Genomic DNA, 120,404 nt, shown 5'->3' on the forward strand with positions numbered 1-120,404 from the left:
CATGAGAAAAGTATAGACTCTTTTATTAATTAATAATTACTTTGATTTGTTCGGCGGATTCTTCGGGATCCTTAGACCGACACTTTGGGTAGTTATGTAATTAATAGTTAGAGGGTTATATTTTTAATATTTGCATCATTGCTACTTGTATTTATTTTGTATTGATTATGGTTGATCACAAAGTAAATTCGAAGGCCTTCGTGTGTTTTTAGACAAAATGATTTATTATATATTTATTTATTTAAATTATTATTTTTGTCAAACAAATGTTTTATTGTGATTGAGCCAGAAATAATCAAAGGTACAAAAATAAATATATTAATTAAGTAGTCGGATTGATGGCTATATTTATCCGATAACTAATTATGCATAGAGGGGTCAAAGTGCAATATTGACTTAGAGGTTATTTATTATTTAATTGGAGTTCAATTAATTTCTTTTAGTGGAGTAGAAATTAATTTATGAATTAATTGAATTGGGTCCATGGACCGGGCCAATTATTAATTCATTGTAGCCAATAAAATAATAGGCCCAATGGATTCTCACTCATAGCCCAACTTGATATTGGAATCATATTAGATTTGAGATATATGAATTAGAGATGGAGAATGATTTGTTGTTTCCTTTTCTTTATTTTTATGTTGCCTATAAATATACATGGTCTATGTATATTTTTGGGGGTGTGATTTTTATGAGAAGGAAAAAGGAATAAATTTTTTCTCTCTAGAAAATTAGGGTTTATGGTCTCATGTAATAGAAGCTCCCACAAGCCTAGTTTTCCAAGGTAATTCATGGAGGCTTATGAGTGATTCCTAAAGGCAAAATAATTACCAAGAAGATGGAGATCCAAGGAGAAGGCATCTTGCTAAGGGATCTACAATAAGTGAGAACATTCACTTTAGAGGAAAGTTTTAAAGGTTTACTCAGACCTTTGATGTAAGTATTCAATCCATTAATTGAATGATACATCATATTTTTATTTTTGCATAAAACTTGTCTCTATGTGATGAATCAAGATCTATGAATCAAAATCCCTCGAAAAGTTTTTAAAACTTGCACGTTTCCCAACACATCTGACATTTGAAATCGATTCCAGCAACAACTTTGATTTCATAATTAAATAATCTTAACCATTCCAGGGCAACACAGAAACCTTGTGCTCTAAAAATGATTTTTATTCTTTGAAATTGTTTAGAATTCAATTTTCTATCATGCACATGTTTTTTGGATTATTTTTTGCATTGCTAATAACTTTGGTTAATATTGTAAATCAACTTAACTGAATCAAGATTTTAATTTTTTTTTAATTTAATATAAACCCAATTTTTTTTTTTTTTTGGGGGGGAGGGGGGGGGGGGGGGGTGGTGTTAAATTTAATTTATATTTTCTACAGTTTGTCAATATCCCCAGAAAACCCATTTACGTTTTATACCTCTCCTTCCCTGACTTTGATTTATGTAATATATTCTTTACTGTCGCTAGGCACTTAACGGATTCTGCTGATGTCCGCATGAGAAATTTGATAGAAGGTTAGTTTGCCCTTCTAATACATGAAATCGTAGCTTTAATCAATATACAATTCATTTGGAAAAAGGTAAAATAACACATTACTATTATCAAATTAGACGGTTGTCACTGATAGGGATATAAATGAGATTATAAAACGTTAGAGGATTTTACGTGAAATATTGATAAACTTGAGAGGGAAGTGAAATTTATCCAAATTTTTATTTTTTATTATTTATTTATTATTATTATTTTTTAACATGCATGCTATGACAATAAGACAAATTGAACAAATTTTTTTCTCAAATTCCACTCATTTAATAATCAAACTTGTAGAGATTTTTCCAACTCAATCCATTCACTTCATGAATAAAATATAGGAGGGGCATGTAACTAGTTGAGCTCAAATCATGATTTGTGAGTTATTTTTCACCTCACACATAGGTCTTAAGGCCTCAAATTCACAGATACGCAAATTTCTATTACAGAGTTTAAAAAATATGAGTTTCTAATGATTTTTAATGATTTTTTTATTTATTTTTATTTATTGAACTTTTAAAGATAATTTAATACAACTAATTTTTACTGTATTTATTATTATTTTTTGGACAGAATACAACTAATAACTTATGATTTTAAGTTGTCGACAGTAAAGGCTTAATAATTTAGACTTGTTGCTAAATTAGCGATCAATAATAGGCTTTGATGTGAAATAAATACAAGTTAACACGTGAGACAGGTTAAATAAAAAGATTGAATGCATACCATTAAATAACTTATGAGCATAAAAGTTTATCTAATACATGTTACAGGCTTTGTCTAACGTGTTTCACGTATTAATTAATTAATTATTTTTTTTTTCTGGGTACGTATTAATCTATCTAATACATGTTATTAATACATTGTACAAGAATACGTGACACACTTTAACACACTGTGTAGTGAGATAGGATCCAAAACAATATTAGATGGATGAAACACGTTATACTTATATAGTGCTTTTGCTTGCGCGCGTAGCGCGCGCAATGTGTCGACTATCAAGTATGGGTTCGAATCCCTGAATTGTGCAAGTGTACGACTTAAATTTGACACGCGTTATGAGACTGATACGAGTGGAAGGTCCTCTAATTAGAATACCTTTTTAATAAATAAAAGATCGGTTATACAACAAGTTATACAAATACAAGATTGAATTACCTAGCTATTTCATGAAAATTCATATCAACTTGAAAATCTGGTAGATCCAAATAAAACTTGTAGTTCTTGTGTAATTCTAGACGGTATGAAAATCTTTTTTTTTTTTTTTTTTTTTTGGGAAACAGAATAAAAACTAACAGATAAAAGGACAGTAGTCCAACTCCACCAACTGAAGCACCTCCGCCGGAAGTTGAAAGATGACAGAAAGGATATTGGTAGGGTGAAAAAAAAAAAAAAAAAACCCTAGGCTTTCTACAAATTTTCACACTCGACTCGGCTAAATCGGTTCGGGTCAAACCCAATTTCTCCGCTTTTGTGTTGAGTAGGGGTGACAAATTATGACATGACACGATAATACGATACGAACACGACACAAGTTAAAAGGGTTTAGATCTGGCATAAATGAGTTTGCGTTATAAAAGGGTCGACACGATTAATTCGTTTACTTAACCGTGTCGCATTAGGGTTGAGGGGTTCAGTTCGTGTAACCCGTTTATGACCCATTTAACTCAACATGTTATAAATCGTGAATAAACCTACGTAATATATTACCTGTTTAAATTCAATTACCATAGATAGTCAAATCATTTTAACATAAACCTTGTCTATGCCTTATGAATTTTATTTTTATTTTGAATATTTAAGTTAATTATGACAAATTTTTTCTATTATTTAATATTTAATTAAATATTAAATGTCTCGTTTTAATAAATAGGTCATTAAACGAGTTAACACGTTTACTTGTTTAATAAACGGGTTGGATTAGCGTTGAGGGTTTTTGACACGATTATTAAATGAGTTGAATTTGAATTTATATCTATTTAATATAACATCCTTATATCGATACGAAACGATTATGATCCATGAACATAAATTGCCACCCCTAATATCGAGTCACCTCTTAATCACAAGTGATTTTTGAGTGACAATGAGTTGCTAGAGCCTGATTCCGTTGCAACTCAACTTAATTGACCGATTCAGTGAACCAAGACCTTTAAATTATTTATGTAATTTAAGCATTGATCTTACCAGAGAAAAGCCACGGAAGACTACAATGGTCTAGCTCAATGAACACTGTAGTTTGGCCCAATCTCCAAACCATAAGTTTGTTTAGGCCCGATTAAAATGGTAACCACATCTTGGCTATCACTAGCCTAGTCCACCAAAATGGTTAACATGTGGAGAATGGTTAACGACCAATAATTGGCTTAAGTTTGGGAGTACATAATTGGTGTTTTGAATTTAAAATGGGTGAAAATTATGATTTTACAATCGATACGTTTGTCGGTTCGTAATTCTTTTTCAAGGGTCCGATAACGTTACATATCTCTATGAACAGGTCGGTTCAGCCGGTTTACACTGATATTTGTTCGAATCCGTTATACCGAGACCACGATTGCGAACTATGAAAAATATTTAATTTAAAATTTAAACTAAATTTTCTTCAATTTCAATTTTAAAAAGTCGATTCATTGCTTCCAAAGCATACCTTATATTATTATTATTATTATTGTTACGAGGGATAAACAATCACATGAATGTTCACCCACTATTAGATGAAGTAGATTTCATGGTTCATTATAGTAGGTGAGTTTCAGAGATGAGGTGTATTTCATGATCTATTAGATGAGGTAAATTTCATGAGCAAATTAGACATGCAATCAATTAGGAGAAAGTATTCAGTACTTTAAGAGTCGAAAATGTAGTATTCTGGTCAATGATTGGTTGTTATTTTCTATTATAAAAAACAAAATAGTGTATATTTATTGACCTAGAATACTACATTATAGGTAATATTCACATGTTTTCGTAAGCCTAATAAAAAAAAGAAGAAGTATCCCTTCTGTTGCTGATTGGGATTCGATGTCCCAATATATATATATATATCTTTTTGAGAAAAATTAATTTAAATTTGAATAAATTTAAGACAAATTTTATAATATATATATATTTTTGTAGTATGGTAAAATATTTAACACTCTTAATAACAAAAATATTGTTAAAATTTAAAATTATTGTAATAAATAAAGCAAAATAAAAAATTGTAGCTAATAAAATAATATATATTTATATATTAATTATTAATCCGGGCGGATTCGGACTTTGCGGGTTTTAAACTCTCTTTTTCAAATCGGCTCCTAATTTGATTAGGGCAATCCCAAACCAGGCGGGACGGTCGGTCAAATTAACATCCCTAATCTGTTTGGAGGGGATAAACTAAGCAACAATTTTTTAGAACCACCATGGATACATATCATGTATGTGTTGGATTGTCTGTGTTGAAATTCATTTTTTAGAACCACCATGGATAATATCTTCCGTACATCTTCTAAATTCACTCTCTTTTCTATGTTCAATTGACGAATAGGTCAGCATTAGTTGCTATACTATATGTCAGAATTTGGAATTCGCATAAAATAACTATGCTGATCTCAAACTCCAGTTTTGTTAGTGTAGTAGTTTGAAATAAAGAAAACAACCTCTCAACACGTGGAGGTAAATCTAAACATTCCGGACAAGTGGGAATATTTTGCACTGAGTTTGCCCAAGTTGAATTATTATATGAACCAGTTGAACAACTAGGTAACTTAAAAAAAGAAAGTGTTAAATATGAGAGAACAAAAAAAAAATTTATTGGGGATGAAAGGAAAACCAGAGTTACTTGACATCGATGAATTTGTGTCTGAACACCTTGTTAGCTTCATATTTAACGAAGTATATATGTATATGTACGTAGATATACTGTAAATATAATATTTGTTGCTTCAATGGAAATGTTCATTCCAATAGTTCCAACTCCTAATGCTACAAATACTGTATACGATACAATCAATCATATACACTATATATATATATATATATCAAACATGGAGAAGCATGCAACTCACTGCAGGTGGGGTTTTAAAGAAAGAATAGAAGGTCAAAACAGCTCAAATTGAGGTACTGATATGCAGCAAGACTACTAGGGAATTCTTCCCTGACGGTGCTTCCTCGGGGTTAGAAGTCAGTCTGTCGACAGGAGTGCGGCAGAGAGGGCAGCTGGAATGAGAATAGAGCCACGTATCGATGCAAGGAGTGTGGTAGAAATGCTTGCAACGGGGCAGTTGCCTCGCGTCCTCACTATCTTCGAAACCTGACAAGCACACGACAGTCACACTGACAAGTTCTTCATTCATGACAGCCATCTCTTTCTTGTACTTGAACGTTGAGTATAAATATGGTTGCGCGCATAACTCTTCAAGTGGCCAGTCGACCTCTGCTCAGGCGACTGGTGATGATTCATGCACCAACCTGACGTAGTTGTATGGAAAATTGCTAGTGCAATGGCAACGAGTCCAATCAGCACAATGGCATAGCATACAATGGACATTGTTAGTTCTTGATATTATTTGAAATGCTTGAAAGGGTTTTGAGAATTCTCATTTCTCAAGCCAGAAATGAATGGAGCTTATAAAGGAGTGTAATGGGTTACCTTTAGGTGCTTATCAGAGGTAGACATAAATTCTTAAGATTCCAAGGATTCAGTATTTTGGGTTCCCCTGTTTTTTTCTAAGAATTGTCTCATTTACAGGCATATATGGGGCGACATGTTCAATGGCATCAAAACAAAATAGCCAACCAAATCTATATAAATATTATAGTTACAGAAAAAGGACAATGGAAATTGTGTTCCTCATAAGGAGGTCGAATATATATTATAGTTACAGAAAGGACTGTCTCACTTACAAGCATGGGGCGACACGTTCCTCCTAAGGAGGCCGAAAAATGCTTAGTAGATGAAACAAGATCACACCTACGAATAGGCAATGTGCAAAGCGTTGCAAGAAATCGAAGAGCTAGTTTTCAAGAAAATATTAGCAACATATGGACACTGCGTTTCTTTCATTTGATGGAACAAAGACATTGTCTTGACATCACAAACAAGAAGCTACAGCTACCCGGAACCAAGTTGATTCACATCAACGTCCTTCATAGCATCAAAATTCTCCTTCGTGGTCACATATTCCCCTTGTAGACGTGTAGCCACCTCCTTAACCTCAGCTATATCCCTCTGAATCCTCTGCATTCTAATAGCAAGTTGTTCCTTTGCCATCTTCATCTCGGCCAAATGCAACTGTCCTTCAAGCCATCTGATCTCAATATTTGCCTTCTTCAAGTCATCCATGGTAGATTTTATGAACTGAATTTCAGATGCCGAAATCGCTCTATGACGGAATTGACGTAGAATGAGAAGTATTTTACCAACAGACTCAAAAACAAAATTGCTTGAAGAAAAGAAACTTCTTATCCAAACACTGAAAGGTCTCCGGATGCAAAAGGGTGACTTCCTCAAGACTGGTTGCAATTTCGTTAGTCATGGGTATTCATTGCCATATCACTGATTGGTTTTGAGTTGAAGTATATGAACTGAGTACTGAGGTGGCCGGACTCTCCTTGCCTTGAGCCTGTGTACTTGATCCCTCCTCTTGACCTCCAGATGTTTCTTCATCAACTACCTCTAGTGACCCAAGAGGACAACTGTTGGTGTTTTCTTCTATAATTTGAAATTGACCACTTCTAACATCCCATCATAGACCACTTGCTTATCTACAAGTTCGTCTCGAGTCAGTTCCTCAGCAGCAGCCTCCTGTTGGGGATAGACAGGATCCTCGACGGCCTCAACATAAGTTCTAGGTTTTGACACAGATGTTTCGTCCATCAGTTCTAAGGAAACAAACCAAAATAAAATAAAATAAAAAATAAACCATGAAAAGATTAATCTTCTTCTCAGTTTAAATCAATTGCAATATCACTATAGCTAACGGGTTCAATAGAATCAATACTAACTAAACTTCACTGAGTATTCATATAAATATAGGATCAAAGCCACGGGGTTCAATGCTAATTGCCATCCATTAGACAAACTGACAGAAAATACATTCTGAGATCCTAACTGCGAGTTACCAATACAATAGATTTTGAACTAAAATATAAGGGCAATAGTGAATATGAACAATAGCACCTAATTTACAAACAATGTAACTAAATCAAACACTTCATAAACAATTTAATCAAATGAAACACAAACCAGATAAACAAAGAGAGGACTAAAAATATTATTACCTGAGTGCATTCTGCTGGAGTTGAGGAACTGGAGTAGGCCACCTTGGGAGCACAAAGGGAAAGAACAATGAAAAACAATGATAATTATAGCGAACATAACATACTCTTTTCAAAGTTCTGTTACTAATGTTGCAGAGTACAAGATGATTATCATTGTGTAGATATATAATATTTCCATTAATGGGATGAAGAGACGGTATTGATAATGTGTTGATTATCCTACACGGCATCCTGCGATCATCTGATTCCATAATCTTCAGATCAACCTTGTGCACCAAGGACCATTCAAGCCCATTGTAGTTCTTAAGTTCCCAAATGCTGAGAAAGGGAGGATAATATTTAATAAACCTGAGGTGTCCTTGGCACTTTCCCAAGTGATATATAACGGTGCGTCTGTTGACCTTGGTGTTCCTGTCCTTGGGCTTTTCGATGGTACTATATCGATCAGTGTTATTGAATGGATCATAGGCAAAAATCTTGCCATGATAAAGGGACATCCAATGGAGTATTCCATTGCAAACCACAGCATTAGAACGGGGATGGCAGCAATGGGACACAGTAAAGTTACGCGCTTGGGTCGATATGAATGTTTCAGTCCATTTCCATGTGTCTGAAGAAAATATCTCCAATTTGAGATTGGCAGAACGTTGTGGTGGTTCCAATTGGTGGATTCGAACCACTCTGAAGCTAGTTGTGCTGGTACTACTATCAAAGAATAAGATGGATTGCAAACAAATCCAATGATAACCCATTCTTGGCAAGTAGGTGGTGGAGGAAGCTCAACCCAATGCATTGTGAGCGGGTTGCAGACATAGTAAACCCTCTGAAACTTCAGGGTCGCAGAGCATTATACTAAGCCATTGTTTGATGCTAAGAAACGAATTGGCTCTGGTTTATGTTGATGTGATGAAGATGGTGTTGGGTTCGAAGAGGGAAGAAAGTTCAGAGAAAACCCACGAGATTTAAAAATGGGTGATTTGGATGTGAGTTGGACAGGACATTCTCGAGTATTGACTTGGCAGAAGAGGGCAAAATGAGTGACCAAAGAAGAACGATTGTTAATATAGCATTGTGCAAAGTGAGGAGTGGAGATGAGACTATTCCAACGTTTTGAAACCCACTTACAGCGATGGGTGAGTCTGAGAGTGAGTCTTTGGAGAATTTCTACGAACAGTTCGTGGGGTAGCTTCTCAAAGTGAGATTTTACCGTGCTGGAGGAGGAGGGTGATAAAGATTTGAACGATTTGCGTCTTCTGAAAGGTGGAGAGCCAAGAACCACCTTGATCTCCGCCGTAAGTGGCATAGTATGCGACGATTTGTCGTCATCACACCCCATTGTCTCCTTTTCTCAGCTATTACGGTGAGGTTTTGTTCGGCCCATTGTATATGTGACCGCGTGCGGCTTTGCGACCATGTATATGATTTAATGTAATGCTAGTTACTCGTTAAGTCATATTTACATGTATATGATTTACACAGTAGTATTAAACTGAAAGTAAGAAATTATAGAGTCACTTCTAATTGTAACCGTAGGATCTAATTCTACGATAATTACTTAATTGACTTTTATTTCCTTCATTTTAAGAAACTTATATTTTCTTTTCATATTCTTTCTATACCATTAAATATCGTTAAAGAAAAATGACAGAATTAGACAATTTATTAAAGGAAATAGAAATAAAATAATCCAATAAAAAAATACTTCCCCATCACTAGCAATTGTTTATTAAACAAATTTGCAAACAGCAACAAAAATAAAAAAAAGTTAATCAAAAAAGATAAATAAAATGGCCATTAAATAAAGATTGTTTGAGAAGTATTGATTATAATCAAAACTTAAATTTCAAGATTAATCCATGTTTTATACTCTACTTGATAAAATATTTTGAATTTGTTCAGCAACTAATTTAGAATTAGGAGACTACTATTGGCTTCTTAATTTTTTTTTTGAAAAATTATGCAAAACAATTCTTAATATATTATTATATATCTATCTAAATGTTCTCAATGTTTTTTTATTTTTTATATTTTTTGGTAAATTAAATGTTCAAAGTGTTGATCGGTAAAAGTATGCCAAAATATGTATAATATCATTGCAAATCTTAAGTTTTTTCTTCATAATTTATCAATAGAATTGATAAAGTATGGAAAAAAAATTAAAAATGATGACTTTTAATTTTAGATTAATTTTACTTCGTCTTAGTGGTTGCTTGCGAATTTGGCAAAAAATAGTCAAATTATTTTATTCTTGTTTTCTTTAATAAATTGTCTAATTCTATCATTTTTCTATTACCATATTTAATGGTATGAAAAGAAAATATAAGTTTTTTAAAATAAAAATAATAAAAGTAAATTAACTAATTACCGTAGGATTAGATCCTAAGTTACAATTAGAAGTGAGTATATAATTTCTTACTCCTAGGAGCAATTGAACGCTATCCTACAAATATATACGTACAATTACTTGTAAATATGTAAATCATGAATAATGATCTCTTGCTCCCTGTAGAGTAAGAAAATTCATCCACACTTTCTATAATGACCATTAGATATAATATAATGGTCATTATAAAAACCTAATTACATCATTTCTTTTTAATACAAAACCATTGCTACTATTTCTAGTTTCTAGATTTAATATTTACCAATATCACTAATTACAATAATAAAAGGTAATTACCCCCCAAAAAATTAAAACCTCTTCACCTCTGGAAATCATGTCTCTCTCAAACAAAGAATTACAAGACACACAAAAAAAAAAATAATAATAAAATAAAATAAAATTTAATCCATTAAATTTTATGCAGGTGAAGTGTGGTGCAAAAAAAAAAAAAAAAAAATTATTTTTATTTATATATATTTTTGAGTCGATGTTTCATATGTTATTAGTTTAATTTTCCTAATGTGAATAGGTATATTATGTATGGTTATGACTCTGATTTATCATGAAATTGCTAAACAAACTTAGTGAATGGTTTGTGGCACTTTTATAAGAATCAGAACTTGGATTAAAGGGAGACAAAGGAGATAAGAGAACTTGCAAATTCAATTTGTATGGAAAAAGAGAGAATACTCTTGTAAGTCTTTGTTTGAGAGAGACTGTGATTTTCAAAGGTGAAAAGATTTATATATATTTATTTTGAGTAATTACCTTTTATTTAGGGATGGCAACGGGGCGGGTTTGGAGCGGGTTTACCTAAATCCATCCCCGCCCCGTTTGATTAATGGCAACTCCATACCCGCCCCGTGCCCCGCGACGGGTTAAATTTTTATATCCATCCCCGCCCCAACGGTATACAAATTGTTCTCATATCCATTGTTGAAGGGGTGGGACGGGGCGGAGCCCCGGCGGGGCGATAAAAATTGCCACCACTATGTTTTAATACAAAAAGCTTGGAAATGACATAACATATATGAATCCCAATAAAAATAAATAAATAAATAGCATGCTCGTAGCATAATTCAAAGAACATAATCAACAAAAATAAGGGTTTAATACAACTAAATCATAACAAGTTCTAAGCTCCAACTTTCCACCATAACTAAAACAAAAGCAAGTTTACATCCCAAATTATTCAAAATTGAAGTCTAAAATTAACAAAAGATAACAAAAACACAAAAACTGATTTAAATCCCTTAAATGATCTATTGGCATTTGCAATCTCCCATGTCTTCCACAGTGTTCATGAATTAATCAAAACCTGAAAATTATGAACAAATGAATCGTTTAATATATAAAAAAATATCAACAAATTGAAGAAAATAAAATTTATATGAAAACTATAATTCCAATGATCATCAAGCAGTCTTGAAAAACAACAATCTTATGTTCAACACCGGTGTGCTAAATTCCTAGCTTGTACCAGTTGTACCTTTTCAATAAAAAATACAAATGTTCGTTACAATTCGTGACCCCTTGCCTCTCTGTTCATCAATTAACACATATGCACAGACAGCTTCACTAAAATGCTTCATTAAAGCCGCTACTGATGTTGAGAGAGAAAAAGAAAGCCAATGAAAGAGACTCACCGCTGCTCCTATAGAGACAGATTGGTGTCTACTACTAATTGATAAGGTCTGGTGTTCCACACAAATTTCTGCATCTTTTTCACGCTCAATATCTTCTGTAACTATCAACTATAACACTGCACTCTCCTAAGTCTGGATAATACAAGATAAATCAAAGTATAGTAGTACTAATTAGCACACTAAATTTTAATTTAATACTTGCATAACTCATGTACTCTAACAATATCAGATAAGATCAAAACAGATCTTCTTTTAGTAATTGATGGTGACTAATTGTACAAAAAACTATACATTGATTTAACAATAGTTAATATTACTAAACTGCAAAAAGGAGGGGGAAGGAAAAAAAAAAAAAAAAAAAAAACTATACCTTGGAGCCTTTTAATCTTTTTCTTCATCACAGATTGTTAACCGAGAGATTCCAGCAGAAAGAGTTGACGCCGATGCATTTGCTGCAAAACAGTGTAAAATTAAAAAAAAAAAAAATGAAAAAGAATAAAACTAAATGGGACATTCAATATAAAAGCATATTTAAAATTTCATTACCTTCTAGATCATTCCACAACCAAGATTGAGAACACATCAAAGCCTCTATAAGGCCAGGACTAAGTCGACTGCGATGTGGACTCACCAACCTACCACTTGTACTAAATGCTGATTCAGATGCGACAGTTGATACTGGAATAGCCAAGATGTCTCGAGCCATTAGCTGCAATGTAGGATACTTACTCTTATTTGCATCCCACCAATTTAAAATGTTAAAATCCATGGTGCGTGGCAAGACAGGTTCATCTAAGTAATGGTCTAACTCTGATTTCACATTCCCAATCCTTGACAAATCACTAACAATTATATCATACTCGGCATAAATGTCCCATTCTTTACTTGTAGAGCTTGAAGATGCAGCCAATCCACTTAGATCTTCACTTAGACTAGTTCCCTCCTTACTTCTATCTTGATTCTCTTGAAGTAAATCATAACATGCTTGGCGTACACGATCTTTTTGAGAGAAATATTCGTCCCCATGTATCCTCTGAAGAACATGCTCCAAAAAGGTCATTTTATGCCTTGGGTCTAACACTATTGCTATTCCTGCAACAAGATGGCACTCACTCCAATACTTATCAAATTTCTCCATCATACTTGCTGCCATTTTTTTTACCACCTCGTTCTCACAATTGCACCAACTACGCAATGCCAATTTTACCTCACAAATTTTTGGAAAGAGACAATTTGTGGTGACAAATCGAGTCCCAGAGAAAATTTCAGTAATAGAATAAAATAGTTCCAATCTCCGACAAATTTCTTGTGCTAAGCTCCATTCCTCCTCCGATGGCAAAGATGTATAAAGTCTCTCACATTGTTTCAATCGTGGAAACACATCCTTATAACATATAGCTGTTTCAAGCATCAAATATGTAGAATTCCATCTAGTTTTGCAATCAAGAGACAGTTTTTTATGGCATGGATTTTTTAATTGACTGGCTGCCTCCACAAATTTTTCTTCTCTAGCTTGGCTAGCCGTCCAAAAGTGAACACTATCACGAATTTTCCCAATTGCGCCTCCAATTATATCTAGACCATCCTTCACAATCAAGTTTAATATATGTGCAGCACAACGCATATGAAAAATTTTACCATCCAAGAGAAGTGACTTACTACGAATAGACAACTTGTTCGAAAGACCCTGAATCAATGCATCATTGGTTGTACAATTATCTACCGTAATAGTAGATATCTTTCTGTCCAAGTTCCAATCCAGGAAGCAATTCATAAGTGCATCACAGAGAATCTCACTTGTATGTGGAGAAGGCACATAAACAAACCTGAAAGTATTCATGAATTAAATATAAAAGTTAGTCACTGATGGATAACCAACTTTTGAGATATCATGTTATTGAAACAAAACAAATAAAAAAAGATTAAATACTTACCCAATAATCATATTTTGCAAGCGCCAAAATTCATCAACATAGTGAGCAGTGATTGACATGTAACCTCTTTTCTGTCTAGAAGACCACATATCAGTCGTGATAGCAACTCGACTCTCAAGTTTGTCAAACAACCTATAAGCTTTCACTTTCTTCGACTGATAAAGCTTCATAATATCACTCCTGTTTGTATTCCGAGTCATCATTGTGAAGCCGGGCTGGAGGCTGCTAACAAACCTTTTAAATCCAATATGCTCAACAATACTAAGAGGATACTCATGCAAAACAATTGCATTAGCAAGTTCATTCCTTGAAACTTCTTGGGTAAATGTAAAATTGCCAAATTGCATTGACCCATCAACATTTGGAGAACGTGCAATCATTTTTTGACGTATATCACTATTAGTTCGCTTCACACACCTCTTTAAATGTTGTTTTAAATGACTAGTACCAGATGAAGGTTCAGCAACAAGCTTTTTCTTACAATGATGACAAATAGCAAAAGACCCCCCATTTGGCCCATCCAATATCACATTTTCAAAATCCTTCCAAACTTTTGAAGTCAATTTTCTCTTCCTCGCCTGTGATGTTGCGAGTCCTGTGACCCCTGAACTTGGAGTGGGTGCTGATTCAGAATTGATTTCAATTGGTGCATCAAAACTTGTAGGTTGTGTAGCTGATGCAGATGGCACACTTTCCATATTTTGAGTTGGCTGGGACATTATATCAACCACTTGCTAGATAAAAAAAATATAGAAGTAATTAATTTAAAGGTTCACTTTCAATTGATAATCAAACTGACAAATGAACATGATAAAGGAGAATGAGAAGTGCCAATATAATTGAATAAAACAAAAAAGCTTGGTTTTTTAAAATATAAAAATAAAAAAAAAAAATTTTAATTCCCAAGTGGGTCATCCACAACCCATTGTCACGTAGACGAAAAAAAGAGTAGTTTTTTTATAGATTAATCAATCAACAAATGTAAAATCCAAAACAGCTAAAACATTATTGCATAGGAGAGACGAAAAAAGAGAAAAAAAATTACCTTCTCAACTAGTATTCAAATTTGTAATAGTCCAGTCTGAGGAGTTCAAGCTTTCATCGTCGTTCTACCTAGAACTCAAGCTATCTGTTCTAAAGGAACGTTATCAGACTCCAATGCACAAGTGGGTATGATAAAATATATATATATCCACTGAAATAATATATATATATATAACTTAAATCATAGACTACATCAAAAAAACAAAAAGATTTACAGAAATCAAAAACCTTAAAAATCAAGACCAAGTACGATATCAGAACCACAAACATAGAGACATAATCATACTATTCATACATGATATCAACGAAATAGTATTAGAGTATGAAGAAACAAAAAAAGTCATGAGAGAGAGAAGGATGGAATACCTGATAAAGAGAAACAAAAAAATTAGAGTTGTGTAACTTGTAGAGTTGTTATATTATATAAATTGATTATAAGTTATTAATATTATATAATATATATATATATAGTTATATTTAGCGGGGCGGGGCGGGACGGGGCGGATATGAATTAGAACCCGTACCCGCCCCATGACCCTCGACGGGTACAAAAATATATCCATACCCGCCCCAACGGTATAAAAATTGTTCTCATGTTATTGAAGGGGCGGGACGGGGCGGAGCCCCGGCGGGGCGGTAAAAATTGCCACCCCTACTTTTATTGTTGTGATTAGTGATTTGGTATACAGTAAATATAATACTGTATTTGATGCTTCCATTGAAGTTCTCATTCCAATACTGTATATAATATACATGTACCTTATATCAAACAAGGAGAAACATGTAAAGATTTATTCATACATCTCTGACTACACAAGAAAATCAAAATAAAAAGAATAGAATATCAAGAAAGCTCAAATTCAGATATTATGCATGCATCTTTGACTATACAAGCACACCACACCACACCACACGGTCATGCTGACAAGTTTCTCCATACATGACATCCATCTCTTTCTTATACTTGAACGTGGAGTATAAATACGGTTGTGCGATGAATTCTTCAAGTGACCTGTCCGACCTCTGCTCAGACGAATGGTGATGATTTGTGCACCAACCTGACATAGTTCTTCTCATATTGTGTGAAATGGCAGCAAATCCAATCACCACAATGCCATACAATGGACATTGTTAGTTTTTCATATTGTGTGAAATGCTTGAAAGGGTTCTGAGAAGTCTCATTTTCTCAAACTGGAAAAGAATAGATCCCAAGGATTCAGTATTTTGGGTTCCCTGCTTTTTTCTAAGGATTGTCTCATTTACAAGCATATTAGGGGAAGACATGTTCAATGGCATCAAAACAAAATAACCAATTAAGAATGTCACCGACCAATCTCTATAAATATTATACTTACAGAAAGGATTGTCTCACTTACAACTTGCAAGCATGGGGCAACATGTTCCTCCCAAGGAGGCCGAATAAAGATACGTAGCAAATAGGAAAAGTGTAAAGCATTGCAAGAAATCAGAGAGCCTGTTTTCAAGAAAATATTACACAGAAATTGTGTTCTTTCTCATCTGATGGAAGAAGACATTATCTTGACATCACAAACAAGAAGCAAAAGTTAGTTACTGAAAAAAAAAAAAAAAAAAAAGAACCAAGTTGATTCACATCAACGTCCTTTATAGCATCAAAATTCTCCTTCGTGGTCGCATATTCCCCCTCTAGACGTGTAGCAACCTCCTTGACCTCTTCTATATCCTTCTGAATCCTCTGCATTCTAACAGCAAGTTGTTGCTTTGCCATCTTCATCTCAGCCAAATGCAACTGTTCTTCAAGCCATCTGATCTCAATATTTGCCTCCTTCAAGTCATCCAGGGTAGATTTTATGAACTGAATTTCAAACGCAGAAACATCTCTATGACGGAACTGACGTAGAATGAGAAGTTTTTTACCCACAGACTCAAAAACAAATTGCTTTAAGAAAAGAAACTTCTTATCCAAACACTGAAAGGTCTTGGGATGCAAAAGGGAACCTTCCTAAAAAATGGCTGTAATTTCGCGAGTCATGGGTATTCCTCGCCATATCACTTATTGGTTTTCAGTCGAAGTAGATGAATTGGGTACCGAGGTGACCTGACTCGCCTCACCTTGAGCATGTGCTCTTGTTCCCTCCTCTTGACCTCGAGATGTTTCTTCATCAACTAACTCTACTGGCCCTCCTCCCACAATTTGAAAGTGACCACTTCTAACATCTCCGGCATGGGCCACTTGCTCATCTACAAGTTGGTCTCCAGTTGGTTCCTCAGCAGCAGACTCATGTTGAGGATAAACAGGATCCTCAAGGGCTTCACCATAAGTTCTAGGTTCTGACACTGGGATGTTTCGTCCATCAGTTCTAAAGAAAAAAGGAAAGATTAATCTTCTTCTCAGTTTAAATCAGTTGCATTATTAGCTAATGTGTTCAATAGAATCAATACTAACTAAACTTCATTGAGTATTCATATAAATTCTAAGATCCTACGACTGGGTTCAATGCTAATTGCCATCCAATAGGCATAACTGACAGAAAATATATTCTGAGTTCCTCTCTGGCATAGAACTGGCACTTAGTTGATCGCATAAACAATTGCAAGTTACCAAACCAATAAAAATTAAAGTAAAATATATGGGGAATTATAATAAATATGAACAATAGCACCTTGTTTACAAAAAACATGTAACTAAATCAAACACTTTATAAACAATTTAACCGAATGAAACACAAACCAGATACATGTAACTAAATCAAACACTTTATAAACAATTTAACCGAATGAAACACAAACCAGATATACAAAGAGGGAACTAAAAAAATTATTACTTGAGTGCATTCTGCTGGAGTTGAGGAACTGGAGTAGGCTACTGTCACGCCCCAAAAATTCTAACACAAGAACTATTGTCTTACACTAAAATCTAGTGCGTGACTCACATCATACATCCACCAAAAACCATGATTAAATTAGTAAGAATACATTTTATTTAAAAATCCATCAATCTAAATGAAATTTATTACATCCCCAACTAATTAAAATTCCACCAACTAAATGAATCTTATTACAAAGTGTTTGCTAAGAAACAATAATAAAAACAATATGTGGAAAACCAGAAAATCTCCATCTCCCATTGAGCCTCCTTTGCAAGCTAAATCAATGTGCACCTGAAAGTAATAAAGGGGTGAGCTCACAAGCTCAGCAAGAAATTGCTAAACACTATTATCGTTCAGCAAGTTAAACCATACCTTGTATTCCCATACTTAAATGCAACTCATAAAAGATACATTAATCACCTTCATCAAATCACCTACTAGGTACTAATATTGCCGAAGTACATAAATATTAATATCTAATAGTCACAATAACTACTATCACACTTGGTACAACTATATTACTATAATCTCATTCCCATCCAATAATTATTTTCTCATAAATATTATATCTCAATACCATTATGTCACAAGATAATCAGAATCTCGAATTCACACTATAAATCTATTAATCATCTCAATAATTAATTTACTAAATTTCACTTACCTTACATGAGCCCCTACCTTCCCTCAACTAGTTGGTTGTTTTATTGCCATTATCTCACATGAGCCCCTGGCTCCTCTCCAATAAGTGATGTGAACCGTATAGTCCCTAACTACTGAAAACACACGTGTGGTTGGATTGTACGTCTACTCCCCAGATGATCCCTGATCATGTCCACACAATAAAGGCTCATTAGACCCATGGCCATAACACAAAATAGTGCACTCGCATAAGGCTGGTCCCTGACCATGCCTAACTGATCCGATAATATTAATCATTAAATACTCTTTATTAAATGACTTTAACATTTAATAGTATTAATCAAGAGCACTCATCCTTATTAATGAGAGTACGGTAATATATAACTTCTTTTTACTCTCTAAGTCCACAACTAGTCCATGACAAAATCTAAATTCTGATATCTATATCATAACATATAATAGTAAATATAGGGTCGCATGCGCTTTACACCCCTGTGATATCGAGATAGTGCGTATAACCCCCCATTGTTTGTTTAACTTCCCTATACTTTAAAAATGGTGTGAATTAGTGCATTTTGGGTGTTGACCGCTATTGACCGGTACCGGAGTTACAAAAATACTAAAATAACCCTCTATTTATGATTTAAAAAAACTAATAATATAACATAAAATGTGAAAAGACTAAAATAGCCCTTTCAATCTGCAACAACAGTAAAGCTACAGAGCTATGTGGTTCAATTCTCCTTTCATTCTCTCTCACAATTTTCTCACCATGCCATCTCGTCAGATGTTGCAGTCATCACCACCGTTGATCATCCCCACCATTGCATCACCACCATCGATCATCCCTCACCACCACCACCACCACAACAGCCACCTCATTCCTCCACTCGTCGGCGGCATTGCCGCCGCCTTCTCCTGCCTCATTCTCCTCACCGTTTGCTTCCGCAAAATCTCCCGCAAACGCACCGTCCCCGCTAATTCCAAGCCGCCACACCGCTTCTCCTACTCTTCCCTCCGCCGCGCCACCGACAATTTCTCCGAATCTCACCGTCTCGGCCAGGGCGGCTTTGGCTCCGTCTACAGCGGAACCCTCACTGACTTGAACCTAGAAGTCGCTGTGAAGGCTATGGACGCCGGTTCTCTCCAGGGCGAGCGCGAGTTCCAGAACGAGCTCTTATTTGCCGGATTGATTGAATCGAATTACATTGTCTCGCTCATCGGATTCTCCTCTGACCGAAAACAGCGGCGTATGTTACTGGTGTATGAGCTCATGAGAAGCAGAAGCTTGCAAGATTGCTTGTTTCATCGCAAAAGTTCGTGTTCGCCGTTCGGGATCAGAATAGGGATAAGAAAAGTGGGTCTTTGAATTCGATTATTTTCATTCAATTTTCCAAAACTAATTTTGAGAAATCTGCATATTTTTTAATTTTGAATTGAAATTGTAGAATTGCTGAAAGTAAAAATGAAAAAGAGAGAGAGAGAGATCCAAAGAGATCAGAAAGTTTGAACTTGAGAATTGATGGTAGGATTCAAAAAATTCAAGCTGTTTTCAACAACAAATTGGATGTCCAGAAACAAAATTGCTGCTTTTACATTTAAGTTATTTCAACTTGAAACACGATTAATATCTCCCAACCAAAAACGCATTAAATAATAAAATTTAAAAAAAAAAAAAAAATTGGCTAGTTTTGTAGCCTAATTCAATTACCCACATGAAAAATGGGGGAAAACCCTCAAAAAAATAAATAATTATGGGGAAGATAATAAATTTTCATACCAATAGATACAATCCTATACAACAGAGAGCCATAATCGAGCTCTGAACGCCATTTTTGGCCGCTTCAGATCAGATATCCGGCGAAAACCAGGCAGGGATGACAAATGATTCGGTGGACCATAAGATTCCGGTGAGGGGGTAGTAATATATATATGTGGTGAGGGGGTAGTAAAGGAATATTAAAAGGGTAATTCTGGAATAAAGGGTTTTAAATGGTCATGTGCAGGGCACATGACCAATTGGCATCCAATTTTCACCGGAATAGACACCAGTGTGGTTTAATTGCACATTTTTGTATCTGGTAGGGATTTATATAAATAAATCTAACTAAAAGGGTGTAAGTCGCATAAATTTAAAACCACAGGGGTGTTTTTCAGACTTTCCCCTAAAATATATACCTAAAAGGATTAATCAAATATGATTAATTCCTGGCCCAAATACTACAGTACACGTACGCACTCGAGTAAGTAACACTGATCTCTTTGATCTAAGAATTAAAATTCATCCAAACTACAACTCCTTAGCCTTAGCCTTGGTCCCACACTTAATCATGAGAAATGAAAACACTCAACCATGAAAATCCAAAATTATACTAAACACCTAACTATCTATCTCAATTGATCCAAAGCAAAAGACCATCAATCTCACGTTACAACTCCAGACTAAAAACAAATATCTAACTACATACACTTAATAGCTTTACAGTGAATATTCCCTTGGCAGCGAAAAGATATACACATAATATCTACCGCAAAACATGTATATGCACTTCTTATTCAATCGTCATATATATTTATATATTCACATATAAATACATACACGTACATGAATTAAATCTAAAGTTTAGGTAATTGACTGAATTCCGAAATATAAAAGTATACAGAATTCTATAATCATACCACCATAATTAGACATTTCATTAAAATACCCATCAAATTATTATAATATTGTTAAAAAACAAATCAAGTTACAGATAATATATGGGTATAGAAAGCAATGTTAACTTGCCTGATAATGGAATCTGCTTAATCTTCTTTGTTACTTTGAATGATCGTGTAGACTTCACAGAATAATATCGTAGGTAATAAAATGCTGATACACCAAGTCTAGATATATAACTAGTATCAAACTAAACTGACAGCCTTATCTCTCTCTTAAAATTATACGATAAACCTCCTATACCTCACATAATTCCACATAGATAAATAATATATAGATAAAAACATGAATTCATAAATAAATAAATATATATACAAAATATATCTGGGGTGTTACAGCCACCTTGGGAGCACAAAGGGAAAGAGCCTTGTAATACAAGGATCTCCACAGCCGACGGAACAAACTTTATTCAAAGTTCTTCTCCTCATGTTGCAGAGTACAATATGATTATAACTCTGTAGATATATTATATTTCCATCAATGGGATGAAGAGATATTATTGATAATCTGTAGCTAACCAATCTGTAGCATAATCTGATTCCATCATCTTCAGATCAACCTTGTGCACCAAGGACCATTCAAGCCCATTGTAGTCCTTAAGTTCCCAAATGCTGAGAAAGTGAGGATAAAATTCAATAAACCTGAGGTGTCCTTGGTACTCTCCTAAGTGATCTATAATGGTGTGTCTGTCTGTGTCTGCCCTTGGGCTTTTCTATGGCACGGAATTGATCGGTGTTATTGAATGGATCATAGGCAAAAGTCTTGGCATGATAAACGGACATCCAATGGAATATTCCATTGCAAACCACAGCCCTAGAACGGCAATGGGACACAGTAAAGTTACGCGCTCGGGTTGATAGGAATGTTTCGTTCCATTTCCATGCGTCTGTAGAGAATATCTCCAATTTGAGATTGGCCGAACACTTTGGTGGTCTGTGGATTAGAAACACTCTGAAGCTACTTGTGCAGGTAGTACTATTGAAAGAATAAGATGGCTTGCAAACAAATCCAACGACAACGTATACTTGGCAAGTGGGTGGTAGAGGAAGCTCAACCCAATGCATTGTGAGTGGGTTGCAGACATGGTAAACACTGTAAACCCTGTGATTTATAAAGGTTGCAGAGCATAATACTAAGCCATTGCTTGATGCTAGGTAACGAATTGCAATTGGTTGATTTTGATTTGATGAAGATGGTGATGGGGTCGAAGAGGGAAGAAAGTTTAGAGAAAACCGACGGGATTTAAAAATGGGATTTTTGGGTATGATTGGACAGCAAAATCTCGATTATTCTGCTGGTAGAAGAGGGCAAAAGGAGTGACGAAGGAAGATCGATTTTTGACATAGCATCGTGCAAAGTAAGAAGTGGTGATGAAACTATTCCACTGTTTTGAAACGCACTTACAGCGATGGGTGAGTTTGAGAGGTAGTCTTTGGAGAATTTCTACGAACAGTTCGTGGGTTAGCTTATCGAAGTGAGATTTTGTTGCGTTGGAGGAGGAGGGTGATGAAGATTTGAACGATTTGCTTCTTCTGCAAGGTGGAGAGCCAAGAACGACCGTCATTTCCGCCGTAGTATTCAATTTGTAGTCCATAGTCTCAGTCTCTTTCTCTCGTTCCCTCTTTTGTGCTCCCTCAGGTCCTCAACATAATTTGTGACCGCATATTTTAGAGGTGACCCCGTCCATTCGTATAATCGAAAAGGCATCAGACGGTTTGGACATGATCACTACTTTCCTATTGTGCACGCGCGGAGGTGGCAAATTTCGATTTGAGTTTCTATTGTCATTCGTGGGACAGTTTGTTGATGATGAGGGTAGTTTAGTCATTTAGTCATCAGATGGGTTTGTTTTTGTTACCAAAACTCCCATGAGTTGACACGTGTCCCCCATATTTCGAGATTCCAATCTTGGCAGATGCGTTGTAGAGTGATCACATTTACAATGCATCCTTTGTCATTGCCACGTCAACAGTAACGAGGATATTTCAACTATGAAGTAGCAGCCCAACCGTTTATTAAATGGGGCAGCGGGCATGAACAGTATTGAAAGAGTTTTTTTTTTTTTTTTTTTTTTTTTTTAATAAGAAAATTATATTGAGAATTTAACGAATGTAAATAATGAAATAATTTGTCAACCATAATTTCTTTTATCAAATTTTCTATTGCAAGTTTGCAACTTGAGATTTAATATTATTGTAGAAATATCAAAATAATACATGAATGTTCTCAAATAAGAATAATAGAGAAATATATCAAGTAATTAATATAAAGTAACATAAGGTTTACTTAATATATAAGGGCAAAATTGTAATATATCATTATAAACGAAGCGAGGAAGAAATTTAAGAAAATTGATGTTTTGTTTTAATTTTTAATTTTTTAAAAGAAGAAATTAACTTTTTTTTTTTAAAGTACACACAAATAAAGTGATGTTTTAATAATAAAAATGCTCCTTAATATAAATTCTAAAAAATATTAGGTTGTCCTTAAAATGATTTTCATTTTAGGTTTTCTTTTTCTTTTTAAATTTTTTATATATAAAATTCACAAAATTGTTCCAAGGTGTTTTTATTTTTTTATATGCACTGTTAACTTTTTCTTTTCTTTTTTTCAGAAATAATTATTATAAGACTATACCAAGGGAGTTATTTATGTTAATTTTAATCTTATATTAAGGGACACTATTTTCTTAAATTTATATTAAGGAGTATTTTTGTCATTATAACATTATCAACAATTGAATATATAGTTTGAGGGATGCAAGAGTATAAAATTTGTCATTTTTTAACATTTGGTTTTTTAATTGGCACTATGGTCTGCTGGGTAAAGTAAACTGCCTTTTTCTGAAGCAAAACATAAGCTCAGATGTCATAGGTTTGGTTCTCACAGGATTCAAAAATACCCAAACTTGCATATATATGAAGTTTATAAATTATTTAAGAGCGAATGGGTTTATAAAGTTTATTCTCCTCTTTGCTACTTTCTATTTTATGTAATTCTTGTTGGAAAAAACAACTTAAAACTTTGCACCTTTTAGTGCTAATCTTTAGAATTAGTAGAATAATACACACAGAGACCAATAAAGTATAAATTTCAACCACATAAATCATTAAGATACACAGTGATGGTAGAGCAATAAAAAATTTAAATCTGACAATTAAAGACAAGCTTCCCAATGTCCCAAACCATCTTGTAAAAGTTCAACTTGATCTGATTGTTGAATGAAGTGGGTTGATTGTCTTTTAAAATTTCTCTCGCTACTCATGGCCAAAAACTAATCAACAACATAATATTTCTTACTCCACTGTAAATGGATTAATAACAGAAAGGATTGTCTCATTTACAAGCATGGGGCGACATGTTCCTCCTAAGGAGGCCGAATAATGGTAAGTAGTCAAAACAGTATCACACCATGACTCACGAAATTACACACAGATTCTTTTCAACAAAATATTAGCAACATACAGACATTATCTCTCTCGAAAAGAAGCTACAGCTTACCCGGAACCAAGACATCATCACAAACAAGAAGCTACAGCAACCCGGAACCAAGTTGATTCACATCAACATCCTTCATAGCATCAAAATTCTCCTTCGTAGTCGCATATTCCCCCTCTAGATGTGTAGCCACATCCATTACCTCAGCTATATCCTTCTGAATCTTCTGCATTCTAACAGCAAGTTGTTCCTTTGCCATCTTCATCTCGGCCAAATGCAACTGTTCTTCAAGCCATCTGATCTCAATATTTGCCTCCTTCAAGTCACCAAGGGTAGATCTAACAAACTGAATTTCAGACGCTGTAACAGCCTTATGACGAAATTGACGTAGAATGAGAAGTATCTGACCCACAGACTCGAAAACAAATTGCTTGAAGAACAAAAACTTTTTATTCAAACACCGAAAGGTCTCAGGATGTAATAGGGTGACTTCCTCGAGAATGATTGCAAGTTCACTAGTCAAGGGTATTCCATTCCATGTAACGGATTGGTTTTGAGTCGAAGTAGGTGAAGTGGCCCGACTCACCTCACCTTGAGCCTGTGTACTTGCTCCCTCCTCTTGACCCCGAGATGTTTCTTCATCAACTACCTCTAGTGACCCAAGAGGACGACTGTTGCTGTTTTCTTCTACAATTTGATATTGATCACTTCTAATATCTCCGTCAAGGGCCACTTGCTCATCTACAAGTTGGTATTCAGTTGGTTCCTCGGCAGCAGCCTCCTGTTGAGGGTAAACAGGATCCTCAAGGGACTCACATAGAGTTCTAGGTTCTGACACTTGGATGTTTAGTTCATCAGTTCTAAAGAAAAAGAAAAAAAAAGAAAAAAAAAAACCATGAAAAGATTAATTTGTTCGGAGTTTAAATCAATTGCATTATCACTATAGCTAATCGGTTCAATATAATTAATACTAATTAAACTTCATCGAGTATTGATATAATTCTAGGATCCTAGGCATTGGATTCAATGCGAATTGACATACATTACACACAAACTGATAGAATTACATTCTGAGATCCCCTCTGGTGTACAACTGGCACACAGTTGATCACGTAAACAATGCATTACACAAACTGATACAAATTCATTCTGAGATCTCTCTAGTGTAGAACTGGCACATAGTTGACCATATAAACAATTGCAAGTTACCAATCCAATCAAAAAATTGAAGTAAAATATAAGGAGAATTATAGTGAATATGAACAATGGCACCTAGTTTGCAAACAATCCAACTAAATCAAACACTAGATAAACAATTTAACCAAATGAAACACAAAGCAGATAAACAAAGAGAGGACTAAAAATATTATTGCCTGAGTGCATTCTGCTGTAGTTCATGAACTGGAGTAGGCCAGCACGGAAGCACAAAGGGAAAGACCAATGAATCCCACAGATAATCACCGCCAACAGAACATACCTTTTTCAAAGTTCTGTTCCTCATGTTGCAGAGTACAATATGATCACGAAACTGTAGATATATTATATTTCCATCAATGGGATGAAGAGATAGTATTGTTGAACTGTAGCCTAACCAACGAGCCATCCAGCGATCGACCAATTCCATGCTCTTCAGAGAAACCTTGTGCACCAAGGACCATTCAAGCCCATTGTAGTCCTTAAGTTCCCAAATACTGAGATTGTGAGCAATACATTCAATAAACCTGAGGTGACCTTGGTACTCTCCACACCTATGTTCAGAGGCAAAGGGGTCTATGTCCTTGGGCTGTCTTATGGTACGAAATTGATCAGTGTTATTGATCATAGGCAAAAATCTTGTCACGATGATAAAGGAACATCCAATGGAGTATTCCATTGCAAACCACAGCTTTAGGACCGCAGTAGGACACAGTAAAGTAATGCGCTTGGGTTGATAAGATTGTTTCGGTCCATTTCCATGTATCTGAAGAGAATATCTCCAATTTAAGATTGGTTGATCTTCGACATTTGGAATTTGCTGGTTCAAATTCGATGATTCGGACCACTCTGAAGCTACTGGCTAAGCTAAGTAACATCAAAAGAAAAAGATGATTTACAAACAAATCCAATGCTAACCTTTTTTTGGCAAGTGGCTGGAGGAGGAAGCTCAACCCAATGCATTGTGAGGGGGTTGCAAACATAGTAAACCTTATGAAAAGTCGAGGTTGCAGAGCATAATACTAAGCCATTGCTCGATGCTAAGCAACAAATTGGCTGTGGTTGATGTTGATCCGATGATGATGATGATGGATTTGAAGAAGGAAGGAAGTTTAGAGAGAACCCGCGAGATTCAAAAATGGGTGATTCGGATGTTAATTGGATTGCACGATCCTTGTACTGGTAGAAAAGGGCAAAAGGAGGCGCCAAAGTTGAACAATTGTGGGCATAGTGCGGAAGGAGGACCGGAGATGAGATTATACCAACGCTTTGAAACGCACTTGCAGAGGTGGGTGAGTTTGAGAGGGAGTCTTCGGAGAATTTCTACAAACAGTTCGCGGGATAACTTATCAATGTGGGATTTTGTGGAAATGGAGGAGGAGGGTGATGAAGATTCGAACAATTTGCGCCTTCTGAAAGGTGGAGAGCCTAGAAGCACCCACACCTCCCCCGTAACTGGCATAGTATTTGACGGTGAGGTACCGTCGTCATCACACTCCATACTCTCTCTCTATTATACTGTGACCGTGTGTGTGCACGAGTGCACGTTTTTTACTGTACGCATATATATATATACTTGTATATGATTTATATGCAATCTTAAAAGGTTGTCTCTAAATAGGAACACAACCATCCTCTAGAAATATTAAGGGTGGGTAGCCTCCCGCCAAAATTTTTAAAATTTTCAGCAAATGAGTCAAGATAGTTTAGGTATTTATTACTCCCTCTGTCCCTTATTAATTATCCATCTTTGATTTTATAACTTTTTAAGAAAACGTGCAATTAATGCATTGTCTCCTTTTCAAAAAACCAAATTGTCCTTTTTAATTTAAATATATATAGTTACAAAGTTTGAAATTTTTTAAAAAAATAAAGGACAATGATAAAAATATAAAGAAAAGATACTTATTTGGGACATGTAAAAAAGAAAAAATGGACTACTATTAAGGGACACAGAGGAAGTACTAAAAGTTTTTGTGTTTGATATATTTGGTTCCGCAAACTTACATGAGAGTCTCATGATGAGACATTATTAGTAATAGACCCTTCCAAAACCCACATGCTTTGGCCCATTAAAAAACCCATTAGATATTCGTAAAGGCCCAATATATGGTAGTAACTAGTAATGCACAGAAACACGGTGGCTTTTTATTTATTTTTCCAACTTGCAAGTCATACTTAAATTGGATATATAAGATTTATGATATTGGGTTAAATCATTTGTCCAATTTGTACATGCTATGTAAAATAAAAATTGATTAATTGAATCAAAGAATTGAATTTGAAGTTTGAGGAAATTTAGTTTAAATTATAAATTTAATTTAATTTCAATTCCAATTTCAAATCGTCAATTTAGTACTTCCAAACATAACATAAATGTATTTTTGAATGCATAAAATGATTTTGCTTTATAATTAATTTTGTCTTAGATCTTCTAACACAATAAAAAATATATGGTAGAATTTCTATTGTGAAGATAAAAAATATTATATATTTAAATTTTATATTCATAATTTTATGATATTTCTATTAGTTTGGGCCCCTCCCAAATTTAACTGAGTGGTTTTTAGTTCCATATGTTTGTTGATCCGAATAGTTTTATTTTGTCCTCTTTTGGGCATCCAAATTTAAGTGAGTGGATAACAATGAGTAAAAAGTGAATACCCATACAATTCAACAGTCAATGATTGATTAAGAGTGGATACATGTCTTAAACTGCCCAAACAAAACACTATTTCCATAATTTTTAGGAAGCACAACTCATGAGTGCTCTCACATTGATTTCAACTATGCTCTCATTTTTTTTTTTTTTTTTACTAAATACTTGCTACGAAGCTTTCCTGGTGACTTTTCGGAGTGGTTTTAATATAAGTGAAGGACGATTCATGTAAATATTCTTAAACAAAGTGAAAGACAGCCAACCAGGCACACCCTAATATTGGTTACATAATCTTCCTCCATAAATGAAAAAGAAACTTCCAAAACTAAGGTACAAATTAGACAGCAACACAGAGTACAACTCCCCAAATTCACAACTCCATAATTCCTCCCTTCAAACACCGCTAAAGCATCCACAGTCGCCTTTCCTGGGCACCCATAGTTAATAGACAAGACGATTAATCAAACTAATATACCTAAATAGGGAGGAAGAACAATTCAAAACTTCCATTAGAGCACTGCAAAATTTTAATGTCTACAGCAATTAAAAAGATACAAGAGCTATTCTATAGAATTCTTATCTAATAAAACACAAAGATAAATCAGTCCGCCCAGAAAAATCGCAAAAGGTTAGTAGCCAAGAGCAGTATCTAGAACAATTTTGAGGAAACAAATGCAAGAAATAAATTTCAAGTCTCAAACTCTATTGAAAACACACACATATAGGTAATGTAATTTTAGAGGTCAGTAATTATGGAAAGAGAACAGGATGAAAACAACAGCCACAGGAACAGCAAGGACAGAAAAAATCAGTCTGCAGTGATGCTGAAGAAAATACCTTTAGACGAACCGCTATACGTCTTCAACTGATTGGAATTGTTGAATCTATAGGAACTGTTACCCGGGTTGCCCATTCGTTAAAAAGACTTCAATACCTGATTGTCACAAATTTTATCAGCTCCTGTATGTGTATGTATTACAGCAATTTCATTTATCAGACAATAAGGCAGAGCCGCAAATGCAAAGGAACATATGAATAGTGAACTGTGACATAGCCAATGCTCCCATAAGAATTTCCAACTACAACAGACTCCAAGCTGCAAAAATATATAGTTGATTAACAAGAAGCGCAATTCATTTCTTGTGATTCATACTTTTTCTCGTCCAAAAGTTCATTTGACTACAAACACACTCAATGCAGAGGCGGACACAGGAATGTTGATTTCGGGGTGGGGGTGAAGATAATAGTATGATTTTTTATATTTTAGACAGCAGTATATATTTCTTAAAGTAAAGTGCTAGTACTAAGATTATTTAAAGAAAAAAAAAAAGTATAAAATCAACATGTGGGAAGATATAAATTAAGATTATTTATAGAAAAAAAGTATTTCATTACGTGACCTTACAGAACAACAAAAAAACTTCCCTGTTCCCTAAACATTATATGATTCAACACTGACCAATCAAGGAGATGTTTAATTGTTTGGTTAATCAAGTGATCATTAGACCACTACAGATTTTTAATCTATGTAGCAACATTGAACTGTTGTCCACATTTAGGGAACAAAAAAAAATAAAAAACACATTGAACTGTCCGGGTGAAATACATGATTTATTTTCTCTAATTCCTTTTGGCTACAGAATCAATAAAATTAAGCATTTTGTAAAAATAAAATTAAATTTAATTGATGCACAAGAAATGAGGAGGAAATTTGATGCATGTGGTGATGAGCATATTGGATGTATGAAATATAAGAGGCATCAGACTTTAGAAAATGAAAAAAACAAATTAGGACTTGATCTGCTTACCTCACTAAAAGAAAAACATATGTAGGGGATTTGCCCTAAAAATGTCGGGTGTCCAGGGCATCTAAATTGACGTAGGGGATGTTGGGCCAGTAGTCACCTTGGCATCGTTCTCTAAGATGTGGACAACGAACCAACTCAAGACTTAGAAGTGTGGAAGGCAGGCCTTCCTTTGGCAAGGATCGAAGCTTAGGGCAGTGAGAGATGGCTAGATGTTGAAGAGTGGTGAGATTTTGGAGGGCCTTCAATGGTATGGATTCCAGATTCGGCAGCTTCTCGATCCATAATGAGGTTAGAGTTGAAGGAAGCAGATCAGGAGGAGGAAAGGAGACCAGCTCTGGATATCCACCACCAATTTCGAATTGTCGAAGAGAGGTGAGTCTTTGCAGATCCCACTCCGACAAGGGCTTCTCTAATTTCCCATTATCACCAATAGTAAGTTTGATTAGGTTGGGGGGCAAATTCCAATTCCCTTGATGAAAGGACGTCATAATACATGGACAATCATATATTGTGAGCTCACTTAGGGTTTGACTATTCTGATCAAAAAATGGCAACCGCCTCAGATTTGAACAATATATGATTGTAAGCCATCTGAGGTTGTTGGGGGTAGAGCCTCCTCTTTCCGGGAAGTACATGGACTCCAGACTTTCACAAATGCAGATTTGAAGGGATTCGAGGCTTTGAAGAATCTGGTTGGTCATAGCCAAGGATTGGAGATTCACGCAACTCCGGATACGAAGTAATCTGAGGTTGGGTAAGCCTCTTTCTGGGAAGGACAACGACTCCAAGACATCGCAATCGTGTATGCTCAATTGACGGAGACTAGCGAAATTATTATTATTTACGCACCCCTCAACCCCAGGTAGTAGTAACATTCCAACCTTTGGCCACTTCGAGATGATTAAGCATATAAGTGATGACATATTAATAACATTGATGTTGTTAAAGTCATCTTCCTTCTCCTTCTGCTGTAGCATCATCGTCGGCTCTGAAACCTTCCGAAAATACTCCAAATTCATGCAATCTCTAATTGTAAGAACCTTAAGGGCTGTGGGTAACCCAACGGTGGGCCAGGACGTCAATGATGAACATCTATTAATTTCCAAGTGTTCAAGTCCGCACATGCCATCGGGCAGAGACGTCAATGATGAACATTCTTCAATTTCCAAGCTTTCAAGTCCGCACATGCCATCTGGCAGAGAGGTCAATGCCTCGCATTTCCGTATTGTAAGAGATTTGAGCGTGGGCGAGAAACCTGTCTTTGCAAAGAACACAAGTTGGTTGCATCCTATGATGACAAGACTTTGAAGCCCTACCAACGACTGCACATCAACAATACTTTTTAGCACCGCCTCATGACACTCTTCCAAATATAATGTTTCAAGAGAGGGAAGCCTCAAAAGTGGAACCCTAATCAATTTAGGACAATCAATTATTCTGAACACGCGGAGGCAAGGGAATTGACTTGTAGCTTCTTCAACACCAATAGAACATGACCATTCGTCCCACGCCGGCATGTCTTCAAATATCAAACTTTCCAATGACGGAAAGGGATGTCCCAGACAAAAATCATCCTTGTAAAACTCAACTCCCAATTTTTGTACTCCATGCATGCCTCGGATGTGTAGCTTTTTGAGCTTGGGTAGTTGCCCCAGTGCCGGTAAGGATCTGCATTTTCTGCAGCCTCCAAGAGTCAGCTTCACTATTTCAGAGAATGATGGATCACCTATCCAACTTGGAAATTTTGTGCCCCCGTAGAACTCAATAGTGAGCCTTTTCAAGTGTTTGTGTGGTTTTAGCTTCGCAAGCACATCCAATTCAAGCTTTTCTTTTCGAAGATCGTTGAACTCGCTACTCCATGCCAACTCTAATTCTTCAATGTCTTGCCCAGCCCATGAATTCGCCTCATTTTCATCTCGAGCATCTGTTACATTTTGCAACTCTTGAATAGAAATACTTCCCCGTAAAAGCCTCACATTCATCAACTCTTTTAGTCCTGGCATATTCTGTTTGCCCACAATGAACTTTGACAGTGTTTGCAAATTCGTCAGTCTACCAATCTCTGGGGACATCTCTCGCAATTGCACAGTATCTGCGATATCAAGATGGCGCAGATTAATTAAATTTCCAATGTTTGTGGGCAACATTGAAAGTTCTTTGCAACCACGCAGCAACAGTGTTTCTAAATTGTAGAGATTACTCACCGATTCAGGCAACTGTTTGATTGAAGTGTGAGATAAATTAAGATACCTCAGATGTTTCTGTTAGGATATGTGTGCCCTAGCATAGCAAATTCTAATTTTGGATTGTAGAAGTCATGGTTTCTTGTCTGGATATTATTATTAAAGCATTATACAATTGGTGAATGGAATGTATTATTTTTCGATTCTTTATGGAATTGATGGTGTCCGCTTGATTACAAAATATATTTATATATGTATGTAATGGCAATTAATACTATGATATAAATTAGTAATCATAAATGGTTTAAAGTCGGTAATTATGGATGGACATTTAATTAGTTAAGACTTAAACCGAGTCCACGATAGATTGAGATATATTGCGAGAGCTGTCGTATGCAATTGCTCTCTATCACAGTCATGGCTTTTGACTCTCAAGCATGAGAGAAGTATAGACTCTTTTATTAATTAATAATTACTTTGATTTGCTCGGCGGATACCTCGGGATCCTTAGATCGACATTTTGGGTAGTTATGTAATTAATAATTAGAGGTCTATATTCTCAATATTTGCATCAGTGCTATTTGTATTTATTTTGTTTTGATTATGGTTGATCACAAATTAAATTCGAAGGCCTTCGTATGTTTTAGACAAATGTTTTATATATATATTTATTTAATAAATTATTATTATTTTTTGTCAAATAAATATTTTATTGTGATCGAGCCGGAAATAATCAAAGGTAACAAAATAATTATATTAATTATGTTGTCGGATTGATGGCTTTAATTATCCGATAAATAATTAAGCATAGAGGGGTCAAAGTGCAACATTGACTTAGAGGTTATTTACTATTTAATTGGAGTGCAATTAATTTCTTTTAGTGGAGTAGAAATTAATTTATGAATTAATTGAATTGGGTCCATGGTTTAATGGACCGGACCAATTATTAATTTATAAGAGCCAAGAAAATAGTAAGCCCAAAAGGATTCTCACCAATAGCCCAAGTTGATATTGGAGTCATGTTAGGATTGAGAAAGTTGAATTAGAGATGGAGAATGATTTATTGTTTCCTTATTCTTATTTTATTTTGCCTATATATACATGAGTTCATGTATATTTTAGGTGTGACTTGGAGAACAAGAAAAAGGAATACACTTTCTCTCTCTCTAGATTTTAGGGTTTTGTTTCTCTTCTAAAGGAGGCTACCACCAGCCTAGATTCCAAGGTCATTCATCAAGGCATATTGGTGATTCCTAAAGGGAAGATAATAATCAAAAAGAAGGAGAAAGGATCTTGCTAAAGGGATCTACAATAAGTGAGAACATTCACTTTAGAGGAAAGTTCAAAAGGTTTACTCAGACCTTTGATGTGAGTATTCAATCTGTTTATTGAATTATGCATCATCTTTTATTTATCTTTGCATAAAACTTGTCTCCATGTAATGAATCAAGATCTATGATTGCAAATCCCTCAAAAAGTTTTAAAAATTTGCACGTTTCCCAACAGTGGTATCAGAGCACATGGTTTGATTCATTACTAGAGAGCATGTGTTTATAAAAATCATATTCATGGATCCAAATTATATATACATATATAAAATTATTGATATATGTTGATGTATGATTTATTATGTTGATATATATTAATACATGTTGATGTATGTATAATTGTGAATGGATGATGATGTGTGTTTGGGCCATGGATGAAGCTTATAGGTATATGGAATGTAATTTTATTTTTGGATGAATGTAATTAAGGCTTTGTTTTAGCCGTTTGAAAATTCAATGATGTAATTTAATTTTTTCCATTGTATTTCAAATTGTAAGTATTAATTAAAGCCATGTAATATTCATCAAAGGATGCTATGAAGCTTCAAGAGGGTCCGAAAGGGTTAAATTATGCTTCAGTAATTTTCTGGAATTTTTTCCGAATTTTTCGGGAATTTTTTGAGGCTTAATTTAATTTTCTGGGATTTTTTCGGATTTTTTGGAATTTTTTCGGCGTTTTTCCGGTGGCCGGAGCTTCGCCGGCGGCAAGAAGAGGCGTCGGAGGTGGCCCAGATCACGTGTGGCAGTGGCTTGGTGAGCCTGGCGCGTGTTCCACACGCGCCAGGAGTGGGCTGGTCAATGACAAGCTGGCGCGTGGATCTCACGCGCCAGCCAAGGAATTGGTACACTCCACGCGCGGGAAGGCGCGTGGAGGCGCGTCCCACGCGCCCCAGGCGCGTGGGAGCGCGTGAGGGTGCATTCCACGCGTGCCAGCGCGTGGGGGCGCGTGGGAGCGCGTGCAGCTTGCCCTAGGCGCGTGCCAGCGCGTGTGGGGTCCTCCGGGCTCGTTCCAAGCGGCGTTTTGCTTCTCCTGACGCGTACAAGCTTCCTATGGGTGTTTACAGACAGTTGAAGGATGCCCGTACAACAAGAATAATTTTTAAATGTTAAAAGCTGAATCCATTGGCCATTTATATTGCTTCTGTCTATTGTTTGATGCATGGAATAATTTAATAATTGTTATAATTGTTCATGCATTGGATCCATGATTTTTAATTAAATGGCTTGATTTATATTAATTAAATTATGAAGATAAATTGGATTAGATTGCTAATTAATTTGAGGGCATTTATTGGGAAACAGAAAAATTATTTTTAAAAATTATTTTTTGCCTCAAATTAAAGATTAGTGAATCATTTAAAATCCATATATATTTTCTAAATTTAATTGGATTAAAATCAAGGCGTTTTGCATGCATTAAATTATGAATTAAAAACCCTAGTTTTATATTATTAAAAATTGAGTGGGAGCGGGGATTTTTATACATTACCCCATGGCCTTCGTAATTATAACCATTATGATTAGATCTTTAAAAATAAGGCTCCACGCATGATTTAAAGAGTCTAAATTACAAGAATGGTTGTCTCACGAAAATATATTTATTAAATAACCATTATAGTTAGATCTTTAAAAATAAGGCCCTACGCATGATTTAAAGAGTCTAAGCTATTAATGGCAATATATTTAATATTTGTGTTTCCGTTGGAGCATTAATTATGTTATACACTCAATCTAAAATCAATATTATTAGCTCCCCAACGGAGTGGTCTATACTAGGTGATTTTAGAAAGGCTAAATCTAATCGGGAATTATTTCATATTTAGATAAGGCATTATCTAAAGAGATATGGAAATAATGAGTTATTCTCGTCAATAAGCAATAATGAATTCCGCCAACCGGATAAGTTATTGGCATATTGATTGTCCGATTTTTCATGCAATGTGGTTGAGGGACCCACAATTAATTAATTGTTTTATACTTGCATGATTATTATTATTCACTTTATTTATTGTATGAATGCTTTTATTTTCAGATTTATCATGACTAGTCAATTCAGTCCACTTGCGAACATACTAAAAGAAAATCGATTAACTGGACCTAATTATATCGATTGGAAAAGGCAACTAGATATTGTACTCACATATGAGGGGTTGAATTATGTGCTTACTACTCCTAGACCTTCTCCACCTTTGCCTGAGGATCCTCCTGAGGAGCATGAAGTATTTAAGAAATGGAATAAAGCAGATGAGATGACTAGGTGCTACATTCTTGCTTCACTCTCGAATGTACTCCAAAGTCAACATCTTCAATATCTCACTTCTGCAGACATTATGCTTAACCTTAAGGAAATGTTTGGGCAAATTGGTAAGAGCGCACGCCAAAATGCTATGACAAATTTGATGACCATTAAGATGGTCCAAGGTACTTCAGTTCGGGAACATGCTTTAAAAATGATTGGTTTTTTAAATGAACTGGAGATCCTTGGATGCAACTTGGATGGTGAACTTCAGGTTGACATGATTATCGCTTCATTGCCAGACTCATTTAACTCTTTTAGGGTTAATTATTACATGAATAAGCTTGAGTACACACTCGCTGAACTATTGAATGAGTTGGTAACCTTTGAAGGGATAAACAAAAGCAAGGGTGCATCTATCAACTACACTCAGTCTGCTGGACCATCTACTTCTAGGCCCAAGAGGAGGGGCAAGAAAAAGAAGAAGGATGGTGCCAAAACTGTGGTTGTGCCAAACAAAGTAATCCAAAAGGATAAGGGAAAGAAGAAAGTGCGGGTTGAAGGCGAAGGAAACTGCTTCCATTGCGGTCAACCGGGTCACTGGAAACCTAACTGCCCAATACTTCGCACACAAGGCAAAGGAAAAGGTATATTCATTGTTGAGGCATGTAATGTGGTTGAATCTATAGATTCCTGGTGCATAGATTCTAGAGCCACTAATCATGTTTGCAATTCATTGCAGGGATTCCAGGAGTCCAGAAGCCTCAATGAAGGAGAGATATACTTGCATATGGGATCTAATGCCAAGGTGGAAGCTAAAGCAGTGGGAGTGGTTCATATGCAGTTTGATAGTGGGAGGAGTCTTATTTTAGAAGATTGTCTTTATGCGCCAAATGTTAGGCACAATTTAATTTCAGTTTCTTCGTTGGTTTGCAAAAATTATATTTTTACTTTTGGAAAAAATGTTTTAATTAAATTAAATGGTTGTGTTATAACTTCTGGTGCATTGAAAGATAATCTATATGTTTTAACTCCTAGCTCATATCAAATGCAAAATTATGAATTAAATGCAACTTCATCTAGATTGAATGTTAAAAGAAAAGCAGTTTCTCCAAACTCATTGTATCATTGGCATCTACGATTGGGTCACATCAATCAAAATAGGATTCAAAGGTTGGTTAAAGAAGGTTTATTACCTGGTGAGGCAGAGGAGCCTATGCCAACTTGTGAATCCTGTATTGAAGGAAAGATGACTCGAAGGGCTTACTCAGCCAAAGGAGATAGAGCCAAAGAACAATTAGAGTTGGTGCACACAGACGTGTGTGGTCCCATGAACACCCAAGCGAGAGGAGGGTTTGAGTACTTCATCACTTTCATTGATGATTATTCACGTTTTGGATATATTTACCTAATGCGACACAAGTCAGAAGCTTATGGAAAATTCCGTGAGTTTCAGGCGGAAGTGGAGCGTAAATTAGGTAAACTTATCAAAACACTTCGATCTGATCGAGGAGGTGAATACCTCTTGGGGGAGTTCAAGGATCATATGGTCAATGAGGGTATTGTGCGCCAGTTATCCGCACCTGACTGCCCTCAACAGAATGGAGTGGCAGAAAGGAGAAACAGAACTTTACTTAACATGGTTAGATCTATGATGAGTTTTGCTACATTACCTCTATCATTTTGGGGATTAGCCTTAGAATCAGCGATGTATATTTTGAACTGTGTTCCATCCAAGGCTGTTTCAGGAACGCCATATGAGCTGTGGTTTGGACGTAAACCTAGTTTAAATCACATGCATATATGGGGGTGTCCAGCACACGTGCGAAAGAAACAGGCAGACAAGTTGGAAGCAAGATCAGATGCATGCTTATTTGTTGGCTATCCTAAGGGCACTAGAGGTGGATTATTTTATGATCCCAGGGACAATAAGGTTATTGTCAGCCTCATGCTGTTTACCTGGAGGAGGATTATATTATGAATCACAAACCTAGTAGCCAGATAGTGTTAGAGGAGATGGTTGGCACGTCAGAGATACCCCCAGTGGACACACCTAATATAAATACTGAGAATGATGAGACACAAGAAGTCCCTGTTGAATTACCATCATCTAGTACATCGATTCCTGCACCGGTCCTTCGGCGTAGTGGGAGGACTATCATCCAACCCGAAAAACTCACACTTTTGGGTGAGGTCTATGAGGCCGTCCCCGATAAGCATGAGTCGGACCCAGTAAGCTATGCGGAAGACGTTGACCGATATAGATGCGAATCGTTGGAAAGATGCCATGAAATCAGAGTTGGAATCAATGTATTCTAACAAAGTCTGGGATGTTGTAGAACTTCCTAGTGGGGTTCAGCCCATTGGTTGTAAGTGGATCTACAAACGAAAGAGAGGAATGGATGGGAATGTTGAGACATTCAAAGCTAGACTGGTTGCCAAAGGCTTCACTCAACGTGAAGGTATTGATTATGAGGATACATTCTCACCAGTTGCAATGCTTAAATCTATTCGCATTCTTTTGGCCATTAGTGCTTATTATGACTATGAAATATGGCAGATGGATGTTAAGACGGCATTTTTAAATGGCCATCTTGAACAAGACATCTACATGAGGCAACCAGATGGTTTCGTGGTTAAAGGTCGTGAGGACTGTGTATGTAAGTTGAATAGGTCTATTTATGGACTTAAGCAAGCTTCACGCACATGGAACATTTGTTTTGATCAGGCAGTCAAATTATTTGGCTTTGAACAAAACGTGTTTGAACCTTGCGTTTACAAGAAAAAACAGGGTAATGTCATCATGATTCTCGTTTTATATGTTGATGACATTTTGCTCATTGGTAATGATGTAGAAGCATTGTCATCAGTTAAAAGGTGGTTGTTCAATAAATTTGAGATGAAAGATCTTGGAGAAGCAAGCTATATTCTTGGGATCAAGCTTATGCGAGATCGGGTTAAAAAGAAAATAGGCTTGTCTCAAGAGTCTTACATTGACAAAGTTCTGATCAGGTTTGGAATGGAAAACTCTAAGAAAGGGTTTTTGCCATTTAGACATGGGTTGGCTCTTTCTAATGACCAGTCTCCCAAGACTGATAAGGAAATTGAACAAATGAGGCGGATACCATACGCTTCGGCAGTTGGTAGTCTCATGTATGCCATGGTCTGTACCAGACCGGACATCTGCTACTCAGTAGGGATTGTCAGTAGATATCAGTCCAATCCTGGACTTGATCATTGGTCAGCTGTGAAGAATATCTTAAAATACCTTAGAAGAACTAAGAATCTAATGCTCATTTATGGAGGTGATGATCTGGTTCCAGTCGGATATACGGATTCTGATTTTCAATCAGATCCAGATGCCAGGAGATCTACATCTGGATATGTGTTTAAGTTCAATGGAGGGGCAGTTAGTTGGAAGAGTGTCAAGCAGGGTTGTACTGCTGACTCAACCATGGAAGCAGAATACATTGCAGCCTCTGAGGCAGCAAAAGAAGCTGTTTGGTTGAGAAACTTTCTAATTGAACTGGAGGTTGTGGAGCATATAGATCGGCCTATGACGCTTCATTGTGATAATAGTGCAGCTATAGCCCAAACCAAGGACCCAAAATTTCATAAAGGAACAAGACACATTCAGAGGAAACATCATGTGGTCCGTGATATAGTAAAGCGAGGAGATATACTTGTGGCCAAGATTGCATCGGAACATAACCTTGCTGATCCATTCACAAAGGCTTTACCGATCAAGATGTTTGATCGTCATATGGAGAACATGGGAGTTAGATGTGATTTGAATTGGCTATAAGTGCAAGTGGGAGCTGTTAGGATATGTGTGCCCTAGCATAGCAAATTCTAATTTTGGATTGTAGAAGTCATGGTTTCTTGTCTGGATATTATTATTAAAGCATTATACAATTGGTGAATGGAATGTATTATTTTTCGATTCTTTATGGAATTGATGGTGTCCGCTTGATTACAAAATATATTTATATATGTATGTAATGGCAATTAATACTATGATATAAATTAGTAATCATAAATGGTTTAAAGTCGGTAATTATGGATGGACATTTAATTAGTTAAGACTTAAACCGAGTCCACGATAGATTGAGATATATTGCGAGAGCTGTCGTATGCAATTGCTCTCTATCACAGTCATGGCTTTTGACTCTCAAGCATGAGAGAAGTATAGACTCTTTTATTAATTAATAATTACTTTGATTTGCTCGGCGGATACCTCGGGATCCTTAGATCGACACTTTGGGTAGTTATGTAATTAATAATTAGAGGTCTATATTCTCAATATTTGCATCAGTGCTATTTGTATTTATTTTGTTTTGATTATGGTTGATCACAAATTAAATTCGAAGGCCTTCGTATGTTTTAGACAAATGTTTTATATATATATTTATTTAATAAATTATTATTATTTTTTGTCAAATAAATATTTTATTGTGATCGAGCCGGAAATAATCAAAGGTAACAAAATAATTATATTAATTATGTTGTCGGATTGATGGCTTTAATTATCCGATAAATAATTAAGCATAGAGGGGTCAAAGTGCAACATTGACTTAGAGGTTATTTACTATTTAATTGGAGTGCAATTAATTTCTTTTAGTGGAGTAGAAATTAATTTATGAATTAATTGAATTGGGTCCATGGTTTAATGGACCGGACCAATTATTAATTTATAAGAGCCAAGAAAATAGTAAGCCCAAAAGGATTCTCACCAATAGCCCAAGTTGATATTGGAGTCATGTTAGGATTGAGAAAGTTGAATTAGAGATGGAGAATGATTTATTGTTTCCTTATTCTTATTTTATTTTGCCTATATATACATGAGTTCATGTATATTTTAGGTGTGACTTGGAGAACAAGAAAAAGGAATACACTTTCTCTCTCTCTAGATTTTAGGGTTTTGTTTCTCTTCTAAAGGAGGCTACCACCAGCCTAGATTCCAAGGTCATTCATCAAGGCATATTGGTGATTCCTAAAGGGAAGATAATAATCAAAAAGAAGGAGAAAGGATCTTGCTAAAGGGATCTACAATAAGTGAGAACATTCACTTTAGAGGAAAGTTCAAAAGGTTTACTCAGACCTTTGATGTGAGTATTCAATCTGTTTATTGAATTATGCATCATCTTTTATTTATCTTTGCATAAAACTTGTCTCCATGTAATGAATCAAGATCTATGATTGCAAATCCCTCAAAAAGTTTTAAAAATTTGCACGTTTCCCAACAGTTTCAAATCACCAATTGAGTCCGGTAGCTCAGTTATGTAATAACCAGACAAAGAAAGCACCCTTAAACATCGTAACTTTGGTAATAAATCAAACACAACCTTGTTTGCCAAGTAATAATTATCCCAAGCATGTGCCTGAATTGGTAATGCTAACAGAGTTCGCAAATGCTGAACTTCACATAGAGGCCTGAACTTTTGGAGTTGTTCAAATTTTTGACGAATATATGACAAATGCCGAGCTCGGTTAGGAATTTTAAATTGCTCATCACCCTCAAACTTATCCAGCCTAAAGAATATATTTCTGGCAACATGTAGAGCTAGATCATTAAGAAGGTCATGCATCACAAACAGTGACTTACTACCACTTGATTGTTGAAAAAGCGACCTTGATAACAAATCATCAAAATATTGTTTGCCAAAATCTTCCATCTGATTCTTTTCTGTTGACCGCGGCAAAAGACCTGCCCCCATCCACAACAAAACTAGCTCGTCTTTGTCAAACTCGTAGTCCTTTGGAAATATCGCACAGTAAGCAAAGCATTGCTTCAAATGGGATGGGAGATGGTGATAGCTCAACTTAAGAGCAGGAAGAATACCACTTCTTTGTTCAGGTAAATCCCATATTCTGCTATTCAATATATTCTCCCACTCACTCTGGAGTTTCTTAGTGCGCAAGAGGCCAGCAAGTGTTAGGACTGTCAAAGGCAACCCTTTACATTTACTCACTATTTCCTCGCCAATTCCTTTCAGATTTGGATGTGCATCAAAGTTTTGTTTCTCGAGTGCATGATGAGTAAATAAGGATAGACATTCATCTTTGGACAGCAATTTTAGAGGATAACTTGGAGACAGACTCATGGTTGATGCAACGTTTTCAAGCCGAGTTGTGACGATAATTTTGCTCCCAGGTGCCCCAAACATAAAAGGACGTCGTAGGAGCTCCCAGTCTGCATACTTCTCGTTCCAAATATCATCCAAAACAAGAAGAAATCTTTTGCCTGACAAGCTCTCCTTCAGTTTCACCTGAAGCATATCTAAAGCCTGTAACTCATGAGACTTTGAAGTCACCACCTCAAGGATTGTCTTCGTCACTCTAACAGCATCGTAATCATCAGAAACACAGACCCATGCCTTGAGATCAAAATGACCCTTTAGTCGATCATCATCATATACCAGCCGAGCCAGAGTTGTCTTACCGATCCCTCCCATACCCACAATAGGAATGACAGACACTTTGTTATCATCACTAGTTTCAGCCTTCAACAACTCGTCAAGAATAGCATTTTTATCTTCTTCTCTACCATAGACATCAGATTTGACTACCAAAGAAGTGGTTTCCCGTCTTCCTGGCACTGTGTTGGATCTATTCCCTCCAACATCTACATTCAAATTCAGGGTATTCTTGCGAGCTTCAATATCTTTTAATCTGTCGTTGATTTCTTTTACTTTGGACATCATATTGTAATCAAGCTTAACAGCAGCACTAGGAGTAGTGAAACGTGTGAAACAAGTAGAGATGAGTTTTTGCATCTTACTAGGAGGAGTGGTGCTACTGCTAGCTTCAGATTCTGCCTCGATTCGCAAAGATTCAGTAGCGAAATCGTCGAGCAAATCATCCAAATCGTAAACCAAGTCCGTGAGATCGTCCATCCACGATTTGACCCTTTCATCTGTCATCTGCTTCTCCTCTGCGGCGGCGAGAACAGCACGAATCTCAGGCAACATTTTCTGCAACTTCTTCAACTCAAGATTGAGATCGATTTCCTCTGGACGGGAATAGTTTGGCACCACCAGAGACACCAAAATGTCTCGCAGCTTCTCAAAGATAGGCCCCAGAAACACCCCCGCAGCAACCTCCATGGCAACCTCCATCGATCTGGTTCGTAGAGCAATAAGCAAAGGAATAAGAAAGAGATGGGGGTGAGTTTGTGAAAGATTGAGCAATACACAATATGATAGATCAAAATGGGTTTTGCTGCAAGTAATCAAATTCAGACCAACAAGTGCAAGACAAAGAGGGTTGACGAAAAGGGTAGAGTCGTTCGAGATTGTCGGCCAATGTGGAAATAATTCACACCACTTGTATAGTTGATAGAAAATGAGTGATGGACAACAAATATGAATAGTCAAATTTAAATGTCCTGCTATTGTATTATCTCCCCATCCTCAATGGAGTAATAAATAAGTGTGTGTTTCTTGTTAAAATAAATAAATAAATAAAATGTGTGAGTCGTGCTATGTTATCAAGTGGTCCAAAAATTCAATTTTATGCAAAAATACTCATTTATGCCTAAAGAAATGTTAATCTAAATGAATTGTCCATTAAGAAGTAATTTGTGAGATGAATCTTGTAATGTTATTATTTTATATCAAAACTAAACTTTCGCAAAGTCATAACTTTAAAATTAAAATGAAAAAAAATAATAACAATAAATCAAACAAACAAACAAAATTGAATATTAAGTCAATTGTTGCAATTTGCAAGGGAGAGAAAAAAGAGACTTTGTTTGATTCATTTACTATCATCTAATTATGTAACACGGTTGCATCAAACATTGGAGAGTTAATAGCAAAATATTAGTTGTTAATTTGTCTGTTCCTCTCCACTCCCCATCCCTTATTAATTTAATTTTTTTGTATTTTCTATTTCACTTGTAATTTACGAACAATTGGAATATTGATACACCTAAGTTCCAACCAAGATCATATATTACCCGTCTAAGAAAGAATGTCACTTTTTGGGAATCGTAATGTAAGTCAGGGTTCCCAAAAAGTGACATTCTTTTAGGATAAAAGTAGTAATAGATAAGCATAAAAATTACTATTACACATTTATATTTTTTTTTTTTTTTTTTTTTGGGTTAATTTACACATTTATACGTTAATAACAAGTAATATATATTTGTGAAATTTAATGCATAAAAAATAAAATTTTAATTTCGTCTAATAGTTAAAAAAACAAAACAAACACACATCTAATTAAACTCTGGTGTATGTAAAAACCATTAATTTGGGCCTCCACTACAACGTCGAGGAGTCCACTTTAAAACTTTGTCCTTTTAACATATTTTGAGTTGTCAAGATAAAATTGAAGCTTTCTATATTCTTTATGGTTAAAAACATAGAATTATTACTTTCACCGTCTGGTTCGAATGAGTTCATTGATTGGTTGTGTCCATGCAGATACAGTGTACATATTGTGTCAATGTGCATATTATTTTTGGAAATAAGAGAGGACCAACAAATAAATAACCTTAAAATATAAACAGTTTATTTTAAGTAGAATAATAAAATAACTATTTGAAGTAAGAAAGTCAAATAATGCGGACTAATATCATAAGACATCAGCCTCTCTATTCACATCAAATTAGTTGTATGTCCAATGCATTTGACGAAGATTTATTACTATGGGATCTATTGATTCCAACTTCTTAAAACGTTTGTAGCTCTATTTTTACTATGCAAAAAATAAATACAGAGAGAGAACACGGCAAGGAACCCCTCAGCTCGAATATATAATTTTAACTTTGTGTAATTTTAGACATTTCCAAGGCACCAAAGACTGAAAACTAGGCGTGCTCACTACTGCTGCCTTGTAGAGATCAAATTTTGACCTAACATTTACATTAAAGCTATGTTTGGAGTACCTAGTCGGAGGCTTGGATTTAAAATTGAAAAAACTTGAGTTAACATTTGAACTAAATTTATTCCAATTCTGGTACTCCCAAACACGACATAATAACATTCACACGAATACAATATCAAGTTTGGTAAACGATAAAATACTGAGAACATTTTTTACCTGAAAGTTGAATAACATTTATACAAATACAATATAAGGTCAAATTTTTGTACTCCACACATCCATCTTTATACATCACATTGATTTGAACTGGATACGTGAATTTTGTCATTCTTGGTGGAGACAGTTTTGTTAAAATAGGTTTGATATATCGTACTCAAGCTGTGCTTCATAGATGAACTTAAATGCTATTATAACATATTTATTTTCTCAAAGTAAGAAAGCTGCACTATTACCTCACATTCGACTCCAACTATGACTAACAACTCAAAATACAACCCAGAGGCTAAAACATTTCTACTCTTATGAGTAGGCTCCATTAAAGAATGTTAAGAAATCTCTAGGATGACGACTATAGTTCATATGGTGATAGATATAGACTTTCACAATCATCTTTAGGTACTAAAACTTGTTGATCTCTGGCACCACCCTTGATACAAGAACACCGCACAAAATTGCAAGCTCCATCCATGTAGTTATGTCTTCAAGGGAGCCTTCTTTTCTCTATCAGATATTCGAGCAGGGGCATTTGAATGTGATTTGAACCGGCCTCTTCCTCCTCCGTCGTCCTTCTCCTGGAAAAGCCAAGTTAGAATGTCACTTTGGGTGTCAACCTGTATACTCAGTTCGGTTGCAAGAAGGCATTATAAAAATAATAATGATAATAAGAAGAATTCCGGGGGCAAATATGGCAATGACTAATAAGATTCTAAGTTCTATTCCCAGATAAACCATTTATTAAAATAAAAAAATAAAAAATAAAAAACAGGGAGCAAATGATTTTCGAAACCCTCTATGTTTAGCATACATCTAACTGAATTCATTTTCAATAGTATAACTGTATAAATGAACGAGTAAAACTATACTAATGGAACATTTGCAGAAATTGATACTTTACTCGTTGTCATGTTGTCAGACAGTTACTAGCAAGTCTCGTGGATGAGATCACTAGGCTACAATAAGAAATCAGAAGTAACCAACTAACCATAATAGTAAAAAGGTGAAAACACTTGAACTCAATTTCATGATTTTCTCTATACAAAAGCATCATTAGAACAATCAAGCAAAATGTCACAGAAAATATTAAAGCCTAAACAAATAGAGAAAGGGAACAGAGAAATAGAAAGATAAAAGCACAATTTAGTTGTCTAATTGTCTGAGCAATTTAATTGAAAAGATTACTTTTTGGTTCAGAAAAAGAACAATACCGAGATAGAAAGAACAATGGGGGGAAGCATAAAAAATAAAAATAAAAAATAAAAAATAAAAATTCTCTTTAATTTGATTTCAGAATTGACAAAGAATAGGCAGGAAGAAAGAACAACGAGAAAAGAAATAAAAAAAAAATTTTAAAAAAAAGAGTCTCTTTTTTTTTTTTAATTTTTCAAGACTGACAAAGAAAAGAAAGAAGAAAAGAAAAGTTAAGAAGAATAAAGCAAAACTACATGAAAATTTTGAAGTTTTGATAACTCAAAAGTGGATAGTATCTACCATTGACGTTGGGTCTCTGTTTTTTGTTTCTTATTTTTACATTTTAATGCAATTAGGATAAAGAGTTGGGCATTATATTTAAAATGATTAAATTTATTTGCCCAAATGAGTTGTAGGCCAAAATAAATCCGAAGAATAACAAAAAACACGATTTAATAAGATCGGTAGGATCGTGTGATTCTACGATCCGACTTCCGATTCAACTGATCCTACTGCGATACTACTTCCCAGCGATTTTTCATGTGATCGATCGTTTTGGTAATTTGGAATCGTAGATTCAAAATTTACGATTCCTGATCGGGATTTTAAGCACCATGAACCAGAGTGCATCCACGGATTTACCATATTACATACAAGACAATAGAATTAATTCTCAAAATAAAATGGTCTGCTCACCTTCTTCTTAACAATCTGAACCACATCCTCATCCTGAAGCACATGGCTGAGGCCACAATGTTGCGGGTAGTGTCTTGCACTTATGCCCCACACTAGCACATATTTCACATCCTTCACCAGGCTTCTGTGTATGTGGTTACAGAAGTCTTCAACTGTGCAGCCACCTCCATCCTAAAATCACATAACAAAAATAAAAAAACACATATTAAAGAATCGGAAGAGAAAGATAACTATTTCCATCAAAATAAATTCGTGAAATGACATGAGGATATGTTACATACAGCAGAAAGAACGACAGGATCAGTGAAATCAGGTTGCTGGCCCTGTGGTTTTGTATAAACTCTAACAAGCCCCATCTCCTCCCACATCCTTGCAAGCACTCTGTCTAAATTCAGCTGTTTAAGCAGAGCATAACAAGAGAAGTTCAATTACCTAGACAATAATATAAATCCGAATATACTGATCTGCCTAAAACCACATTATCTACATATATTTTCTGGCTTGTAATGCACATCAGATACGCAGAATCATGCTTCATATGGAAGAAAAACTATAGACAAGTTAACAAATGCACTGTCATACCCTGTCTGAATGTAATAGGTCTGCACATGTCATATAGGTTCAGTTTTTGCACAAGTCCATCGCTAAAACCAACAATTAACTAATTTGACTCTGGTGCATACTAAGTGGAAATTTGAAGTGTAAAACCTGCCTTCAAATTGCAGCTAATGACAACAGAATTTGGTTGTTGTGCTAATTTGTCCACATCATCAATACCAAAACATCAATCTTGTTGTAGACATATTTACACTTCATGTATTTACAATTCCCCTCAATAACATCTATAAGGTCATCCACTGTAGCATCTTCACGAAATAACACCCACACACCAACGATAACAAAAAGAGGGGGAAAACATCAGCAAAAGAGCACCTTTTCTTTCAGGTAACTATCAAATAACTTGGAAAACCTTGATACTTAACCAAGTTGAATATATTCCCAGTAAAGTTTTTCGACAAAGTAATTCATTATCTGACTGTGCAAAATAGTTCAATTATTATTCCTCCAGCTATGATGTCAGTTATTAGTTCTCTAGCAAATTACATTAATAAAATTGCTGAGACTGAATACCTCTGCATTGTGAATCTTGTATTCATGTAGAATTTGATAGCAAAGCTTCTCATCAACATGAGTCAACGGTGACGTGCTGTTGAAAGAAATACCCCCCGTTTTCTTCTTCTTGAAATATATCTGCCAATAAAACACGAGAAAATGAATAAGTGAGACAATTCGAGGGTCTGAAATTCCTTACAAAGAAATGGAAGGAAGACAAAAAATTCTGTTGATGGATAAAACTTATTAAGCCACAGACAACAAATTAAGTTTTACCTGGAGGAGCTCGGAAAGCAATGCATAGGGTATAGTTTACAAAAAATCACCATAAAGCAATGCAAAAGGGTAAGGGAAAGTTCCCTACAGGGCCTACGCATTAGCACCTTGGGAGAACTATTTAGGTGGAACACACACAGGGAATCCGAACGAGACTCGTGAACAGGGCAAAGGAAGAGGTTCACACATTTTCTAGAAGAGGTCATTATACAAATATTTTGAGCATAACCATTCAGGAAGAAATTCATAGCCATGGACAATCCAAATTTTCATAACTAGGGAATCAGTATTTCACAAGTGAGTGGAGATGTTTTCAGGAATTGTTTTTGGTAGAGGAAAAACAGTAGTCAAATTATGGAGAAAAAGCACAAGAACATGTGCTTTAATGCTGTATAATTAGAACTACATCAATAATTTCAAATCAACTTCAGTAATAAAAGATAGCATCTAAGAATTTCATACAATATGCAAGAAATTAATTGCCAAACTTAAAAAATGATCCGTGGTTTTCTTACTTTATATTTTTTAAACCATGAACAGATTAATCTTCTTCTCAGTTTAAATCAATTGCAATATCACTATAGCTAACGGGTTCAATAGAATCAATACTAACTAAACTTCATTGAGTATTCATATAATTATAGGATCATAGGATTCAAAGCCACGGGGTTCAATGCTAATTGCCATCCATTAGACAAACTGACAGAAAATACAATCTGAGATCCTAACTGCAAGTTACCAATACAATAGAAATTGAACTAAAATATAAGGGCAATAGTGAATATGAACAATAGCACCTAATTTACAAACAATGTAACTAAATCAAACACTTCATAAACAATTTAATCAAATGAAACACAAACCAGATAAACAAAGAGAGGACTAAAAATATTATTACCTGAGTGCATTCTGCTGGAGTTGAGGAACTGGAGTAGGCCACCTTGGGAGCACAAAGGGAAACAACAATGAAAAACAATGATAATTATAGCGAACATAACATACTCTTTTCAAAGTTCTGTTACTAATGTTGCATAGTACAAGATGATTATCATTGTGTAGATATATAATATTTCCATTAATGGGATGAAGAGATGGTATTGATAATGTGTTGATTATCCGACACGGCATCCTGCGATCATCTGATTCCATCATCTTCAGATCAACCTTGTGCACCAAGGACCATTCAAGCCCATTGTAGTCCTTAGTTTCCAAATGCTGAGAAAGGGAGGACAATATTCAATAAACCTGAGGTGTCCTTGGCACTCTCCCAAGTGATATCTAACGGTGCGTCTGTTGACCTTGGTGTTCCTGTCCTTGGGCTTTTCGATGGTACTAAATCGATCAGTGTTATTGTATGGATCATAGGCAAAAATCTTGCCATGATAAAGGGACATCCAATGGAGTATTCCATTGCAAACCACAGCATTAGAAAGGCAATGGCAGCAATGGGACACAGTAAAGTTATGCACTTGGGTCGATATGAATGTTTCAGTCCATTTCCATGTGTCTGAAGAAAATATCTCCAATTTGAGATTGGCAGAACGTTGCGGTGGTTCGAATTGGTGGATTCGAACCACTCTGAAGCTAGTTGTGCTGGTACTATCAAAAGAATAAGATGGATTGCAAACAAATCCAATGATAACCCATTCTTGGCAAGTAGGTGGTGGAGGAAGCTCAACCCAATGCATTGTGAGCGGGTTGCAGACATAGTAAACCCTCTGAAACTTCAAGGCCGCAGAGCATAATACTAAACCATTGCTTGATGCTAAGTAACGAATTGGCTCTGGTTTATGTTGATGTGATGAAGATGGTGTTGGGTTCGAAGAGGGAAGAAAGTTCAGAGAAAACCCACGAGATTTAAAATGGGTGATTTGGATGTGAGTTGGACAGGACATTCTCAAGTATTGACTTGGCAGAAGAGGGCAAAATGAGTGACCAAAGAAGAACGATGGTAACATAGCATTGTGCAAAGTGAGGAGTGGAGATGATACTATTCCAACGTTTTGAAACGCACTTACAACGATGGGTGAGTCTGGGAGTGAGTCTTTGGAGAATTTCTACGAACAGTTCGTGGGGTAGCTTATCAAAGTGAGATTTTGCTGTGTTGGAGGGGGAGAGTGATGAAGATTTGAACAATTTGCGTCTTCTGAAAGGCGGAGAGCCAAGAACCACCCTGATCTCCGCCGTAAGTGGCATAGTATGCGACAATTTGTCGTCATCACACCCCATTGTCTCTTTCTCTCAGCTATTACGGTGAGGTTTTGTTCGCCCTCAACCGCGTGCGGCTTTGTGAGTGTGAGACTGCACGTTTTTAATTGTACGTATATATTTGTATCAGTAGTATTACACATGTATATGATTTAATGTTACTCCTGAAGTCATATTTACATGTAAATGATTTAATGTAATTGTACGTATATATTTGTATTACATATTTACATGTATATTTGTCGATTATTATAAAAATTTTATCTAAAATACGTTAATAAAAGAGACCTCCAAAGAAGTGTTATCAGGGGAGGAGTCAGGATTGCAAAGTAGGGGACTAAAGATAATAAGAAAATTTGAATATAGAACACAATAATTCTTATGATAAAAATATGTTATATGTATTTAAAAACAGACCAAAAAAGCAATGATGTCCTATATATCAAATCAAGTTTTTCAAGGAATAAAAGTTAAAAATCACTTGTAAATAGAGTTTTTTGATCTCATAGAGATTCTTCTTCTTTTGCATATTTGCTTCACTGATTTTTTATCTATCTTTATTCAAAAAGTTGAGAAATTGAACTCCTCTCAAGTCTCTGCAATTCCCTTGCTAAACCTTAATCAGGCCAAATCCAAATCATATGAGAGAAAATACCAACACGTGTTGAGAGAAAGTGGTTGAAGAGTAATAAAAATTGATTACATATCACATATGGATTGGGCAAATTGAAAGAGGAGAAGTAGTACTATAAATTGGGCTGATAGGAAGAGAAAAGTAGTACTAAAAATTGATCACATATGGACTGAGTTGATAACAATAATAGTACTAATTTTAAAAATAAAAATAAAAAAATAAAATAAAATAAAAAAAATTGAACCTGGGCTATAACCAAGATTAATTCATTAAAAGCTTCACCGATGAGGGCTGATAAGTGTTATATTTGTTTTACATATTTACATATTTTTGAAAAGGATAAATTAAGCAGCAGTTTTGTTGAATAACCATGCACGAAGAATAAAGTAGCCCAAGTTGGATTATTATATGAACAACTTGGTAACCTAAGAGAGAAATTAGTTTTGTTTATGAATGTAAATATGAGAAAACAAGAAGATTTGTTTGGAATAAATTTTTACCTCTTATTATAGTATGTGCTTCGGGAGGGGGGCACGCATGTAAGAAGAAAGTTTGATACAATACATATGTATATGTTCATATACAGTAAATATAATATTTGATGCTTCAATTGAAGTTCTCATTCCAATATTGTATATAATATATATGTACCTTATATCAAACATGGAGAAACATGTAAAGATATATTCATACATCTCTGACTACATAAGAAAATCAAGACAAAAATAAAAGAATATCAAGAAAGCTCAAATTCAGATACTGATATGCATGCATCTCTTACTATACAAGTACACCACACGGTTATGCTGACAAGTTTCTCCATACATGACATCCGTCTCTTTCTTATACTTGAACGTGGAGTATAAATACGGTTGTGCGCTGAACTCTTCAAGTGGCTTGTCCGACCTCTACTCAGACGACTGGTGATAATTCGTGCACCAACCTGACATAGTTAGTTCTTCTCATATTGTGTGAAATGGCAGCGAATCCAATCACCACAATGCCATACAATGGACATCGTTAGTTCTTCATATTGTGTGAAATACTTGAAAGGGTTCTGAAAAGTCTCATTTCTCAAACCAGAAAAGAAATAGATTCTGAAGATTCTAAGGATTCAGTATTTTGGGTTCCCCTGCTTTTTTCCAAGGATTGTCTCATTTACAAGCATACCATGGGACGACATGTTCAATGGCATCAAAACAAAATAGCCAGTTAAGAATGTCACCGACCAAATCTCTATAAAAATTATACTTGCAGAAAGGATTGTCTCACTTTTAACTTGCAAGCATGGGGCAACATGTTCCTCCCACGGAGGCCGAATAAAGATACGTAGCAAATAGGAAAAGTGTAAAGCATTGCAAGAAATCATAGAGCCTATTTTCAAGAAAATATTTGCAACATGCAGAATTTTGTTCTTTCTTATCTTATGGAAGAAAAGACATTATCTTGACATCACAAACAAGAAGAAAAAGTTAGTTACTGGGAAAAAAAGAAAAAAGCAGCAGCTAAAGCTACCCAGAACCAAGTTGATTCACATCAACGTCCTTTATAGCATCAAAATTCTCCTTCGTGTTCGCAATTTCCCCCTCTAGACGTGTAGCAACCTCCTTAACCTCATCTATATCCTTCCGAATCCTCTGCATTCTAACAGCAAGTTGTTGCTTTGCCATCTTCATCTCGGCCAAATGCAACTGTTCTTCAAGCCATCTGATCTCAATATTTGCCTCCTTCAAGTCATCCAGGGTAGATTTTATGAACTGAATTTCAGACGCAGAAACATCTCTATGACGGAACTGACGTAGAATGAGAAGTATTTTACCCACAGACTCAAAAACAAATTGCTTGAAGGAAAGAAACTTCTTATCCAAACACTGAAAGGTCTCAGGATGCAAAAGGGCAATTTCTTGAAGAATGGCTGTAATTTCGTGAGTCATGGGTATCATGGGTATTCCTCGCCATATCACTGATTGGTTTTCAGTCGAAGTAGATGAATTGGGTACCGAGGTGACCTGACTTGCCTCACCTTGAGCCTGTGTACTTGTTCCCTCCTCTTGACCTCGAGATGTTTCTTCATCAAATAACTCTACTAATCTTCCTCCTACAATTTGAAATTGATCACTTCTAACATCTCCGGCATGGGCCACTTACTCATCTACAAGTTGGTCTCCGGTTGGTTCCTCAGTAGCAGCCTCCTGTTGAGGATAAACAGGATCCTCAAAGGCCTCACCATAAGTTCTAAGTTCTGACATTTGGATGTTTCGTCCATCAGTTCTAAAGAAAAAAAAACCACAAAAAAAAGAAAAAAGGAAAGATTAATCTTCTTCTCAGTTTAAATCAATTGCATTATTAGCTAATGTGTTCAATAGAATCAATACTAACTAAACTTCATTGAGTATTCATATAAATTCTAAGATCCTACAACTGGGTTCAATGCTAATTGCCATCCAATAGGCATAACTGACAGAATATACATTCTGAGTTCCTCTCTGGCATAGAACTGGCACTTAGCTGATCACATAAACAATTGCAAGTTACCAAACCAATAAAAATTGAAGTAAAATATATGGGGAATTATAGTGAATATGAACAATAGCACCTAGTTTACAAAAAAAAAAAAAAAGTAACTAAATCAAACATGTCATAAACAATTTAACCGAATGAAATGCAAACCAGATATAGAAAGAGGGGACTAAAAAACATTATTACTTGAGTGCATTCTGCTGGAGTTGAGGAACTGGAGTAGGACACCTTGGGAGCACAAAGGGAAAGAGCCATGTATTCCAAGGCTTTTCACAGCCGACAGAACATAATTTTTTCAAAGTTCTTCTCCTCAAGTTACAGAGTACAATATGATCGTGAATCTGTAGATATATTATATTTTCATCAATGGGATGAAGAGATATTATTGATAGTCTGTTGCCTATCCAATAGGTCAATAGATCAACCTTGTGCACCAGGGACGTCCATTCAAACCCATTGCAGTCCTTAAGTTCCCAAATGCTGAAAAAGTGAGGAGGATAACATTCAATAAACCTGAGGTGTCCTTGGTACTCTCCTAAGTGATCTATAATGGTGTGTCTGTCCTTGTTGTGTCTGCCCTTGGGCTTTTCTATGGCACGGAATTGATCAGTGTTATTGAATGGATCATAAACAAAAATCTTGGCATGATAAATGGACAACCAATGGAGTATTCCATTGCAAACCACAGCACTTTTATGGCAATGGGACACAGTAAAGTTATGCGCTCGGGTGTATAGGAATGTTTCGTTCCATTTCCATGTGTCTGTAGAGAATATCTCCAATTTGACCTTGGCAGAACGCTGTCGTCGGAAAAGTAGTGGTGCGTGTTGTGGTGGTTTGATTTGGTGGATTCGAACCACTCTAAAGCTACTTGTGCAGGTAGTACTATCTAAAGAATAAGATGGCTTGCAAACAAATTTAACAGGAACGTATTGTAGGCAAGTGGGTGGTGGAGCAAGCTCAACCCAATGCATTGTGAGTGATTTAAGAAGGTTGCAGAGCATAATACTAAGCCATTGCTTGATGCTAGGTAACAAATTGCCTTTGGTTGATGTTGATTTGATGAAGATGGTGATGGGCTCGAAGAAGGAAGAAAGTTTAGAGAAAACTGATGGGATTTTTGGGTATGATTTGGACAGCAAAATCTCGAATATTCTACTGGTAGAAGAGGGCAAATGGAGTGACGAACGAAGATCGTTTTTTGACATAGCATCATGCAAAGTAAGGAGTGGAGATGAAACTATTCCATTGTTTTGAAACGCACTTATAGCGATGGGTGAGTTTGAGAGGGAGTCTTTGGAGAATTTCTACGAACAGTTCATGGGATAGTTTATCAAAGTGGGATTTTGTGTTTATGGAGGAGGTGGGCGTTGAAGGTTCAAACAATTTTAGTCTTTTGAGCACCACGGTCGTCGTCTCCATAGTACTCGAAGTATGGTCATCACCCCTCGTCTCCATAGTCTCACTCTACATTTTACGGTGAGCTTTTTTTGTACTGATATTTGTAAATTTGAACTTTGGAACTATTTCCCAAGCCAATCCTTGTAACTTAACATTTTTCAAACTGATTTGTGTAGTTGAAAGGTTTTTCTTTTTAATCAGCAGTGGATAAACTCATTCACCGATAAAAACCCCTTCCACGCTTTTGTACTAATAAACTCATTCACCGATAAAAACTCATTTTTCAAACTAATCCACACTTTGGAAATTGGAGAAGGACCCTCTGGGTTGAAACCTCTCCACATAGTCACCTAGCAATTTTTTAATGTCTTGGAACTATATTCTATGGAACACCACTTTACTAATAAAATGTATCATTCAAAGGCTAAGAGCCCTTTTACTAACATTCTTGCTTTAGGGAAATCATGATTTTTATTGTTTGGAGCAGAAAATAAAAAGTAAATTCATGATTAGTAATGCCTAGTACTATTAAAATTTTAAACTGAATTTGATATTGGCACTCCACAATAATACCAGACGTTCCATTTTCTTTGTCTAAATAAAATTACAAATTAACCCTTACACCACATAAGTTTGATTATTACCATTTTTAATATCATGATTGTATTTCCCTATTAAAGTGACACACTTTATATTTTTTTTAAACTTAGTTTCAATTCATTCACATTTTTATCTCACTTTCTATCATTTCTTAAGACTCTTTTAGAAACCTATCACATAAGTTATGTTGATATTTAGAAAACCTATCACATAAAGTATGTTATTTATTTATTTTTTATTTATAACTCCTTTTTATTTTTTATTTTTTATTTATTTTTTATTTTTTTATTTTCAACTTTTTTAGAATTCTAATTAATCTACGTTAGGAGCTTACAATATATTCCACTTTATCTCTCATCTTCCCCATATCAAAATTTTACGGCAAAATCAAGCTTGGAATATTCACTTTGACGTGGCATCAACAACAAAACACTTAAACGTTTTTTTCTTTCCACGTTTTTTTTCTTTCCATTTCTTAATTTTTATATGTTCTCTTCTAAAATCAAATAAGCTTTCCTATACAACAAACTTTCTATTTGAGTAAAATTAAAATTTCCTTCATTTTCAATTCAATTAAATATTTTTCTATAATTAGAGAGGATCTATTTATTGATAATTTGATATAGAGTTTGCTTCTAATTCAAATATGTTTATTCTAATCCCATGCATTTTATTATCCTAATCATAATCCTTATATTATTCTCTATCCCAATGGATGAAATTTATTCTAGAATAAATATGGATAGATTCGTCAAAGAAAAAGTATTTTCAAAATCAACTCAAAAATAAATATTCTAAAAATAAAAAATAAAAAAAGAGTAGGAAATTACCATTATCGTAGACATTAGAAGGTGTTGGACCAAGAAGGGGGGCTGAATTGGTCTTCAGCACTTTCTTTCTCTTTCACTTGAGTACAAACATGCTTAACAATAGTAGATAAAACTCAAGGCAATCAATCAGATTACATGGACATAAGATATACAAGAAAACCCTTTCAATAGGGAAAAACTTTGGTTCTTGGCCTCAGCCAATAAAAGCATCCACTAGTTGTATGTATCTTGTTACACACCCAGTTATCTCACTCTCTGCACATACCCATGCACCAGAATAGATACTAGTTTTCACAACCAATATACACACACTAGTACACCACAGTGCATCCACGCACTCCCCCTGTCCGAAGCAACCACGCTTGGACCCAATAAGCTCTTACAGCTCACTCAACAGTAGGGTGAGGATATAAAGCCTCACTGCCACTCAACAATCGGATGAGGTACGAAGCCTCACTGCCACCATCAATAAGTGTCAACACGCTAGCTCTTCAAGAATGGGATGAGGATGTAAAGCCTCACTGCCACTCAACAATGGGATGAGGTACGAAGCCTCATTGCCATAAACAATAAGTGTCAACACACCAAATACACAATGCTTCAGCTGCAACACAATGTAGGAATGCAATACACAGCCTTAAGTGGAACAACGTGATACCCTAGCTAACTTTCTTTTGCAATCAATGGATACTTCTTCAATGACTCAATGTAGCTTCAACTGATACTCATACTAGGATCCCACAGTCTTGATTCAGCTTAGCAAACTTGCTCAATTAAGTATTGGACAGTGATTAGCAAGTTCCTTCAACAATTCAGCTCAATTAGACTTCAACCCCCTTTCAATGGGTAAATCTATCAACTCACAGAATTTCTTCTTCAGGGCCCCATTCTATCTTCACAGCTTTATAATCTTAAAACACACTTGCCCAAACAATGTCTTCAATAAGCTCAGCAAGATTATCACGCACAAAAAGCTTCAGCACAGAATATCCTCGGCACAAAGTAGCCTCAGCACAGAGTAGCTTCAGCACAGGATAGCTTCAGCACGGAATAACTTCAGCATAGAATAGCTTCAGCTCAGCCTTGTAAATGCCTTCCATAGCTCTCAGTAGCTTGGATACACTTGCTTAAGAGATAAACTCAGTAAAATCAGCAAGGTATAATAGAGATAGCACACAACAACCTTGTAGTCTTCAAAACCCCAAATTAAGCCTCATAAGGATAACTTTGTAATTCAGCCTCAAGAGCACCCCAAACTATACTCCCCCATTCTTCAATAGGCTAAATACACTTGCTTAAATGAATTGAAACAGATTAAGAAACATGGTATCAACAATTTCTATTCACAGCAGCATATTGAATTTTCAATACTCAAAGGAGACTTGAAAACATGTTCAAACACAGGCAGATGAGGTTCATAATATCAAGTACTGACAAGTCCCTTCCTCAGGCTAAATCTCAACTTGAACAGTCTCAAATCAAAAATCTAGACATGCTTAGATGATGGACAATTGGTATATAGCATGATTTCAACATGATAAGTTCAGTTTCAGTAGTTTAAATCAGAAAACCAAGATTATCTAGAGATTTGAGATATGATAATTAATACCAGCCTTGATATGTAGTCTCAGGCACCTTCAATTGTATGCTCACCAAAATATGTATGCTCAGCCCTTGTTCAAACTCCAGAAATGATCTCAGCAACTTCGAACCACTTCGGCAACTGCTTGCACCAGAAAATCAGCTCTTCACAGCCTCATTCATCTTCACTTCAAATGTGCTCCCTTTAGGCAAATTTCAGAGATTCATTGAAGCTCAAACATCATACAATATCTCTGAAATTATTGTTCATTCTCAGCTCTCGAATAGGACTCTCTCTCAACTACTGCAGACTCATTTTTTTTTTACTCTGGGAGGCACACACTAAAAGGCCCTATAATAGTATATTTATATCAGTACACACATAGCAACCCTATTACAACAGCTCCAATACACCTATCACCTTCCACCAATCATTGACAAAAATGATTCAGATATTTTTCAGAGCAATACACCAATACTGCCTGCTACCTCAGCTGTTTTGTCACTATTCTCACCATATAATGACACCTTGTGCATCAATAAAATTAGTTCATACAGGTGAGACCACAATGACTTTTATCTTTGCGTAGCCTCTAAGTTCTGCAACATCATTGGAGGATAATATTTTCATGGACCACAGCCACGTGTCACAGGTATATTCATTGTACAACTTTGTATCACACTCTCTCTGAAGGACCACTGTGCACATGTCATTTGAATATTCATTGTACAGCCTTGTGACCACAATTATATATGGACTTCCAAACACGCCCTTCAACTTGACACTTGTTGCTTAAACCATATATTGCTCGTTGTAGCCCATTTAGCCTTCAGCTTTATACAGTACTGCCTTCAGCCTTTAGCCTAGTGCTCTTCAGCCTTGTATAGAAATGCCTTCATCCTTCAGCAGATATATAAAAGAACTTTCCTGCAGCTTATGCTGAACCATGAGCTTGCTGAACCACGAGCTTGCTGAACCTTTAAGTGCCGAACCTTTAGTTGTCGAACCTTTAGGTGCCAAACCTCGAATCTTAAGTGCCGAACCTTTAGGTGCCGAACCAGGTACTGAACCCTGTAAGTGCCGAACCCTTAAGTGCCGAGCCCTTTAAGTGCTGAACCCTTTAAGTGCCAAGCCCTTTAAGTGCTGAACCCTCTCATCAACAAGACAACACATTTAAAGTGCAAAACACTTGATCAACCATGAATCAACAGAAGGGTTGGCTGATTCATAGATTTTTAAAATTTCTTCAATATTAGTTGTCTTAACAAGTTCAATAAATTCTTCTAACCCGAGCATTGTATCATTAGTGAGATCTTTCATATTTTGAGAGAAAGAAATTGAGAGAGAGGATGGGAGAGGACGTGAGAGAAGTTTAAGAAATCTAAGTGCAAGAATTCGAGCTTTTGGTGCCAAGAATCTAACCCTAAAGGAAAGGGCAATTATGGAATTAAAATTATAAAAAATAAACCTTGTTTGATGTGAGGGTTACATTGTAATTTCAGTTTAGGGTAGAGAGAAAGTGGAGCGCCTTGGGATCACAATGGAGTGCCAATATTAGCTTCCATTTTGAAAGCAAGATAACACAAAACTAGTTCAATAATTAAGATTTTGCTTTTATTTTTTGAATTGCAAAAATTTATAATTTTTTTACTTCTAGTATATCCAATATGGAAAAGTGATAAATTTCTCATTTATGTAACTAATATCATAAATTTGTAAGAATTGTAAAATTTGAATGGGAACTCAAACAATTTGAATTGCTCCTGTAGCTATGACATGGTCATAGGCTGAATATAAAATAATTATACTATTCACACACTCAAATGTCTAGATAATTCAATGGGTTCGTGCCTTCGGTGAATTTTATAATACCAAATTTTGATTCTTTGCATTTACTAATCTAACTTCTAAAAATCGTTTACAAAAGATTGAATTTAGATGTTAAAATTATTTTTATCTCCATAAAAGACCAGAAAATACTACCAAAATTTTTACCCAAAAAAAAAAAAATTTACCACCTCCTTCAATTGTCAATTATGACTAAATATCTGTATTGAATAAAGTAGACGGCATAAAAACATTTTTGATGAGTCCCATCACCTGTTATGTCATTTATGACTTAAAATCTGTATATTGAGTACACTGAACGGTACAAACAAGCAACTCCAAAAGGGATGCATATATATATATATATATATATATATATATATGATTAAATCTGTATCCAACAACAGGGAGATCCATAAATCTAAATCCATATGAAACCAAAAAAAACGAGGCAATGGGATGCAACAAAATGAATATATATGAACCTATTCTTTCTACAATGGTAATCATCATATATGAATATATATGATTACTACCATCTGTTTTTCTATTTCGAACTCTACCACTATAATGACAAGGAGTTTCAACAATTAAAAAAACAAAGCTAAAATATTCCAACTACAAAAGCGAATAAACCACAAATAAGTTTTTACTTCTGTGACAAATTGATTGATTCCGACGATGTAATAATTTAACGAACTGATTCTTCCTAGAATTCTGATTAAATGTGTCCTTGACAAATTGTTTGCTTCACATTTTTCCAAGATTAGCCCAATGAAACCATTGGACCCAACTAAGACGGACCAATACAAAGCTATATCCTGACGCAGGTGAAGCTTTATAAAGATCAAAGCCCAGAAGCGATTTCGGCCCAATTACAAAAACTCAAGCTCCATGTTCGGGGCAATTCAGTAATTGCAACATTACGGTGACTAATCTTACAGTTGTCCATCAAGGACATTTTCGTCATAACGATCAGTTAACAGATTCTCCCGCCAAAATCATTACCTGCTTGTTTCGACTCTGTTATAAAACAGCACAAGGGCCAGGTCCATGTGAAAAACATAGCTAGCAAGGCAACTACGTACAAAGCAACAGTACAACTAGACAAAAGATCAGCAATGAAGAAGAAGGAAATAAAACCGAGAACATGAAGCTATCAAAACTGACAACAGAATGAATATTAAACTGGCAAGTCTTAAGTTGATAGAAGGAACCATCTACAATTCTACAATAAATTCACAAAGTACAGAATTAAATATTCAAAAACAAACAGTCAACAAAAGTTGCAAACTTTATATAACATATAAATATATCTATACAAACCAACTTTGACTCGCCACAAATTTGGATCCAAAACACACTGACCCAGTAAACAAAGGAAGCTCTTCACTTCTACTCCTGATGAGAAACCAGCAGATACCCAATAAACAAAGAGAGGAATATTATTACCCAACTGCATTCCGTTGGAATTCAAGAAGTGATGTGGGCCACCATGGGAGCACAAACGGAAAGGCCATCAAATGCGAAACAGTACCACTAGAGTCAAGAAAGCATACTTCTTTCAAAGTTCTGATCCTCATATTGCAGAGTATAATTCTACGATTAATATGTAGATATGTAATGTCTCCATCAATGGAATGAACTGACACAAGAAAGAATCTTGGATTCATAGTAATCAGGCAATGATCCAATCCCATCCTGACAAAATCAACATTGTGCACCAAGGACCATTCAAGCCCATTGTAGTCCTTAAGTTCCCAAATGCTGAGATTGAGAGGATAATATTGAATCAACCTGAGGTTACTTATCAAAAAAAAAATATTGAATCAACCTGAGGTGTCCTTGGCACTCTCCTAAGAGATGTTCAACGGGCTCGGGATATCCGTCCTTGGGCTGACTTATGGTACGAAATTGATCGGTGTTGTTGAATGGATCATAGGCAAAAATCTTGCAACGGTAAAGGTTCATCCAGTGGAGTATTCCGTTGCAAGCCACAACACGAGTACGGTAGAAGCACGGATGAAAGTTCTGTCCGGGGGTGGACATGATGATGGTTTCGGTCCATTTCCATTCGTCTGATGAGAATATCTCCAATTTGAGATTGTTCGACCATGGGCCAGGATTGAACACGTGGATTCGAACGACTCTGAAGCTGTATAATTAGATGGTTTGCAAAGGAATCCAATGATAACCATTTCTTGGCAAGTGGGTGGTGAAGGAAGCTCAACCCCAGGGGCTGAGCCAGGATCTAGTGGGTAGGAAAAATATATATATTATAGTTATACAAAAATATATCTATCTATATTTAATAAAGGTAAAAAAAAATTTTAAAAAATCAACACACACCTACAAAAAAAATACATATATATATATATACAAAATTTATATAGAGAGAGGAACCAAAAAAAAAAAACTTTTGAGATTAACTTGGATGGCAGTGTGCATAAAAATTATCTACATAGATGTGAAAGAAGTAATTGTCAAACTTTTTTTTTTTTTTTTCAAGTTGCTTTGAAATAACTCAATAAGAAATTGTAAAGATATAATCTTTCTTTGTGTGTGAAATTTGTCTCTCTACACTCTCCTAAAAAACAAAAATAACTTAAAAATAAACAAAACAATAATTATGATAAAAAATAAATAAATAAAAAAAAAAAACAACAACAACAACACAATCAAATTATTAAAATAAGAATTTAGATTCTTCAATCATCAACTTTTGTTGATATTCAAAAATTATCTACATAGATGACAAAGAAGTGATTGTCAAACTTTTCCCTTCCTCCGTTATTGTTGTTGTTGTTGTTTTTTTTTTTTTTTTTTTTTTTTTCAAGTTACATTGAAATAACTCAATAAGAAATTGTAAGAATATAATATTTCTTTGTGTGTGAAACTTGTCTCTCTACACTCTCCTAAAAAACAAAAATAACTTAAAAATAAAAAGGAACAATTGAAAATTTAACAAAACAATAATTATGATAAAAAAAAAAAAAAAAAACACAACCAAATTAATAAAATAAGTATTTAGATTCTTCAATCATCAATTTTTGTTGATATTAAAAACTTCAAATGAAAATTTTGTTCTAGATTTTGTAAAAAATAATTTCCTATAGAATTCTTATAAAAGGATTCCAATAAAAAAAAAAAAAAAAAAAAAAAAGTGATAGGAAAGAATCATGTATGAAATGGAATTTTAAGATAAAAAGGTTACGAAAAGAATCTAGTTGGAAGAATTTTAAGGTAATCACATTATGAAAAGAACGTATTTGGATTGAAATTTTAAGATAGTGGCCACATAAAATTTTTATATGAGTAAGTTAGGATCTATAGTCGTTATTTAAATCACTCTCATTTAAATTATATAAAAATTATTTTTTAAATGCTAATTAAAGAAAAAAAAAAAAAAATTCTGAGTGGGCCAAGCATAGATTTTATACCATATATGTTATGTTATTTTTATTTTTACCTATACTAAAAACAAATCCAAAAAATTAAGGGGGGCCATAGCCACCCCCAGCACCCCTGGCTCCGCCCCTGCTCAACCCAATGCATTGTAAGTGGGTTGCAACATAAGAGTAAGCCATTGCTGGATGTTAAGTGACGAATTGGCTCTGGTTGAATTCGATCTGGTGACGATGGTGATGGGTGCGAAGAGGGAAGGAAGTTTAGAGAGAACCTGGGAGATTTAAAAATGGGTGATTTGGTTGTTAATTGGAGAGCACATAGTCGATCACTGACTTGGTAGAAGAGGGCAAAAGGAGGCACCAAAGATGAACGATAGTGAACATAGCATCGAGCAAAATGAGGAGTGGAGATCAAAGCATACCAGCATTTTGAAAAGCACTTGCAGATATGGGTGAGTTTGAGAGGGAGTCTTTGGAGAATTTCTACGAACACTTGGTCGGGCAGGTTATCAAAGAGTGATTTTGACGTAATGGAGGAGGAGGTCGTTGAAGATTCGAACAATTTGCGTTTTCTGAAAGGTGGAGAGCTAAGCACCACCGTCGTCTCCACCGTTTCTTTATCACCCATCTCTATTCTCTCTCTTTTCAAATACTGTGACCGTGCGCAAGAAAATTTCTGTTATCTTAACATTCGGGTTGGTTTACCTGATATATATATATATATATATATATATATATATATATATATATATATATATATATATTTAACTCCTCGTCTGCTGTTGGTACTTGGCTATGAAGCACAGACATGGATACGGGATACGGGTACGACACGACACGAATACGGTGACACGGCAAATTTAAAAAAAATAAGACACGGACACGGCGGAGATACGCCTATAAAATTATATATATATATATATATATATATATATATATATATATATATTCAAAATATAATTACTAGAATCTTGTACAGATAAATAAAACAACAACAAATAACAGAATCAATTTCAAAAATTTCATCTCTGTTATAAGAAAAATATAGACAAGACAAAGCAGAAAATAAATGAAAAATAAAGTTGATCCAAATTTCAAACGAAGATGTGCAGAAGAGACATAACTATAATGAACTAAATATGTATATGAATAAACATGTATACTTTCAGTCTTTCACAAAGTTTTGTTCATGTAACTTAAATATATATATATATATATATATATATCTTGTTCATGAAGAGAGATAATTGAAGAATATGAGAGACTGAGAGGAGTGAGAAAATAAATTTTGTCTCACAAAAATGTCGGACCGTGTGTCTGAGCCTCGGATACGCGTGTCCAATAAAAAATAATATTTGGACACTTTATAGAAGTGTCGGACACGTGTCCGAGCCTCGGACACGGGTGTCGTTGTCCGAAAAGTATCCGACACAGGTACGGGACCCCTGAGAGGAGTGTCCGTGCTTCATAGGTACTTGGTAGTGTTATAGAACTTTTTCTATAAATGTGTTCACCTTTTTTTTTCTTTATTTATTTATTTATTTATTTTTTTTGTGCAGAAATATATATATACAACTCAAATATTAATTGTTAAATTCTATCAAGTTTTAATTCTATTGAGTAGTTAAAAAAAAATACAGTTTAGGATTTTATATCTAATGTTGAAGATTAAATTCATGAATTATGTCAAAATTTATTAAAGCTCTATTTGTTTGGATATAAAATAATTGTTAGAATATATATATATATATATATATATATATATATTTATTTATTTTATGGTGTTTGGATGTATAAAATTTTTATTAAACAAAAATAATATTAAAACTTAACAAAAATAATTTACTCATCAATTTTCGGTAAATTATTTTACACGCCCCGGACTCAACCTTAACATCAACATTAACCTACACCTTTGCCAAATATCAAAAAAGAAAAATATATATATTTTACTAAATAAAAAATATATATATTTTTTAAAAAATATTTTATACCGAAACAACGGAGCCAAAATTTCTTATAATTATAAGTTCAAGGCACGGATTAGATGCTTACGAATGAAGTATAATTTTGGGCATTTCTAAGCTACAGGAGATATGTTAGTGCTCTGATGCTATATGAATTTATTTAAGGGAAACTAACTAGTAAATTGACGTGTAATTACATTCTAGATGAAATGTTTTTATTTCCGGCTAGATAATGATAAATTGCTATAGTGAAAGCTAATAAAAGTTGATTACATGAAATTAGGTTAATATCATGATTAACTTTGTTTGAAGAGACAGGACCATCCCTCAAAATATTAATAAATAAAAATTCCATCCTGTCATTTATCTAACTGATAAAAATACAAAGCTGTGCAAGTGATAATTACTAATGCAACATTTTTTACCTGAATGTTGAATAACTTTTACAAGAATTTCACTTTTTTGCATTGATGAATGAAGGCATCAATTTCATGAAAATTGGTTTATGACAAAAGCGTAAAGAAGAATAAAATATGGGAAATAAGTGTAAATGTAACGACCCTACCAGCTGAAATTTCTTGCTGGACTGTTGTGAACAGGAGAATATACAAAACTCAAACGGGGTTGCTGTGGAACTTTAAAACTGAATGAATCCTGTCCAAACACATTTGAAATGAATTTTTTCATCCCATTCATTCAAAATACAAAATTTACATTGTCTCAAAATCGTCTACATGAATTGTACCATAATTACATCAAGTTTTACGGTCCATGAAGTAAAAATACAATTTATTAGAATTCCATAGGTCTCATTACTGAGTACAATAAATTAAGGTTGAATAGATTCATGTAACTTAGGTACAAAATATTAAAACGACCATGTAATCCAAACTAGGCCAGTGATGGAACGTCGTTGTCCGCCACTTCTCTTCCCGAACCTGAAAAATGTTAAAATGATGGGTGAACTAAAAACTCAGTAGGAAGTGTCTAAGACACACCTCTTACGACCTCGTGAATCCACATAAGAAATAGAGTACAAGTAAATGGGATCATGCCTCGGGAAAAACAAGTAAAACAACGATAATATCAACAAATATATACGCAAATCGTCTGACCACCAAATGTACAATGTATGTCAATGAAATGCCATGCCATGCAATATCGCTTTCCATTTCCGAAACAATGCTGTTTTAACTTCTAAACCGTTAGTGCAATCCGACCCAAGGCACCTTCAAAGCATCACGAGAGGAGGATTAGCGAACTTTACACAACCACAAAGCACTTTCAAGGGATCGTATCTGGCCTAGTTAGCTCAATCACGCTAGGGTCTCTCCCTAGTCCCTTCTAGACCACACTAACACCACGGACCACTAGGCGCTTTCTAGGCGTCCGATTTTTCGAAAACACTTTTCAAAAACTTTTCCCCATTCATTGTTTTTAAAACACTTTTTTTCTTTCCTTTCTTCCCAATGAATGCATATATGAACTCATGCTTTCACATGCCAACCCAACAATTAATTTATACACATTCCATGAACATCATATCCACATTATAAGAAGAAATTCTAAACATTCAATTTTTACAACCAATAAATCTCAAATTTAAATAGCAATTGATAAACATTTAACATACAACATGTTAATATTGAGCATGCTTTTCATTACAATTAAATTACCCAAGTACTTAGGCTCAATTTACATACCACATCATTTATCATCATGAACACAACTAGATACAATTACCACATTCAAATAACTAAGACTAAGCATGCTTATAACCAACTTTGGAGAGGAAAATTCACAAAGAATCAAAGATATTGTGAATACCTCAAAGGATGCAAAAAGCCCCAATTTATGCCCAAAATTCGAAATCCCTAGGGTTGGCCAAATGGTGACTAGCTTTAATCAAAACGACAGCCTCGACGAGCTCTCCAACTTTGCTTAAGGGAATACTATCAAATTCCCAATGGTTGAAGATAAATCAAGCCTAGAATGTTGAAGAAAAAAAAAAAAAAAAAAAAAAAAAAAAAAAAAAAAAAAAAAAAAAGTGAAAGGGAGAGAGGTTTTGGCTGAGAGACAGAATTTGAGGCCAAATAATAGCCTTAAGGCCATATAATGGCTTATGCAATAAATGGTGGGTCCCCAAAATATCTCCTTTTTTTTTTTTTTATAAATAATATAAATATATGTGTATATAATTCAATTGAATCACAACCACACAATCATATACACTACCATAAAATTATACACAAAATACTTACGCATAAAATGTAATGGTCCTGTGTCATAACTCCCCCCGCACAACAATTCCAGTAACAGGTCCAACCCAGGACCTTACGGCTCGAAAAACGAAAAAATGTCGAAATGACAACCGGTACATTTCTAAGAGTCCTGAACTCTAAGAAATGACCCAATCAACACTCTGACACATCCGGCACACTCTACGGTGTCCGGCACGCAAAATGAAAAAAGACCAAAATTCCCTCAAAAATTAGAAAAATCCCCGTATATAGAAAATGATAAAAATCAAAAACATTACAGTAAATTCTTAATGACCCAATCAGCACTCTGACACATCCAACACATCCTACGTTGTCCGGCACGCAAAATGAAAAAAGAAGAAAATTCCCTCAAAAATTAGAAAAATCCCCGTATATAGAAAATGATAAAAATCAGAAACATTACAGTAAAGATGAATTTGGAAATGTACAGAGCTCTTTGTGAATGGAGGAGACCTAATTTCTTACAGAAAAAAACTTGTTTATATCTCTATATTTTGAGTGAATAGAGGAGACAACTACTTACAAAAACACTCACATATCTCTACATTTTGAGAAGATACACACACTTTAAAGCATCTCCAACCCACCTACCATATGACTTGCCAATTCAAAATATAGCAGGTTGGTTAAAATTGTGGTCTCCAATGGCATGCTATATTACCTGTCAAAATTTGACTTTGCCAGACCTCAATTAGTTGATTTAGAAAAAAAAGTAAAACAAAACCCATACATACAAGTTAGCAGTTGCAGAGAGAGAGAGAGGGGGGCAAGCTTGAGAGTTGAGAGACGGCAGCTGAAGCTTGTGAACGGTGAACCCGAACTGGAACAGCGGGCGATGGAAACTGAAAGATATGGGTTTTGATTTTTTGAACAATCTGAAATGATACGCCGATATGGGTTTTGATATAGGTAATAGGTTTTGAACTTTTGCTTCTTGCAAACAGATAGATAAACTGAAATATATGAGTTTTGAACTTCTAATTCTTGTAGCTTGCAATTGCAGAGAGAGAGAGAGGGGGCAAGTTCTTAGAGTTGAGAACGAGAATAGAGATGGAGGCGATTGGGAAAGCTGAAATGATTTGCCCAAAAGATATATATATATATATATATATATATATATAATAATATAAATATATATATATATATATATATATATATATATGGGTCTTTTTTTACCAGATATTTTAGATATTTTATTCTTTTTAATTAAATTTAATTTTAGTTTCCTTCTAATGTCTATAACTTGACTCGGAATGTACCTAATATTAACATTACTGATGCAAATATGAATGGTGGAAATGGTAGTTGAAAAAGAATTATGGTTGTATAAAAAAATAACATTTTGCATAAAATGTATCATTAGAGCATAATTGCTAAAATGTAACATTTTGACACTGTATTACTGTCAAAATATAGATTTGGCATCCAATTTAGCATTTTACCATTGGAGTTGCTCTTAGTCCTTTAAATGGGATTTTGTTACATAATTGCCATTTAGTATAGCTTTTTCTCCAAGAATGACATCTCATTTCTTGTACAAGTATTCTAATCATATCTATATCTATATATATATATATATATATATATATATAAACATCAATTGCATATACACTACTATAAATAGTACGGAGTAAATTATATTTTCCAACAATTAGGCAAACTACCGAAATTATATGCATAGCATTCTGAAATATATATATAAACATCAAATGCATATACACTACTATAAATAGTAAATTATTGTTTTGCAACAATTAGGCAAACTACCGAAATTATATGCATAACATTCTGAAATATATATATAAACATCAAATGCATATACACTACTATAAATAGTAAATTATTGTTTTGCAACAATTAGGCAAACTACCGAAATTATATGCGTATCATTCTGAAATCCTCTGAGTCACAGGACCGGCCCTGGCCCAAGGCAACCAATGCGGTCGCCTTGGGCCTCAAATTTTAGAGGCCCTCAAAATCCATAGGGGAAGGAAAAAAAATAAAAAATAAAAAATAAAAAAAAATAAAAATTTAAGTTAGGACACGTCTGGGTTGGGCCTCAAATTTTAGAGGCGTCAAATTTTGAGGCTAGGGGATGGAAAAAAAAAAAACAAAAAAATTAAGTTAGGGCAAGTTTTTTTTTGATAAGTAAGTTAGGGCAAGTTTCAGACGACACAATCTGCTTTTCGACACTCCACAGGGCACAGCCTCCGCTATCGCCTCAGGTGACAAGGTATGTTCATCCTCTCTCTCTCCTCTCTCCTCTCTCCTCTCTCCTTTTACATGAATCGATCTTTTATAAATGTTTCTTTCTTTCGTTCATCTCATCATTTGATTTGTTCTAACTTTGGTTCGTTTGATTCGGGTCTTTACCTTTGTTCCAATAGTGAAAAGTAGCTTCCAAACTAGGGTTTTTTTGTGTGTGTGTCACTGTGTGTGATGGCTATCAAAAGCTGAATGAATATATTATGGTTCTCTTAGTATTTTAATAAATGTGTGCCTTTCTACATGTGTCTTTCATGGCGATCGAGTCCAAAATCTATGGCAGGTACTTTTTTTTTTTTTTTTTTTTCCCTCTCCCTAATTCCACTTCAATCTCACAACAGCAGCAACCATACCCCTTTTCCTCATGATTTTTTGCATTTTCACATTCAATCCTACGAAAATTAAATATCCCTTCTAGTGTGTTGAGCCTTTGAGGTAATAATTAACTTTTTCGATCTCTAAATTATGCTCAAACTTAAAAGTGCCAAATTAAGGGTTATATATATATATATATATATATATATTTTATATGAAGATACGTACCACGATTATTGATGTTATTTGAAGTTGGCTCAGCTAGAATTTCAGTTAATAATACTGTCAAAGCACTTGCCATCAGAATGTACAAACACATGGAAATCAAGAGCAGGCTTTAACAAAACAAAAGTTAATGGTTTTTTTATTAATTTGCGCAGGTCTTCTGCAGCAATGATCAACCAATCACTGCTACTGAAGTTGATTCCTCATCCTGAAATCAAGAAAGGGGTAATTGGCTCCCAAAAAAAAAACAAACACAAAGTGTAGTGTAGTTAATACAAAGAGTGAAAGACAATACTATATATGATAGTGGATGCCACATATAACCTAAAAGTCCCACTACTTCTTCAGTACTACAAGTTCAGCGTCCTATAATATATATAGTCACCTCATCTCCACATATTTTTGTCATCTGTAATCATCAAATTTTAGTAGCTATATAAAGAATGAATGTAAAAGAAGCTGCAGTTTTCTGTTCTCTAGTAAACTGTTCTCTTCATTTTTAATTTTGTGCTTGTGAAAATTTTGCACTCTTTAATTGATAGATTTATTGTATTAGTTAGCTGTCTTATCCACACTGCACGTGCGCACAAGTATATATTGGTGATGATAGATTTATAGTTATTAATTAGTTGTCTTATGCAAACTGCACATGCGCACAATAATTTATTGGTGGTGATAAAAATTTATAGTTATTAGTTAGTTGTCTTAAGACACTGCACAGACACACAATTATTTATTGGTGGTGATAAATTTATAGTTATTAGTTAGTTGTCTTATGCACACTGTACAGACGCACAATTATTTGTTGGTGGTGATAAATTTATAGTTATTAGTTAGTTGTCTTATGCACAATGCACAGGCGCACAATTATATTAGCTATAGAATTTGAAAACATCGTGTGAAAATTTCGCACTCTTATAATTTTTTTTTGCACGTGTGAAACTTAAGGGCCTCACATTAGAAAGTTTGCCTAGGGCCTCTCAAAATATTTGGAATCTCAAGGCCGGCCCTGCAGAGTCAAGTCACATAAACAGTTCCAAGTTATTCACAGAGCATGTTTTCAAGAAACCACAAAGCTTGTTTTCAAGAAAATATTAGCAGTATACAAAAATTGTAGTATTTCATTTGACCGAACAAAGTCATTATCTTGACATCACAAACAAGACGCTAAAGTTAACCAGAGCAAAGTTAATTCCTTGCAATATAACTGATTGGTTTTGAGTTGTAGTAGATGAACTGAGTACTAAGGTGGTCTGACTCACCACGCCTTGAGCTTATGTACTTGTTCCCTCCTCTTGGAGTTTTTCAGTGTTATCTTCTCCAATTTGGAGTTTCTTACTTCTAATATCACCCTGATGGATCCCTGGCTCATCTTCAAGTTGGTCTCGAGTAGGTTCCTCAGCAGCAGCCTCCTGTTTAGGATTGACAGGATCCTTTTGGGCCTGGATATTAGTTCTAGATTCTGACACTTTGATGCTTCGTCCATCAGTTCTAAAAATACAAATCAAGAAAAAGAAAAGATCTACCTTATTCTTCGGTTAAAAATCTGTTGCAATATCACTATTGCTATTAGGTACAATGGTAACTAAATATACATGAAGTATTCATATCCAAGTTACTGGGTTCAATTCTAATTGCCTGACATTAGACAAAGTGACAGAAACATATCCATATCATTCTGAGGGTAAATATTATTACTCGAGTGTATTCTATTGGAATTGAGGAACTGATGTAGGCCACCATGGGAGCACAAAGGGAAAGGCCATCGAATGCACCAGTGTATGAATAGAGCCAAGACAACAGACTTGTTTCAAAGTTCTGCTCCTCATGTTGCAGATTAGAATTTCACGAAAACTATGTAGATATATAATGTCTCCGTTAATGGAATGAAGAGGCAGTATTGACACATGATGAGAGAAGCCTGCATTATTAATAGGAAACCACCTGCAACTATCTGATTCCATCCCGTCCATATACACCTTGTGCACCAAGGACCATTCAAGCCCATTGTAGTCCTTGAGTTCCCAAATGCTGAGGGAGGGAAAATTATATTGAATAAACCTGAGGCGTCCTTGTTGCTCTCCCAACCAATGTCCAAAGGCCTTGGGGTATCTGTCCTTGGGCTGTCTTAATTCTTATGGTACGAAAATGATTAGTGCTATTGAATGGATCATAGGCGAAAATCTTACCACGATAAAGGTACAACAAATGGAGTATTCTGTTGCAAGCCACAACACGAGAAAGGTAGGAACACGGACTAAAGTTCTGTCCCCGTGTCGAGATGATGTTTTCAGTCCATTTTCATGTGTCTGAAGAGAATATTTCCATTTTGAGATTGATCGAGCGTGCACATTTGGAATGTAATGGTAGGATATGTTGTGGTTCGAACTCGTGGATTCGAACCACTTTGAAGCTACTTGTGCAGCTAGTACTATCAAAAGAATAAGATGATTTGCAAACAAATTCAATGAGAACCCTTTCTTGGCAAGTGGGTGGTGGAGAAAGCTCAGCCCAATGCATTGTGAGGGGGTTGCGGACATAGTAAACCCTCTGAAAAGTCAAGGTTGAAGATCATAATACTAAGCATTGCTTGATGCTAAGTAACGAATTGGGCGGGTCTGCTTGTTGTTGATCTGATGATGGGTTCGAAGAGGGTAGGAATTTCGTAGAAAACCCACGAGACTTGGAGATGGGTGTTTGGGATGTTAAATGGACAGCACATTGTGGATCATCGTACTGGAAGAAGAGGGCAAAAGGAGGCACCAAAGAAGAACAATTGTGGGAATAGGATAGTGTGGAGTGACGACTGGAGATGAGACTATTCCAACACTTTGAAACGCACTTGAGAGATGGATGAGTTTGAGTGGAATTCTTTGGAGAATTTCTACGAACAGTTCGTGGGATAGCCTATCAAAGTGGGATTTTGGGGTTACAGAGGAGGATGATGATGAAGATTCCAACGATTTGTCTTCTGGGAGGAGGAGGAGGTCCAAGCACCACCGTCGCGTGTAGGAAAATTATACTACTATTCACCTTTGTTTTTAGTCTGAAGAGTGAACCGACTACTATTTATAATTCTATCATTTACATGCCATTTTTTATTCAAATTCTAGTTTTGTGCATATATTTTGATAAATCAACATTCATTTTCTGCCCATTTCCCGGGAAAAAAATAATAATAAAGCATTCATTTTCTAGTTTTAGTCTGTCCCTATTTTCCTTTTTCAATTGTACATTATCTGTCATTTGTAAATTTATTTTGACAGGTCAAAACAAAATTTTGAAAGTAAATTCGGTGCAAGTAGTATAGACATGGTCACGTCATTTTATTTTCTGTCAAATTCTGGAGATAAAAAAACATTCATTTTAAGTTTTAGCATGTACATGTATATTTCTTTTTTAGTTGCACGTTATTTGTCATTTGTAAAATTACTTTGACAGGTCAAAACAATATTTTGAAGTAAATAGGTGCAAGTGGCGTTGACACATACACATTTAACACATTAAATTTGAAAAAGAAAAAAAAGGATACAGATATAGTGTGAACACACACGCGCACATATATATATATATAAGTATTGTTCTTCAACAGCTATGAGATGCCATCACATTGCAAAGGGAAATTGAAAATTTGAAATGGAAAAATGATTCTTGCTCTGAATAGTTGCAGTGAATTGTTAAAACTATTCTTTTAATTGGTCAATTATATAACAAATAAGGAAGTGGAATATTTCATTTAGTTGTATTTAGTATAAATAACTAATTAAAAATTATTCGGTTAGGTAATTTACTGCAAGTCTTCAGTATGAGTATCACTACTCAATTGAAATTGCTATTAATCAAGATTATAAACTAACTGAAATGTTTGCTCATAGATGGAAGAGATGGATGGACATATAAGTTGAGATGGTTTGAAGGCGTGGATTCGAACCACTCTGAAGCTACTGGCGCAATCAAAAGAATCAGATGGTTTGCAAACAAATCTGATGCTAACACTTCCCGGGAAAGTGGGCGGTGGAGGAAGCGCAACCCAATGCATTGTGAGGGGTTGCATACATAGTAAACCCTATGAAGAGTGGAGGCTGAAAAGCATAATACTAAGCCATTGCTGGATGATAAGTAACGAACTGGGTCTGGTTGACGTTGATCTGAATCTGATGATGAAGCATTCCGAGATGGAAGGAAGTTAAGAGAGAACCCACGAGATTAAAAAATGGATGATTCGGATGTCAATTTAACAGAACGATCATGAGCTTGGTGCTGGTAGAAGAGGGCAAAAGGAGGCACCAAAGATGAACAATTTCGGACATAGCATCAAGCAAAGTGAGGAGTGGAGATCAAACCGTACCAGCGTTTTGAAACGCACTTGCAGAGATATGGGTTTTGGTTGATGCCCCATCCTTATCTTGGGTGAGCATGAATCACTTTCGTAGAGGAGACCACAAGGCAGCAAAGAGTCGAACAAAATAGAGGATTTCCTTCCGTTCTTCACACAGTGAGATAAAAGGTCGAACACTTCTTCTAAGTCTTGGAATCTTCCTCCAACTCCAAGAGCAATTGCTAGGAAGAGGGATATCCCAAAAGTTTCTATCTCTAACCAAGTGTCTCTTGGTCCACTCACTTCAAGTGATACTTTCTCAAACAATTTTTCCCAACTGGTAGGTCTAGGTAAAGGTTCCTATATAGATGTGAAGTATTATTAATATATCTGTAGCATTTTAATATGAAACAATCAAGAATATTGAGAAAACAGAATTGAACACTTAGACATATAGCTTGACAGTGATGAACTCTGAACTCTTACTTTTAGTCGCAGGGAGACAACATAGAACAATCCCAAGTTTAACACAGCAACGGCCAGACTTGCATAGAAAAATCCAACTTAATTTACAAGCACCATCAGAAAACCAGGTCATTTCCATGACTAATCTGATGCAGTTCTTTTTGGTTCTGACAACCGAACCCAATCAAATCAGTTGGATCGACCTATCAAAATTTCTTACAACCCAACCATGTGCTCCAACACCTCACAATAACGAAATCTTAGTGCAGTCATATATACTTCATCTATGCCATGTGTGGTAACGGATTATAATTATATGGAACAGATTGATAACTACTAGTTTTAGTACACAATTGAAGATAATTCATGTAAATGTTCCTAAACAAAGTGAAAGACAGTCAGCCACGCACATGCAATATTGGTTACGTAATCTTCCTTCATAAATGAAAAAGAAACTCCCAAAGCCAAGGTACAAATTAGAAAACAGGATCAACAAGTCAACAACACAGTGTACAATTCCCCAAATTCACAAGCAACGCAGAGAACTCCAATTCCTCCCTTCTAACATCGCTAAAGCATCCACAGTCACCCTTCCTGGGCACCCATAAATCATAGAACCCCACCAACTCCGTGACATAGATATCGTCGTATATACCAACATATTACAACACATTCACACCTTGGAGGATGGAACTCTGGGATTTTGGATCCAAGTGCAAGCCACATCGCCAATCTACAAGTAAAAAATTCTCCAGTGAACTCCATAATTACAACCCAAAAAACATTAAATCATAGCAATAAACTCTAAATACAATACAAATTATAACAGAAAAGCAACATTAACTATAATCTCACCTTTTCCCAGACTTGGCTTGTTCGGAAAAGCATCATTACAAATGAATCTCAGCAATGCTGTCTATCTTCAACTTGGTTCGGTTGGATGGACCCTGGAGGTATAGCAAAAAGATATGTGATTTAATCCTTTACGTGTTGCTGGTTTCCGTGGAAAGAATCAAAACAAGGTTTACTTTATTAGTTCTACCGTGAAAACAAATTTGATAGTGCCATTTTTAGGTTATTTAACCATTAGGAAATTCGAAGAATTCTCACTCAAAAAATTAGAAAACTGTCATTTTCTTTTTCTGAGCCATTATGATTCCCAGTCACTCCAGCAGTCAATTTTGTGAATTTTAATGGAAGCTCCTCAATCAATCCGAATCAATTACATATTAGAGATATTATTAGAGATTGTAATTGTAGTACTGCTTTTTAACCTCTTCAAACAGGTCCGACAACAAGATTCAACATAGCAAAGATGTTGCTACCTTTTTGGATCGTGGAAAACGGGATCAGGCTTTTCTGATTGTTGGGAAGAAAAACTTAATTAAGGAACGAATCGAATAGCAAAGAAGCTTAGGGGGCATGGAGATACAAAAGTTGGAACTAGGTTTGACAATTATCAAACTACATATACTAGAATTGCATCAATTCTTGGTCCAATAAAACTAAAAATAATTATGTTAATTATGCATAACCAGCTAATGTTTGATTTATGAATTTAAATTTTCCTATTTTTCTCTTTTATTTAAAGGAAAACTCCTACTTCGAAAGTAGACCAATGCTCAATGATACACTCATACTTAATAGACAAGACGATTAATCAAACTAATATAGCTAAATAGGGGGGAAGAACAATTCAAAACTTCCATTAGAGCACTGCAAAATTTTAATGTCTACAGCAATTAAAAAGATACCAGAGCTATTCTATAGAATTCTTATCTAATAAAACACAAAGATAAATAGAAATTCTGAAACACTGTAGATGAAATTATATTTCTCAAAGTCCTATTCACATCAACATTATTACAAATAAGCATACAAGAGCTATTCTATAGAATTCTTATCTAATAAAACACAAAGATAAATCAGTCGGAGCAGAAAAATCGCACAAGGTTAGTAGCCAAGAGCAGTATCTAGAACAATTTTGAGGAAACAAATGCAAGAAATAAATTTCAAGTCTCAAACTCTATTGAAAACACACACATATAGGTAATGTAATTTTAGAGGTCAGTAATTATGGAAAGAGAACAGGATGAAAACAACAGCCACAGGAACAGCAAGGACAGAAAAAATCAGTCTGCAGTGATGCTGAAGAAAATACCTTTAGACGAACCGCTATACGTCTTCAACTGATTGGAATTGTTGAATCTATAGGAACTGTTACCCGGGTTGCCCATTCGTTAAAAAGACTTCAATACCTGATTGTCACAAATTTTATCAGCTCCTGTACGTATTACATCAATTTCATTTATCAGACAATAAGGCAGAGCCGCAGATGCAAAGGAACAGAATTGTGTTCATATGAATAGTGAACTGTGACATAGCCAATGCTCCCATAAGAATTTCCAACTACAACAGACTCCAAGCTGTAAAAATATATAGTTGATTAACAAGAAGCGCAATTCATTTCTTGTGATTCATACTTTTTCTCCTCCAAAAGTTCATTTGACTACAAACACACTCAATGCAGAGGCGGACACAGGAATGTTGATTTCGGGGTGGGGGTGAAGATAATAGTATGATTTTTTATATTTTAGACAGCAGTATATATTTCTTAAAGTAAAGTGCTAGTATTAAGATTATTTAAAGAAAAAAAAGTATAAAATCAACATGTGAGAAGATATAAATTAAGATTATTTATAGAAAAAAAGCATTTCATTACATGACCTTACAGAACAACAAAAAAACTTCCCTGTTCCCTAAACATTATATGATTCAACACTGACCGATCAAGGAGATGTTTAATTGTTTGGTTAATCAAGTGATCATTAGACCACTACAGATTTTTAATCTATGTAGCAACATTGAACTGTTGTCCACATTTAGGGAACAAAAAAAAAAAAAAAACACATTGAACTGTCCTGGTGAAATACATGATTTATTTTCTCTAATTCCTTTTGGCTACAGAATCAATAAAATTAAGCATTTTGTAAAAATAAAATAAAATTTAATTGATGCACAAGAAATGAGGAGGAAATTTGATGCATGTGGTGATGAGCATATTGGATGTATGAAATATAAGAGGCATCAGACTTTAGAAAATGAAAAAAACAAATTAGGACTTGATCTGCTTACCTCACTAAAAGAAAAACATATGTAGGGGATTTGCCCTAAAAATGTCGGGTAGCATCTAAATTGACGTAGGGGATGTTGGGCCAGTAGTCACCTTGGCATCGTTCTCTAAGATGTGGACAACGAACCAACTGAAGACTTAGAAGTGTGGAAGGCAGGCCTTCCTTTGGCAAGAATCGAAGCTTAGGGCAGTCAATGATGGCTAGATGTTGAAGAGTGGTGAGATTTTGGAGGGCCTTCAATGGTATGGATGCCAGATTCGGCAGATCGTTGATCCATAATGAGGTTAGAGTTGAAGGAAGCAGATCAGGAGGAGGAAAGGAGACCAGCTCTGGATATCCCCCGTCAATTTTGAATTGTCGAAGAGAGGTGAGTCTTTGCAGATCCCACTCCGACAAGGGCTTCTCTAATTTCCCACCATCACGAATAGTAAGTTTGATTAGGTTGGGGGGCAAATTCCAAGCTTTCAAGTCCGCACATGCCATCTGGCAGAGAGGTCAATGCCTCGCATTTCCGTATTGTAAGAGATTTGAGCGTGGGCGAGACACCTGTCTTTGCAAAGAACACAAGTTGGTTGCATCGTATGATGTCAAGACTCTGAAGCCCTACCAACGACTGCACATCAACTATACTTTCTAGCACCGCCCCATGATACTCTTCCAAATATAATGTTTCAAGAGAGGGAAGCCTCAAAAGTGGAACCGTAATCAATTTAGGACAATCACGTATTGTGAACACGCGGAGGCAGGGGAATTGACTTGTAGCTTCTTCAACACCAGTAGAACATGACCATTCTTTCCACGCCGGCATGTCCTCAAATATCAAACTTTCCAATGACGGGAAGGGATGTCCCAGACAAAAATCATCCCTGTAGAACTCAACTCCCAAATTTTGTACTCCATGCATGCCTTGGATGTGTAGCTCTTTGAGCTTGGGTAGTTGCCCCAGTGCCGGTAAGGATATGCATTTTTTACAGCCTCCAAGAGTCAGTTTCACTATTTCAGAGAATGATGGATCACCTATCCAACTTGGAAATTTTGTGCCCCCGTAGAACTCAATAGTGAGCCTTTTCAAGTGTTTGTGTGGTTTTAGCTTCGCAAGCACATCCAATTCAAGCTTTTCTTTTCGAAGATCGTTGAACTCGCTACTCCATGCCAACTCTAATTCTTCAATGTCTTGCCCAGCCCATAAATTCGTCTCATTTTCATCTCGAACATTTTGCAACTCTTGAATAGAAATACTTCCCCGTAAAAGCCTCACATTCATCAACTCTTTTAGTCCTGGCATATTCTGTTTGCCCACAATGAACTTTGACAGTGTTTGCAAATTCGTCAGTCTACCGATCTCTAGGGACATCTCTTGCAATCGCGCAGTACCAGCAATGTCAAGATGGCGCAAATTAATTAAATTTCCAATGTTTGGGGGCAACATTGAAAGTTGTTTGCAACCACGCAGCAACAGTGTTTCTAAATTGTAGAGATTACTCACCGATTCACGTAACTGTTTGATTGAAGTCCAAGATAAATTAAGATACCTCAGATGTTTCAAATCACCAATCGAGTCCGGTAGCTCAGTTATGGAATAACCAGACAAAGACAGCACTCTTAAACATCGTAACTTTGGCAATAAATCAAACAATATCTTGTTTGCTAAGTAATAATCTTGAGCAAAATGTGCCTGAATTGGTAATGCTAACAGAGTTCGCAAATGCTGAACTTCACCAAGAGGCCTGAACTTTTGGAGTTGTTCAAATTTTTGACGAATATATGACAAATGCCGAGCTCGGTTAGGAATTTTAAATTGCTCATCACCCTCAAACTTATCCAGCCTAAAGAATATATTCCCGGCAACATGTAGAGCTAGATCATTAAGAAGGTCATGCATCACAAACAGTGATTTACTTGCACTTGACTGTTGAAAAAGCGACCTTGATAGCAAATCATCAAAATATTGTTTGCCAAAATCTTCCATCTGATTCTTTTCTGTTGAACGCGGCAAAAGACCTGCCCCCATCCACAACAAAACTAGCTCGTCTTTGTCAAACTCGTAGTCCTTTGGAAATATCGCGCAGTAAGCAAAGCATCGCTTCAAATGAGATGGGAGATGGTGATAGCTCAATTTAAGAGCTGGAAGAATACCACTCTGTTCAGGTAAATCCCATATTCTGCTATTCAATATATTCTCCCCTCACTCTGGAGTTCCTTAGTGCGCAAGAGGCCAGCAAGTGTTAGGACTGCCAAAGGCAACCCTTTACATTTACTCACTATTTCCTCGCCAATTCCTTTCAGATTTGGATGTGCATCAAAGTTTTGTTTCTCAAGTGCATGATGAGTAAATAAGGATAGACATTCATCTTTGGACAGCAATTTTAGACGATAACTTGGAGACAAACTCATGGTTGATACAACGGTTCCAAGGCGAGTTGTGACAATAATTTTGCTCCCAGGTGCCCCAGCCATAAAGGGAGCACGTAGGACGTTCCAATCTTCATAGTTCTCGTTCCAAACATCATCCAAAACAAGAAGATATCTTTTGTTGGACAACTTCTCCATTAGTTTTTGTTGAAGCATATTCAGAGTCTCCAACTTAGGAGTTTCTGAAGTGACCGCCTCAAGAATGGCTTTTGTCACTCTAACAACATCATAGTCATCAGAAACGCAGACCCACGCCTTGAGATGAAAATGACCCTCTAGACTTTCATCATTGTAGACCAGCTTAGCGAGAGTTGTCTTGCCAATACCTCCCATGTCCACAATGGGAATGACAGATACTTTGTTAACACCGTCTTCATCCCTCAACAACAATTCAAGTATAGCTTCTTTGTCATTTTCTCTGCCATAAACGTGAGATTTGTCTACGGAAGAAAACGTTTCCGGTCTTTTTGGTACTGTGTTGGACATCATATTGCGATCAAGAACTGTTCCAACATTCCTTATCAAATCCAGTCTCCTTTTTCGGGTTTCGATACCTTCTAATCGGTGAGTGAGTTGCTCTACCTTGGACATCATAGTGCTATCAAGCTTAACAGCACTAGGAGGTGGAGTAAAGCAAGTGCAACAAGTTGGGATGAGCTTTCGTACCTTACTAGTACTAGTACTAGTACTGCTGCTAGCTTGAGATTCTGGCTTGATCTGCTCCAGTCGCAAAGCTTCGGTATCTAACTCGTCCAGCAGATCATCCAAATGGTAAACGAAGTCGGTGAGATCCTCCATCCACGGCTTGACTCCTTCGTGTGTCATTTGCTTGTTCTCTGCGTCAGCCAGAACATCACGAATATCTGGCAGCATTTCCTGCAACTTCTTCAACTGACCATCGATTTCCCCTCGACGGGCATAGTTTGACTCCGCCAGAGAGAACAACCTGTCAACCAGCACCTGAATGACCGGCACGGTAACGATTCCCACAGCCTCCATGGATAACAAGTAGCAATAAGCAAAGGAAGAAAGAGACGGGGGTGAGTTTGTGAAAGATTGATCGAGCAATACAACAATATGATAGATCAAAATGGGTTTTGCTGCAACTAATCAGATTCAGACCAAGCTAGTGCAAGACAAAGAGGGTTGACGAAAAGGGTAGAGGCGTTCAAGATTGTCCGCTAATGTGGAAATAATTCATACCACTTTGTATAGTTGATAGAAAATAAGTGATGGACAACAAATGTGGAATCTTTATTCTCCATCACTCATTTTATTAGGATGCCATTTAGCAATATCTTCGGTGTCATGATAATTTAAATTATTATTATTATTATTATTATTATTTTGAAGGGTAAATGATAATGGTTAATTAGTGCCGAGTCTCAAATCGTGCGCTCTAAGAGTTAACATGAGACACTTTAAGATAAACTTACTCTATTATGATGTAAATGAAAAAAGTTGTTGCTTTGATAGTTTAATAAAATACAGAGTCGGATTTAAAGGGCTTGCAATTGTATTACCTCCCCCATTCTCAATTGAATTAGAGTTCTTATCTCTCAACAAAATTTGAGGTTGTAAAATGGCATATGATATTTTCCAACTACTATGTAAAATTTATTAATTTATTAATATTTTATTTTTTAATTAAATTAAAATAATACATTTTAAAAAATTATCTAAGAGACTAATTTTATTAATCGGTTATAATTTTATTTAAATGAATTGTTCATTAAAAAGTAACTATGATTCCTGTAATGTTCTTATTTTTTATTCTATCAAAAGTAAACTTTTGCGGACTCATAACTTCAAAATTAAAATGTAAAAAAAAAAAAAAAAAAATCAAATTCAGATTAAGTGCAAGACAAAGAGGGCTGACGAAAATGGTAGAGTCGTTCAAGATTGGCTGCCAATGTGGAAATAATTCATACCACTTGTATTGTTGATAGAAAATGAGTGCTGGACAACAAATGTGAAATCTTTATTCTCCATCCATTTTCTTAGGATGCCATTTCAGCAATATCTTGGGTGTCATGGTAACTTAAACTATTTATTTATTTATTTTATTATTATTATTTTTTTTAAGGATAAATGTTAGAAGGTTAGTTGGTGCCGAGTCTCAAACTATGTACTCCAGAATCGACATGAGGCATCTTAGGGTAAACTTACTCTGCCGTGATGAACACGAAGAAAGTTGTTGCTTCGACAGTTTAATAAACTTACTCTGTCCTTTTTTAATTTAAATATATATAGTTACAAAATTTGAAATTTTTTAAAAAGATAAAGGACAATGATGGAAATATAAAGAAGAGATGCTTTAATTTTTTTTTAAAAGATAACTAATTTGGGACATATAAAAAAAAAAAAAAAAAAAAAAAATAGACTACTATTAAGGGACAGAGGAAGTACTAAAAGTTTTTGTGTTTGATATATTTGGTCCCCCAAACTTACATGAGAGTCTCATGATGGGACATTATTAGTAATAGACCCTTCCAAAACCCACATGCTTTGGGCCATTCAAAAACCCATTATATATTCGTAAAGGCCCAATATATAGTAGTAACTAGTAATGCACAGAAACACGGTGGCTTTTTATTTATTTTTCCAACTTGCAAGTCATACTTAAATTGGATATATAAGATTTATGATATTGGGTTAAATCATTTGTCCAATTTGTACATGCTATGTAAAATAAAATTTGATTAATTGAATCAAAGAATTGAATTTGAAGTTGGAGGAAATTTAGTTTAAATTATAAAATGAATTTAATTTCAATTCCAATTTCAAATCTTCAATTTAGTACACTTCCAAACACAACATAAATGTATTTTTGAATGCATAAAATGATTTTGCTTTATAATTAATTTTGTCTTAGATCTTCTAAGACAATAAAAAAATATATGGTAGAATTTCTATTGTGAAGATAAAAAATATTATATATTTAAATTTTATATTCATAATTTTATGATATTTCTATTAGTTTGGGCCCCTCCCAAATTTAACTGAGTGGTTTTTAGTTCCATATGTTTGTTGATCCGAATAGTCTTATTTTTTCCTCTTTTGGGCATCCAAATTTGAGTGAGTGGATAACAATGGGTAAAAAGTGAATACCCATACAATTCAATAATCAATGATGGATTAAGAGTGGATACGCGTCTTAAACTGCCCAAACAAAACTCTATTTCCATAATTTTTAGGAAGCACAACTCATGAGTGCTCTCACATTGATTTCAACTATGCTCTCATTTTTTTTTTTTTTTTACTAAATACTTGCTACGAAGCTTTCCTGGTGACTTTTCGGAGTGGTTTTAATATAAGTGAAGGACGATTCATGTAAATATTCTTAAACAAAGTGAAAGACAGCCAACCAGGCACACCCTAATATTGGTTACATAATCTTCCTCCATAAATGAAAAAGAAACTTCCAAAACTAAGGTACAAATTAGACAGCAACACAGAGTACAACTCCCCAAATTCACAACTCCATAATTCCTCCCTTCAAACACCGCTAAAGCATCCACAGTCGCCTTTCCTGGGCACCCATAGTTAATAGACAAGACGATTAATCAAACTAATATACCTAAATAGGGAGGAAGAACAATTCAAAACTTCCATTAGAGCACTGCAAAATTTTAATGTCTACAGCAATTAATACGATACAAGAGCTATTCTATAGAATTCTTATCTAATAAAACACAAAGATAAATAAAAAAGTAAATATAAAAAAATGTCTTCTGAAATACTGTAGATGAAATTATATTTCTCAAAGTCCTATTCACATCAACATTGTTACAAATAAGCATACAAGAGCTATTCTATAGAATTCTTATCTAATAAAACACAAAGATAAATCAGTCGGAGCAGAAAAATCGCACAAGGTTAGTAGCCAAGAGCAGTATCTAGAACAATTTTGAGGAAGCAAATGCAAGAAATAAATTTCACGTCTCAAACTCTATTGAAAACCCACACATATAGGTAATGTAATTTTAGAGGTCAGTAATTTTGGAAAGAGAACAGGATGAAAACAACAGCCACAGGGACAGCAAGGACAGAAAAAATCAGTCTGCAGTGATGCTGAAGAAAATACCTTTAGACGAACCGCTATACGTCTTCAGCTGATTGGAATTGTTGAATCTATAGGAACTGTTACCCGGGTTGCCCATTCGTTAAAAAGACTTCAATACCTGATTGTCACAAATTTTATCAGCTCCTGTTTGTATTACAGCAATTTCATTTATCAGACAATAAGGCAGAGCCGCAAATGCAAAGGAACATATGAATAGTGAACTGTGACATAGCCAATGCTCCCATAAGAATTTCCAACTACAACAGACTCCAAGCTGCAAAAATATATAGTTGATTAACAAGAAGCGCAATTCATTTCTTGTGATTCATACTTTTTCTCCTCCAAAAGTTCATTTGACTACAAACACACTCAATGCAGAGGCGGACACAGGAATGTTGATTTCGGCGTGGGGGTGAAGATAATAGTATGATTTTTTATATTTTAGACAGCAGTATATATTTCTTAAAGTAAAGTGCTAGTATTAAGATTATTTAAAGAAAAAAAAGTATAAAATCAACATGTGAGAAGATATAAATTAAGATTATTTATAGAAAAAAAGCATTTCATTACATGAACTTACAGAACAACAAAAAAACTTCCCTGTTCCCTAAACATTATATGATTCAACACTGACCAATCAAGGAGATGTTTAATTGTTTGGTTAATCAAGTGATCATTAGACCACTACAGATTTTTAATCTATGTAGCAACATTGAACTGTTGTCCACATTTAGGGAACAAAAAAAAAAAAAAAAACACATTGAACTGTCCTGGTGAAATACATGATTTATTTTCTCTAATTCCTTTTGGCTACAGAATCAATAAAATTAAGCATTTTGTAAAAATAAAATAAAATTTAATTGATGCACAAGAAATGAGGAGGAAATTTGATGCATGTGGTGATGAGCATATTGGATGTATGAAAAATAAGAGGCATCAGACTTTAGAAAATGAAAAAAACAAATTAGGACTTGATCTGCTTACCTCACTAAAAGAAAAACATATGTAGGGGATTTGCCCTAAATATGTTGGGGGAACAGGGCATCTAAATTGACGTAGGGGATGTGGGCAATGTTGGGCCAGTAGTCACCTTGGCATCGTTCTCTAAGATGTGGACAACGAACCAACTGAAGACTTAGAAGTGTGGAAGGCAGGCCTTCCTTTGGCAAGGATCGAAGCTTAGGGCAGTGAGAGATGGCTAGATGTTGAAGAGTGGTGAGATTTTGGAGGGCCTTCAATGGTATGGATTCCAGATTCGGCAGCTTCTCGATCCATAATGAGGTTAGAGTTGAAGGAAGCAGATCAGGAGGATGAAAGGAGACCAGCTCTGGATATCCACCACGAATTTCGAAATGTCGAAGAGAGGTGAGTCTTTGCAGATCCCACTCCGACAAGGGCTTCTCTAATTTCCCATTATCACCAATAGTAAGTTTGATTAGGTTGGGGGGCAAATTCCAATTCCCTTGATGAAAGGACGTCATAATACGTGGACAATCATATATTGTGAGCTCACTAAGGGTTTGACTATTCTGATCAAAAAATGGCAACCGCCTCAGATTTGAACAAAATCTGATTGTAAGCGATATGAGGTTGTTGGGGGTAGAGCCTCCTCTTTCCGGGAAGTACATGGACTCCAGACTTTCACAACGGTAGATTTCAAGGGATTCGAGGGCTTTGAAGAATCTGGTTGGTCATAGCCAAGGATTGGAGATTCACGCAATTGTAGATTATAAGCCGTCTGAGGTTGGGTAAGCCTCTTTCTAGGAAGGACAACGACTCCAAGACATCGCAATCGTGTATGCTCAATTGACGGAGACTAGCGAAATTATTATTATTTACGCACCCCTCAACCCCAGGTAGTAGTAACATTCCAACCTTTGGCCACTTCCAGATGATTAAGCACATAAATGATGACATATTAATAACATTGATGTTGTTAAAGTCATCTTCCTTCTCCTTCTGCTGTAGCATCATCGTCGGCTCTGAAACCTTCCGAAAATACTCCAAATTCATGCAATCACTAATTGTAAGAACCTTAAGGGCTGTGGGTAACCCAACGGTGGGCCAGGACGTCAATGATGAACATCTATCAATTTCCAAGTGTTTAAGTCCGCACATGCCATCGGGCAGAGACGTCAATGATGAACATTCTTCAATTACCAAGCTTTTAAGTCCGCACATGCCATCTGGCAGAGAGGTCAATGCCTCGCATTTCCGTATTGTAAGAGATTTGAGCGTGGGCGAGACACCTGTCTTTGCAAAGAACACAAGTTGGTTGCATCCTATGATGACAAGACTCTGAAGCCCTACCAACGACTGCACATCAACAATACTTTTTAGCACCGCCTCATGACACTCTTTCAAATATAATGTTTCAAGAGAGGGAAGCCTCAAAAGTGGAACCCTAATCAATTTAGGACAATCACGTATTGTGAACACGCGGAGGCAGGGGAATTGACTTGTAGCTTCTTCAACACCAGTAGAACATGACCATTCTTTCCACGCCGGCATGTCCTCAAATATCAAACTTTCCAATGACGGGAAGGGATGTCCCAGACAAAAATCATCCCTGTAGAACTCAACTCCCAAATTTTGTACTCCATGCATGCCTCGGATGTGTAGCTCTTTGAGCTTGGGTAGTTGCCCCAGTGCCGGTAAGGATATGCATTTTTTACAGCCTCCAAGAGTCAGTTTCACTATTTCAGAGAATGATGGATCACCTATCCAACTTGGAAATTTTGTGCCCCCGTAGAACTCAATAGTGAGCCTTTTCAAGTGTTTGTGTGGTTTTAGCTTCGCAAGCACATCCAATTCAAGCTTTTCTTTTCGAAGATCGTTGAACTCGCTACTCCATGCCAACTCTAATTCTTCAATGTCTTGCCCAGCCCATAAATTCGTCTCATTTTCATCTCGAACATTTTGCAACTCTTGAATAGAAATACTTCCCCGTAAAAGCCTCACATTCATCAACTCTTTTAGTCCTGGCATATTCTGTTTGCCCACAATGAACTTTGACAGTGTTTGCAAATTCGTCAGTCTACCGATTTCTAGGGACATCTCTTGCAATTGCACAGTACCAGCAATGTCAAGATGGCGCAAATTAATTAAATTTCCAATGTTTGGGGGCAACATTGAAAGTTTTTTGCAACCACGCAGCAACAGTGTTTCTAAATTGTAGAGATTACTCAACGATTCACGTAACTGTTTGATTGAAGTCCGAGATAAATTAAGATACCTCAGATGTTTCAAATCACCAATCGAGTCCGGTAGCTCAGTTATGGAATAACCAGACAAAGACAGCACTCTTAAATATCGTAACTTTGGCAATAAATCAAACAATATCTTGTTTGCTAAGTAATAATCTTGAGCAAAATGTTTCTGAATTGGTAATGCTAACAGAGTTCGCAAATGCTGAACTTCACCAAGAGGCCTGAACTTTTGGAGTTGTTCAAATTTTTGACGAATATATGACAAATGCCGAGCTCGGTTAGGAATTTTAAATTGCTCATCACCCTCAAACTTATCCAGCCTAAAGAATATATTTCTGGCAACATGTAGAGCTAGATCATTAAGAAGGTCATGCATCACAAACAATGACTTACTACCACTTGATTGTTGAAAAAGCGACCTTGATAACAAATCATCAAAATATTGTTTGCCAAAATCTTCCATCTGATTCTTTTCTGTTGAAAGCGGCAAAAGACCTGCCCCCATCCACAACAAAACTAGCTCCTCTATGTGAAACTCATAATCTTTTGGAAATATTGCACAGTAAGCAAAGCATTGCTTCAAATGAGATGGGAGATGATGATAGCTCAATTTAAGAGCTGGAAGAATACCACTTCTTTGTTCAGGTAAATCCCATATTCTGCTATTCAATATATTCTCCCACTCACTCTGGAGTTTCTTAGTGCGCAAGAGGCCAGCAAGTGTTAGGACTGTCAAAGGCAACCCTTTACATTTACTCACTATTTCCTCGCCAATTCCTTTCAGATTTGGATGTGCATCAAAGTTTTGTTTCTCGAGTGCATGATGAGTAAATAAGGATAGACATTCATCTTTGGACAGCAATTTTAGAGGATAACTTGGAGACAGACTCATGGTTGATGCAACGTTTTCAAGCCGAGTTGTGACGATAATTTTGCTCCCAGGTGCCCCAAACATAAAAGGACGTCGTAGGAGCTCCCAGTCTGCATACTTCTCGTTCCAAATATCATCCAAAACAAGAAGAAATCTTTTGCCTGACAAGCTCTCCTTCAGTTTCACCTGAAGCATATCTAAAGCCTGTAACTCATGAGACTTTGAAGTCACCACCTCAAGGATTGTCTTCGTCACTCTAACAGCATCGTAATCATCAGAAACACAGACCCATGCCTTGAGATCAAAATGACCCTTTAGTCGATCATCATCATATACCAGTCGAGCCAGAGTTGTCTTACCGATCCCTCCCATACCCACAATAGGAATGACAGACACTTTGTTATCATCACTAGTTTCAGCCTTCAACAACTCGTAAAGAATAGCATTTTTATCTTCTTCTCTACCATAGACATCAGATTTGACTACCAAAGAAGTGGTTTCCCGTCTTCCTGGCACTGTGTTGGATCTATTCCCTCCAACATCTACATTCAAATTCAGGGTATTCTTGCGAGCTTCAATATCTTTTAATCTGTCGTTGATTTCTTTTACTTTGGACATCATATTGTAATCAAGCTTAACAGCAGCACTAGGAGTAGTGAAACGTGTGAAACAAGTAGAGATGAGTTTTTGCATCTTACTAGGAGGAGTGGTGCTACTGCTAGCTTCAGATTCTGCCTCGATTCGCAAAGATTCAGTAGCGAAATCGTCGAGCAAATCATCCAAATCGTAAACCAAGTCCGTGAGATCGTCCATCCACGATTTGACACTTTCATCTGTCATCTGCTTCTCCTCTGCGGCGGCGAGAACAGCACGAATCTCAGGCAACATTTTCTGCAACTTCTTCAACTCAAGATTGAGATCGATTTCCTCTGGACGGGAATAGTTTGGCACCACCAGAGACACCAAAATGTCTCGCAGCTTCTCAAAGATAGGCCCCAGAAACACCCCCGCAGCAACCTCCATCGATCTGGTTCGTAGAGCAATAAGCAAAGGAATAAGAAAGAGATGGGGGTGAGTTTGTGAAAGATTGAGCAATACACAATATGATAGATCAAAATGGGTTTTGCTGCAAGTAATCAAATTCAGACCAACAAGTGCAAGACAAAGAGGGTTGACGAAAAGGGTAGAGTCGTTCAATATTGTCGGCCAATGTGGAAATAATTCACACCACTTGTATAGTTGATAGAAAATGAGTGATGGACAACAAATATGGAACCGTTGATCTCCATCACTCATTTTCTTATACGCTATGTCACCAACATCTTGGTTGTCATGGCATAAAGCGGAACGAAAGCTTAAGCGAAATGAGTTTGTGAAAGATTTATGCCTAAAGAAATGTTAATCTAAATGAATTGTCCATTAAAAAGTAACTTGTGAGATGAATCTTGTAATGTTATTATTTTATATCAAAACTAAACTTTCGCAAAGTCATAACTTTAAAATTAAAATGAAAAAAAAATAATAACAATAAATCAAACAAACAAACAAAATTTAATATTAAGTCAATTGTTGCAATTTGCAAGGGAGAGAAAAAAGAGACTTTGTTTGATTCATTTACTATCATCTAATTATGTAACACGGTTGCATCAAACATTGGAGAGTTAATAGCAAAATATTAGTTGTTAATTTGTCTGTTCCTCTCCACTCCCCATCCCTTATTAATTTAATTTTTTTGTATTTTCTATTTCACTTGTAATTTACGAACAATTGGAATATTGATACACCTAAGTTCCAACCAAGATCATATATTACCCGTCTAAGAAAGGATGTCACTTTTTGAGAACCGTAATGTAAGTCAGGGTTCCCAAAAAGTGACATTCTTTTAGGATAAAAGTAGTAATAGATAAGCATAAAAATTACTATTACACATTTATATATTTTTTTTTTGGTTAATTTACACATTTATACGTTAATAACAAGTAATATATATTTGTGAAATTTAATGCATAAAAAATAAAATTTTAATTTCGTCTAATAGTTAAAAAAAAAAACAAACACACATCTAATTAAACTCTGGTGTATGTAAAAACCATTAATTTGGGTCTCCACTACAACGTCGAGGAGTCCACTTTAAAACTTTGTCCTTTTAACATATTTTGAGTTGTCAAGATAAAATTGAAGCTTTCTATATTCTTTATGGTTAAAAACATAGAATTATTACTTTCACCGTCTGGTTCGAATGAGTTCATTGATTGGTTGTGTCCATGCAGATACAGTGTACATATTGTGTCAATGTGCATATTATTTTTGGAAATAAGAGAGGACCAACAATAAATAACCTTAAAATATAAACAGTTTATTTTAAGTAGAATAATAAAATAACTATTTGAAGTAAGAAAGTCAAATAATGCGGACTAATATCATAAGACATCAGCCTCTCTATTCACATCAAATTAGTTGTATGTCCAATGCATTTGACGAAGATTTATTACTATGGGATCTATTGATTCCAACTTCTTAAAACGTTTGTAGCTCTATTTTTACTATGCAAAAAATAAATACAGAGAGAGAACACGGCAAGGAACCCCTCAGCTCGAATATATAATTTTAACTTTGTGTAATTTTGGACATTTCCAAGGCACCAAAGACTGAAAACTAGGCGTGCTCACTACTGCTGCCTTGTAGAGATCAAATTTTGATCTAACATTTACATTAAAGCTATGTTTGGAGTACCTAGTCGGAGGCTTGGATTTAAAATTGAAAAAACTTGAGTTAACATTTGAACTAAATTTATTCCAATTCTGGTACTCCCAAACACGACATAATAACATTCACACGAATACAATATCAAGTTTGGTAAACGATAAAATACTGAGAACATTTTTTACCTGAAAGTTGAATAACATTTATACAAATACAATATAAGGTCAAATTTTTGTACTCCACACATCCATCTTTATACATCACATTGATTGGAACTGGATACGTGAATTTTGTCATTCTTGGTGGAGACAGTTTTGTTAAAATAGGTTTGATATATCGTACTCAAGCTGTGTTTCATAGATGAACTTAAATGCTATTATAACATATTTATTTTCTCAAAGTAAGAAAGCTGCACTATTACCTCACATTCGACTCCAACTCTGACTAACAACTCAAAATACAACCCAGAGGCTAAAACATTTCTACTCTTATGAGTAGGCTCCATTAAAGAATGTTAAGAAATCTCTAGCATGACGACTATAGTTCATATGGTGATAGATATAGACTTTCACAATCATCTTTAGGTACTAAAACTTGTCGATCTCTGGCACCACCCTTGATACAAGAACACCGCACAAAATTGCAAGCTCCATCCATGTAGTTATGTCTTCAAGGGAGCCTTCTTTTCTCTATCAGATATTCGAGCAGGGGCATTTGAATGTGATTTGAACCGGCCTCTTCCTCCTCCGTCGTCCTTCTCCTGGAAAAGCCAAGTTAGAATGTCACTTTGGGTGTCAACCTGTATACTCAGTTCGGTTGCAAGAAGGCATTATAAAAATAATAATGATAATAAGAAGAATTCCGGGGGCAAATATGGCAATGACTAATAAGATTCTAAGTTCTATTCCCAGATAAACCATTTATTAAAATAAAAAAATAAAAAATAAAAAACAGGGAGCAAATGATTTTCGAAACCCTCTATGTTTAGCATACATCTAACTGAATTCATTTTCAATAGTACAACTGTATAAATGAACGAGTAAAACTATACTAATGGAACATTTGCAGAAATTGATACTTTACTCGTTGTCATGTTGTCAGACAGTTACTAGCAAGTCTCGTGGATGAGATCACTAGGCTACAATAAGAAATCAGAAGTAACCAACTAACCATAATTGTAAAAAGGTGAAAACACTTGGAACTCAATTTCATGATTTTCTCTATACAAAAGCATCATTAGAACAATCAAGCAAAATGTCACAGAAAATATTAAAGCCTAAACAAATAGAGAAAGGGAACAGAGAAATAGAAAGATAAAAGCACAATTTAGTTGTCTAATTGTCTGAGCAATTTAATTGAAAAGATTACTTTTTGGTTCAGAAAAAGAACAATACCGAGATAGAAAGAACAATGGGGGGAAGTATAAAAAATAAAAAATAAATAAAAAAAGTCTCTTTAATTTGATTTCAGAATTGACAAAGAATAGGCAGGAAGAAAGAACAACGAGAAAAGAAATAAAAAAAAATTTTAAAAAGAAAAGAGTTTTTTTTTTTAATTTTTCAAGACTGACAAAGAAAAGAAAGAAGAAAAGAAAAGTTAAGAAGAATAAAGCAAAACTACATGAAAATTTTGAAGTTTTGATAACTCAAAAGTGGATAGTATCTACCATTGACGTTGGGTCTCTGTTTTTTGTTTCTTATTTTTATATTTTAATGCAATTAGGATAAAGAGTTGGGCATTATATTTAAAATGATTAAATTTATTTGCCCAAGTGAGTTGTAGGCCAAAATAAATCCGAAGAATAACAAAAAACACGATTTAATAAGATCGGTAGGATCGTGTGATTCTACGATCCGACTTCCGATTCAACTGATCCTACTGCGATACTACTTCCCAGCGATTTTTCATGTGATCGATCGTTTTGGTAATTTGGAATCGTAGATTCAAAATTTACGATTCCTGATCGGGATTTTAAGCACCATGAACCAGAGTGCATCCACGGATTTACCATATTACATACAAGACAATAGAATTAATTCTCAAAATAAAATGGTCTGCTCACCTTCTTCTTAACAATCTGAACCACATCCTCATCCTGAAGCACATGGCTGAGGCCACAATGTTGCGGGTAGTGTCTTGCACTTATGCCCCACACTAGCACATATTTCACATCCTTCACCAGGCTTCTGTGTATGTGGTTACAGAAGTCTTCAACTGTGCAGCCACCTCCATCCTAAAATCACATAACAAAAATAAAAAAACACATATTAAAGAATCGGAAGAGAAAGATAACTATTTCCATCAAAATAAATTCGTGAAATGACATGAGGATATGTTACATACAGCAGAAAGAACGACAGGATCAGTGAAATCAAGTTGCTGGCCCTGTGGTTTTGTATAAACTCTAACAAGCCCCATCTCCTCCCACATCCTTGCAAGCACTCTGTCTAAATTCAGCTGTTTAAGCAGAGCATAACAAGAGAAGTTCAATTACCTAGACAATAATATAAATCCGAATATACTGATCTGCCTAAAACCACATTATCTACATATATTTTCTGGCTTGTAATGCACATGAGATACGCAGAATCATGCTTCATATGGAAGAAAAACTATAGACAAGTTAACAAATGCACTGTCATACCCTGTCTGAATGTAATAGGTCTGCACATGTCATATAGGTTCAGTTTTTGCACAAGTCCATCGCTAAAACCAACAATTAACTAATTTGACTCTGGTGCATACTAAGTGGAAATTTGAAGTGTAAAACCTGCCTTCAAATTGCAGCTAATGACAACAGAATTTGGTTGTCGTGCTAATTTGTCCACATCATCAATACCAAAACATCAATCTTGTTGTAGACATATTTACACTTCATGTATTTACAATTCCCCTCAATAACATCTATAAGGTCATCCACTGTAGCATCTTCACGAAATAACACCCACACACCAACGATAACAAAAAGAGGGGGAAAACATCAGCAAAAGAGCACCTTTTCTTTCAGGTAACTATCAAATGACTTGGAAAACCTTGATACTTAACCAAGTTGAATATATTCCCAGTAAAGTTTTTCGACAAAGTAATTCATTATCTGACTGTGCAAAATAGTTCAATTATTATTCCTCCAGCTATGATGTCAGTTATTAGTTCTCTAGCAAATTACATTAATAAAATTGCTGAGACTGAATACCTCTGCATTGTGAATCTTGTATTCATGTAGAATTTGATAGCAAAGCTTCTCATCAACATGAGTCAACGGTGACGTGCTGTTGAAAGAAATACCCCCCGTTTTCTTCTTCTTGAAATATATCTGCCAATAAAACACGAGAAAATGAATAAGTGAGACAATTCGAGGGTCTGAAATTCCTTACAAAGAAATGGAAGGAAGACAAAAAATTCTGTTGATGGATAAAACTTATTAAGCCACAGACAACAAATTAAGTTTTACCTGGAGGAGCTCGGAAAGCAATGCATAGGGTATAGTATACAAAAAATCACCATAAAGCAATGCAAAAGGGTAAGGGAAAGTTCCCTACAGGGCCTACGCATTAGCACCTTGGGAGAACTATTTAGGTGGAACACACACAGGGAATCCGAACGAGACTCGTGAACAGGGCAAAGGAAGAGGTTCACACATTTTCTAGAAGAGGTCATTATACAAATATTTTGAGCATAACCATTCAGGAAGAAATTCATAGCCATGGACAATCCAAATTTTCATAACTAGGGAATCAGTATTTCACAAGTGAGTGGAGATGTTTTCAGGAATTGTTTTTGGTAGAGGAAAAACAGTAGTCAAATTATGGAGAAAAAGCACAAGAACATGTGCTTTAATGCTGTATAATTAGAACTACATCAATAATTTCAAATCAACTTCAGTAATAAAAGATAGCATCTAAGAATTTCATACAATATGCAAGAAATTAATTGCCAAACTTAAAAAATGATCCGTGGTTTTCTTACTTTATATTTTTTAAACCATGAAAAGATTAATCTTCTTCTCAGTTTAAATCAATTGCAATATCACTATAGCTAACGGGTTCAATAGAATCAATACTAACTAAACTTCATTGAGTATTCATAAAATTATAGGATCATAGGATTCAAAGCCACGGGGTTCAATGCTAATTGCCATCCATTAGACAAACTGACAGAAAATACATTCTGAGATCCTAACTGCAAGTTACCAATACAATAGAAATTGAACTAAAATATAAGGGCAATGGTGAACATGAACAATAGCACCTAATTTACAAACAATGTAACTAAATCAAACACTTCATAAACAATTTAATCAAATGAAACACAAACCAGATAAACAAAGAGAGGACTAAAAATATTATTACCTGAGTGCATTCTGCTGGAGTTGAGGAACTGGAGTAGGCCACCTTGGGAGCACAAAGGGAAACAACAATGAAAAACAATGATAATTATAGCGAACATAACATACTCTTTTCAAAGTTCTGTTACTAATGTTGCATAGTACAAGATGATTATCATTGTGTAGATATATAATATTTCCATTAATGGGATGAAGAGACGGTATTGATAATGTGTTGATTATCCGACACGGCATCCTGCGATCATCTGATTCCATCATCTTCAGATCAACCTTGTGCACCAAGGACCATTCAAGCCCATTGTAGTCCTTAGTTTCCAAATGCTGAGAAAGGGAGGACAATATTCAATAAACCTGAGGTGTCCTTGGCACTCTCCCAAGTGATATCTAACGGTGCGTCTGTTGACCTTGGTGTTCCTGTCCTTGGGCTTTTCGATGGTACTAAATCGATCAGTGTTATTGTATGGATCATAGGCAAAAATCTTGCCATGATAAAGGGACATCCAATGGAGTATTCCATTGCAAACCACAGCATTAGAAAGGCAATGGCGGCAATGGGACACAGTAAAGTTATGCACTTGGGTCGATGTGAATGTTTCAGTCCATTTCCATGTGTCTGAAGAAAATATCTCCAATTTGAGATTGGCAGAACGTTGCGGTGGTTCGAATTGGTGGATTCGAACCACTCTGAAGCTAGTTGTGCTGGTACTATCAAAAGAATAAGATGGATTGCAAACAAATCCAATGATAACCCATTCTTGGCAAGTAGGTGGTGGAGGAAGCTCAACCCAATGCATTGTGAGCGGGTTGCAGACATAGTAAACCCTCTGAAACTTCAAGGTCGCAGAGCATAATACTAAACCATTGCTTGATGCTAAGTAACGAATTGGCTCTGGTTTATGTTGATGTGATGAAGATGGTGTTGGGTTCGAAGAGGGAAGAAAGTTCAGACAAAACCCACGAGATTTAAAAATGGGTGATTTGGATGTGAGTTGGACAGGACATTCTCAAGTATTGACTTGGCAGAAGAGGGCAAAATGAGTGACCAAAGAAGAACGATTGTAACATAGCATTGTGCAAAGTGAGGAGTGGAGATGATACTATTCCAACGTTTTGAAACGCACTTACAACGATGGGTGAGTCTGGGAGTGAGTCTTTGGAGAATTTCTACGAACAGTTCGTGGGGTAGCTTATCAAAGTGAGATTTTGCGGTGTTGGAGGGGGAGAGTGATGAAGATTTGAACAATTTGCGTCTTCTGAAAGGCGGAGAGCCAAGAACCACCCTGATCTCCGCCGTAAGTGGCATAGTATGCGACAATTTGTCGTCATCACACCCCATTGTCTCTTTCTCTCAGCTATTACGGTGAGGTTTTGTTCGCCCTCAACATAATGTACTGTGACCGCGTGCGGCTTTGTGAGTGTGAGACTGCACGTTTTTAATTGTACGTATATATTTGTATCAGTAGTATTACACATGTATATGATTTAATGTTACTCCTGAAGTCATATTTACATGTATATGATTTAATGTAATTGTACGTATATATTTGTATTACATATTTACATGTATATTTGTCGATTATTATAAAAATTTTATCTAAAATATGTTAATAAAAGAGACCGCCAAAGAAGTGTTATCAGGCGAGGAGCCAGGATTGCAAAGTAGGGGATTAAAGATAATAAGAAAATTTGAATATAGAACACAATAATTCTTATGATAAAAATATGTTATATGCATTTAAAAACAGACCAAAAAAGCAATGATGTCCTATATATCAAATCAAGTTTTTCAAGGAATAAAAGTTAAAAATCACTTGTAAATAGAGTTTTTTGATCTCATAGAGATTCTTCTTCTTTTGCATATTTGCTTCACTGATTTTTTATCTATCTTTATTCAAAAAGTTGAGAAATTGAACTCCTCTCGAGTCTCTGCAATTCCCTTGCTAAACCTTAATCAGGCCAAATCATATGAGGGAAAATACCAACGCGTGTTGAGAGAAAGTGGTTGAAGAGTAATAAAAATTGATTACATATCACATATGGATTGGGCTAATTGAAAGAGGAGAAGTAGTACTATAAATTGGGCTGATAGGAAGAGAAAAGTAGTACTATAAATTGATCACATATGGACTGAGTTGATAACAATAATAGTACTAATTTTAAAAATAAAAATATAAAAAAATTGAACCTGGGCTGTAACCAAGGTTAACTCATTAAAAGCTTCACCGATGAGGGCTGATAAGTGTTATATTTGTTTTACATATTTACATATTTTTGAAAAGGATAAATTAAACAGCAGTTTTGTTGAATAACCATGCACGAAGAATAAAGTAGCCCAAGTTGGATTATTATATGAACAACTTGGTAACCTAAGAGAGAAATTAGTTTTGTTTATGAATGTAAATATGAGAAAAGAAGAAGATTTGTTTGGAATAAATTTTTACCTCTTATTATAGTATGTGCTTCGGGAGGGGGGCACGCATGTAAGAAGAAAGTTTGATACAATACATATGTATATGTTCATATACAGTAGATATAATATTTGATGCTTCAATTGAAGATCTCATTCCAATACTGTATATAATATATATGTACCTTATATCAAACATGGAGAAACATGTAAAGATATATTCATACATCTCTGACTACACAAGAAAATCAAGACAAAAATAAAAGAATATCAAGAAAGCTCAAATTCAGATACTGATATGCATGCATCTCTTACTAAACAAGTACACCACACGGTTATGCTGACAAGTTTCTCCATACATGACATCCGTCTCTTTCTTATACTTGAACGTGGAGTATAAATACGGTTGTGTGCTGAACTCTTCAAGTGGCTTGTCCGACCTCTGCTCAGGCGACTGGTGATAATTCGTGCACCAACCTGACATAGTTAGTTCTTCTCATATTGTGTGAAATGGCAGCGAATCCAATCACCACAATGCCATACAATGGACATCGTTAGTTCTTCATATTGTGTGAAATACTTGAAAGGGTTCTGAAAAGTCTCATTTCTCAAACCAGAAAAGAAATAGATTCTGAAGATTCTAAGGATTCAGTATTTTGGGTTCCCCTGCTTTTTTCCAAGGATTGTCTCATTTACAAGCATACCATGGGACGACATGTTCAATGGCATCAAAACAAAATAGCCAGTTAAGAATGTCACCGACCAAATCTCTATAAAAATTATACTTGCAGAAAGGATTGTCTCACTTTTAACTTGCAAGCATGGGGCAACATGTTCCTCCCACAGAGGCCGAATAAAGATACGTAGCAAATAGGAAAAGTGTAAAGCATTGCAAGAAATCATAGAGCCTATTTTCAAGAAAATATTTGCAACATGCAGAATTTTGTTCTTTCTTATCTTATGGAAGAAAAGACATTATCTTGACATCACAAACAAGAAGCAAAAGTTAGTTACTGGGAAAAAAAGAAAAAAGCAGTAGCTAAAGCTACCCAGAACCAAGTTGATTCACATCAACGTCCTTTATAGCATCAAAATTCTCCTTCGTGTTCGCAATTTCCCCCTCTAGACGTGTAGCAACCTCCTTAACCTCATCTATATCCTTCCGAATCCTTTGCATTCTAACAGCAAGTTGTTGCTTTGCCATCTTCATCTCGGCCAAATGCAACTATTCTTCAAGCCATCTGATCTCAATATTTGCCTCCTTCAAGTCATCCAGGGTAGATTTTATGAACTGAATTTCAGACGCAGAAACATCTCTATGACGGAACTGACGTAGAATGAGAAGTATTTTACCCATAGACTCAAAAACAAATTGCTTGAAAGAAAGAAACTTCTTATCCAAACACTGAAAGGTCTCAGGATGCAAAAGGGCAACTTCTTGAAGAATGGCTGTAATTTCGTGAGTCATGGGTATCATGGGTATTCCTCGCCATATCATTGATTGGTTTTCAGTCGAAGTAGATGAATTGGGTACTGAGGTGACCTGACTTGCCTCACCTTGAGCCTGTGTACTTGTTCCCTCCTCTTGACCTCGAGATGTTTCTTCATCAAATAACTATACTGATCTTCCTCCTACAATTTGAAATTGATCACTTCTAACATCTCCGGCATGGGCCACTTACTCATCTACAAGTCGGTCTCCGGTTGGTTCCTCAGTAGCAGTCTCCTGTTGAGGATAAATAGGATCCTCAAAGGCCTCACCATAAGTTCTAAGTTCTGACACTTGGATGTTTCGTCCATCAGTTCTGAAGAAAAAAAAAACCACAAAAAAAGAAAAAAGGAAAGATTAATCTTCTTCTCAGTTTAAATCAATTGCATTATTAGCTAATGTATTCAATAGAATCAATACTAACTAAACTTCATTGAGTATTCATATAAATTCTAAGATCCTACAACTGGGTTCAATGCTAATTGCCATCCAATAGGCATAATTGACAGAATATACATTCTGAGTTCCTCTCTGGCGTAGAACTGGCACTTAGCTGATCACATAAACAATTGCAAGTTACCAAACCAATAAAAATTGAAGTAAAATATATGGGGAATTATAGTGAATATGAACAATAGCACCTAGTTTACAAAAAAAAAAAAAAAAAAAAAAAAAAAAAAAAAAAAAAAAAAAAAGTAACTAAATCAAACACGTCATAAACAATTTAACCGAATGAAACGCAAACCAGATATACAAAGAGGGGACTAAAAAACATTATTACTTGAGTGCATTCTGCTGGAGTTGAAGAACTGGAGTAGGCCACCTTGGGAGCATAAAGGGAAAGAGCCATGTATTCCAAGGCTTTTCACAGCCGACAGAACATAATTTTTTCAAAGTTCTTCTCCTCATGTTACAGAGTACAATATGATCGTGAATCTGTAGATATATTATATTTTCATCAATGGGATGAAGAGATATTATTGATAGTCTGTTGCCTATCCAATAGGTCAATAGATCAAGCTTGTGCACCAAGGATGTCCATTCAAGCCCATTACAGTCCTTAAGTTCCCAAATGCTGAGAAAGTGAGGAGGATAACATTCAATAAACCTGAGGTGTCCTTGGTACTCTCCTAAGTGATCTATAATGGTGTGTCTGTCCTTGTTGTGTCTGCCCTTGGGCTTTTCTATGGCACGGAATTGATCAGTGTTATTGAATGGATCATAAACAAAAATCTTGGCATGATAAATGGACAACCAATGGAGTATTCCATTGCAAACCACAGCACTTTTATGGCAATGGGACACAGTAAAGTTACGCGCTCGGGTGTATAGGAATGTTTCGTTCCATTTCCATGTGTCTGTAGAAAATATCTCCAATTTGACCTTGGCAGAACGCTGTCGTCGGAAAAGTAGTGGTGCGTGTTGTGGTGGTTTGATTTGGTGGATTCGAACCACTCTAAAGCTACTTGTGCAGGTAGTACTATCTAAAGAATAAGATGGCTTGCAAACAAATTTAACAGGAACGTATTGTAGGCAAGTGGGTGGTGGAGCAAGCTCAACCCAATGCATTGTGAGTGATTTAAGAAGGTTGCAGAGCATAATACTAAGCCATTGCTTGATGCTAGGTAACAAATTGCCTTTGGTTGATGTTGATTTGATGAAGATGGTGATGGGCTCGAAGAAGGAAGAAAGTTTAGAGAAAACCGATGGGATTTTTGGGTATGATTTGGACAGCAAAATCTCGAATATTCTGCTGGTAGAAGAGGGCAAATGGAGTGACGAACGAAGATCGTTTTTTTAAATAGCATCGTGCAAAGTAAGGAGTGGAGATGAAACTATTCCATTGTTTTGAAACGCACTTATAGCGATGGGTGAGTTTGAGAAGGAGTCTTTGGAGAATTTCTACGAACAGTTCATGGGATAGTTTATCAAAGTGGGATTTTGTGTTTATGGAGGAGGTGGGCGTTGAAGGTTCAAACAATTTTAGTCTTTTGAGCACCACGGTCATCGTCTCCATAGTACTCGAAGTATGGTCATTACCCCTCGTCTCCATAGTCTCACTCTACATTTTACGGTGAGCTTTTTTTGTACTGATATTTGTAAATTTGAACTTTGGAACTATTTCCCAAGCCAATCCTTGTAACTTAACATTTTTCAAACTGATTTGTGTAGTTGAAAGGTTTTTCTTTTTAATCAGCAGTGGATATACTCATTCACCGATAAAAACCCCTTCCACGCTTTTGTACTAATAAACTCATTCACCGATAAAAACTCATTTTTCAAACTAATCCACACTTTGGAAATTGGAGAAGGACCCTCTGGGTTGAAACCTCTGCACATAGTCACCTAGCAATTTTTTAAAGTCTTGGAACTATATTCTATGGAACACCACTTTACTAATAAAATGTATCATTCAAAGGCTAAGAGCCCTTTTACTAACATTCTTACTTTAGGGAAATCATGATTTTTATTGTTTGGAGCAGAAAATAAAAAGTAAATTCATGATTAGTAATGCCTAGTACTATTAAAATTTTAAACTGAATTTGATATTGGCACTCCACAATAACCCCAGACGTTCCATTTTCTTTGTCTAAATAAAATTACAAATTAACCCTTACACCACATAAGTTTGATTATTACCATTTTTAATATCATGATTGTATTTCCCTATTAAAGTGACACACTTTATATTTTTTTTAAACTTAGTTTCAATTCATTCACATTTTTATCTCACTTTCTATCCTTTCTTAAGATTCTTTTAGAAACCTATCACATAAGTTATGTTGATATTTAGAAAACCTATCACATAAAGTATGTTATTTATTTATTTTTTATTTATAACTCCTTTTTATTTTTTATTTATTTTTTATTTTTTATTTTTTTATTTTTTTATTTTCAACTTTTTTAGAATTCTAATTAATCTACGTTAGGAGCTTAGAATATATTCCACTTTATCTCTCATCTTCCCCATATCAAAATTTTACGGCAAAATCAAGCTTGGAATATTCACTTTGACGTGGCATCAACAACAAAACACTTAAACGTTTTTTTCTTTCCACGTTTTTTTTCTTTCCATTTCTTAATTTTTATATGTTCTCTTCTAAAATCAAATAAGCTTTCCTATACAACAAACTTTCTATTTGAGTAAAATTAAAATTTCCTTCATTTTCAATTCAATTAAATATTTTTCTATAATTAGAGAGGATCTATTTATTGATAATTTGATATAGAGTTTGCTTCTAATTCAAATATGTTTATTCTAATCCCATGCATTTTATTATCCTAATCATAATCCTTATATTATTCTCTATCCCAATGGATGAAATTTATTCTAGAATAAATATGGATAGATTCATCAAAGAAAAAGTATTTTCAAAATCAACTCAAAAATAAATATTCTAAAAATAAAAAATAAAAAATAAAAAAAAAAGAGTAGGAAATTACCATTATCGTAGACATTAGAAGGTGTTGGACCAAGAAGGGGGGCTGAATTGGTCTTCAGCACTTTCTTTCTCTTTCACTTGAGTACAAACATGCTTAACAATAGTAGATAAAACTCAAGGCAATCAATCAGATTACATGGACATAAGATATACAAGAAAACCCTTTCAATAGGGGAAAAACTTTGGTTCTTGGCCTCAGCCAATGAAAGCATCCACTAGTTGTATGCATCTTGTTACACACCCAGTTGTCTCACTCTCTGCACATACCCATGCACCAGAATAGATACTAGTTTTCACAACCAATACACACACACTAGTACACCACAGTGCATCCACGCACTCCCCCTGTCTGAAGCAACCACCCAATAAGCTCTTACAGCTCACTCAACAGTAGGGTGAGGATGTAAAGCCTCACTGCCACTCAACAATCGGATGAGGTACGAAGCCTCACTGCCACCATCAACAAGTGTCAACACGCTAGCTCTTCAAGAATGGGATGAGGATGTAAAGCCTCACTGCCACTCAACAATGGGATGAGGTACGAAGCCTCATTGCCATAAACAATAAGTGTCAACACACCAAATACACAATGCTTCAGCTGCAACACAATGTAGGAATGCAATACATAGCCTTAAGTGGAACAACGTGATACCCTAGCTAACTTTCTTTTGCAATCAATGGATACTTCTTCAATGACTCAATGTAGCTTCAACTGATACTCATACTAGGATCCCACAGTCTTGATTCAGCTTAGCAAACTTGCTCAATTAAGTATTGGACAGTGATTAGCAAGTTCCTTCAACAATTCAGCTCAATTAGACTTCAACCCCCTTTCAATGGGTAAATCTATCAACTCACAGAATTTCTTCTTCAGGGCCCCATTTTCTATCTTCACAGCTTTATAATCTTAAAACACACTTGCCCAAACAATGTCTTCAATAAGCTCAGCAAGATTATCACGCACAAAAAGCTTCAGCACAGAATATCCTCGGCACAAAGTAGCCTCAGCACAGAGTAGCTTCAGCACAGGATAGCTTCAGCACGGAATAACTTCAGCATAGAATAGCTTCAGCTCAGCCTTGTAAATGCCTTCCATAGCTCTCAGTAGCTTGGATACACTTGCTTAAGAGATAAACTCAGTAAAATCAGCAAGGTATAATAGAGATAGCACACAACAACCTTGTAGTCTTCAAAACCCCAAATTAAGCCTCATAAGGATAACTTTGTAATTCAGCCTCAAGAGCACCCCAAACTATACTCCCCCATTCTTCAATAAGCTAAATACACTTGCTTAAATGAATTGAAACAGATTAAGAAACATGGTATCAACAATTTCTATTCACAACAGCATATTGAATTTTCAATACTCAAAGGAGACTTGAAAACATGTTCAAACACAGGCAGATGAGGTTCATAATATCAAGTACTGACAAGTCCCTTCCTCAGGCTAAATGTCAACTTGAACAGTCTCAAATCAAAAATCTAGACATGCTTAGATGATGGACAATTGGTATATAGCATGATTTCAACATAATAAGTTCAGTTTCAGTAGTTTAAATCAGAAAACCAAGATTATCTAGAGATTTGAGATATGATAATTTATACCAGCCTTGATATGTAGTCTCAGGCACCTTCAATTGTATGCTCACCAAAATATGTATGCTCAGCCTTTGTTCAAACTCCAGAAATGATCTCAGCAACTTCGAACCACTTCGGCAACTTCTTGCACCAGAAAATCAGCTCTTCACAGCCTCATTCATCTTCACTTCAAATGTGCTCCCTTTAGGCAAATTTCAGAGATTAATTGAAGCTCAAACATCATACAATATCTCTGAAATTATTGTTCATTCTCAGCTCTCGAATAGGACTCTCTCTCAACTACTGCAGACTCATTTTTTTTTTACTCTGGGAGGCACACACTAAAAGACCCTATAATAGTATATTTATATCAGTACACACATAGTAACCCTATTACAACAGCTCCAATACACTTATCACCTTCCACCAATCATTGACAAGAATGATTCAGATATTTTTCAGAGCAATACACCAATACTGCTTGCTACCTCAGCTGTTTTGTCACTATTCTCACCATATAATGACACCTTGTGCATCAGTAAAATTAGTTCATACAGGTGAGACCACAATGACTTTTATCTTTACGTAGCCTCTAAGTTCTGCAACATCATTGGAGGATAATATTTTCATGGACCACAGCCACGTGTCACAGGTATATTCATTGTACAGCTTTGTATCACACTTTCTCTGAAGGACCACTGTGCACGTGTCATTTGAATATTCATTGTACAGCCTTGTGACCACAATTATATATGGACTTCTAGACACGCCCTTCAACTTGACACTTGTTGCTTAAACCATATATTGCTCGTTGTAGCCCATTTAGCCTCCAGCTTTATACAGTACTGCCTTCAGCCTTTAGCCTAGTGCTCTTCAGCCTTGTATAGAAATGCCTTCATCCTTCAGCAGATATATAAAAGAACTTTCCTGCAGCTTGTGCTGAACCATGAGCTTGCTGAACCACGAGCTTGCTGAACCTTTAAGTGCCGAACCTTTAGTTGCCGAACCTTTAGGTGCCAAACCTCGAATCTTAAGTGCCAAACCTTTAGGTGCTGAACCAGGTGCCGAACCCTTAAGTGCCGAACCCTTAAGTGCCGAGCCCTTTAAGTGCTGAACCCTTTAAGTGCCAAGCCCTTTAAGTGCTGAACCCTCTCATCAACAAGACAACACATTTAAAGTACAAAACACTTGATCAACCATGAATCAACAGAAGGGTCGGTTGATTCATAGATTTTTAAAATTTCTTCAATATTAGTTGTCTTAACAAGTTCAATAAATTCTTCTAACCCGAGCATTGTATCATTAGTGAGATCTTTCATTTTTTGAGAGAAAGAAATTAAGAGAGAGGATGGGAGGGGACGTGAGAGAAGTTTAAGAAATCTAAGCGCAAGAATTCGAGCTTTTGGTGCCAAGAATCTAACCCTAAAGGAAAGGGCAATTATGGAATTAAAATTATAAAAAATAAACCTTGTTTGATGTGAGGGTTACATTGTAATTTCAGTTTAAGGGAGAGAGAAAGAGGAGCGCCTTGGGATCACAATGGAGTGCCAATGTTAGCTTCCATTTTGAAAGCAAGATAACACAAAACTAGTTCAATAATTAAGATTTTGCTTTTATTTTTTGAATTGCAAAAATTTATAATTTTTTTACTTCTAGTATATCCAATATGGAAAAGTGATAAATTTCTCATTTATGTAACTAAATATCATAAATTTGTCAGAATTGTAAAATTTGAATGGGAACTCAAACAATTTGAATGGCTCCTGTAGCTATGACATGGTCATAGGCTGAATATAAAATAATTATACTAATCACACACTCAAATGTCTAGATAATTCAATGAGTTCGTGCCTTCGGTGAATTTTAGAATACCAAATTTTGATTCTTTACATTTATTAATCTAACTTCTAAAAATCCTTTACAAATAGATCTTAAAATTATTTTTAACTCCATAAAAGACCAGAAAATACTACCAGAATTTTTACCCAAAAAAAAAAAAATTTACCACCTCCTTCAATTGTCAATTATGACTAAATATCTGTATTGAACAAAGTAGACGGCATAAAAACATTTTTGATGAGTCCCATCACCTGTTATGTCATTTATGACTTAAAATCTGTATATTGAGTACACTGAACGGTACAAACAAGCAACTCCAAAAGGGATGCATATATATATATATATATATATATATATATATATGATTAAATCTGTATCCAACAACAGGGAGATCCATAAATCTAACAAATAAGTTTTTACTTCTGTGACAAATTGATTGATTCCGACGATGTAATAATTTAACGAACTGATTCTTCCTAGAATTCTGATTAAATGTGTCCTTGACAAATTGTTTGCTTCATATTTTTCCAAGATTAGCCCAATGAAACCATTGGACCCAACTAAGATGGACCAATACAAAGCTATATCCTGACGCAGGTGAAGCTTTATAAAGATCAAAGCCCAGAAGCGATTTCGGCCCAATTACAAAAACTCAAGCTCCATGTTCGGGGCAATTCAGTAATTGCAACATTACGGTGACTAATCTTACAGTTGTCCATCAAGGACATTTTCGTCATAACGATCAGTTAACAGATTCTCCCGCCAAAATCATTACCTGCTTGTTTCGACTCTGTTATAAAACAGCACAAGGGCCAGGTCCATGTGAAAAACATAGCTAGCAAGGCAACTACGTACAAAGCAACAGTACAACTAGACAAAAGATCAGCAATGAAGAAGAAGGAAATAAAACCGAGAACATGAAGCTATCAAAACTGACAACAGAATGAATATTAAACTGGCAAGTCTTAAGTTGATAGAAGGAACCATCTACAATTCTACAATAAATTCACAAAGTACAGAATTAAATATTCAAAAACAAACAGTCAACAAAAGTTGCAAACTTTATATAACATATAAATATATCTATACAAACCAACTTTGACTCGCCACAAATTTGGATCCAAAACACACTGACCCAGTAAACAAAGGAAGCTCTTCACTTCTACTCCTGATGAGAAACCAGCAGATACCCAATAAACAAAGAGAGGAATATTATTACCCAACTGCATTCAAGAAGTGATGTGGGCCACCATGGGAGCACAAACGGAAAGGCCATCAAATGCGAAACAGTACCACTGGAGTCAAGAAAGCATACTTCTTTCAAAGTTCTGATCCTCATATTGCAGAGTATAATTCTACGATTAATATGTAGATATGTAATGTCTCCATCAATGGAATGAACTGACACAAGAAAGAATCTTGGATTCATAGTAATCAGGCAATGATCCAATCCCATCCTGACAAAATCAACATTGTGCACCAAGGACCATTCAAGCCCATTGTAGTCCTTAAGTTCCCAAATGCTGAGATTGAGAGGATAATATTGAATCAACCTGAGGTTACTTATCAAAAAAAAAAAATATTGAATCAACCTGAGGTGTCCTTGGCACTCTCCTAAGAGATGTTCAACGGGCTCGGGATATCCGTCCTTGGGCTGACTTATGGTACGAAATTGATCGGTGTTGTTGAATGGATCATAGGCAAAAATCTTGCAACGGTAAAGGTTCATCCAGTGGAGTATTCCGTTGCAAGCCACAACACGAGTACGGTAGAAGCACGGATGAAAGTTCTGTCCGGGGGTGGACATGATGATGGTTTCGGTCCATTTCCATTCGTCTGATGAGAATATCTCCAATTTGAGATTGGTCGACCATGGGCCAGGATTGAACACGTGGATTCGAACGACTCTGAAGCTGTATAATTAGATGGTTTGCAAAGGAATCCAATGATAACCATTTCTTGGCAAGTGGGTGGTGAAGGAAGCTCAACCCCAGGGGCTGAGCCAGGATCTAGTGGGTAGGAAAAATATATATATTATAGTTATACAAAAATATATCTATCTATATTTAATAAAGGTAAAAAAAAATTTTAAAAAATCAACACACACCTACAAAAAAAATACATATATATATATATATACAAAATTTATATAGAGAGAGGAACCAAAAAAAAAAAAAAAACTTTTGAGATTAACCTGAATTGCAGTGTGCATAAAAATTTTCTACATAGAATCATAGATGTGAAAGAAGTAATTGTCAAACTTTTTTTTTTTTTTTTCAAGTTACTTTGAAATAACTCAATAAGAAATTGTAAAGATATAATCTTTCTTTGTGTGTGAAATTTGTCTCTCTACACTCTCCTAAAAAACAAAAATAACTTAAAAATAAACAAAACAATAATTATGATAAAAAATAAATAAATAAAAAAAAAAAAACAACAACAACAACACAATCAAATTATTAAAATAAGAATTTAGATTCTTCAATCATCAACTTTTGTTGATATTAAAAAATTATCTACATAGATGACAAAGAAGTGATTGTCAAACTTTTCCCTTCCTCCGTTATTGTTGTTGTTGTTGTTGTTTTTTTTTTTTTTTTTTTTTTTTTTTTTTTTTTTTTTTTTTTTATCAAGTTACATTGAAATAACTCAATAAGAAATTGTAAGAATATAATATTTCTTTGTGTGTGAAACTTGTCTCTCTACACTCTCCTAAAAAACAAAAATAACTTAAAAATAAAAAGTAACAATTGAAAATTTAACAAAACAATAATTATGATAAAAAAAAAAAAAAAAAACACAATCAAATTAATAAAATAAGTATTTAGATTCTTCAATCATCAATTTTTGTTGATATTAAAAACTTCAAATGAAAATTTTGTTCTAGATTTTGTAAAAAATAATTTCCTATAGAATTCTTATAAAAGGATTCCAATAAAAAAAAATAAAAAAAAAAGTGATCGGAAAGAATCATGTATGAAATGGAATTTTAAGATAAAAAGGTTATGGAAAGAATCTAGTTGGAAGAATTTTAAGGTAATCACATTATGAAAAGAACGTGTTTGGGTTGAAATTTTAAGATAGTGGCCACATAAAATTTTTATATGAGTAAGTTAGGATCTATAGTCGTTATTTAAATCACTCTAATTTAAATTATATAAAAATTATTTTTTAAATGCTAATTAAAGAAAAAAAAAAAAAAAATTCTGAGTGGGCCAAGTATAGATTTTATACCATATATGTTATGTTATTTTTATTTTTACCTATACTAAAAACAAATCCAAAAAATTAAGGGGGGCCATAGCCACCCCCAGCACCCCTGGCTCCGCCCCTGCTCAACCCAATGCATTGTGAGTGGGTTGCAGCATAAGAGTAAGCCATTGCTGGATGTTAAGTGACGAATTGGCTCTGGTTGAATTCGATCTGGTGACGATGGTGATGGGTGCGAAGAGGGAAGGAAGTTTAGAGAGAACCTGGGAGATTTAAAAATGGGTGATTTGGTTGTTAATTGGAGAGCACATAGTCGATCACTGACTTGGTAGAAGAGGGCAAAAGGAGGCACTAAAGATGAACGATAGTGAACATAGCATCGAGCAAAATGAGGAGTGGAGATCAAAGCATACCAGCATTTTGAAAAGCACTTGCAGATATGGGTGAGTTTGAGAGGGAGTCTTTGGAGAATTTCTACGAACACTTGGTCGGGCAGGTTATCAAAGAGTGATTTTGACGTAATGGAGGAGGAGGTCGTTGAAGATTCGAACAATTTGCGTTTTCTGAAAGGTAGAGAGCTAAGCACCACCGTCGTCTCCACCGTTTCTTTATCACCCATCTCTATTCTCTCTCTTTTCAAATACTGTGACCGTGCGCAAGAAAATTTCTGTTATCTTAACATTTGGGTTGGTTTACCTGATATATATATATATATATATAGACACATATATATATTTAACTCCTCGTCTGCTGTTGGTACTTGGCTATGAAGCACAGACATGGATACGGAATACGGGTACGACACGACACGAATACGGCGACACGGCAAATTTTAAAAAAATAGGACACGGACACGGCGGAGATACGCCTATAAAATTATATATATATATATATATATATATATATATATATATATATATATTCAAAATATAATTACTAGAATCTTGTACAGATAAATAAAACAACAACAAATAACAGAATCAATTTCAATAATTTCATCTCTGTTATAAGAAAAATATAGACAAGACAAAACAGAAAATAAATGAAAAATAAAGTTGATCCAAATTTCAAACGAAGATGTGCAGAAGAGACATAACTATAATGAACTAAATATGTATATGAATAAACATGTATACTTTCAGTCTTTCACAAAGTTTTGTTCATGTAACTTAAATATATATATATATATATCTTGTTCATGAAGAGAGATAATTGAAGAATATGAGAGACTGAGAGGAGTGAGAAAATAAATTTTGTCTCACAAAAATGTCGGACCGTGTGTCTGAGCCTCGGATACGCGTGTCCAATAAAAAATAATATTTGGACACTTTATAGAAGTGTCGGACACGTGTCCGAGCCTCGGACACGGGTGTCGTTGTCCGAAAAGTATCCGACACAGGTACGGGACCCCTGAGAGGAGTGTCCGTGCTTCATAGGTACTTGGTAGTGTTATAGAACTTTTTCTATAAATGTGTTCACCTTTTTTTTTCTTTATTTATTTATTTATTTTGTGCAGAAATATATATATACAACTCAAATATTAATTGTTAAATTCTATCAAGTTTTAATTCTATTGAGTAGTTAAAAAAAAATACAGTTTAGGATTTTATATCTAATGTTGAAGATTAAATTCATGAATTATGTCAAAATTTATTAAAGCTCTATTTGTTTGGATATAAAATAATTGTTAGAATATATATATATATATATATATATATATATATATATATATATATATATATATATTTATTTTATGGTGTTTGAATGTATAAAATTTTTATTAAACAAAAATAATATTAAAACTTAACAAAAATAATTTACTCATCAATTTTCGGTAAATTATTTTACACGCCCCGGACTCAACCTTAACATCAACATTAACCTACACCTTTGCCAAATATCAAAAAAGAAAAATATATATATTTTACTAAATAAAAAATATATATATATTTTAAAAAATATTTTATACCGAAACAACGGAGCCAAAATTTCTTATAATTATAAGTTCAAGGCACAGATTAGATGCTTACGAATGAAGTATAATTTTGGGCATTTCTAAGCTACAGGAGATATGTTAGTGCTCTGATGCTATATGAATTTATTTAAGGGAAACTAACTAGTAAATTGACGTGTAATTACATTCTAGATGAAATGTTTTTATTTCCGGCTAGATAATGATAAATTGCTATAGTGAAAGCTAATAAAAGTTGATTACATGAAATTAGGTTAATATCATGATTAACTTTGTTTGAAGAGACAGGACCATCCCTCAAAATATTAATAAATAAAAATTCCATCCTGTCATTTATCTAACTGATAAAAATACAAAGCTGTGCAAGTGATAATTACTAATGCAACATTTTTTACCTGAATGTTGAATAACTTTTACAAGAATTTCACTTTTTTGCATTGATGAATGAAGGCATCAATTTCATGAAAATTGGTTTATGACAAAAGCGTAAAGAAGAATAAAATATGGGAAATAAGTGTAAATGTAACGACCCTACCAGCTGAAATTTCTTGCTGGACTGTTGTGAACAGGAGAATATACAAAACTCAAACGGGGTTGCTATGGAACTTTAAAACTGAATGAATCCTGTCCAAACACATTTGAAATGAATTTTTTCATCCCATTCATTCAAAATACAAAATTTACATTGTCTCAAAATCGTCTACATGAATTGTACCATAATTACATCAAGTTTTACGGTCCATGAAGTAAAAATACAATTTATTAGAATTCCATAGGTCTCATTACTGAGTACAATAAATTAAGGTTGAATAGATTCATGTAACTTAGGTAAAAAAAATTAAAACGACCATGTAATCCAAACTAGGCCAGTGATGGAACGTCGTTGTCCGCCACTTCTCTTCCCGAACCTGAAAAATGTTAAAATGATGGGTGAACTAAAAACTCAGTAGGAAATGTCTAAGACACACCTCTTACGACCTCGTGAATCCACATAAGAAATAGAGTATAAGTAAATGGGATCATGCCTCGGGAAAAACAAGTAAAGCAACGATAATATCAACAAATATATACGCAAATCGTCTGACCACCAAATGTACAATGTATGTCAATGAAATGCCATGCCATGCAATATCGCTTTCCATTTCCGAAACAATGCTGTTTTAACTTCTAAACCGTTAACGTAATCCGACCCAAGACACCTTCAAAGCATCACGAGAGGAGGATTAGCGAACTTTACACAACCACAAGGCACTTTCAAGGTATCGTATCTGGCCTAGTTAGCTCAATCACGCTAGGGTCTCTCCCTAGTCCCCTCTAGACCACACTAACACCACGGACCACTAGGCGCTTTCTAGGCGTCCGATTTTTCGAAAACACTTTTCAAAAACTTTTCCCCATTCATTGTTTTTAAAACACTTTTTTTCTTTCCTTTCTTCCCAATGAATGCATATATGAACTCATGCTTTCACATGCCAACCCAACAATTAATTTATACACATTCCATGAACATCATATCCACATTATAAGAAGAAATTCTAAACATTCAATTTTCACAACCAATAAATCTCAAATTTAAATAGCAATTGATAAACATTTAACATACAACATGTTAATATTGAGCATGCTTTTCATTACAATTAAATTACCCAAGTACTTAGGCTCAATTTACACACCACATCATTTATCATCATGAACACAACTAGATACAATTACCACATTCAAATAACTAAGACTAAGCATGCTTATAACCAACTTTGGAGAGGAAAATTCACAAAGAATCAAAGATATTGTGAATACCTCAAAGGATGCAAAAAGCCCCAATTTATGCCCAAAATTCGAAATCCCTAGGGTTGGCCAAATGGTGACTAGCTTTAATCAAAACGACGGCCTCGACGAGCTCTCCAACTTTGCTTAAGGGAATACTGTCAAATTCCCAATGGTTGAAGATAAATCAAGCCTAGAATGTTGAAGAAAAGAAAAAGACAAAAAAAAAAAAAAAAAAAAAAAAAAGAAAAAAAAAAAAAAGTGAAAGGGAGAGAGGTTTTGGCTGAGAGACAGAATTTGAGGCCAAATAATAGCCTTAAGGCCATATAATGGCTTATGCAATAAATGGTGGGTCCCAAAAATATCTCTTTTTTTTTATATAAATAATATAAATATATGTGTATATAATTCAATTGAATCACAACCACACAATCATATACACTACCATAAAATTATACACAAAATACTTACGCATAAAATGTAATGGTCCTGTGTCATAACTCCCCCGCACAACAATTCCAGTAACAGGTCCAACCCAGAACCTTACGGCTTGAAAAACGAAAAAATGTCGAAATGACAACCGGTACATTTCTAAGAGTCCTGAACTCTAAGAAATGACCCAATCAACACTCTGACACATCCGGCACACCCTACGGTGTCCGGCACGCAAAATGAAAAAAGACCAAAATTCCCTTAAAAATTAGAAAAATCCCCGTATATAGAAAATGATAAAAATCAAAAACATTACAGTAAATTCTTAATGACCCAATCAGCACTCTGACACATCCAGCACATCCCACGTTGTCCGGCACGCAAAATGAAAAAAGAAGAAAATTCCCTCAAAAATTAGAAAAATCCCCGTATATAGAAAATGATAAAAATCAGAAACATTACAGTAAAGATGAATTTGGAAATGTACAGAGCTCTTTGTGAATGGAGGAGACCTAATTTCTTACAGAAAAAAACTTGTTTATATCTCTATATTTTGAGTGAATAGAGGAGACAACTACTTACAAAAACACTCACATATCTCTACATTTTGAGAAGATACACACACTTTAAAGCATCTCCAACGCACCTACCATATGACTTGCCAATTCAAAATATAGCAGGTTGGTTAAAATTGTGGTCTCCAATGGCATGCTATATTACCTGTCAAAATTTGACTTTGCCAGACCTCGATTAGTTGATTTAGAAAAAAAAAGTAAAACAAAACCCATACATACAAGTTAGCAGTTGCAGAGAGAGAGAGAGAGGGGGGCAAGCTTGAGAGTTGAGAGACGGCAGCTGAAGCTTATGAACGGTGAACCCGAACTGGAACAGCGGGCGATGGAAACTGAAAGATATGGGTTTTGATTTTTTGAACAATCTGAAATGATACGCCGATATGGGTTTTGATATAGGTAATAGGTTTTGAACTTTTGCTTCTTGCAAACAGATAGATAAATTGAAATATATGAGTTTTGAACTTCTAATTCTTGTAGCTTGCAGTTGCAGAGAGAGAGAGAGGGCAAGTTCTTAGAGTTGAGAACGAGAATAGAGATGGAGGCGATTGGGAAGGCTGAAATGATTTGCCCAAAAGATATATATATATATATATATATATATATATATATATAAATTTATATATTTGATTATATTATTATATAAATTTTTTTATATATTATATATAATAATAATAATAATAATATAAATATACATATATATATATAATATATATATAATATATAAAAAAATTTATATAATAATATAATCAAATATATAAATTTATATATATATATATATATATATATATATATATATATATTCTTTTTACCAGATATTTTAGATTTTTTATTCTTTTTAATTAAATTTAATTTTAGTTTCCTTCTAATGTCTATAACTTGACTCGAAATGTACCTAATATTAACATTACTGATGCAAATATGAATGGTGGGAATGGTAGTTGAAAAAGAATTATGGTTGTATAAAAAAATAACATTTTGCATAAAATGTATCATTAGAGCATAATTGTTAAAATGTAACATTTTGACACTGTATTACTGTCAAAATATAGATTTGGCATCCAATTTAGCATTTTACCATTGGAGTTGCTCTTAGTCCTTTAAATGGGATTTTGTTACATAATTGCCATTTAGTATAGCTTTTTCTCCAAGAATGACATCTCATTTCTTGTACAAGTATTCTAATCATATCTATATCTATATCTATATATATATATATATAAACATCAATTGCATATACACTACTATAAATAGTTAGGAGTAAATTATATTTTCCAACAATTAGGCAAACTACCGAAATTATATGCATAGCATTCTGAAATATATATATAAACATCAAATGCATATACACTACTATAAATAGTAAATTATTGTTTTGCAACAATTAGGCAAACTACCGAAATTATATGCATAACATTCTGAAATATATATATAAACATCAAATGCATATACACTACTATAAATAGTAAATTATTGTTTTGCAACAATTAGGCAAACTACCGAAATTATATACTTATCATTCTGAAATCCTATGAGTCACAGGACCGGCCCTGGCCCAAGGCAACCAATGCGGTCGCCTTGGGTCTCAAATTTTAGAGGCCCTCAAAATCCACAGGGGAAGGAAAAAAAATAAAAAATAAAAAATAAAAAAAATAAAAATTTAAGTTAGGACACGTCTGGGTTGGGCCTCAAATTTTAGAGGCGTCAAATTTTGAGGCTAGAGGATGGAAAACAAAAAAACAAAAAAATTAAGTTAGGGCAAGTTTTTTTTTGATAAGTAAGTTAGGGCAAGTTTCAGACGACACAATCTGCTTTTCGACACTCCACAGGGCACAGCCTCCGCTATCGCCTCAGGTGACAAGGTATGTTCATCCTCTCTCTCTCCTCTCTCCTTTTACATGAATCGATCTTTTATAAATGTTTCTTTCTTTCGTTCATCTCATCATTTGATTTGTTCTAACTTTGGTTCGTTTGATTCGGGTCTTTACCTTTGTTCCAATAGTGAAAAGTAGCTTCCAAACTAGGGTTTTTTTGTGTGTGTGTCACTGTGTGTGATGGCTATCAAAAGCTGAATGAATATATTATGGTTCTCTTAGTATTTTAATAAATGTGTGCCTTTCTACATGTGTCTTTCATGGCGATCGAGTCCAAAATCTATGGCAGGTACTTTTTTTTTTTTTTTTTTTTCCCTCTCCCTAATTCCACTTCAATCTCACAACAGCAGCAACCATACCCCTTTTCCTCATGATTTTTTGCATTTTCACATTCAATCCTACGAAAATTAAATATCCCTTCTAGTGTGTTGAGCCTTTGAGGTAATAATTAACTTTTTCGATCTCTAAATTATGCTCAAACTTAAAAGTGCCAAATTAAGGGTTATATATATATATATATTTTATATGAAGATACATACCACGATTATTGATGTTATTTGAAGTTGGCTCAGCTAGAATTTCAGTTAATAATACTGTCAAAGCACTTGCCATCAGAATGTACAAACACATGGAAATCAAGAGCAGGCTTTAACAAAACAAAAGTTAATGGTTTTTTTATTAATTTGCGCAGGTCTTCTGTAGCAATGATCAACCAATCACTGCTACTGAAGTTGATTCCTCATCCTGAAATCAAGAAAGGGGTAATTGGCTCCAAAAAAAAAACAAACACAAAGTGTAGTGTAGTTAATACAAAGAGTGAAAGACAATACTATATATGATAGTGGATGCCACATATAACCTAAAAGTCCCACTACTTCTTCAGTACTACCAAGTTCAGCGTCCTATAATATATATAGTCACCTCATCTCCACATATTTTTGTCATCTGTAATCATCAAATTTTAGTAGCTATATAAAGAATGAATGTAAAAGAAGCTGCAGTTTTCTGTTCTCTAGTAAACTGTTCTCTTCATTTTAAATTTTGTCCTTGTGAAAATTTTACACTCTTTAATTGATAGATTTATTGTATTAGTTAGCTGTCTTATCCACACTGCACGTGCGCACATGTATATATTGGTGATGATAGATTTATAGTTATTAATTAGTTGTCTTATGCAAACTGCACACGCGCACAATAATTTATTGGTGGTGATAAAAATTTATAGTTATTAGTTAGTTGTCTTAAGATACTGCACAGGCACACAATTATTTATTGGTGGTGATAAATTTATAATTATTAATTACTTGTCTTATGCACACTGTACAGACGCACAATTATTTGTTGGTGGTGATAAATTTATAGTTATTAGTTAGTTGTCTTATGCACAATGCACAAGCGCACAATTATATAAGCTATAGAATTTGAAAACATCGTGTGAAAATTTCGCACTCTTATAATTTTTTTTTTTGCACATGTGAAACTTAAGGGCCTCACATTTGAAAGTTTGTCTAGGGCCTCTCAAAATATTTGGAATCTCAAGGCCGGCCCTGCAGAGTCAAGTCACATAAACAGTTCCATGTTATTCACAGAGCATGTTTTCAAGAAACCACAAAGCTTGTTTTCAAGAAAATATTAGCAGTATACAAAAATTGTAGTATTTCATTTGACCGAACAAAGTCATTATCTTGACATCACAAACAAGACGCTAAAGTTAACCAGAGCAAAGTTAATTCCTTGCAATATAACTGATTGGTTTTGAGTTGTAGTAGATGAACTGAGTACTAAGGTGGTCTGACTCACCACGCCTTGAGCTTATGTACTTGTTCCCTCCTGTTGGAGTTTTTCAGTGTTATCTTCTCCAATGTGGAGTTTGTTACTTCTAATATCACCCTGATGGATCCCTGGCTCATCTACAAGTTGGTCTCGAGTAGGTTCCTCAGCAGCAGCCTCCTGTTTAGGATTGACAGGATCCTTTTGGGCCTGGATATTAGTTCTAGATTCTGACACTTTGATGCTTCGTCCATCAGTTCTAAAAATACAAATCAAGAAAAAGAAAAGATCAACCTTATTCTTCGGTTAAAAATCTGTTGCAATATCACTATTGCTATTAGGTACAATGGTAACTAAATATACATGAAGTATTCATATCCAAGTTACTGGGTTCAATTCTAATTGCCTGACATTAGACAAAGTGACAGAAACATATCCATATCATTCTGAGGGTAAATATTATTACTCGAGTGTATTCTATTGGAATTGAGGAACTGATGTAGGCCACCATGGGAGCACAAAGGGAAAGGCCATCGAATGCACCAGCGTATGAATAGAGCCAAGACAACAGACTTGTTTCAAAGTTCTGCTCCTCATGTTGCAGATTAGAATTTCACGAAAACTATGTAGATATATAATGTCTCCGTTAATGGAATGAAGAGGCAGTATTGACACATGATGAGAGAAGCCTGCATTATTAATAGGAAACCACCTGCAACTATCTGATTCCATCCCGTCCATATAAACCTTGTGCACCAAGGACCATTCAAGCCCATTGTAGTCCTTGAGTTCCCAAATGCTGAGGGAGGGAAAATTATATTGAATAAACCTGAGGCGTCCTTGTTGCTCTCCCAACCAATGTCCAAAGGCCTTGGGGTATCTGTCCTTGGGCTGTCTTAATTCTTATGGTACGAAAATGATTAGTGTTGTTGAATGGATCATAGGCGAAAATCTTACCACAATAAAGGTACAACAAATGGAGTATTCTGTTGCAAGCCACAACACGAGAAAGGTAGGAACACGGACTAAAGTTCTGTCCCCATGTCGAGATGATGTTTTCAGTCCATTTTCATGTGTCTGAAGAGAATATTTCCATTTTGAGATTGGTTGAGCGTGCACATTTGGAATGTAATGGTAGGATATGTTGTGGTTCGAACTTGTGGATTCGAACCACTCTGAAGCTACTTGTGCAGCTAGTACTATCAAAAGAATAAGATGATTTGCAAACAAATTCAATGAGAACCCTTTCTTGGCAAGTGGGTGGTGGAGAAAGCTCAGCCCAATGCATTGTGAGGGGGTTGCGGACATAGTAAACCCTCTGAAAAGTCAAGGTTGAAGATCATAATACTAAGCCATTGCTTGATGCTAAGTAACGAATTGGCCGGGTCTGCTTGTTGTTGATCTGATGATGGGTTCGAAGAGGGTAGGAATTTCATAGAAAACCCACGAGACTTGAAGATGGGTGTTTGGGATGTTAAATGGACAGCACATTGTGGATCATCGGACTGGAAGAAGAGGGCAAAAGGAGGCACCAAAGAAGAACAATTGTGGGAATAGGATAGTGTGGAGTGACGACTGGAGATGAGACTATTCCAACACTTTGAAACGCACTTGAGAGATGGATGAGTTTGAGAGGAATTCTTTGGAGAATTTGTACAAACAGTTCGTGGGATAGCCTATCAAAGTGGGATTTTGGGGTTACAGAGGAGGATGATGATGAAGATTCCAACGATTTGTCTTCTGGGAGGAGGAGATCCAAGCACAACCGTCGCGTGTAGGAAAATTATACTACTATTCACCTTTGTTTTTAGTCTGGAGAGTGAACCGACTCCTATTTATAATTCTATCATTTACATGCCATTTTTTATTCAAATTCTAGTTTTGTGCATATATTTTGATGAATCAACATTCATTTTCTGCCCATTTCCCAGGAAAAAAATAATAATAAAGCATTCATTTTCTAGTTTTAGTCTGTCCCTATTTTCCTTTTTCAATTGTACATTATCTGTCATTTGTAAATTTATTTTGACAGGTGAAAACAAAATTTTGAAAGTAAAATCGGTGCAAGTAGTTTAGACATGGTCACGTGACAATACGTCATTTTATTTTCTGTCAAATTCTGGAGATAAAAAAACATTCATTTTAAGTTTTAGCATGTACATGTATATTTCTTTTTTAGTTGCACGTTATTTGTCATTTGTAAAATTACTTTGACAGGTCAAAACAATATTTTGAAGTAAATAGGTGCAAGTAGCGTTGACACATACACATTTAA

The 120,404-nt window shown here is 35.1% G+C and overlaps 5 protein-coding genes and 2 pseudogenes across 8 annotated transcripts; all 7 read right to left on the reverse strand.

Moving 5' to 3' along the window:
• Positions 1–6,316: 6,316 nt before the first annotated feature.
• LOC132286409 (uncharacterized) lies at positions 6,317–8,656 on the reverse strand. Of its 2 annotated transcripts, none has more exons than XM_059788741.1 (2): positions 7,807–8,656; positions 6,317–7,373 (listed from the first exon to the last, which is right to left on the reverse strand). In XM_059788741.1, the coding sequence occupies exons 1-2, from the start codon at positions 8,556–8,558 to the stop codon at positions 7,238–7,240; spliced, it is 888 nt and encodes a 295-aa protein (XP_059644724.1). In that variant the 5' UTR covers positions 8,559–8,656; the 3' UTR covers positions 6,317–7,237. The 2 variants fall into 2 exon arrangements, with proteins under 2 accessions (XP_059644724.1, XP_059644725.1); XM_059788742.1 differs by having other exon boundaries at positions 6,317–7,407.
• A 19,835-nt stretch (positions 8,657–28,491) lies between these two features.
• Positions 28,492–81,778, reverse strand: LOC132282328 (putative disease resistance RPP13-like protein 1; annotated as a pseudogene).
• Positions 30,158–32,194, reverse strand: LOC132281278 (putative disease resistance protein At3g14460). Its single transcript, XM_059782994.1, has one exon. The coding sequence runs from the start codon at positions 32,192–32,194 to the stop codon at positions 30,158–30,160; it is 2,037 nt and encodes a 678-aa protein (XP_059638977.1).
• On the reverse strand, positions 40,784–43,240 carry LOC132282329 (putative disease resistance RPP13-like protein 1). The gene has a single exon (XM_059783964.1). The coding sequence runs from the start codon at positions 42,985–42,987 to the stop codon at positions 41,080–41,082; it is 1,908 nt and encodes a 635-aa protein (XP_059639947.1). The 5' UTR covers positions 42,988–43,240; the 3' UTR covers positions 40,784–41,079.
• Positions 81,779–83,867: 2,089 nt separating the features above from the next.
• LOC132282326 (putative disease resistance RPP13-like protein 1) lies at positions 83,868–89,944 on the reverse strand. Of its 3 annotated transcripts, none has more exons than XM_059783963.1 (3): positions 85,636–89,944; positions 84,673–84,769; positions 83,868–84,117 (listed from the first exon to the last, which is right to left on the reverse strand). In XM_059783963.1, exon 1 carries the CDS (start codon positions 89,752–89,754, stop codon positions 86,308–86,310), a length of 3,447 nt encoding a protein of 1,148 aa, XP_059639946.1. In that variant the 5' UTR covers positions 89,755–89,944; the 3' UTR covers positions 83,868–84,117; positions 84,673–84,769; positions 85,636–86,307. The 3 variants fall into 3 exon arrangements, with proteins under 3 accessions (XP_059639946.1, XP_059639944.1, XP_059639945.1); XM_059783961.1 differs by having other exon boundaries at positions 84,673–84,795; XM_059783962.1 differs by having other exon boundaries at positions 83,868–84,165; positions 84,673–84,795.
• On the reverse strand, positions 85,671–86,279 carry LOC132281279 (putative disease resistance protein RGA1). The gene has a single exon (XM_059782996.1). The coding sequence runs from the start codon at positions 86,277–86,279 to the stop codon at positions 85,671–85,673; it is 609 nt and encodes a 202-aa protein (XP_059638979.1).
• A 1,753-nt stretch (positions 89,945–91,697) lies between the features above and the next one.
• On the reverse strand, positions 91,698–96,573 carry LOC132281280 (developmentally-regulated G-protein 1-like; annotated as a pseudogene).
• Positions 96,574–120,404: the final 23,831 nt, after the last annotated feature.

This window comes from Cornus florida, unplaced genomic scaffold, assembly GCF_030987335.1.
Source record: "Cornus florida cultivar Cherokee Brave unplaced genomic scaffold, ASM3098733v1 CherokeeBrave_3.0.0_Hap2_Chr11, whole genome shotgun sequence".
Classification (NCBI taxonomy): Eukaryota; Viridiplantae; Streptophyta; class Magnoliopsida; order Cornales; family Cornaceae; genus Cornus; species Cornus florida.

Coding starts and splice junctions, on each gene's coding strand:
- LOC132281279 (XM_059782996.1), bottom strand. CDS start 86,279: ATGTACTTCCCGGAAAGAGGAGGCTCTACCCCCAACAACCTCATATCG.
- LOC132282329 (XM_059783964.1), bottom strand. CDS start 42,987: ATGGAGGTTGCCATGGAGGTTGCTGCGGGGGTGTTTCTGGGGCCTATC.
- LOC132286409 (XM_059788741.1), bottom strand. CDS start 8,558: ATGGGTTATCATTGGATTTGTTTGCAATCCATCTTATTCTTTGATAGT. Junction 7,374..7,806: donor CTCCAGCAGAATGCACTCAG/GTAATAATATTT, acceptor GTCAAAACCTAG/AACTTATGTTGAGGCCGTCG.
- LOC132281278 (XM_059782994.1), bottom strand. CDS start 32,194: ATGTCCCCAGAGATTGGTAGACTGACGAATTTGCAAACACTGTCAAAG.
- LOC132282326 (XM_059783963.1), bottom strand. CDS start 89,754: ATGGAGGTTGCTGCGGGGGTGTTTCTGGGGCCTATCTTTGAGAAGCTG.